Here is a 144,179-nt window from a genome sequence, read left to right on the forward strand (position 1 = left end):
ATGCCCTCATCTTTGCTGCCTCTGCTTTAGCACAAGCACGAGCAGCACTCTTTACAGATGAGCATGTGGTGCCGGTTGGATTTGTAGGAGATCGGTTGCTTGCTGCCATTTTGACCACGATGAAACATCGGATGGTGCCTTTTCACTGTAGTGTCTGATGAAACATGCAGCTAAACCACCAGCAAAGAAACCTTGGAGACAGCAGTAGTTGAATTTCTCTTTACTGGATGGAGAAAGCTGTAAAACATAGTACAGCACAATGTCAGCGAACGGCTGATGTAGACATGAAAATAAAGTGCACTCATCCTATAAACTACGAATATTATACAAAAATATAAAGCTAAACATAGAGATAAAACTCTGCCTTAATGTTTTTAGGGTGGATGGCAGCTGATGCGGATCTGACTGCTCCTCGTACAGCATGGCTTCTGTTTACACTCGGGACCGCGAACCCGGAAGTAGTTTTAGCGATAATATTTTTTAACTTAACTTATAGAAAAACATGAATTATTTATTTATACAGGATCGAAATGATTATTTACCTTATTGCAACATTTTAAAACTATTTTAAACTTATGAAATGACTTATGAAATATTTAAAGAATAAACTGCCCTAAAGGCAACACATTTATGACAAAATTACAACAATGATAAGGGAAGAAAACACTATTATATTTTGGGATGTGATAGGTTAAGAGATGTCACAAGGTTTTTAAAAGGATAAAGAAATCAACAGTTTCTCTAGAGGTGCCAAAAAGGCTTGAACTTCTTTTAAATATCATATCATAATAATATCAACTGCAGAGGAGGAAGAGGAGGAGGACAAGGCAGTGTCGGCGTCATGGGGGGGCATTCGCGGGCAGTCAATTAACTTAGCACTTCATAGACTACTTGCATGAATAATATTAAGTAATTCTACTGTGTCCTTTTTGAGTAATCCCTTGTCAAAATCCTGTACAGATCACAAATTTAAAGATATTTCACCCAACTTTGACGTAAAATAAAAAACTTTTTTTTATGCAATGTACTTCATCGACTGCAAAAAGATGCCATCACTGCCCGTCATCTCGTTCAACATTGGAGGGAAGATGTTCAACTTTACTGGAGAGGATTACATAATGAAGGTATTATTTAAGATGATAGTCATCATTTTGCTTTTGCTTTATATATCACACGTGTCAAATCCGGCCCTTTAGACCAGTGTTTGTCACATGGCCATACGTGTACCCTTTATTGTTGATATCAAAATGGGGTCACGATCCAAAAAAGGTTGGAAACCACTACAATAAATAGTGTTTCTTTCCATTTATTTACAATATGGGACTCTTTAAAATGTGTTATCACTCATTCATTCCATCATTATGATCTATAGTTGTTTTTAAATAGTTTTCTAAGCAAAATGTTGTAGTCGAAAAAAGGGTGTACATGGATTCAGAAATAAGAAAAAGGGGGTACATGACCATCCAACTCAGCCTGCAGGAGAAAGTAAAAAAAGACAGAAAAACATAAATTATCATGTAAATATTTAACTTGTAGATTACTCACCCATTCTAAAAACACTAAATCAATTAAAAATTTGGAGAATCACAATTTTCCCACGCTTTTATCATGACTGCAGTAATTTTAAATCACAAAGTTATTTCTCATAATTTCCCAAAATTAAATGAAAATTAGTCACAAAATCAATGAAATTTAAAAGCAAAAACATGCAGGGACTGATATCTGTCACTTATTGCCTGCATATTGTTACATACTATGTATACATTGTTGAGGATTATAACCTCTGATTGCTGATTTTAGCCCAACTGACCACTGCAGGGCTCTGGTCAGAGAGCACACGGGACATCAGATGAGTATTAATTGTTTACTGATGAACTGTATGTGCACAGCGATGCATCTGGGTACAGAATAGCAGTTTCTAGAAATATACAACAAGAAATAAAAGACTAAATTAGCATTGCGTACTACTGTAAATTAAAATGCTCTAAATAAACACAATAAGTAGAGTACATTTACCAACATCAACCTCCTATTATATACTGAAATCACATAGCATACATGTAATCTGGAAACAATCTGAGGCAAACAGCCATACCAACCAACTCTGTTAGTAAGTAAGTTAGTAAGTAGTTTATTTATAAAGCGCTTTTTGCAGATAAAATCACAAAGTGCTGTACAGAGTTGTGGTAAAAGTACAAGTGCAACACAATAGAATAATAAAACAAGAGTGCATAAATATCATAAGAACAGCAGCATTAATGGACGAATAAAAATTAAAATCCAGTTAACTAAAAGCTTTACTGTAAAGTGTAGTCTTCAGCAGTTTTTTTAAAAGTGTCCACACAGTTGAGCTCCCTGAGAGACTGGTGCAGGTTATTCCAGAGTCTGGGAGCTACAACCTGGAACGCCAGGTCTCCTCTGTTTTTAAATTTAGTTTTTGGGGTCTTTAGGAGACCCTGACCTGAAGACCGAAGGCATCGCCCTGATGAGTAGGGGAACAACAAGTCCGAGATATATTTAGGGGCCTGACCATGTAATGCTCGGAACGTGAGAACTAATATTTTATATTCTATGCAAAACTTAACTGGAAGCCAGTGCAGAGTAGCAAGAATGGGGGTGATGTGGGATGTTCTAGAAGCACCAGTTAAAAGTCTGGCAGCAGCGTTCTGAACGATCTGGAGTCTGTTTTGGGTCGACTTATTAAAACAAGTAAAAACAGAATTACAGTAGTCAATACGAGATGATATAAATGCGTGTATGACCAGTTCCAGATCTGATTTTGATAAAAGATGCCTCACTTTAGAGATATTTCTCAGGTGGTAAAAACAGTTTTTAGTCAGTTGACGACAATGTCCCTCCAAAGACATGGACTGATCAAAAACAACCCCAAGGTTTCTGAGGCTGGTTTTAACAGATGAGCCCAGATCACCAAGAGAGTTTTTAATTAGAGGGATGTTTTTATCAGGAGCAATGATCAGAGTTTCTGTTTTGTTTGAATTTATCTGGAGATAAATTGATGACAGCCAGTTTTTGATACAGGATATACAGTCTAAGAACTCTGATAAAAAGTGAAACTCTGAGTCATTAAAGGAGCAGTACAACTGGATATCGTCAGCATAAAAATGATAAGAAACATTTTTAAAACCACAGATCAACCGACCAAGAGGCATCAGATACAATAAAAACAAAACAGGCCCCAGAACAGAGCCCTGGGCTACTCCACATGACAGATTGGACATATTGGACATAACATCGTTAATAGCAACATTAAAGGTTCTTCCATTAATGTAAGAGGTAAAACCATTGGAGAACAGTACCAGAAAACCCCGTCTCAGATTTGAGTGGATCAACCAGTATACTATGATCTACTGTATCAAAGGCAGCTGTCAGATCAAGTAAAACTAAAACTGTGTAACGACCAGAGTCAGCGGCAATCATCACGTCACTAGAAACTTTCAGAAGAGCAGTTTCAGTGGAGTGGATTGATCTAAAACCAGATTGATATTTATCATAAATATCATGCTGTTCTATGAATGAGGTTAGCTGCTTAGCAACCATTTTCTCCATGATTTTAGACATGAAGGGAAGCTTAGATATGGGCCGGTAATTTATAGGCTCCCCGGATCAAGATTGGGTTTTTTAAGAATGAGATTTATTATCGCATGTTTAAAAAAGCTGGGGACCGAGCCAGATAAAAGTGAGAGGTTTATCAATTTTACCACCCAAGGACCAATAACATCAAAAACATTTAAAAGCAGAGAAGTAGGAACAATGTCTACAGAGCTCGATGAGGGTTTCATCTTTCCTACTAAAACTTGAACATCCTGTAGGCTGACAGGAGTGAAGGAGGACCATGTTAGCTTAAACAATGCTAAATCACGATCATGCTACAGAGTGAAAACTCACATTTTAAAGAGTACAAATACACACAAGGAGCTAAACAACACTATCAGAAGAGGTAAGTAACAGGTATATATTCATTTCACATCACTATAAACATAACTTACATCATCAGTGACTGCTGCACCGCTGTAAACATGTCCACAGACAAACGTGGGGAGAAAAGAGGAAAACACTGCATAAACACCTTTCAAATTAAGAGCGCCCATTTAAAAATAAGAGAATGAATACACAGTAAACTACAACTAGAAGAATTCTTAACAGCCGCCCCCACATTTGCTTGTAAATGTGTAAAACCAGGGATTCTTCAAGTGCCTTTCGTGTCATCCTGAAGGACTGGAAGCTCAATAAGTCGAGCAACTGGTCTTGCGTAGACTTTGTCCTTGACCTTGACCGCTGCCATTCTGATACATCCATCTGGGCTAGCAATAGCCTTGATGACTCTTCCGATGGACCATTGAGCTCTTGGAAGTAATGGGTCAACGATTAGTACGACAGAGTCCAAAGTGATGTTCTGTGATGACCTTTGCCACTTTTGCCTGGTCTGGAGATTTGGTAGATTGTCCCTTGAGAAGTGAAGCCAGATTTGATCCACCAGTGCTTGGCAGTGTCGCCATCTTCTTCGCCCCATGCCGATTGGAGCATAGACCACCTGAGGCAGAGCTGCATCCCTCCGCCCCATTAGGAGAATGTTTGGAGTAATGGGGTCCAAATCGGCCACATCAGCTGACACGTAACCCAGTGGCTTTGAGTTTAAGATCCCCTCCACTTCCACCAAAACTGTGTACAGGACATCCTCTGAGACAGACTGACTGCCCACTGCCACTTGAAGGCCAGATTTAACCGACCGCACCTCTCTCTCCCATGCCCCCCCCAAAGTGCGGCGCATTTGGTGGGTTGAACTTGAAGTCAATCTGATATGCTGTCAGCTGTTCTCTCAGTTGTGGTTCCATTGTGGCGAAAGCCTCCCGAAGTTCTCGCTCTGCACCACGAAAGTTAGTACCACAATCTGACAGCACTTCCTTTGGACGACCCCGCCGAGCAATGAATCGATGCAGAGCGAGGAGGAAGGCATTGGCATCCATTGAGTTCAAAAACTCAAGGTGTACTGCACGTGTTGTGAGATACTTGAAAATTACGCCCCAGCGCTTCTCTGTCCACCTACCCATCTTAACCAGGTAAGGCCCGAAGCAATCAACCCCAGTTGAATAGAATGGCGGACACAGCAATCTGAGGCGTTGTGGGGGAAGATCTGCTTTGGTTGCGCTCTCCAACGCTGACAAGTTGAACTGTAGAGTTGGTGATGTCGGATTGCCTGACATCCTCGTATGACCCAATACTGTCTCCTCAACTCTGCATAGACTCATTCTGTGCCGGGGTGTAAGAGATGTTCATCCATGTCCTTTATGAGGAGTTTCACTGCAGGATGCCTTGGATCCAGCACAACTGGATGAATCTCACCAATGCTTAGATTCTGCAGCCTTCGCAGCCTTCCCCCCACACGAATGAGGCAAGTTTCATAATCCCACTCCGGAGCAAGGTTGAGGAGACGACTGTGAGTCGGGACAGGTTTCTGTGCTTTAAGTGCTGCAACTTCTTCAGAGAAGCTATGAGCTTGACACTCTCTCAGCAGCAGCACCTCTGCGTCTCTGCGACTGAGGAGCTGATCATGTTCTTGGTCTGTGGCTGCCCCATGAGCTTGTTGGGTTGCCTCTACCAGCTTCTCCCATGAGCTGTACTGACTAGAATCAGGAATCTTATTGGGCTCCACGGCCGTAAAGCAACAAAAGGTGATACATTTAAGTTCAGATGAGCCTGCTGTCGTAGTTTGCTTAGGCTTCGCCGGCCAATGTTCTGTGCTTTGCTTGAGGTACAGGGGGCCTTGACTCCAGCGTCCAGGTTCTGCGAGATCCAACAGTGGCTTTCCCCTGGTTATGTCATTGGCTGGATTGTTTAGACTGTCCACGTAGCGCCAGGAACCTTCGGTCAGTCAGCTCCTGTATTTCTGACACCCGAGTTCCGACGAACACCTTATAACGACAGGAATCGGATTGTAGCCACTCCAATACTGTGGTAGAGTCAGACCACAGAACTGTTTGTCGGAGGGGGAGCGACATCTCAGTTTCTATGAGATTGGCCAATTGAGCTCCGGCTAATGCTGTACAGAGCTCCAAGGGTGGGATAGACTGTTGCCTTTTTGGAGCGACTCTGGATCTTGCCATCACGAAGGAGGTGTGGATAGAGTCTCCTGCACAGACTGTAAGGTAAGCGACTGCTCCATATGCTTGCTCCGAAGCGTCACAAAACACATGGAGGTCACACTTGACATCGGTACCTTCTACTGGGACAGGCGAGTAACAGCGGGGTTGGATACACTGCTGAGGTGCTTCAGCTCACTCTCCCAGATTTCCCAGGATTCTCTGAGGACAGGAGGTATATCAGGATCATCCCAGCCCCTTTTTTTGGACAAGAGCTGCTGTATTAGCACCCTGGCTCGAGTTGTAAATGGCACAATGAACTCTAATGGGTCATATTGACTAGCTAACACTTGATACGCTGTCCTCATTGTCAGCACAGAGTGTTCAATTATCCGGTACTGATAGATAAAGGTATCAGCTGCACAGTTCCACCTCAAGCCTAAGGTGGGTTCAAGTAGGTCAGTACGGCTCTGGCTCAGCCACTGCTCCGTAGCTGAGGATCTTGCGTTGGTCGGAAGGTGGGTGACCACCGTGGATTGATTACTGGCCCACTGCCTGAGGTCAAACCCTCCCTCTGCCAGTAGGGTGCGCAACTGGTCGACCCTCTGCTTGGCTGTAGATACAGTAGGAAAACTCTCAAGGCAATTGTCAACATAGAAGCTCTGCTGTACAGACTTTAGCACTTCAGGATGGGTGTCCTGGTGATTACGAGCATGTTGCTGGAGCGCAAAAATGGCACAGCATGGGCTGCTTGTTGTACCAAATGGCAACACCTGCCACTCGTACACATCTGGTTGGTCTTCGCAGCGCAGGATCCTCCAGATGAACTGGAGGAGTGGTCTGTCTTCAGGTAGCAGGCAGATTTGATGAAACATTGCACGAATGTCACTGCTTACTGCTACCTGGTGTTGCCTGAAGCGAAGGAGGACCCCACCCAGTGATGGACCCAGCGTAGGCCCAGGTAGGAGCTGTTCATTCAGGGCGACATCTTGGAGCCAAAATGAACAATCGAAAACCAGACGTGGTTTGTTGTTGTGGCACACCAGATGATGGGGTAAGTACCATGCTTCTGCCGACTGTTCTACGTCTTTCGGGTGGAGCTTCTTTACGTACCCAGCTTTGATGAGTTTGTTGATCTCAGCTGAGTAGGTTGCTGCTTTCTCCGGATCATTCTTGAGTCATCTCTCTGTGGCCCTCAGATGAACCATAACTGACTGTGCGGAGCTATTGAGTTTAAGTGCTCCCGGTTTTCTTAAGAGTGGGGTTGCGTACCGGTAGACTCCTTCCACTTTGTGTCACTGTGTTTTGGTTTCCAGGAGGCTAATGGTGTCCTGGTCCTCACAAGAGCGGACAGCCAATTTCTCATTTCGGAAGGGCAAAACATCCAGTTGCCACAACCGTTTGACTTTCCGGTAGAGGAGGTCGTCTGGGCTGATGACTGGAGTGAAGAGACACTGCTGCACCGGAGATTGCTCTGGCACGCACCTCTCTGCGCCTTGCAGGGCCCATCCCAAGACAGTGTGAATGGCTTTTGGTCCACCATTAGACCCTCTGCGGATTGAATCAGTTGCCGTGATGAGGTGTACATGATCAGAACTGAGCAACACTAGTGGCCGTACCTTTTGGAAAGGCTGCAGCGGTACACCTCGCAGGTGAGTGTCGTCTTTGAAGCATATGTACAGGGTAGGTTTGTTCTACTAGATCCAGACCTGTGGCGGTGAATGCTCCCTGAACTTTGTATCGCTTCTGTGGGTTGGCTCTGGGGGAGATCTGGAAACTAACCTTTGAACCCTGAAGTTGTGTGATGTCTGTACGTACTGTGCGTAGGGTGAGGGTCTCTGGCTCTCCATTCAGCTGAAGCAGCTCGACAGCTGCTGGTAAGATCATAGTGCGTTGTGCTCCATCATCTAATACAGCAAAGGTTTCCACCGAATTACGATTGTTGTGCAGCAAGACAGGAACCACCTTCAGGAGCACTTTGCTGGTCGTTATGCTGGGTGTCAAGTAGACTCGACTCTCTGAGGATCTTGGCTGTAGATCGGTGGAGCGACACTGAGCGACATTGTGAAGCACTTGAAGGTGGATGTCACCGCAGTCGCTGCAAGGTTTCTTGAGGTTGCAAGACTCAGGTGTGTGAGCACGTGCGCATCTCCAGCAACGTTTCCCTTCTGTTATCCATCTGTCCAGCTCAGTTGTTGATTGCACTTTAATGCTGGGACAGCGGCTATTACTATTGCAACAACACATCATCAGTAGGGTAAAACTAACCTCTGTTCTTTGCTTTCACAGAAGAGGCAGTGCACCTTAAAGGGTTTCTTGCCACCAGATGACCTATTTTTGTTGGAGGCGTTTGGCTGAGTGGGCTCTGCCCCATGGTACACAGCTACGCTCTGACTTTTGCCCTTATATTTCTCCTTATATTTTCTCCTTCCCGTTGCGAGCAGGTTTCTCCAGTTGGTAGTGCTGCACTAGTCTGTTTGATAGACGCTGCTGCTGAGCTTTTACCTTGAAGCCAACTATTCAAGTCTTGGAGGTTGTAGGGATTGAGGTTTGTGGTGTTGAGCTTTCCCTGTAGCTGGAGGTATTCAATGAACCCATCTCTGTGATATTTGGGCAGCTTACTAAGTAGGCGGTCAACATGTGAGCAACAGTTGAGCTCCATCCCTTGGGATCCCTCCAGGGAGAGTGGCATACTAACTAGGAGATGGACTCTGAGAGCGAAGCTCTGGAAGGTGCGTGCATCTCCGGACTTCACATCAGGTGTTGTGAGAATAGCTGCTATTTCACTCTGTGCTAGCTGATGTGGCTGGCCGTACTGGAGCTGTAGTGCTTGCATAGCTGCTGTGTAGGGAAAAGGATCATGTCGACATGACTGGCCAATCATCTGTGCCTCAGGGAGTTTGAGGTGTTCCGAGTAGCACATGGTATTTGTATATTTCAGTCAGTTCAGGATAAGGTTCGAGCAGGTTGTCCAAGGCTAACTTCAGGTCAGCAAATTCCCTTTCACTATCTGTAGTGAAATCTGGGATTTTGGGTTTGGGCACACCATATATGGAGCGTGGTTGCAGACCAAAGTTGTGTGGGGCTATGATCTGACTTGTTGGGAACTGCGACTGAACAGCTGCAGGGGTGTTACTAATTCCAGATGGAAGAGTCTGTGGTGCAACTACTGATGGCGGCACAGGTACATAATGAGGCAGGCCATAAGTTGAGGGGGCTTGAGATGGGGGAAGTCTCTGATGTAAAGCTGGAGGCGTGGGATTGTAAGGCAGGGCTGTGTTCGTTAAAAGCTGTGGTACCTGAGGCTGGTGTCTGTCGGAAACTCCATCCTCACAGTGATACAGCTCCGTCATATAGGGCTGTAGAGGGACTGGCTTTATGAGGTGTCCTGGAGCCGAGGTTGGCGTCATCATTCCAGCAGAGATGGTTGAATAGGGGGAGTGTGGCTGTTTCAGGGGGACTGAATGTATTGGCGTAAATGCAGATTTTGCTCTTTCACTTGTTATGATAGAGGGAGAGTCTCTCAGTTCAGCTTCTCCCTCTAATGTTGAAATCACATTTGGTGTGTGTCTTTCAATGTGAGACTCCATGTTTTGCACCTGCCTCTTTGCTGAAGGGGGATAGCTCAGAGAGTGAAGGTAGGAGTGCGAAGTGAGGATTGACTTTGTACTTGAGTGAGCATGGTACCCTTCACATTGCAAGCCTCCTCATTCTCCTCTTCTTCCCACAGGAATGATGTGACGTGCCCTAGTAGTTCTTGACGACGACGTTGTCGATGTTCATACTGACGGAGTTTGTGAGTGACTTCAGCTATCTCTGCCCTTTCCTCCTCCTCGCTCCTGGATAGAGATTCAATGAGTTGTTTCAGTGATATTGTGCTCAATGGGTCACCTGAGTTAGAGCTATGTGAGGCTCCGCTTGCACCATGATGAGAAGTTGCATCTGCTTGTCTGCTGTCTGCTGTGGCCGCTGCTCCTCTCTGCTCCTCACGTTCTCCGTTGTCAGGGTGGGAGGATGGGGCAGGCCTATGAGGATTGTAGGCAAGGATGTACTCCTCTAGATGCCTAGGTGTGCGGCGCTGTCTCACTTGTCGCTCTCGTACATCCATATGAGGTAGGGACGTTGTATAATCTTCTGATGACATTCTGCAGCAGTCGATTATCCGGCTCGAAGGACCTTTGTTGAGGATTATAACCTCTGATTGCTGATTTTAGCCTAACTGACCACTGCAGGGCTCTGGTCAGAGAGCACACGGGACATCAGATGAGTATTAACTGTTTACTGATGAACTGTATGTGCACAGCGATGCATCTGGGTACAGAATATCAGTTTCTAGAAATATACAACAAGAAATAAAAGACTAAATTAGCATTGCGTACTACTGTAAATTAAAATGCTGTAAATAAACACAATAAGTAGAGATTACATTTACCAACATCAACCTCCTAATATATACTGAAATCACATAGCATACATGTAATCTGGAAACAATCTGAGGCAAACAGCCATACCAACCAACTCTGTTAGCTTAAACAATGCTGAATCACGATCATGCTACAGAGTGAAAACTCACATTTTAAAGAGTGCAAATACACACAAGGAGCTAAACAACACTATCAGAAGAGGTAAGTAACAGGTATATATTCATTTCACATCACTATAAACATAACTTACATCATCAGTGACTGCTGCACCGCTGTAAAAAAGAGGAAAAGAGGAAAACACTGCATAAACACCTTTCAAAATAAGAGCGCCCATTTCAAAATAAGAGAATGAATACACAGTAACCTACAACTTCAAGAATTCTTAACATACATCAAAGTGCAAACTTGGAGAAATTATTAGTTCAATATATAGTTAAATTAGCTTTTTTTTCTAAACTACTCCATATTTGGCCCCTGAACTAAAATGAGTTTGACGCCCCTGCTTCATATAATTATTTAATAGGTTGATGGTTGTAATTTTAGTATGAAAATAGAGATATGGTGTGTTTTCCATTCAGTGGCAGGTTTGATGCAGGTATTAAGAGGCTTATTTTCTTCTTTCTCTGGTTGTTCTTCTCTTCAGGAACCTCAGATGGGGGATGTTAATGTGATGATAATCGAAAAAAAAAAAAAAAAATCTATAATAAATAATAATATTTTAATACAATAATTTTTTTTAAATTATTGGACCGATATCGGATTGGGACACCTTTTACTTTTGATTAGGTTAGAGTTAAGCCAAAATCACAAGATTCTACATTTAGCGTAATATTTAATTATTACAAAAACATTGAAAGCAGTGTTGTATTTCAGAACATGTCCTTTGAAAATACTGCGTTTTTATACTGAACTATATAACACTTAAACAGTGAACATCAGTGCTTTTAATGCTGTATTTTTTCTGTTGCTATATTAAATATTACATTATAATAAAGTGAACAAAATGAGACGTTTCACTTATTCTTTCTGTACACTGTACCTTCAACATTGTTAAATCTCACAAAATCCTTAATTTTTATGTGATGGATTAATCCATCACATAAAAATTATGTTAAGTTATGTTACTAAGTTAAACATGTCATTTTAACCCAAATATTATTTTAAGTTTTGATGCATGTTCAACATATATTTTTTCATCATTACACATATTTAACTGACTGAATGTTGTTATAGCATTAAATCCTATTTTAGTATAACAAATAGGCCGAATTACATTTTACACTATAGTGCTGCACGATTATGGCCAAAATGATGATCGCTATATTTTGATCAATATTATAATCACGATTATAATCACATTATTTAACATGTTAGGGGAAAAAAAATGTTTTTATTACACTACTTTTAAACAAACATTTGTACAGTTTACAGTGCAAAATGAAAATTTAAATAGGAATTATACACCAAAAATAAATTAAATTAACCCAAGACTGTAAAATGTACCAAAGCCTATGAATAAATACATTATTATAGAGTGTAGAGCCTGTATTTTTTACATGTAAATATTGCAGACGATCAGGTTAAGTTAATCATGACAACCAAAATTGTGATAAGGATTAAAATGTGATTAATTGTGCAGCCCTACTATAGTGTTTATTTAAAATGGACAGAGGCTGGTAGTTAGTTTTCATGTCAGACTTTCTGAGCAATGGTTAACATGAACACATGTTCTATCTCCCTATATCTATACTAAAGGGTTGTTTGGCATCAGACTTCTGCCATACATTTAAAAAACAAACCAAAGTTATTTAAACATTTAATTTAATGAAGTATACAAATAGATGCAATGGTAAATTTCAGCAGTAAAAAAAAGATTAAACAACTTAAAGAAAAGGCCAGGAAAACATACATAGCATGCAACTATGACTATGGCTATGGCTATGACTATGGCTATGACTATGACTATGACTATGACTATGGCTATGGCTATGACTATGACTATGACTGGGCTATGGCTATGACTATGGCTATGGCTATGACTATGACTATGACTGGGCTATGGCTATGCCTATGACTATGGCTATGGCTATGACTATGGCTATGACTATGACTATGGCTATGACTATGGCTATGGCTGTGGCTATGACTATGGCTATGGCTGTGGCTATGACTATGGCTATGGCTATGACTATGACTATGGCTATGACTATGACTATGGCTATGGCTGTGGCTATGACTATGGCTATGGCTGTGGCTATGGCTATGACTATGACTATGACTATGGCTATGGCTATGGCTATGACTATGGCTATGGCTATGACTATGACTATGACTATCACTATGGCTATGACTATGGCTATGGCTATGGCTATGACTATGGCTATGACTATGGCTATGGCTATGGCTATGACTATCACTATGACTATGACTATGACTATCACTATGGCTATGACTATGATTATGACTAGGTGCTCCTCCATCAGTGAGAGGCTGTGACACCCTTTGGGTTTTTCTCTTACCTTAGCTTTACGAATGTGGCACAGTGACTCCCTATCATGATAGCAAAGGTGAAATTTGTACTTTAAAAAAGACCAACAAAGTGTGCAGAGGAAGACTGAGAAAATAAAAGATCTACTGTATACTTATGGTACACGCAGAGCAAAGCACAAATCTGCATCAGTGCAAATAAATATTCATCTTTTTGATTACAAATGTACAATAAATACAAAAATATTCACCTGCCTTCTCCACCGTTATCTGTATAATTGATAACTGAGAGGACAAAATGAATGAATAAGAAACCTACTCTTTGTGTTATGTACACTTTACATACACTGAACCTCTGAACCACTGCATTTAGATAATTATCCTAAGGCTGAGAGTGACAACAGAAGACATGTTGACCATATATTTACACACAGTAGTTTGGCTCTGGCTGTGATAATGGACTGAATGAAAACGTTACTGCTCTAACCCAGTCTGATCCATCAGGCTAATCTAACATTAGACATCCTGAAATAAGATCAAAGCTGTTGTTACATAACACACACTGTGCTGATCTGATGACACACATAAACACACATTTACTTCGTTACTCCATTTTCAGTCCATTAAAAGCTTTATTTTGTTCCCTTTGCTCTCTGCTTTCAGCACTTTTAACCAGGATCAGGGTCAATTACATTTTTCAGTTGCAATTACATTTTCAATTACAATGAAGTTAAGATTACAGTGACCAGGATTTTTTACAAGTATAATTCTTTATCCTCGTAAAGTCAATTACTAAAGTTCAATTACAATTAATAGGGCTGGACAATTAATCGAATGTTAATCGTGATCACAATTTTGGTTGCCACGATTAAATTTACCCGATCGGCAATATTTACATTTAAAATACAGGCTCTGCACTCTAAAAGTGTATTCAGTTAGCCTTTAATACATTTTAAAATCTTGGGCTAATTGTTTTTCATTATAATTAATTTAAATTTAAAAGTAGTGCAATAAAAACACAGATTTTCCAGTAATATGATACGTACTGTAGTTGTGATTATAATCGTGATTACAATATTGATAAAAAATAATCGGGGTTATCATTTTGACCATAATCATGCAGGCCTAATGATTACTTAAGTTCAATTACAATTAATCACAATTACTGAGCTTGAGATAAATAACCGAATAAAAGTTAACATAATTAAAATACACTGCTCACTTGCTGTCATAATCGTAATTGAGATTAGATAATTGACTTTGTAATTGTAATTGCCATGAAAGTTCTAAATAAATTGTCAACGCAAAACTGGTGAATCATGTTACAGTTCTATGTACAGTTCTATACATACGTAGTAAACAATTGTTAAAATATGTTTCATATCAAGCTTCCCCACATTTTACCAAAAAATATAAATATTGAGCTATACTGACACAAAAAAGGATCAGATGCCCAAACCAAAAACATTAAAACCTATATTTCTATTGATTAGGAAGTCTAACAAGGTAACCAATAGATAGGAAAGATATTAGATTTTTTTTTTTAGTGTTAGGACCTTCTCTTTTAATGCTGATAAATAGTAGCCGTCAACACGTACGGTGCCAGAAAATTGCTAACTTGCAATTGTGCAACCACTCCTCCAAAAACCCAGTCTGAACACTTCAGAGTTGGCAAACTTCAGGCTGATCTCAAAATGAAAGTTTCTCTCAAAATGTTTTTTTTAAAAAATTGCCCATAATCAGTTGTTGGCCTTCCTTGTAAATAAGAAACTCTCCCATCTGGTTTTAAACCCCCGCACAGCACTGAAACTGCACTCCTCAAACTTTTAAATGATGTGTTTTTAGCAACTGACTCTTGTGATTGTCTTGCTCTTGTGCTTTTAGATTTAACTGCAGCTTTTGACATCCTGATGTCTTGCTTAGAGCATTGGGTAGGGGTTAAAGGATTAGCTCTTTAGTGGTTCCGGTCATATATGACAAACAGAACCTTTTGTGTTGGCCTTGGTAACTGTGTGTCGTGTACTGCTCTTCTAACATGTGGGGTCCCCCAGGGTTCAGTTTTGGGCCCCATCTATTTGCCCTCTATCTCCATATTTAGAAAACACAACGTACATTTTCATTGTTATGCGGCCGACATGCAAATACATCTCCCTGTTAGAATAAACAAAGCCTAACAGACTGTTTGGTGGACATAAGGGCTTGGATAGCCCTACATTTTAATCAAAGGAAAACAGAAGTCATTGCTTTTAACTGTATCGCTGAGTTCCATGGTCTGAATGTGAAAACAAGTGTCACAAACCTTGATTTTAAGCTCGATGAAACCCTCACTTTTGATATCCAGATCAGAGCTGTTGTCAAATCAAGCTTTTTTCATTTACAGCAACTGGCCAAAATCAAACCAATGCTTACTTAGCAACATTTTGAGACAGTGATCCATGTCATTCCCTCTATACTGGACTACTGTAACTCACTGTATGTTGGGATTAGTAAATTCTCTATTCGTCGTCTCCACATGGTACAGAACACTGCTGCACGGCTTTTAACTGGCACAAGGACATTTGTGCACATTTCCCGTTCTGAGCACTTTACACTGGCTGCCAGGTCATTTGTTTTTAAATCATTCCATGGCCTTGCACCCAAATACCTGGCTGACCTTCACCCCTATGTCCCTGCCCCAGCTCGGGGACTTAGATCAGCTGACCAGCGACTACTAAGGGTGCCAGACAGCAGAAAAAGCTCACAGATGACCGAGCTTTAGCAGTTCCGGGTCTGAAGCTGTGGAACGCTCTGCCACTTCATATTAGAGGCTTCCAGCCTATTTTAAAATCTCTTTTAAAAACATATTTTTACTTTGGTTTTAAAATTGCATTGATTTAATATTGACTTGTTTGTCTTATAGTGTACAGCACTTTGTTCCCCTCTTCCTGAGTTTTTAAAGTGCTTTATAAATAAAGTTGGATTGGATGTAGTGTGTTTTACAGCTGATTTAGGAAGATTAACGTTTGGGTTACTTATTTCAGGCTCAGTATGTATAATTGTAATTGAAACTTAGGTAATTGATTTTCTGAGGATACAAAATATTTGTAATTTCATTGTAGATGGAAAAAAAAGCTGATCACCCTAATCGTAATTGAAAATGTAATTTTAACTGAAAAATGTAATTGACCCCAAACCTGGCTAATACACACCTCTATAGGCTGAGCTTCCACTAATGTGTGCAAAACCACAACTGAACCAAGTTTCCAAAGGCAACAATCCAAGAAAATATAACCCTGACCTTAAATTAAAGCAAAAGCTGGTGAACATTTGGTTTGTAACAAATACTATTTGATGGAGGATGTAAACAATTAAAGGATAAACAACTCATCGTACAATAAACTAATAAATCAGGACAAAGCCCGACGAGTGCAGCTCATTGATTTGATCATGAACAAATCCTTTAATCTCCATATTTCATGACAGCAGACTTAAAACTCATGCTCAGCATCACACAGACCCTCCCCCTGACAGATTAGCATACAGGTTAGTGCTTGATCCCCGTTTAATAAAGTGGACATCCTAACACACACTGAGAAGTCACTGAATAGAAACAGAAAATAAAGCAGGAACAAAAGAAGACACTTGATTTATCTGCAACTCAACAATGTTGAGTCCTTCAGGCAGTTTATTACCCTTTACGTTGGCAGTTTACATTCTTGCCCTTAATAATAAAAAAAAAAAAGGCATGTGACATGTGGGTCCTGCTAAAAACAAACTGAAATACAACCACTAACGATGGATTCACAGAGAGAGATCAACTCTATCCAGCCTCATCAGAGCAGTGTGTGTGTTGAGTGTGAGATGATTGTTTCATGCAGATGGTTTTCTGTTCTAATCTTTAAAACAGTGCATGGTGTTGTAGTTCTTCTTCAGGATGAGGTCGTTGTGCAGTTCTAAGCAGCTCTTGTGGATCTGACAGAGCACAGTAGAGCGTGTATCCCAGCTGGTCCACTTCCTGCTCCGTCAGCTCACAGAACAGGTTGACTTTAGGACTGAGAGCGCAGGGCAGCCTCCCGGCCTCCAGGTGGCCCACCAGTGCACGCAGAAGCTGCAGGAAGCGGTCGGCCAGTGCCTCCTGGGTCCAGTCGCCTTCCTTCTCGCTCAGCAGCAGGATGATGTTGGTGAGCTGGCTGCTGTTGAGCTGGTGCAGGGCGGGGTTCAGCTTGCACATGGTCTTGGCCACCTTGAGGCAGGCGCTCCGACAGCCTCCGTCCTCCTGGTCCAGAGCTCGCAGGCGTGCTGTCTCGGCCACTCGAAAGCTTTGCCTCCACAGGTTTTCGTGGCGCTCTGCTGCTAGGCGATGCGGTTTAGCGATGAGCAACGTTCCATCCTCCATCACCAGCAGAGGTAGGAAGTCCACGTAGAGCTTCCGGTCAGTCTCATATTGAACCTCCAAGGTGAGTGTTTCTGAAGGAACCACCGGACGAATGACGTAGTCCAGGACACTCCCTATGGCAGGCCAGTTAATAGAACCTGCAACCAGCTTATCGAAGACCTCAAGGACTGACTTTGGGGAGAGGTACCCTCCCACCATGCAGCGGTCCCAGTAGCTGCTATTCCGAGGGAAATACTCCAGGTTCTCCCTGCGGACGAGCCAAAAACCTGGAACGTTCATGATGGTTTCCTCTCCTGGGATGGACGACCACAGATTCTTCTCTAAGATAAGAGGCACCATTAGCTGGACGTGATCCGCCCTCACCACCTGGAAGATGGGAAATAAATAGATTTATAATCCTCTGTTGGCACGTTTCCATTGGCGGTATTGGCTCTACACGGCTCCGCACTCCTCGCTTTCGGGACCCAATACTGTTTTTCTGGAGCGTTTCCACTGAGCACCAACCTGACAAGTGAAACTACCAGACTCCACTGATTGCACTTTTTTGATGCCATCCTCACAAGATCGGCAACAAAAATCAATGGTGGCCAAATGCTTCCTCTCTGTATGTGAGTCGATGACTGGTGGGCAACTCCAGTCCTTGAGGGCCGGACTACAGAGACTTTTAGATGTGTCCCTGCTCCAACACACCTGGTTTAAACCAATGTGTTGTCATCAAGCTCTGCAGAAGCATGATAACGAGTCATTCATTTGATTCAGGTGTGCTGGAGCAGGGACACATCAAAAAGTCTCAGGAATCCGAAACTCAAAGACTGGATTTGCCCACCCCTGTTCTACATTGTGATGATTCTCTGAACCAATCAGCGTCTGCTTTGAGTCTACGTCACATTTTCAGACCAGGGCTGCTGTTGTTGGAACCTCAACAAAGGAGGTACTAATAAAAGCAGCATCAGATACCACGGAGGAGGTACATTTTCCCCCAATGGAAACATGCAAAAAAAAAAAAAAGCGTTGAGTCGAGCTGAGTAGAGCCGATACCGCCAGTGAAAACGCACCATAAGACCGAAACAGAAGGTGAAAGCAGAGCTGGTGCAGTGACTCCTACCTGCAGGTCATCGTACAGACTACCGCTCAGGTACATCTCTCTGAGGGGCATGTCAGGCAGCTTAGCGTGGAGAAACACTCGCACCTCTGCACAGATGTCCAGTGCTGCCCGTCTGGCCACCGTCTGCTCCTCAGGAGGAATGTTGACGTTGTTTTGGTAAAACTCCCACAGGTGCTCCTGCAGAGAGAGACGCATCCGGGCCCGAAGCATGTCGGACTGCGTAGCACTGCTCGCTGAGACTGCAGAACGGCCGACAACTCTACGCAAACAGTCTGAGGAAAAGATCAACAATAAAGATCAACAACTCATGGACCAGTCATCTGACTGTCATTGTTCAATTCTAAATCTAACGTTGTCCTATCAATGAAGACTAAGGGCTGTACCATTTGTACAAAATGTTTCATTGCAGGGATCTTTTTTGGTTATTAAAGATTGCTTAGAAACAATAGGATCATTTCTTACATTTAAATATGTTTAATTACAGGGTTCTCACAAAGAATTTTTCACAATGTAGATGGATCACTAGTTATGCCGGCCCAAGTGTCGTGGGGGGTGAGGGGGCACCCGAACATTTTGAAATTTACAATTCTCTGATGGCCACAATTTTTTTTTTAAGTAAAGCTAAAGGTTTTTTGTTGTTTCTTAATCTTTGTTCCAGTCTTACTTTAAAGCTTAAAGTTAATTATTGAATAGCTGAAGGTGATGATGAATGAGTTAAAGAGTTACTCATGCTTGGTATAGATTATCCACTAATTATTACTAACACACTGTAGAGACAAGAAATAACAGTTGATTCAAAAAGACCGATTCGAAGATGCACTTTTCAAATATAAATGACGTATTATGTGGGACCCGCAGTAATATTGGAACTGTTATGGACACAGATTAAAAAGTGTTTAAACAACCCGTGCACGCCTGGAAGTGCTTTTTGTGTCCAAGTGTGCAACAATTATTATGACGGTACCGATTAAAAAGAAGAAAAAACAGACATCACACCACAGGGGGCCCCTACGCTCAACAGCACTGGCGAGAACCCTGATTTATTAAACACACCTTCTAAATGCCTATTCTGTTCTGTGCTTTACAACTTTGTTTTGCTTTTTTCCCTCTTCTTTTTGATATTGTCAATCTAAGTTACACATTTAGCAGCAAATTCTGATGAGTAAGTTCAAGTGTTTAATTAGAAGTCTTTACAACAGCTACAATTAATTAAGCAGGTGTTTGATTAGTGTCTACTACAGCAAAGGTCCCCGACCATCAGAAAGTGTGCGGTAAGTTAAATACTTGGACTGGTTTTCAGAAAAAGGTCCTCAAGGGCAGCAGTCCTGCTCCAACACACCCAAGCTGTCACAGGCTTGATCATAGCGCTCTAAATAACATGGGGCCTCATTTATTAAGCTTGCTTACGCAATAAACGGGGCTTAAAAGCGGTATCCACCACTTCCCAACCAAAGGTTGGTATTTTATAAAAATAAACGTAGTGTGAAAATGTACGCCCTGGTGTGCTTACTCTGAACCTGGTGCACGTACACTTGAATTGAAGCCAGATTACTCTCATACATTTAATGTGCTCACATATCAGATAAGTGTTATAAGAGTTATAGATCTACATAATCATAGCAAATAGTGAGACATCAGCTCTCGGATTTAAATATTCATTTTAAGGTTCCGAATGAAAATGAATGCATGAACCAGTACATGTCATGAACCATAAAATGTGAATACAATCGGACAAACTTGGTGCACGGTGGCATCAACACATAATCCATTAATCTTGACACACAGCAGTGTCTGTAACAGAGTGCAGTGGAAAGCCGTTTGACACGCTGCACCAAACTGCACAGCATAGAGGGGGTAAGCTGCGCTTGTGCGCACTTTCCTGCAACCCTAAAACTTCCCGAAATGATAAGTTTCAACTGTGAAGGTGCTACAGTGTGGGATCAGGTTTGTCCTGTAGCAGAAACACTGACGGTGCGTCTCAGGCTATCACATCAGAATCAGAATCATCTTTATTCGCCAAGTGTATGTTGTACACACGAGGAATTTGACTCGGTCAACTGTGCTCTCTCCAATAGTGAAAACAAAAATTTTTCAACAATAAACAATCAGCTAGAAAAGATGATAATAAGTATAAACATAAGTATAAATAAAAACAGTAGTTAGGCTAGAATGTGCAAATAACAAGATAATAATAATAATAATAATAATAATAATAATAATAATAATAGTATAAAAAATAATTAAATAGATACAAAATAAAAATTAAAAAATAAGATAAAAGAAGGAAAATAATAGAAAAGAAAGATAATAATAAAATATAATAATAATAAAAGGAAAATAGTGCAGTAGAGCATTGATAAGTAGTGCAGTAGAACATTTAAATTAAAGGTATGTACATGAACATTCTCAGTGTCAGATTGATCCAAGGTTGTTATGTTTGGTTCCAGGGTTTTTTCACAGAAACAGGACTGACACTCTTTGACTGTTTAGTGTTGATCAGAGTGACAGCCTGGGGGAAGAAACTGTTTTTATGGCGGGTAGTTTTGGCGTACAGTGATCTGTAGCGTCTGCCAGAGGGGAGGAGTTTAAACAGATTGTGTGCAGGGTGGGAGGGGTCTGCAGTGATGCTACCTGCCCGTTTCCTGACCCTGGACAGGTATAAGTCTTGGATGGAGGGCAGATCAACACCAATGATCTTTTCTGCAGTCCTGACTATCCTTTGTAGTCTGTGTCTGTCTAGTTTGGTTGAAGATCCAAACCAGACAGTGATGGAGGTGCACAGAACAGACTGAATGATGGAGGTGTAGAACATGATCAGCAGCTCCTGGGGCAGGTTGAACTTCCTCAGCTGTCGCAGGAAGTACATCCTCTGCTGTGCCTTTTTCCTGGTTGAGTCTATGTGGGAGGTCCACTTCAGGTCCTGTGAGATTGTGGATCCCAAGAACCTGAAGGAGTCCACGGTAGCCAATTCCCTATTTAAAATGGTAAGGGGGGGGAGTGGGGGGGGATTTCTTCTGAAGTCCACTGTCACCTTTTACAGCAGTGATGACTGCTGCAAATAACTTGTTCATTTATTTATGATATTACTGTGACCACCAAATAAATCCTCTGTTTTCTGGCCTTCATCACACACATGCATTCCTTCCTTGTTCTGAAATTCCTTTTCATTGTATTTCCTGCCATGATCAAGCGTAAATGCCAATTGGTCAGTAACTTATTTTGATACAAAATTCATTCATGAGCTCCTCTGCATCAACATTTATGGTAGAATGTGGGCGTGTTGACCGTGGAATGTGAGGTGAATTCACCTGCGCCAACTTCTAGTTGGGCTGTAATTTATAGAGGGAAAAGTGTGTTCAGGTGAGGTCCGCACGGTTTCATAAATCGGAAATATTTTGGCATAGCACATTTTCAGATTCTTGACGTACGTTCACTTTTAGTGTAGATTCTACTAAATGTTTGATAAATGAGGCCCTCGGCCAGTCCAATCAAAGAAGCATCTAAAACACGCAGAACTGTAGCCCTGTAGGACACGTGTCAAACTCAAGGCCCGGGGGCCAAATCTGGCCCTTTAAAGCATCCAATTATGCCCAAAACAAAAAACAAAAAAGGAATTATTGCGCAAATTAAAGATTAAAGATATCTCACAAATTCAATGAAACTACACAATATTTGCAGGGCTCACAATTTCCCCATGCTTATATCACATGATGGCAGTCATTTTCAATCTCAAATTGTTAAAAATGTTTTTTTAATTTTTCCAAAATCCTGCAATTTTATTAAAATTATTTCACAAAATGTCCTCAAATTAAATAAAATAGGTCACAAAATCAAAAAATAAATTGAAAGTGAAGATCCTGCAGGGACTGATATTAGTCACTTTTGCTTTAATGTTATCAGCGCTATACATATTTTATCATTTATTTATATGTGGAAGCACAAACTAGAGCACATTGATTAAATTTTTAATTTTCCCATCTATAATCTGCAGCCCACTTAAGATAAACTGCTCCGTACATGGCCCCTGAAGTAATATAAGCTTGACACCCCGTCCTAGGATTAGGGCTTGTTTTATCCAGAAAGGCTATATTTAGATATTACAATGTGTAATTATGTTAGCTTTGTGCTACTGCCAGCTGATATTTGGGCCAAACGTAACAAACATGGCTCTTTTACTTCAAATGACCAACATTAACTAAAAATGACATTCAAAGAACTTCATCTACAATCCACATATTAGGGGAACCTACAGGGTATGATGACGTTTAGCTAAACTATGTGAAACTAAATCAGTATAGCTCGTAGCACCCACTGTAAAGGAAGAGCCACAATCCTCTGAACGGGCCGTCTGTGAGCACAGAAAACCAAAAACACTTTCTGATCACAAACTCACTCAGAATATCAAAGACGTTTCAAATGGAAATATTTCATCTTCACCTGTGGTTTCCTTTGCTCACCTGGTTCAAAAGCACGTGACGACGTGGGCAGATTCTGCATAGACCTGCTAGCGGTGGTCTTCATGTCGTGGTTCAACACCCTGGGTGACGACCCCATCCAGACAGGCTCCTCCCAGCTCCGCTTCCCAGTCTGCTCCATCTTTGTAGGACTGGTGGGGGCGCTGATGGCCCGGTCATACATCTATATTCAAAGAAATTCAAAACACAAACATGACATGTTAAGAGAGTGTGTTTATGCCACTTAAGGAAGTATTCATACGTACTCGTTTGACAGCAAGTGTAGCGATACCCAGCATGGCGGCTCCTCCCACTCCCAGCACCAGCTTGGCATTAGAAAGCATAAAATCAATGGCCGTTCCAATCCCATTGTCGTCCTTCTTTCCTTTGTGGTCTCCGTTCACCCCTGCCATCACTCTGAACTCAACTGATAAGAGGAAAATACTCCACCAAGTGAACTCGATCCCCCTCCAGATGCAGCGGTGACCCGTTTCCTCCTACATAAGCCCGCCGAGTCTGCTGGTGAGGAAGAACTGGCCCCTCTGGAATGCGTCCTCTTTTTCCTGGGGCAGCGTCAGGGCCTGGCAGCGGCGAAACTCACGGGCAACAGCCCGCCGATAGTAGTTACGGTCGGTGTACTGAAGGTGACGTCCTGCACGGAGCAGCGCCCTGTACAGCTCCAGCACGCCCCTGCGCGACCAGCTGCCCATCAGGGATGGTACGAGAAGAGAGGAGAGCACCCTGAAAACTGGGATCAAAATATGGAAGTTTATCAGAAAAATACCATGATGGGAATGCTTATCATAAAGACCATCAGAATATATAGCTATAATGCTAGCAGCTACTGTCAGGAGTAGAGTTGTGTACCGAAACTCGGTATCAATATGGCACCAGTTCTGACATAAATGGTAGTAACCAGACCGAATAAAAACAATCACTCATTTCGGTGCCCCGCCACCCCCCCCGGTTGTTGATCGTGAGAGAGTCAGTGCCGCTACTCACCAGATTCGGCACACCCGTTGCTCATAACTGATAGCGAGAGGATAAAAGACCACACGGAGTTTACTTAAAAGCCAAACAATGCACCGTGTTTGATTACTTACGTAAGCCGGAGCCAAACACATCAGCAACAGCAGCAGCCAGTGTCGGCCCCCAAGGTCAAATTGTGAGTCCCGCTGCCAGTGTGATGCACATCATCACAGATGATGATAGCAGCCTTTCCTCTTTGGGTCAGTCTAGAAAATTAATGCCAACTAATGGCAAGCTAACAAACATTGTTGCCATTCAACGTGTGACAACATCATATGAGCTCTCTCTCTCATACTTCAATCAGGGCTCGAGACTGCGACCAAAATGGTCGCATATGAGAGTATATTTTCAGTGTGTGCGAGTGAAAATTTTATCTGGTCACATCCGTGCGAGTCCGTATGGATGACCTTATTTTGGACGGAGCGGCTGAGCGCTCCGTCACTTCCCACAAATTGCACTTCTTTCTCGCTCCGCGGCGCTGCGGTGAGAAGATGGTGCCGCTCATGAAAATTTGCCACGGGTAATGCAACAGTGAATGCGCAGAGTATAAACACCAATGTGGTCCCTACGGGCGTACGGCCCACTATGAATGGAGCTAGGCATAACGAGCCCTTCAGTGACAGCGCGCTCACATTGAGAGCAGCAGAAAAAAAAAAATACACAGTGATAGAGGGTACACGCTCATCAGAACCAGCATGGAGAGACCAGAACTGATGGACTATGATGCCAGGCCAGATTTACAGCAGTGGTTCTCCCAGAGCAGTGGTCTGCAACTTGCGGTTCTGGGGCCTAATGTGGCCCTTTGACTCTTTTGCAATGGCTCCCAATAGCTTTAAAAAAAAAAATCTATTGAAATAGTTCTTTTTTTTACAGAGGATCCTGTGAGGATCAATGTTCATTTGATTGACTAAATATTTCATTCACAAATATATTTTTGCAGACGAAAAAAAAAACATCACGAAGTCGTACGTCAATTACCTCAACTGACAGTGAAAGGTGTACATGATGAGCACCACTCAGTGCTTTATTGCCCATCAAAGTAACCAAGTACTGGACTTGGCTACTACAGTGATGACAACTATTCAGTATTTAAGAATTTCTATAATCAGCTATTTGAAAAAGGGAACCCCTTAGATTGATTTGACCTACAACAAAACTCAGAAATGTTTAGCTTTTAGTTTAAAACTAATAACAAATAATATAGGCTGTTGCTATTGGTCCGGACCCTGACCTCAGACAAACCTGACTATAGTTCCGGCACTTCCTGTGCGCATGCGTCTGCATGCTCAGTAAGCCAAACGCCAGTAGTTCCGTCACTGCCAGACCCGTCCCCGTCACCTTGTAACTATAGTTCCGTCAGTTTTATTTTAGCCCTAACATAACCATGTTACTTTTTGTAGCCTTTCAAATACATTAAATAAAAAAATCTTCTTTATATAACATTGTGTTCATGTAAACTGAGTGTAAGAATTTGAAGATGCAAGATATTTTATTTTTTATGTTTTATTTCTTGATATCAATTTATTTTATTTTATCTTAAACTGTTTTTAAGTTCCATTTACATGATCAATATAAATCAAATCAAACATTATTCTATATAACTTTATAGAATTTAATTCACTGTATTGTCTTCATTGAGACGGTATTTTTTCAGCTCCAGGAGGACTTTAATCCAGGTGAGATGAGGTTAAATGGTTCCTTGACCAGCGGAAGAAAGAAGAAAAAAAATTGTTACGTCTTCTTTTAAAATTATATAAAATAAATGACCTGTTATTTCAGCCACTGCTTGTTGCAGAAAACCTTAATATTGACACTAAAACCTGAAAACATTTTGCAAATATCTCATCATTGTCAATCTTCCTTCATACAGTATGCCAGTTAAGTCAACTATTCATCAGAAAGCATGGCTATGCTGTACACCATTAAAAAAAAGGGTGCAACCAAATTCTGAGCTGGAAAAGTTAGTTTAGAGCCCAGTCAACTCAGTGTCCGCTGACTTTCTGTTTAATATTAAGTTCATAACAAGTCGTGTTTGTAAACAAAAAGGTTGAACTTAAGCTTTAACACCAGATTTAAAAGGCACAGTTTTGCATTTACAAAGGAATGCAACAGATTGACTAGCTCAGAGGTTTACTGCAACCAGTGGCTGAAAGAGTTGGTTTTTTGTTTTGTTTTTTTACAAAGGCTATTAATGATTATTGACAAATTTATAACAATATTCTTCTCCAGTATTATATAGTGTAATACAATATTATTTAAATGTTTTTGTTTATTTATTATTTCCATATGTTGCTTGTATATATATTATTAAAGGTAATATTCTGTTCAATTTGGGCCTGAAAATAAAAGGGTATTGTATTTTTCCTTTTTTTTTAAAGTACCGAATTAAGCACCGGAACCGTTTAAAAAATAATGAGTAGGCACCGGTATGGGATAAAACCCAACCAATACCCAACCCTAGTCAGGACAGTTACTGTTCTTCATCAAAACCATTTATTTTTTTTAGATAAATACTGTTTTTCCTAAAGCCGTTTGCTCACATTGGCCCTCACTGAAAAATATTCCTTTATTTTTTTTCAGGAAAAAACTAGAAAATACTGTACTATTTTCCTTTTATTTTTCATTGTCAAAAGAATCCCTTGATAAACTATTCAAAACAATGCAATTTAACTAAAAATAAATCTTGAATGAAATAAAAGAATAATACAAATGAAGAAGACGCCTGTTAATTTAAATTCTGGTTCTATAGTAAACAATGCAAAACTGCATAATAGTTTTTTTTCTTTTTAAAGTGCAACTGAAAATGTATTTTGTGCCTTAACAATTGGACTTAAAAAAAAAACAGTCTGCACTGTATTTACATCAGATATTTGTTTGGACCAGCAGTGGGCGCTGGTAACCCAGTGGTCGTTGGCATGCAGCTATTCTAGCAGTGAAGAAGAGATGCTATGCTAGCAGACAGAGCTAATAGAAAAATGTGACTTTTACAGATATTCACGTAATATTAGATATTATTTCGGTGCTAAAGGGGTATGGAATAATTTATAAATATGTTTAAGAGTAGAAGGCGGCCAGAAAGAGGAGTAGGAGATTCCACCCACCACCTACAAGAGAAGGATAAATAGATAGCTGTTTAAAAAAAGTACTGCAATTCAATTTTCAGAGTATCGATATGAACCGTGATACCTATGAATCTATTTTTAACTGCCTCACGATTAATCGTTACATCCCTATATCATATGTTGTAATAATAATAACAATTCATGAATTTTATATAGTGCTTTTGTATATTATTATCCAGTGAAAACTGGTGGATTAAAAGAGAGCTGATATCCCTGCAGGAAATTAAAGAGACAAAGATAAGATAATAAAGAGTTAAAGCAAACAAATCCATTTGTATTATTTAATTCCCTCACCCAATGAGAATCGATAGGCATTATTGATAATGGAATCGGAATTGCTAAATTAATTCCCATCCCTAGTCAGAAGTGAGATTCGAACCCACAGCAGCAGAAGGAAAAACACTTGAGTCTAGCGCCTGAGACCACTCGGTATCCTAACATGGTGGTAACACAAGCACATTACGCTTATGTGGAAAAAGTTTATCTGAGGTTTGGGTCCAGAACTATAGACACTTCAAATAATATATCAAAAACATATCATTCATGGTGAAATCTATTATCTGCAACTATAATTTTCTACAGTTAACTGTATGTGTGTGTCTGTGATTATTCAGCACTACCCTTGGTTTTTCCACAGGTATGGATAATGGAACATACAACTGTGGATGTGTTCTTTCAGTAATCCATTTAGTTCTCATTACTTGACTCTTGATGTAGAGATAGGTTCAGGCCCATTAAGTTTAAATCATAAGTAAAAATTTGGATGTTGAATTTTATACATAATCTGCATTCTTTGTTGCCCAAACTTCAGCACAAATTCATAACATTTACTGATACTGAATTCTTTACATCACAGTTGATTGGAAAAATTATATCTAATCAATAAAAATCTAGAACAAACCTAAATAATATAATGTGGATTAAATAAATGTAACCTCAGGCCGTACATGCTAACAAATGGGGTTATTAAATTAACACAGGGATACATTAACACTTCACAGGACACAGTGCTACACATTTATGCCATTGCTATCAGGCTCAGAATTTAAGGATATACTGTACAATAATCAAATATATGTAGAGTATAGCAGATTTAACATCCAAGAACGAGCTGATAATTCACCCGATATTTTGAGGAGCTGCGTATAACTTATAGAGTTTAGATGTACATTAACCAAAAAGTTAATCACCCAAAGGTCGGTGGTAAAGGTTAACGCTGGAAATCAGTGGCTGTAACAAACAAGGTTGGTTAATATGTAGAAAATGGCTGAACAGAAAGTCACAGACTCGTTAGCTGCTACTAGGCTAACATCACGTTGACCTTACTTTAAATGCACTCCAAGGGTCAGAAACTATCATTTAACATCAGCAAAGGACACATATGAACCAAAACCACAATCACAGACAGAGTATGAACACAAACTCACCTTTGTTTCAAAGAAAAGGAGCAAAGATGTAAAAGGATGAGCCGGGGTCAGACACTGTAGCGACACCCGGAAGCAGTAAAGGCACGTGGATTAACTACATCCGGGTCACAATTGTACGTTTAACTTTTACTGTTGATCTCACAGCCATACAGTACACACATGATATATACCATATATATTTCTATAGTTTAATTAAACATAATTTGTTTTTGTGGTTGTTGCTCTGTTCATATTTTTTGGGGGTAAATTACAAATTTGGATATTAGAGGAAGGGGATGGGGCATTATGTGGGGCGCCGATTGCAAAGTTGCGCATGCAAAAATAAACAAACTGTTGGCAACATTTAGCAACAAACCAAGTTTAAAAAATGTGTGATTTCTTTTTTTTACAGCAATATTAGTAAAATTTGTGACATTTCTTTTCTTGTGAAATCTAAAAGTTAAATATTAAATCTAAATATAACTTTAAAATCTAAATGTTAAATCTAAATCACAGCTGAAACTAAATATTTAGCTTATATGCAAATTCACCAAAGGTACCAAAATATAAGCTCATTCTGGTGAATTTGCTTATTAGCTAAAAATGTAGACATTTACATTTAACATTTAGATTTAACATTTAAATTCAATATTGACATTATATTTTTCCAAGAAAAAAAATCACAAATTTCAGTATTGCTGTAAATCTGATGAATTGTAATATTTAAAAAAAACTTATTACACAAGTGTTTAAAATGGGGTTTGTTGCTAAATGTTACTGTTTATTTTTGCATGCGCAACTTTACAATTTCTTTGGGTGTTTTTATGAGGTTATAAGCATGTTAAGCCTGACAGCGACAGAATGGCAAACAGTGTGTCTTTATGATTAAAATACGTTGGTATACGAGAATGTCATTAAAAAAAAGTCAGAGTTGTGTCATTGGTTTTGAATTAATATATTACACAGGGTGCATGTCACTTGTACTTTACCAAGTAAATCACACTAATTTATTATCAGGTGGTGGCCATAATCCTAAAGAAGAAGGCTTGTGGATGTAAAGTAATTTGCCACTTTGAATTTTTGTGCTAACTGGAGAACACAACAGGGATAGTAAAACGTACCCAAATCTTAAAACAACCGAATAACAGAAAACAACACTTATTTTGGTTTTATCAAAAGCATTTATTGAGTCAACACAGACATCAGACTCATGCAGTGCTGTCGTATATCAAACCCTAAACTTCCGAGCAACAGGTTCATCAACATACAAACACCTATGATACATAATACTTATAATTAACCCGACAGGATTAAAAATGAAAAATGTTGTTAACCATTTCCACGGAACGATCAATACAAATTCAAAGAATCAATGGTGATACAAGGACAAAATAAATTATGAGTGGAAAAAAGAGCCTGTTTCTATTTTGTGGTGGACTTAAGTCTGTTTATTTTTGAGTGTTTACTGCTATACGCCTCATGTAGCTGAGAGGCTTAAGCACAGGCTTAAACACTAAACCAAACAAGAGCTGGCTTTCAGGATGGATGGATAAAAAACATGGGGAAAACATTTAGTTTAACACAGAAAAGTTCAAATACTTCACTTCCAAAAAAAATGAACTCATAATATTATGTTTCAAAATTGAGCGTTTCAATAGGTTGTTTTCAGTAACGCTTGTAGGATTGTGTTGATCATGTATCCCATCAGAAATATAGAGAATTCCCAGTCTTAGTAGGGGAGGCTGCTACTCTCTCTACCTGTAAGGCTAAACTCAAAACCTACTTATTCACTAAAGCATATACCATATAATAGTGTTAACCTAACCACTAGGAACAAAGCCCTAAACCTAAAAATAGGAACTAAAAACTAAGATTATATAGTAGAACACCAACATTATATTCAAACACAATCCACCATCTACACATAGCTCTAATGGTCTGCAATGGGATAATGTCCAGTCAGACATAGCTTTGCTCATGGCATGTGTTTCATTCCTTTCATCCTTGGTATGATCTGTATGTCTCTGACATCATTGTGCTGAAGCAGCCAGCACAAGTATCGCTCTGTCCCCATTCCCCATCCACTGGTAAGGAGGGATTTTGCATGGCGCATAGCAATATACCATTTGTAGGACTGCTCAGGAACACAATGGTGGCTGAGAGCCTCTTGTACCTTTTCAGGGGTAGAATGACGTTCACCAAGACCAAACGTCTCTCCCAATCCCAGGAGAAGATCAGCAGCTTTGGCTTTGCGCTGCTCCGTGCCCTCTACATAGGCTTGGTAGAAAGGAACTCCTAGATGATCCATGTCTGTTAGCCAAACCGCACCACCGTACCTTTCTATCAAAATTCTCTCGCCTTTTCGAGTTAGCTTTCTGCCAAAATGAGGCTGTCCAACTTGTACCCATTCCAGGCAGTCAGCTGAGGGCATCATGGGAATAGCCTGGTCCAGACTTACTCTTGGTAGATGGCTTTTTCCATCAAGCTTGCTCAGCAGAGATGTGACATGTGTGAGGGTTCTGGCAGTGTTTAGAATCATGCCTGAGTGCTCCTTTAACATTGACTTTGTGAGATGAGCCAAATATCCCTCTGCTACAGAAATTGCTCTGTCCATGTTGCCCAACAACTCACACTCTACATGGTAAAATTGATTCAAATGTGTGGCATCAGGATCTTCTCCTCTAAAGCTTGGAGATATGTAATAGGTCCCAGGGAGTCTCTCCTGAAAGCGCAGAAAGTACTCAAGCACAAATTGCATGGAGTCAGCAAGGTACGCATCTTGTCCCAACAGGCTAACAGAAACAGGCTCTGAATCAGAGCCCAGGCCCATTGGTGATGAGATGGTGTCTGTGGTGAGAGGTGTCAGAGCGTAAGAATACTGGCAGCTTTTGTGGAAATATTCCACAGTGCTGTGGAAAAGAGTGTTTTGAATCTGGAAAAGGTTGCGGTACCACTGGCTTGTGATGGCCTGTTTGGAGTGAGAATGAGGCTCCCTCCATGATTGTGGAGGGCTGCAGTGGGTGATGGTGGAGTGGATGCTCTTAAGGGCCTCAGGATCAGCAGCTGGGCCATCCAATGATGACACATAACCAGGGTAGGACTGAACACTCTCTAATGGCAGCTCAGTTGCTTTAGCACCATCTTTAGAAGGAATCAATGGGATGAGTTTAGCATGAGCATAGTCAATCTCAAATCCCTCAAAGATCAGAGCAACATCTGCAGCTTTCATTCCCTCTTTTAGGAGTCGAGCAACTTTGTACGTGGCTAAAATGAGTGCTTCATAGTCAAGTTCATTGAGTTTGAAGATGTCACTGGTGAGTGGTTTGCGAGGGACTACAACAGTAAGTCCAGGAGTGTTTGGGTATGGAGTCAGGAATGCCACATACTCACTGTCTTCCCACACTCTCCACTGTGGCTGCTCACCACGTACAATACAACTGAACAGATTCTTATCACTGCAGTCCCCAAAGAAGTCAAAACAAAATGGTGCATTTGGAGTTGGCAGTGCATTTCTAATCTTGGCTTGAACCCATGTTAGTGCCTCATCATCCCACTGCGGGCCATTCTTTGAGGTGCAGTAGCCTGGATTGTAAGAATGAAACTCTTCTTCGGCAGCAAGATGAGGTTGCCACTTTGGTTCAAGTCCGTGAAGTGGGAGCAGTCGGATTTGAGCTGGTTGGTCAGGGCTTGGGTTAAACACCAGAGCACACTGCTTCACACCAAGTCGCTCACAGAGCAACTTTGATACAGCCCTTGCTGCCTGAAGCATGACAACAAAATCAGGTGTAGGTAGGTGAAAAATGCTACTGGGCCCACCAAGTGTTTTTCTGGTCAAAATGGTAGATCCAGCAATCCATGGGTAGGGATTCAGGTATGCTACCAAATCTGTTGTTTCCCAGATCACATTAGAGATCTCTTGACGGGGCCTCAGGATCTCAACTCTTGAAATGCCACCAATATTTGAGGCTACAAACATCATTCCAGCATTTGATTCTATACTAGCTTCCCCTTTGGAGTCCACAGCAATGATACCAGCACAAGTCCCAGTAAGACTTTCATCCATCACTTCTCTACATGCTTTCCTCAGGCTGTAGCCTTTTTGATAGTACAGACTCGCTATTTTCTGTGCAACTGTGTTCCTCAGGAAAACATCTCCATCCCCAGAACAAGTAATTGCTAGCTTGTCATCAGCGTATATTCCTGCCCCTACAACAGCTGTATCCCCAACTCGCCCCTTCAGCTTTCCAACTAATCCACCAGTAGAGGACGCTGCTGCTAACATGTTACAGTGATCTAGGGCCACAGCGCCAACTGTTTGAGGATGATTACTGTCAGCTTTACTACCACTCTGCTTTGCCATGAGCTCTTTCTGACGTATATCAGTGAGGAAATACTCAGGCACGACAGGCTTCTCCATTTCTTCTAACCCTTGCAGGAACTCTTCAGCCCCATCTCCAACAATCAGTGAATGTGAGGTCTTCTCCATGATCAACCTGGCAGCTTTTATGGGGTTCTTTACACGCTGCACACAAGCAACAGACCCTGATCTCCTGGCACTACCATCTATTATGGTGGCCTCCATTTCATTTTTACCTTTTTCGTTTAACACAGAGCCTTTACCCGCATTGAAAATGAAACAGTCCTCCAAAGCTTCAACTGATCTCTGAACTGCATCTAAACTTGTGCCACCTTGCTGGAGGACTTTTGACCCTAAAGTCAGGGCTGTTTGTAGAGCAAATTCAATGACCCCGGTCACATGGGTGTTTAGCATTATGTTCTCCCCAGCACCACCGTGAATTATCAGACTGTAATCTGGGTTCATGCCAAAGACAGCGTGAATAGTGTGGTTTCCATTGTCTGGGATCTTTTGCAATTTAACTTTTTCTCCATTTGTTTTCTCGGGTTCACCTTGGTAAAGTAATGACTCTAGGGCTCCCATTTGGTTGGCGATGGCATATCTGACTGCTAGAAGCATCACCGACCTCAGATTACTTTCAAGGTTTTCTTGAAGTTTCTCTATTGTAAGAGCAAAACTGCCTTTAGCACTGAGAACAATGCGAACCTTATCCTTCTTCCCGAGGTAGGATACAGCCAGTTGATCTTGAGCATACACATTCCCTACCCCACATTCCACCCCCTCCATCATGTCTGTGCCAGTCAGATACACTGAGGGACATCCAAATGGGTTAAGAAACTTCTTCACTGGATTATCAATGGGCAGAGAACGACGCAGGGCCGCAAGGTGGGGACCCACTCCTTGGCCACTTTTGGTGTTTCGAATGAGTTTCTTGTGCTCTAAAAATGCAACATGGAATGCCGAAAGATGGTCAGCAGTGTACTGGATGGTATTATCAGGACGAATGCACGATCTCAAGGTGCTGAGTAACTTGCGAGAATGCATAGTGAGTGAATAAGTAGGATCACAACGACCGTGGTTGAAGTGACGCATGTGGGTAGGTGTGACTAGTATGTGAGTGGCGGCAGACTCACCAAGAGTCTGTCTCAGAGAGAGCTGCAAGGAGAAGTTAATCCAAGCATCATACAGACCCCTCTGCCCTCTGAGAGTGGAAAACACATCAGGATAGGAGGGCATGTCAAAGGTGAGGACTGGGTGTGTTTCTTTTAGGTGTGGTGCTTGGTGTGGGACATGTACCTCTTGAAAGGGGAATGACAAAGGGATTGGACAAACAGAATTGCCATTGTTTACACACCCTGGCTGCTTTTTGGCATCACTACAAACAGGGTTCAACTCAGCTGTCTCTGACAGATTGTACACACGTTTTGTGACAAGCCCAGCCACCATCCCATCCACAGCACTGTGCTCAAACAGCATCCCAGCAGTAGCGTCTTTAAACACCACCACGTTCATGACCTGTCAAGACACATAGACATACGTGAATAAATCAAATATTAGTGTAAAAAAACAGCCATACTCTAGATTGAATAGGTTTTTATTGTACTTTAGAAAGGACAATATAACAGTCTTTCCGAAATACTATCTACTGTTATCCATTCATCCATTTTCAGACCCACTTTGTTCTATTTCAAGGTCGTAGGTAGTGTTGTGGTGGTCAAGACCGGTCTTGGTCTCGAGACCAAATTTTAAAGGTTTTCGTCTTGTCTCGGACTCTGAAGCATTTTGACTCGGTCTTGTCTCGGACTCGGGCTGCCCGGACTCGGGATTTTCCGTCAAGACCGTTCGAGACCAGCACTAATTCCTGCTATTTTTAAACTTTTTTATAATGTGATAATAACAAGGAGAAGAACGGGATAAAACAATCCTTTATTCATTATTTAATCCACCCCGTATAATGACCAGAACCTTCCTTAATGTGACTGAGTGACGTGTGTGACACACTCATACGTGTGTGGCTATGGTGTCAGTTTGGATCGCGGAGCGCAAGGGAGAAATGAACTAATCACCGGTAAAAATCCCAGTAAAACTCCAGAAAACAGTCACCAGTAATAAATATTATCTCCCTGGTAAAGACAGTAGCTCTAACAACTGGTAAAATGATAAACTGATGATATTACAGCCTGTGAAGGCTGGATAGGGGACGCACTTACTCTGCTTCTGGGTCCTAGTGCCAGCCGAGCGGTGAAGCCTGTTTCGTTTACCGTGTGTACTGAGGTCCGTGTGTGTTTAATAAGACTGTGTGTGTTTAATTAGTCCGTGTGAAAGTCTGCATGTTTATGCCTCTGTCCATCCACTCTTTTCATTATATCCATGTCTTTTAAGGCTTTATTACATAATGTCGGCTGTAGTCTGGGCCGCCGCCATCTTGGTTTATGTCGTCACCAGCGCGTCATCGCCGCAGAGTTGCACGAGCACAGAATGAGTCAAATAACTGTAAAGAGGTCTTATATTAGTCTATTATCTTTTTAAAGTGGTGGATTTTTTGTGGCTTTAGACTCCAATTACATTTATGTATATAATATGTTCCCCACAATATAAACAGGTTCACAATATAATTATTTTTTATAGTTTCTGTTTCCACTGTATCCAGAATAATAATAATTCTCAACAAGAACAATTGATTGATTTGTCACATGACTTTTCCAGGGTTTGAGTTTGTTTTATTTAGTTTCACATCTACCTGTAGCTCTATGTTTTTTACACTGATGACAACTTGTTTGCAGTTTTATTTCAGAAAATTTCACTTTTACAGTTACAGTTACCTGTGTTAATTGAATATCCTAGGTACATTACAGTAACCAAATTAAACTATATCAAAGGCTTTTTCAAACTAAAAAAATATCTTGTGAAATCTGTGACCTGTTGACCTGCACAACTGAAAGAATCAGAATCAAGAATCATTATTTCTTGGCAGAAATAATTTTAAACACTTGCTGTACATTCAGCTGACATAAAAATCTTGTTTTCAAATATGTAGAATAATTGTGAATTTATCAGTAGCAGTAGTATTTTTAATATTTTAGTTAATTTTTTTCCAGGCACCTTTTTTGACCGTCAAATGTATTTAAAATAAACTAAAATTAAAGAGAGAATGTTATTTAAATGTTGAACCTTGTCATAATTTTTATTTATTTATAGATTTTTTTAAATTGAAAAAAATAATGTTTATGTTCTTGGTCTCGGTCTCGGTCTCGGCTTGTTTCGGTCTTGGTCTTGACTCGGTCTCGGCTCCCGAAAGTCTTGGTCTTGTCTTGGTCTCGGTGCATTCTGGTCTCGGGCAAGTCTTGGTCTCGGATAGTGCAGTCTTGAACACAACACTAGTCGTAGGGGTCTAACGGTGCCTATCTCCGGCTCACGCTGGGTGCTAGGTGGGGATGCACCCTGGACAGGGCACAAGTCCATGGCATTGCAACACACAGATAGACAAACAACCACTCACAATCCCATTCACTCCTATGGGTAATTTAAAGACTCAAACCAACCTAACAGTCATGTTTTTGGATTGTGGGATAAAGCCAGAGTACCCGGCTTAGGGAAACCCGCGCAGCACAGGGAGAACAAGCAAACTCCACACAGAAATGACTCAAGTGTCCACCCCAGGGCTTGAACTCAGGACCTTCTTGCTGTGAGCCAGGTTTTGGGTTTATTGTGAAGTAAGCTACTTATTAGGCTAGACAAAAATACACTTGAAACTATTCTGTTAGTATTATACTGAAGTCATAAATTCATTAACTGCAGAATTCAGTCTTTGTGTTTTAAAAAATATTTTTTCTAAAAACTAATTTCTTGACTAAAACTCTTTATCATTATTTTATTCTTTGTGATATTTTCAGGTCAATCTCTTTCATAATGCAATATTTATTATAGACATCTGTTAGGACTTCCCGCCAAAGTATTTATTTAAAGTCTGTTCAGTACCTTGTCATAGTATCTCAGGTGTGGACCTTGTCCTCCTCCTCCCAGTCTCACTGCATTGAGAATCTCAGCGAGCTCTGACGGGGCATTACAATCTTCCAGACAGACCGTGAGGACAGCGCTCTCCATTACTTTCATTGATGTTACAGCTGCTCCTCCTTGCTCCAAGATCTCCTCCCTGATGGTGGCCCAGGTTTTGCGCTCCAAAGCAGAGAGGCTGCAAATTGCAGACGGGTCAGTCTCCTTCCCTGCGCTTGGCTGATCCATCACCAGGGCCAGCTGGTCATAGATGTCGAGGAATGACCGTGGAGAGGCTGGTCCTCCAGTGTTGGGATGCCACAGTATATCAATAGGGAACACTCCTTGAGTGCAGGTGATAATGGCATGGAGGCTATCTGGGTAGACCTGGAAATAATAACATTAGGTTATTAATAATAATAACAAGAAGACATAGTCATCAACATCCCCCGCTAGATTGGTCATTATAACTCACAACCTTTTCCTAAATGTCCTAAATCTCAGAACTTAGATGTATACATAAGAAAATATTATCACATCAGAATTTAAAATTACAAACTGTCTTAAACGGTTTCTAAGAAAAGCTGTCCCTTTTGAAGATACCTCAAACACAGTCCAAAAAATGGAACAAAGGCAACTCCAGACACAATAATTGCACGCTCATTTTCAAACTCCATCATGGTATTGATACCCTGAAGCCACACACAGAATGTGGTTACCCTATCTTAAACGGTTTCTCAGAAAAGCTGTCTCCTTTGAAGATACCTTGAAGAGAGTAAAAAAAAAACGGAACAAGGGCAATAACTTCTGGAAAAATAATTGCGCGCTTCTCATTTTCAAACTCCATCAATTTATTGATACCCTGAAGCCACACACCGAATTTGGTTATCCTATCTTAAACAGTTTCTCAGAAAAGCTGTCCCCTTTAATTCGGACGGATGGACGGACGGAGCTCAAACCTATATCCCCCTTCCACACTTTGTGGCGGGGGGTAAAAATAATGGCTTAGATTTATATAACGCTTTTTTTTCCAAGGATACTCAAAGCACGTACAGAAACCATCATTCATTCACATCAGTCACACTGGTGGTAGTGAGCTACAATGTAGCCACAGCTGCCCTGGGGCGTACTGACAGAAGCGTTGCTGCCATTTCTCGCCTATGGCCCCTCTGACCACCATTAACATTCATGCACATTCATACCCATTCATACAAGGCAATGTGGGTAAAATGCCATGCCCAAGGACAGACACAACAATGGCTTTGATAGAGCGGGATTCAAACCCCCAACCTTTCGGTTACTGAACGGCATCCACTCCACCACTGAGTTACGGTCGCCCTTGATTAAATGTGTATTCATTCAAACTAAAGACAATTCCAATGATTTACCAGGTGTGATATTACATTTTCTGATACCCTCTCATCAATCATCACCTTAATTTCATCATGATTCTTTCCAGGAACTCGGCAGGCGCCAAAGACTTCAGACTGTTGTGTGTGCTCCATTGGAACGTCTCCTTCCAGTAGGAGAGGCTCACTGCAGAGCTTGGCTGCTGCCCACAGCAGGCTGGCCGCCCTCCCCAATTGGGTGCATGTCTTGGCTTTGGATGGGAGAAGCACGACTGGGAGAGCCGTGGATGTGGGGAGAGGATCCCCACATGCAAGCAGGCTTCTTTTGAACTGCTTAGTCACCCAGTTTTCCTGGCCTGCAGCAGTGCTTGCTAATGCTTGATGCACCTCTTCCAGAACCCCTCTCTGTTGTTCCAGTGTGGTTTTAAACTCTGGGTAAATGTCGGGGCTCAACGTGAGCTGAAGAACACGACTCACTTCATTCAAGGTAACATCTAGGTCTGGAATTGGGTAGCTTAGAAGACTCATCCTGTAACGACAAAAGTCGACGTTGAGAGAAAAACCAATGAAGTTACATATCCTCTTGAAAACTACCCTATTTAGTGTTGTACACTGTAGATCTTTGGTATTTTTTTCTGTAATTTTTCTACTCCTTTGAGCTACCATACTCGTCTATACATGGGCTATATAGACTGGACATCCGAACCTTTTATGATATATCATGTGCTAGGTTCAGGATGATAGAACCTCTTTTTTAAGCTGTGATAAAATGAAAAATCATCAAAATGTCAGGAAGAGAGTTAAACGTTGGGAGGATACAGTTTTGTTTTTACATGTCAGTTTTTAAGAAAGGTCACAGCCTTTTAAATTTCAATTGTTATGGATATTAAAACAATTTAAAAGGGCTATAGCTAATTTCTAACTAGCTTGCTAACTCTTTGCACTCAAAATCCTTCCCAAAAACATTATTTTGTTGAGTTAAAAAATACTTTGTGTTTTTGTAAATATATCAAACATATATTAGTCCACAACCTAGTTTAATTTAATACTTTCACCATTTAAGTTGTTTTCACCGTGGCAGGAGCAGGGGCGGAGCCAGAGGGGTGGCTGGGGTAGCACTGGCCATTTCTGAAACCTGATTGGACACCTCAGGTGATTGACAGTAGTGGTTTGCAGATCTATCTAGTTTCTCCTCTGCATGTGTGCTCCTCTCACTCACTTCACGTAGGAGACTAAAAATTAAAGTTCACAATGTTGTACCGCAGCTAAAAAAACTAATGAATAACAAAGGTTATCTAAATGTTGGTGTAGTTTATTGGCTATTGTGTAGGTCTTAATAATAGAGGTGTCAACTATGAAGTGTCACAGTTGAGTGGAGGTGTGGGCCCAAATGAAGGGAGAGATGGAGGCAGAATGCAGGAGTATCATTCCTTGAACCAATCCATGTTTATTAATGTAACCAAAAATCCAAAAAGACAGAACAAAGAAATCAGGGAACCAAAACACAGCAGGACACGAGGAGGGAATACAATGACATTAACAATAAACCAGTAGCACACTGTGTCCAAACACTCAGCTAAATAGTAGAGGAGGCCTGATTGGGAATGGACCACACCTGGGTGAAAACATGAGGGAGCTAATCAGTCACCAACCAAGCACACAGACATCACTGGGGGGTGGAGCCACAAGCAGGAATACCTGAAACACAGACAAGAGTTAAACTAGAACACAGAATAAACAAAGACTCAGAATAAAAGTGCTAAACACAAACAGAACCTGGCATGAAGTACAAATTAACTTTGTAAAAACAAGTTATAATGTTTATAGACTTATTACACAAGTACATTTGAACTCACTTTACCAGCAGGAAAAAAAGAGGCAAGTAAATACTGTTAAAGATTGGTCACAGAAATACACTATGGCACTTTTCCCATGGCATTTTGTTGCATTGTACTTTTCTTTTCTTTTTTTAAATTTACCAGTGAGTAATTTACGAGATCATTGTTGTCAAGGTTCTCACCAAAAAATTGCGTGGTGCGCGATCAAGCACCAGCGGCGCAAAACATTGTGAAATGTATAGCTCTCTGAAGGCAAAATTTAGTGAAGTAAAGCTATAGTTGTGTTTTTTGTTGATTTTTTTTTTTTTTAATCTTTGTTCCAGCCTTACTTTAAAGCTATAACTTATTTGTTTATTAGGTCAAGTTGCTGATGAATGTAGTTATAGAGTTATTCATGCATGGTATAGATCCTCCACTAATTAATACTCACACACACTGTATGGACAAGAATCCGAGCAGATCTCCTGTATTAAATAGACGGTGTGGCTGATGAATGTTTTTCTGGGTTAAAACAACCCGTGCACGCCTGGAAGTCCCTTTTGTGTCCAAGTGTGCAACAATTGTTACGACGGTACCGATTAAAAAAGGGAAAAACAATAGAAAATCCCCCTACTTTGCTGAAAACTGAGAGTAGGGGCGCTATTGCTCAAAATTACTATGTCGGGGGCCCCTACGCTCAACAGCACTGGTGAGAACCCTGGGTGTGTATTGAAGTTGTAACCTGCAGTCCATTTTCATTCTTGAAATTATGCTGTAATTTTTTTTTGTTTGTTTAACATTTTCCAGTGTATTTCATTCATTGATCTCTTTTAGACTCAAGTTTTTCTTGCTGAAAATTTTCCACTTTGTGACCCATATTGTTAAAGTAAAGATGAGGACCCAGTGAGTGAGTGATTATATGCCCCGCCCCATAAAGTCTTGACTCCTCCATGGCCATCCCTTGTTTAAAAGTCTAGCTACGCCACCGGGCAGGAGGCAAAAATAATTCAGTGAATCTTTCTGTAGTAACTTTTTTAATATAGCTTTAGTAGTTAATTTATCCCACAAAACGGGATAAATTAAAACATACTTTCCCCCTGAATTTAAAGAATGATTTGTGGCTCCAAAAGCACAACACGTGCTCTGTGTCATCCTCTTTCATTCACATGATACACAGGCTTTCCCACATTAGTGGGGCCCATAATTTAGTTATGTGATTTATAGCACAAGGACTCTTTGTGAATTAATGAAGTGAGCATGAAGGGAAAACATCCATATTTTACTTCAGTGTGAGACAACACCCCACAGACCAAGCCGCTATAGCTACTGATAGCCTAGAGCAGGGATGGGCAACTTTATCCCATCAGGAGCCACAAAAATGTGACTGTATCTGATGTGAGGACCACATGATCAACATTCATGTCAGCATTTAGAATAATTAGCAATCAGAGAATCAATACAGGGGGGAAAGGGTTTTGTCTTTGTCTGTGGTTTTGATAGTTTTTTGATAATTTTGTGTTTTTTTTAAAAAAATGTGTTCTTGTTGTTGTTTTTCTGTATTTTACTGCCATTTTGTTAACACTTTGTGTGTCTTTGAGCTATTCTGTAATGTGTTATTGTTTTGTAGTCCTTTTGTTTGTTTAAGTGGTTATAGTGTCTGTCTTTGTATTTTTGTAAATTTTTGTGTGTTTTTGTGTACTTTGTGCATTTTGCTGCTGATTTGTGTGTTTTGGGAGTTATTTTCTGTATTATGATGGGCTTCATATTCCTTCCAACTTTGTGAATTACATTTTTTGGAAATTTGCGTTGGGGGCCACAAAAAATTAGACTGAGGGCCACATGTGGCCCCCGGACCGCTAGTTGCCCATGTCTGACTTAGGGTATCCTTAATGCATTTAGCCTACATAATGTCCATACTTAAGGTTCTGTATATGAGGCTGGCTGTAATTAAAAGAAGCACTTCAATATCTGGACATTTATATATTTCTGAAAATGTTAAATTAGTCACACAATCTTTAATGTGGCATTCACAATAAAGATTGTCAATATAATTTTGCTTTTTTTAAAAAAGTATATATATAAGTATAAATAAAATAATAATAAAGTATAAATAAAATAATACAATTGTTCAATCTTTGGTGTTTTTGAGGTGTTTCCGGATCTAACAAGATTTTAAAATAAATAATTTCCAATAACCTAATATATCAACTTGTGCCCACATGTAAACACATTATCATGTACATAACTAAAACATTAGTTTTCTGTCAAAATAAACAAAAAGAAGAGAGTGAACTCACCTCACTGACAATGAAAATTCCTCCAAGATATAGCCACCTCTTTGGACAGATGAAGACACTGTGAATGAAAAAAGCAGCTTTAACTACAAACACAAGCACCAGTCTATAATGTAGAGGCAGTGACTCCAATTAAGCAATTCAGGTTCTAGTCTCTCCTCCTCCCACAGTCTGTTTTCTCTTAATTCTGCCTAAACTCTAACTAGGTCACCACTCTCCTTTTCAAATATGGATTTTTGTCTTTGACTCGCACACTAGTATTATCATATATATATTAGTTACACACCATTAAAGCACAAAACATCACTTAAGTACCTGACACGACAAAGGACATCTCCATTTTATTCACCGTTTGTCATTTTGAACTCCTTAGAGAACATTTGCATTAACTTATTATTTTCTATATTCTTAATTGTGACAAGAGTCTCTAAACATTCATTAGCTCTGATTGGTTGTTCAGTGCTGTACTTTTACTTAAACTAGTGCAGTGCCCATAGGAGGTATGTCTTGCTATAGAAAAGTGGGAGGTTAATGAATGGTTTACATGGAAGCTTTATTTCTTCTTTAATTCAGAGTAAAAATTAAATCATCTTTAAACTGACCTTGTAAACACTCAATTCCTAATGCAAAAATAATTCTGAATTACACATCCTGAGTTATCATGACTACCTGTCAACATTGAGCTGTTCTAACTTATCCTGAGTGACCATGACTACCTGTCAACATTGAGCTGTTCTGCAAAGCTGCATTTACAGTTTTTCTAGTCGCGTTGGTACATTTTTCAGACCAGAACTGAAATTCTCAAAACTATCTGTTCAATTTTCGTGTAATTGTGTCACTTGTGCACATCAAAAAAGCAGTTTCTCATTTCTTTGAACAAGTTGCAAATGCTTTAGTACATCCATGTAAATGATTATGTACAATTCTCTGCTCTTTCCTACATTATCAATTGCCTATGTCATGTTGATCAAAATGTATTGTAATGGGTCTCTGTTGAATAGCCTCACCACCCACAACATTTAGGCATTAGTTCATAGCATCAGTCAATGCAAATTGGTTGAACACGTTGTCATAATATGTCAAGAATATTTCCATACATTTCCATTAGACTTTTTTCTAAATCTGTCCTGACTTAGTAAATTGCTCCCAGGTGAATCTTGACTTTATCTATCTAATCAATCAATTGGCAAGTATATACTGTATATAGGCGGAGCACAACATTATGCTATACTTTCTGACAATGGGAGAAGAAGGAAATGGACGGGGTCAACAGCCAGAGAGAAGAGTGAGGCGGCGTGGTCTGTCAACAAATTACAGTACAAACAATAAAAGCATGAATGTGAATTTTGTCCAGTCTCTTGCAATCAAACTCCCACATACACTACGGTGTAACCTCCAATTTACAATAATTGTCATCAAAACTTTAGCCATAGTTTACATCAGAACATCCCTCCAGAGTACACAGTGATATTGACAACATGACTAAGCAATTTGACTGTATTATTCATACACAATAACACAAAGACTTGTCATTCTGATGGGACTGACATGTTCATTGACACAGATATTTACTTTTGAGAGATGAACTAAGAATTTTGAGCAAGAGAATGACGTTTGCAAGTAATCTATGGTGTTTTGCTATTTGTACGAATTGTTTTGAGAAAAGCACTTATTGTTTTGCAAACGTTGAGGATAATTCGAGCAATGTACCAAAGCGACTGAGAAAAACTGTAAGACAATTTTTTACAATAATTTATGAACGGTATCATTGCAGTCCAAACAAATCCAACGTTGCACACCATTGAATCAAGCAGCAGCCATGTTGAAAGTCTCAGGTCAATCTCAGCCTGATTCACAGATATATGTGAGTATTTGAGGCACAGACACACAGACAGAGGTTCCTTGCTCGATAGATAGATAGATAGATGCCGTATCAAGATACCAATATTCTATCGGTACGCAGCGCCCCTATTTGGCCAGTTTAGGTCACGTGATTAAGACTGAACCTAACCGTAACCCTAAAAATTGTTGCGATATAGGGTTTTAACTTAACTCTAAACCTAACCCAAACCCTAAACCTAACATTAACCCTAAGACGTGTACTTCGATAAACGTACCAATAGCACCGAGGGTTGTCCGTACGGCAACTGTACAAATGGACACTTTCTTACTTTTACGACCTTTGAAGATGACGTCATGACGTAAAAAGACACAAACCAACAACCGCGAAACTGGTGGAGATCAAAAAGGGCACGTCTCCATTTCAGAAAGATTTAGAACATGATTCTCTTGAAACTAAATTTTTAAAAAAAATTGTTAATTTAAGCTTTTTTCTGTTCGGCAGGTCCCTTAGATTTATAGTTAACATTTTCCAGTTTTTAAAAATGTTAAACGCAAAGCTGCTCTGGGTTTTATTAAGCATTTGCATTTTTTTTTTTTCTTGAAACATTTTTTTTCAAATGTTATCTATAATAAGTGCTAAATTCTCCAGGTGTTCATAAAGGGCAACATATTTCATTTATTTGCATGTACCAGTTTTCGACAAGTTCCTCACAAATGTTGAACTCGAAGCTGCTCTGGGTTTTATTGAGCATTTGCATTTTTTTTTTAGCTTGAAAAAAAGTGTTAAATTCTCCTGTTGTTCAAAGAGAGTTTCCATGTACCAGTTTTCTACAAGTTTTAAAAAATAAAAGTTGCTAAACATTTGTTTTACTTTTTAACATTTAGTAGCATTTACTTTTTTTTACTCTTAATCAATTAAGGGAGCAACTTCAACACTTTCACTTAGTCATTTTTTATTAAAGTATCTATACTTTTACTTGAATACTGAAGACTAGCTCTTTTGCCACCCATGCCTCACTTGCACTTTCCTCTAATACAACCAGAATTAAAGAAAATCAATGTCCTGAACTGTAGCTTCTCATTAAATCTAATGTAATTGGTCTCAGGTTGATTTTGTTTAGTTTTAGAGAATTTAAAATGTGATCACACAAATGCAGTTTGCTGAGAAAGTTGAATGTTTTTTTTCTGAATATATGAGTACACTAGTATAGAATAGCAGATTGAAATGTTACATTGCCTACAGTCATCTTTATTCGTGTCATGCCCAAGTAATAATCTTATTATTCAGGTTCAGACTGCAGGCCACGTGTGTAAAGGCACACAGCCAAGCCCTCCAACAATGGGAAACTTAGTTGTGCCTGTGCAGTAGCATATTAGAGCAAATGTTATTTAGTGTGTGATAGGCAGACTTAGGATAGTGGGACACAGTAAGGTTTGCAGAAGGATTCGGGCTACAAGTAGGAATTTAAGTCCTCAAGTAAAGTTACTAAAATATGGTAAATTCTAAATTCTCCACTCCATTCTCATATGTAATTTCAAATATAAACCTAAAAAGGTGTGCAAATTAGAGTGTATAAATACTTCTCAGTGGGGTGAACTAATATTTATGGTAAAGCTATCCTTTCCGATCATTTTATTGCATTATCCAGACTAGTAAAGCTTTCCCAGAAGGCTTCTTTGTGTTTTGATTCAAACTTATTCACAAGGCATAATTGTAATGCTATGTCACACACACACACACACACACACACACACACACACACACACACACACACACACACACACACACACACACGCACACACACACACACACACACACACACACACACACACACACACACACACACGTTACATTTTAAATTAAACTGTAGTAAACATGGGCGTGGTCGCTGCCCCTGGGGGCGCTGCTCTTGGTGCTGCTTCCATTCTGGGTCCTTCTGGCCTGGGGTCTGATTCCTGCTGGCTCTGGGCCCGCCGGCGAGTGCCCGCTGGGCGCGGCTCTGGCCGTCTGCTGGGCGTGGGCCTCGGCTCCACTGCTGGGGTCTCGGGCGGGGGGGCTCTCTGGGCCCTCCCCTCGGGGGTTGGGTGCTTGGGTGTGGGTGGGTGGGGGGGCGGGATGCTGGCGGGGGGCCTTGGGGTTGGGGGTTGGGGTCGGTGGCGGGATGCGCTGGGTGCTTGGCGCTTCCTCAGATGTGTGTGTGGGGGGCGGTGGCTGCCTCTCAGCCTGGGATCTTGGGGGCGTCTGGGGTGTTGCTCGGCCGTGGGGGGTGGCCTGGGGCTCCCTGGCCCCCACTCCTTCTGCTGGCCTGGCTGCATCTGCGGGCCCGGGGCAGTTCCTGGGTTTGCGGTAGCGGTTTTTTGCACATATACTGGTATACGATGCACTGGCACGCCTTGGGATGTGGGATAAAACTCATACTGGGCTTAAGTTTAGACACGTTAATCCAAAATACCTGCTTTAGGTACTACCACTCACTCATTCCCCCTGTCCACAGCCACCACCAATATAGCTAAGCTTCACACTTGTCACTATACTGGCTTGATTACACAACATAATAAGCACAATATATTCTACAACTTCACATCTCACCCTCACTGTAAAACAATCTATTCTCCCCACCCTTTCTATTTCCTACCTTGAGTCTCTCCTCCCTGCTCCCTTTCCCCTCCCCCTCCCTCTCCACTTAGGTGGAACACTGCTCTCCCTTTTTATATCCTCCCTCTAATAAAAGATTTCTTACCCTTCCTTAGGGAGGTGATGGTCAAAATTAAGCAATAAAATAAATCAATTTATTTTGATAAATTTATTTCAAATTGATTTGAAATAAATCAATTTATTTTATTGCAATAACAAAACATGCATTGCTGTCTCAAAATGATTGCACTTCTTGTAGTGTTGACCTTTGACAGCATGTGCAGACAAGAAAAAAAACAAAAAAAAACAAAACAACTGTAGTAAACATTAGTACACCACGAAAAAGTAGCAGACAATCAAATGTCAAAATATACCATAGTTGTTGTTCTTTTATACTAATTATAGGTTTTTCAAATAATACATGTTTCATGTAATACTTTTTAAAATATATTATTCTGGTATTTAAGATAACACCTATTGATTTATTTGCTAATCAGTGAAATGTTGCTGATTTTCTTTTTGTAAAACTGTACGGTTGTCCACCTCATGGGAAATAGAATTAGAATTTAGAAATTGTCAGGTTCTGTTTAGTTTTAGTTTTGTGTTGCCCTTGTGCTCCTCTTTCTGTTCTGTAAGTCTTTGTTGGTTCTGTTTAGTTTCCATTATAGTTCTAATGTCTTAACTCTTGTCTTTGTGCTCCCAGGTATTAATTTTAATGTTTTGTTAATGATATTAATTTAAAAATAATAATAATGAGTGAAGAAGAAAAGGGAAAAAAAAGTGTATGTTGGGAAATATAGCTGGCAGAGTACGCACAAGTCTCCTCTGATGCATGCTGGGTAAAACGGGCGGAGCAAGTTCTCATCCGGGGATTTAAAGCGGACTTGCTGAGAAGCGGATGCGCATGCGCATATATGCTCAAAATCAATCTCAGTATGAGGTAAACTCAGTCTGTGACACCGTACTGCTTTAGTTATCTTCTTAACGTTGACAAACTGATGATTATATCACCTAAAGTACTTAACGACAGTAAGACTTCCTAATGCTGTAAGCCTAAGGTAAAATAAAAGCGGATTAAAATGAATAATAGATGGCGCAGCGCTGAACATCAAGCTGTGATCATATTTTACTCATAAAAACAGGATTTATTTTACTCATAAAAACAGAAACTTTTTTATTCAAGTGAATGCAATAAGCTTATATATATATATACGAGAAAGGCGACCCAACATTGGGTCACAACCTCAAGGTTGAAAAACACTGACTTAGTGGCTCCTAAATAGATGTATTTCTAGTTTTTATTTACTAAATGTATTCCTGTGCTGCCAGTTGGTGGAGGTATTGGTCACATTAAGTGTTTAAACTCGGTCTATAGAGGCCCACAACTGTTCATGTGTCCCTGGTAAACACTGGCTTTCTGCAGACCTGCTTCATTACGCAACACTAGATTCAGAAACATCTAGAACCTCCAGGACAGCCAAGAACACAGTCAGAGTCAGCCATGGGGGGTCTCGCCCAGGCGTTGGTGTCCGCTCAGTGGCTCTCCAACATGGTCAAACGCAGTCTGGTCGGTCCACGGCTGCGGATCCTGGACTCGTCCTGGTACCTTCCGTCCATGAAGCGAGATGCCATGAAGGAGTTTGCATGTTCTCACATCCCCGGTGCGTGTCGCTTTGACATCGATGAGTGCTCGGACAGGACGTCCAGCTTCGACCACACGCTGCCCTCTGAGGAGCACTTTGCGGACTACGTGGGGGCTCTGGGGGTCGGTAATGACAGCCACGTGGTGGTCTACGACGCCAGCGACTTTGGGGCGTTTTCGTGCACCAGGGTGTGGTGGATGTTCCGGCTCTACGGGCACCCTAAGGTGTCGGTGCTGGACGGAGGCTTCAAGCGGTGGGTGAAGGAGGGACACCCGGTGTCAGCTGAGTTCACCAAGCCGAGGCCAGTCGAGTTCACAGCCCGTATGCAGAGGAGCTGGGTGAAGTCATTTGAGGACGTGACAGAGAACCTGAATGACCCCCGGTTCCAGGTGGTGGACGTTCGGCCTCACACAAGGTTCCAAGGCCTGGAGCCTGAGCCCCGGGAAGGTGTGTGGATTCATAGTTTAGAGGTTATGCTAACATAAAGTCACTAGTGTGTCTAAATAAAACACCAACATGCTCTTTATTTACACTAATAACACTGTCACATTGAATTATTGGTACAATAGGTTCAACCTATGGAAGCCCATTACCACCAGTACAAAGAGAAACTAGGAAAAGTTAAAAGTAATATTAATAAGAAATAATCCAAGTATAATAGATACCATCTCATAATTATGAGATACTAAGTCATAATTATGATATGCTGAGTCATAATAAGTGAGGATGCAGGAGGCAGATTAATAAAGTTCCTGAGATTTATCATTTTTGTGATTTGTAACTTTTAAACTTTTGGAATTTACATTTTTTCAACTTTTGCAACATTGCTAATGCTCAGTTAATGCTAGGTTAATGCTTAGCTATTGCTAGCTAAATCTAATGCTATGAGCGAATAATGAGCGATCTGAGCATTAATACAGCAAAGAACAAATAGTTTTTATAGTCATTTTGGGTGTTTTTCTCTCATTCTGTGTACTGTATATTTGTTGTCTTGTACGTTGTGAAGCATTTTGTACATTTCTGTACTCTTTTTGTGTATTTTTCCTGTAAAATATGTTTTTTTTTGGAGTCATATTATGTATTTGTGCTGTTATTGTGGGTTTCTTTTTTTTTTTTTGAATATTTTTTGTGTATTTCTGTTGTCGTTTTGCTTGTTTGTGAGTACTGTGGGTTTGCAGAGTCATTTTGCATGTTTTTCTTGTCTTTTTGTGTACTTCTGTTGTCATTTTCTGTAATTTTGTATATTTTTCCAAGTAATTCTGTGTATTACTGTTGTAGTTTTGTTCATTTTTGTAGTAGTTTTGTGTGTTTTTGGAGTATTTTCTGTGTTTTTATCTCTATTTTCCTGCAATATTGTAATTTTTTGTATTTGTTTTATGTATTCTTGCTTTTGTTTTGTGTTTTTCTGTCATTTTGTACATTTACTTTGGGGGCCACATAACATTAGAATGAGGGCCGTATGTAGCCCCCGGGCCACCAGTTGTCTATGTCTGCTCTACTGACTGAGTGATAATGTGATGTGTTCTTCTCATCCCACAGGTGTCCAGCCGGGCCACATACCCGGCTCCAAATGTATGCCTTTCTATGACTTCCTGGATGACAACGGTATGATGCTCTCCCCAGAGAAGCTCAAACAGTTCTTTGAGCAGTCCCAGGTGGACTTGAGTAAGCCGCTGTGTGGAACGTGTGGCTCAGGTGTGACCGCCTGTCACATGGTGCTGGCTGCTCACCTGTGCGGTGCCCCGCCTGCCTTTTTGTACGATGGATCCTGGTATGAGTGGTTCACCAAGGCTCCACGACAGCACATCATCTCAGAGGCCAAACCAGAGAGGAAAGGTTAAGGATTAAATCATAGCACCACTGATTGGTTATTGGTTATGCAGATTACTTTAAAAAACTATCACACATATATTTTTCCACTGCTTCACCTTGACATTTATACTTTATATTTTTATCGAAAAATGTGAATCAGTTGAAAAGCCACATACTGTACCTATACGTACCTACTGTATGACCACAGGAGTAAAGAGTACTGATGTATCCTACTCGAGTAGAAATTGTACTGAAAAGTACAAGTAAGTCATACATAAAATACTCAAATACAAGTAAAAAGTAGCTCAATGAAATAGAACTCAAAGTAAAAGTTTCTAGTTACTTTCACCCCAATGTTTATTTTTGGTAATAAATTGTTGCCATGGTTCTCTTGCATACAGTAAACATCTCATGTATAAATTTAAAATGGAAGAGACCAAATCAATCACAATTGGAACTTAATTTATTTTCCACAAAGTATCTGTTTAAAATAAAAGGTTTGTCAAAATGTACAATTATTTAAAAAAATAAATAAAACAACATCAATTAATTAATTCAAAATAAATACAAAATATCAGGTTCTAAGTATAGCTACATTCATGAACTCTAAGACTGAGAAAATGCTGTTTTGGTGCAGTGCATTACGTTTCATCTGGTTGGTCAGCTATGGTGTGATGCATTATTTGTTGTCATTTCATTTTTTTGTAGTTTTACAATGCCCGTTGATTATTTTAAAAAGAAAAAAAAAACTACAATTTATTCAGTAATGGTTGGGTGTAAAAATGTAATGAATTACTTAACTTATTTTATAAGTAAAAGTAAAATTACTGATTTACAAATATACTAAAAAAAGTACAAGTACCCATAAAAGCAACTCAACTACAGTAACGTGAGTACTTGTAATCCATTACTTTCACCTCTGCCTATTTTAAAACCAATTCAAAATAACAAATAAACAGTGCTGGCAACATGGGCAATCGCTAGGGGGCGGCACGAGAAAAAAATAAAATAAAAATTACTTGTGTATTCAGGCTGGGCTGACTGAGCGCCCGTCCTCAGAAATTATGGGAATGTTTTAAACACAAACACACCTGGACATATACCGCCTCGTCACCCAAAGGTGTCCATCCAAACACCTGGAGAAGTCAGCATGCACGGACAGGCTGGAACACACTTTGTTTGCAGTTTTCCATTTCTTAAACATGCCTTTTTTTTTAAATTAGACTTAGTACAGTATAATTAGCACCTGTGTTAATCCTTCCTGATTAATCATGGAGGAAGGTGTTTCTCCACACCTGTGAAAGTGTGCTGTGGTATCTGCTACAGCTATTCACTTAAAATCTTTAGCAAACAACAGTGTGTAAAATGTTGACGGTTAAATGGAGTCAATAACGAGAAGTGGAATGAGGGACATTCCTGAAACTAGAAAATGTCTCCTTATCTTTTAAAGGTGCAGTCTGCTACTATTATAAAAGTGACTTTTTGTCATATTTGCTAAAGCTGTCACTATGTAAGGATACTGCGGTGGCTGCGACATTGCTATTGGGTTAACGTTAACTTGTTAGCTCCTCTGAGGGAGGGACTTGGGAATTTTACTCCCTGTCAAAAAAAGAATCAACACATAAGTCACATTACTGATTAACTTGTGATGATTTAAACATTAATAATACATTTAATAATAATACATTTTATTTGTATAGTGCTTTTACAGTGCTCAGAGACGCTTTGCAGGGATAAACAATAAGTAAAAATACAGAGGCATAGACTTAAGTAAAAACAATGTAATAAAAAAAAAAAAGTAAAACATGCACATGAGATGTGATTAAAGGAACCAGAGGTGGTGTAATGAATCTACTGGTGCTCCTCATTTCTTGTGATCAATTTCCGTTTGTATTGACGGCTGCTGTTAGTGGCTCGCGGTATTATCGTGTACAAAATAAATATTTTTTACTGCCATCTTTTTTTTTGAAAAAGTGTCATTTATCTTCACACCAGCCCCACAGTTGATAGTCAGTCACCAGTTTATCTGGATACTATTTGGATCATTACACTGTTCAGTAAATTTGGCAGATATTCACAGATTCAGATTTCCAGCATCAATAACTCTTTAACGAAATGTCAACACAGAAATTACTCCTCTTTACCATCGGTGTGAGGTGAACGACATGATACAAGATCATTTTATCAAACGCAGCAGAGTAAAAGTCTGTGTCCCCCTGTGTGGTGAGACAAAAACATGAAGCTCTCGTCCATAGTTTACCTGTAAATATCCAAATATTACACAAACAGAAGATTTTATTTTAAAACAGAAAAACACTGATTTTCCGGTGTTTGGTTTTTCTGTATTTCTGTTTTGGTTTTAAGTCAGTAAAACGAAATAATCACACTTTATTTGTTATTTTGATTTGGTTTTAAAGCAGAATGAAGGGTACACGGATTGCGGGAGATGTGAGTGTGCCCGTTTATTTCCTTTTGGCTTGTGACCTAGTTGTGAAAAGATATGAACTTTCCAAGTGTGTAAAGGGTGATGTTCCATCATAGTCTTTGCCATCAGGTTCAGTATTTTTGTTACTGCAAAATGTTGTAGTGAAGATATCATCAAAACCTGCCAACCAGTGTACACAAATACTAGGACTTTAGCTGACCCGCTTGTTCCTGATCAGAGTCGGGGGCTTTTATTTATATTTCATTTTTTAATTACTAAAATTCAATGTTTTAAATTAAACTTTGAAAAATAAATGAACTCCTGCCACTTTTAGTCCATACTGTATTTTCGATACAATCAAATTGTGCCTTAATTAAAAGCTTAAATGCTTTGTGTGTGTGTACTGTACACAAAATGTTACACTTTTTGTAAATAATACATGAGATGCTTGAAAAAGCACTTGGACAGTGAAAATAATCTATCATTCGGTGATGATTTGTGTTTACAATAAATCTGAATAAATGATTAGCATCTCTTGTAGCATGTTTTTTCACCTTAATTTGTTGAACTTTTTTTAACACTTGCACTACAATGTGAAGCAGACAACTGTGTGTGTGGTTGTGTAAGCAGCCTCACACACGCCCTCATGTTGGAGTTTGGAGAAGTTATTGATACACACACTGCATTCCATTCCATAATGATGCTTCTCTTTTAGCAGCGTGACAGGCCACAGCTGTGGATGAAGGAGAAAACACTGGGCCTGTTGTCTACAGGAAGTTGGAGGATATTGATTTCCCATAAAAATTAAAACTTTTAAATACTGTAATACTTTATTGCATTAATTAACAAACAAAATGTCATATTTACAGACAACTGTCATCAAAAGTGCACTGTATTTTTTATTTTTTAATAGACCAAAACAGACTAGAACAAAGCAGAAAAAAAAAATTAAAAAGGGGACATACATACATAAATTGAAATTGTAGATAAATAAAAAGTGTAAGTGCCTTTTTGTCACACATCTTTTGATTACATTATGTAATTGTGTAGTCTACTTAGTCTGAATTGTATTCATTTTTTTGCAAATTATCTCTAATCATTAATGTTATTTTTTCATCATCTAAAGTTTGCTCTACCGTTCTGAACTTTATAGAGTCTATACCACTGTTTTGTCTGATCAATCCTCTTGATTCACCCAAGATCTTCAGATTTAAAGTGGTCATGTTCTGACTTATTCTAGGCTGGTGAAAATGAGCAATTTTAACATGCGTGTCCTTCTACAAATACATTATATATATATATAAGTATTTCGGGGGGGGGGGGGGGGGGGGGGCATGCCTTTAATGTCAGGATGATGAAATTCAATTGGTGTTTGCAGAGTGGAACTTTTTGCACTTTAAATAGAAAACGGTTTTTGAAAAATGTAATTTGACAGTTTGATAAACATACCACTTGTTTTTGATATTTGATACTTGAGTTACAGTTAGTTACCATTTACTTGTTCTCACAAATTTAAAAAAAGCAAAAAATTGTATTTCATACAATGTTGTACTAGTACAGGTGAAATTAGTCACTATTGATATCACAATATATATATGTCTATGGTTTTCCTCTAATGCTCCCAGTCTATGCCTATCTATACTATTGATGTCTATGGTTTCCCTCTAGTTCTCACAGTCTGTAGATACGTGCTCGTGCGTCATCATGGCGGCTCAGGCTCGTGCGCTGGTCTCGGGTCAGTGGTTGGCTGATGCCCTCAAAAACAACCTGATTGGACCCAAACTTCGGGTCCTGGACACTTCATGGTACCTGCCCAAAGCCAACCGGAACCCGCGGGCTGAGTTCCTGCAGAGACACATCCCTGGAGCCTCGTTCTTTGACTTGGACTCTTGCTCAGACCAGAACTCTGCCTTCGACCACATGCTGCCCACTTCCACCCACTTCTCCCAGTATGTGGGTGAGCTGGGCATTGGGAACGACACGCACGTGGTGGTGTATGACACCAGTGATTTTGGCTCGTACTCCGCACCCCGGGTGTGGTGGATGTTCCGGCTGTTCGGGCACGGCCTGGTGTCGGTGCTGGACGGAGGCTGGAAAAACTGGGTCAGTGACGGACACCCGGTGACGGCTGACAGCTGCAAACCAGAGCCGACACACTTCCAGGCCTCTCTGAATCAGGAATGGGTGAAGACCTACGAGGACGTGATGGAGAACATCGGAACCAAGGAGGTCCAGGTGGTGGATGCCAGGTCTGCTGGACGGTTCAGAGGAACCGAACCTGAGCCTAGAGATGGTGAGTTGATCTACACAGGTTACATTCAGACATGTCCTCTGGAGTTCACACACAGTCAGATCACTAAAACATGGCAGAGCAATTCTTATTAGGAAGACTGCCAGTCTATCGGTATGCAGCGCCCCTCATTGGCCAGTTTAGGTGACGTGGTAGGTGCAACACGTGACTTAAAGTTCTGTCAGATTTATTTTAGATCATATTTATTTTCAGCTGCCTCGCTAACCCTTTTATTTTAGTTGTAACCCAAACCCAGGAAAGACCTTAGAATGTTTCTTTTTTCCCTTTCATGTATTTTTAAAGGTGGAATTTGCCGTGTTAAATATGTTAAAATGAAAAAATATATATGACAAAAGTGGGATTTGAACCCACTTTAGCGGAAGGAAGAATCTTTGAGTGAGGCGCCTTAGATCAGTGGTTCCCAAACTTTTTGTGCCCAAGGTACGCAAGTAAAATTGTGAAGGCACACCTATTGTGCAAAATAGCCTTTATAACACGTGTTATAACTCATATCATGTACAATATCTGTAAATGTGCATAATTATTTACTAATGCCAAATAAAATGTGACAAAGACAACTATGTTACTCATGAAATATTTATTAACATTTTTTTATTTTTTCTAAATTGAGGTATAGAGTTTAAAATAATCATTTTTGTGTAGTTGTATATTGCAATAAATGTATGGTTGTCACAAAATCCCACAGCACACCCGGTCTCGCCTCATGGCACATCGTTTGGGAACCACTGCCTTAGACCACTCAGCCATCCTGGCACGGTGGAAGAACCCAGGTACATTACGCTTATGTAGAAAAGGTCTGGAAAACATACTTTTCCGTATCAATAGTCCTGGGGGCTATTGATACGTTTCTTTATTAATAGCCCCCGGGATTATGAGTACGTTTCCGGACCTTTCCACCATGCCAGGATGGCCGAGTGGTCTAAGGCGCCTGACTGATGAATTCTTCCTTCCGCTAACTTGGGTTTGAATCCAACTTTTGACATATATATATATATTTATTTTTTTTCATTTTAACATATTTAACACAACATATTCCACCTTTAAAAATACATTTTAGGGTATTTCCTCAGTTAGGGCTAAAATAAAATGGTTAGCGGGGTAGCTAAAAAGAAAGATGAGCTCAAATAAAACTGACGGAACTTGAAGTCACGTGGTGCACCTATCACATCACCTAATCTGACCAATGAGGGGTGCTGCGTATGCATAGACTGGCAGTCTATTGATATGATTTCGTAACAATAACCACGGCTTTATTATTATAAGTCAATGCAATGAGTTGTTTGTTAGGAAGAATCTAGAACAGTGTTTCCCAAAATATTGCCCCGTGTACCCCTTTTAGTCTTTATTTTGGCAGTGGCTATCCGTACGTAGCACCATTCATTGGCTAGTTTAGGTCACATGATGGGTCACTCGTGATTCACCCCTCTGTGTTTTATTTGGTATGGTCACGGCCGACAGTGACCGGATTATAACGGTGTGCGCTTGTGTTTATGAATCGGTCCAGTTTCTTTACAACGACCATACGGATGTTACAATATGAACTTGGTGATTAAGCTTTTTCAGGACTAACTTCAGCACCTACAGTCCAATCCCCCCCAATACTAGTTACGTATAGCAGTGTTTTAGCAGTAAGTGGAAGTACCGACAGGTTAACAAGCTAACAAAGCTTGTATTTCTGTGTGTTTCAACAAATTTACCTTTAGATGTTTCTTCAGATTGGACGTGGAATCCCTCTATGACGGCAACATTTTCATTGTTCTGAGATAGCCTTCTCTTTTTCCTATTTAAATGCAAAATGACGCATGAGTTTCCATACAGTAAAAGCTCCACGTTCATGATGATAAACAGTAGAGATTTCCCGATCCGATATTGATATCGGATATCGGTCCGATATCAGCCAGAAAACGAATTTCGAATTTTATCGGACTGCATCTAAAATCACCGATATAAGCTCTCTGATAATATATTCCGCTCTAGCACTCCAACAAGCTCTCTGATAATATATTCCGCTCTAGCACTCCAACAAAGTAACCTACTATTGTTTTCTGTTAATATCACTTGATCAAACCTTTTCTATCATTCCACACTACAAAATAAGTAATAAAAGTATGTATGATTTGTGCTGATATCGGATCAAATCAGAATCAGAAATGTTTTTAATGGCCATGTACAGTTTTAAGGACAGTACAAGGAATTTGTCTTGGTAGTTGGTGCACAAAACAAACAAAAAATAAAAAATAAAAAAAATAAAGAAAAAAAAACAAAGAACAACCCAGCAACAATAATAATAATAATTAGCGATGTAACGATTCACTCAACTCCCGATACGATTCGATTCACGATACTGGGTTCACGATACGATTCTCTCACGATTTATTTTACAAAATGGGAATGTAGACAAATTTTTTTTTGGGAAAAAACTAGAAAATACTGTATTATATTTCATTGTCAAAAGAATCCCTTGATAAACTATTCAAAACAATACAATTTAACTAAAAATAAATATTGAATGAAATAAATAAAGGAATAATAGAAATGAAAATGAAGCCTATTAATTTAATTTCTGGTTCTATAATAAACAATGCAAAACTGCATAATAGTTCTTTTTCTTTTTAAAAGTGCAACTGAAAATGTATTTTGTGCCTTAACAACTGGACTTTAAAAAAAAAACCGTGATTACACTGATTTACGTCATATTTGTTTGGACCAGCAGAGGGCGCTGGTAACACAGTGGTCGGTTGGCATGCAGATATCTTGCAGTGAAGAAGAGAAGCTATGCTAGCAGACAGAGCTAATATAAAAGCGTGACTTTTACAGATATTCAAGTAATATTACAGATATTCTTTCGGTGCTAAAGGGTTAAGGAATCATTTATTAACATATTTAAGAGTAGAAGGCGGCCAGAAAGAAAGTATTAGCAGACTCCGCCCGCCGCCTACACTTGTACACTTGCCCTCTGCTGGTTAAAAAAAAGTACTGCGATTCAATTTTCAGAAAATCGATATCAACCGTGATACCTATGAATCGATTTTTAACTGCCTTACGATTAATCGTTACATCCCTAATAATAATAATGATAAATATAAAGGATGAGGGATAAATAAAGGATAGATAGAGAATAAAGGATAAATAGGATAAATATATATATATATATATATATATATATATACAGTGCAGCAGATAATGTCATCATGGAGGTGGTGATCGGGTGGGGGGGGGGCTCAGTGGGTGACTTGGGGTGTGTTCATGTGGATGGTGGCAGTGGGAAAAAAGCTGTTTTTGTGTCTGGAGGTTCTGGTCCTGATGGACCGAAACCTTCTTCCAGAAGGGAGAGATTGAAACAGTTTATGACCGGGGTGGGAGGGGTCGGCCACAATCTTTCCTGCACGCCTCAGAATCCTGGAGGCGTACAGGTCTTAGAGAGAGGGCAGATTGCAGCCGATGACCTTCTCTGCTGAGTGGATGATACGCTGCAGTCTGGCCTTGTCCTTGGCCGTAGCTGCAGCGTACCAGATGGTGATGGAGGAGCAGAGGATGGACTGGATGATGGAGCTGTAGAAGTTCACCATCATCTTTGTTGGAAGAATGAACTTCTTCAGCTGTCGCAGGAAGTACATCCTCTGCTGAGCTTTTTTGATAAGGGAGCTGATGTTCAGCTCCCACTTGAGGTCCTGAGTGATGATGGTCCCCAGGAAGCAGAAGTACTCCACAGAGCTCACTGTACAGTCTCCCAGGGTGAGGGGGGCTGGGTTCTTCCTGAAGTCTGCTATCATCTCCACTGTCTTTAAAGCGTTGAGCTCCAGGTTGTTCTGGCTGCACCAGGACACCAGCTGGTCTGTCTCCACCTGTAGTCAGACTCGTCTCCATCAGAGATGAGACCGATGATGGTCGTGTCATCTGCAAACTTCAGGAGTTTGACCGACTGGTGAGAGGAGGTGCAGCTGTTGGTGTACAGGGAGAAGAGCAGAGGAGAAATAACACAGCCCTGAGGAGATCCAGTGCTGATGGTCCGGGGAGCAAAGATGGTTTTTCCCAGCTTCACGTGCTGCCTCCTGTCAGACAGGAATTCTGTGATCCACTTGCAGGTGGAGTCTGGCACGTTCATCTGGGAAAGCTTGTCCTGAAGGAGAGCTGGGATTATAGTGTTGAAAGCAGAGCTGAAGTCCACAAACAGGATCCTGGCGTAGGAGCCTGGGGAGTCCAGGTGCTGGAGGATGAAGTGGAGAGCCAGGTTTACAGCATCGTCTACAGACCTGTTGGATCTATAAGCAAACTGCAGGGGGTTCAGGTGGGGGTCGGTGATGTCCTTGATGTGGGAGAGCATGAGGCGTTCAAAGGACTTCATGACCACAGATGTCAGAGCGATGGGTCTGTAGTCATTAAGTCCTGTGATCCTCAGCTTTTTAGGGACAGGAACGATGGTGGAGGCCTTAAAACAGGCTGGTACGGTGCATGTCTCCAGTGAGGTGTTAAAAATGTCTGTGAACACTGGAGACAGCTGATCAGCACAGTGCTTTAAGGTGGAAGGAGAGACAGAGTCTGGTCCACAAGCCTTACGGGGGTTTTGTAAATACACAAAAGAAGGGAAAAAAATGCAAAAGGGGACAATGAAAATACAAAAAAACAAATGGAGAAATACACAAAAGGACACAAAAAGACACCTCCACATCCACAAAAACATTCACAAAAAACAACAAAAATACATAGGACAACAAAATACACAAAAGGAGGAAACAAATGCTCAATGGGACTGGCACATTTATGAAGAAATGGCTGCACAATATGTGCCACTTTAGTCTTTTTCTCCTATAAGGGACAGTACGTGTGAGTAAGATCTGTAATGTGGCTTGTTTAGTGGTAGATCTGGGTTAGGACTGAGATTTTCAAGCTATTCTGAGAAGTAGTGAAAACAGTGTTTCCTAAAACAAGTATTTAAAATATGTAATAAGCTATGAAATAAAACAAATCAGTATTGCCGATTTTTCTATATCACCAAAATAGCAAACTCGACATATCTTAAATCTCAATATGTTGTCCTAGATTAGGTATTGCAATTCAATAGTAACTATTGCGATTTCAATTTTCTTAATGCAAAAATGGAAGTTGACTCACACCTTTAAAACCAATAAACAAGGAACATCATCACTCAGTGGGTCTGACATTTAAGCTTCATTCAGGAATTTGATGCTCCCTTTTCCTGGATGTGGCGGCCTTACCCCAGAGCAGCACATCTTCACAGGACTCTCCCAGGCCCGGCTGGTGGTGGAGGATGCATTTGAGATTTGGTCTGCGCAGTGGAGAATGTTTCACAGTCACCTGGAAATCTTCCCAGAGGTTGCAGAGAAGGGTGTGAAGACAACTTGTGTCCTTCACAACTTCATGAGGATAGCTGGAGATAGGCAGGTACCTGCAGCTCATGGAGAAGAACCACTTCCAGGTGTGCGGCAGATGGGCGTCAACAATGCGACCAGGCAGTGGACACGAGAGAAGTGTTCATGGTCCACTTCTGTGAGGAGGGAGCACTGCCATGGCAACAATAGTCATGTCCTCCACACGACTGACCCACAACGACTCTTTAAAGAGCCACCCATAAAAAACTAAGAGCCTAACTTCATTTATAACTGGTGATGCACCAAAATGAAAGTTTGTGGCTGAAGCTGAATAAAGTATAAACGCTTGGTCGAATATCGAATGTGGTTAAGTTTTGCACTATTTTTTTGAAATAGTGCATAAATAGCCTAGAAAACATTTTTAGACATGTTTTTTTTAAATAAATGTTTTCAATATTCCAGTAGCCTTTGCTTTTCATAAAAAGCACAACAAAGTTTTTCATTTATATTATTCCTTCAAATAAAACAAACATGCATTTAAAAAAATCTAAAGTGCATTAAAGGGGAGGTATGATGAAAAAAATTCACTTTCTAATGATTTTGCTAGTGCTATAAATCCCTTTAGCCTCATTCAGAGGGTCAAAGTTGAAAAAGTTCTGTCGAAGAAAAGGAGTCGGAGGTAGAGTATTCAGCACAGGCTCTTCTTCGCCTCTCTAACACACAGAAGAGAGCAGCATGTGCAACACACAAAATACTTCCCCCTGGAAACACCCTTCACAACACAATAAGTTCCCCCATCACTCCCCATTTACTGGGTGAATTATGAACGTGAAAAACAGTCACCACAATATATTATTCTTTATTGTCATATATTTAAATACAAACTGCACTACTTTTTCTGCTGCCGATCGTGTTGGGAATCACTGCTTGGAGCCACTGACCCATTGTTTACACACATCAGCTGTTAGCACTCCGTGCTAATGCTACACCAGCCTATGCGGCGAGACCAGACATCGCTTGTGAACTGAGGAGGAAACGATGGGGACGTTTATGGATTTGTGGCTCAACAACGGACTCGGTTGTGGAATTGGATGGCTTCCAACTTTTACGTGGTGACAGACAACGGAGAGCGTTGCTCCTGCAGCAACGCATACACTTTTCCAACTCTAAATCACTGCACGTTGTGTGATTGCGTCATTACGTCACACGCCTTTAAAGAACACAGGGCAATGAGAATGTTGACAAGTCTGAAATGTTACACAAAAAAATTAGCAACTAAAGTAAATTCTATATTAAAGGCAGAATGAGTTGAATTTGATAATATATAAACTACTTTTAAATGGTGTTTTTGTAACAATGAACACAAACATTCATTATCAGTCAAATTAGTATTTCTTTTGAGCTAACTTTTTTCATATCTGTGAAATAAGATTTAGTAAAATTCCTACATTTCCAAACCCTAATATCTTTTAAGGTAAATCTCTAATTGTAAAAAAAAATGCATTTGGTTTATTTTGCAATCACCTTAAAAATTGTCTGATTAAAAAAAAATCTAATCTGTCAGCATTAAAAACTATCGCTGCCATCTTGTGGCAACCTTGCATGTATGTGTTCTGTACATTTATTGCATATGGTATTATGTTTTTATTGACTAAAAAGGAAAGATGTATTATATCAGGTCAAAAAACAAATGCTACTTTCCACCTGTAGTGCTTTGACATTTTCCGCTGCCTTCTTATCTCTCTACTTTAGATAACATATTGTATGTTTTGTCTTTGTTGCTTTTATTCTTTCTTGTTGATACCGTCATTGGCATTTGTTCGACTGCTTCACTGTTGGACCATCCTGCTGATACTAGGGATGGGCGATAATGACAAAAAAAATTATCCCGATAATTTCTGGTATTTATCACAATAACGATAAAAAGTACGATAAATAAAAAATAATAAAAAAAACAACTTCGTGTAAACAGGTTCCTTACAAACACAAATAAATCTGAATACATCAACATTAGACATGTTTAAAAAAGGCTACAATAGCTGCTGACTCAGAGCTCATGAGCTGATATTTTATGGAATATATTTGTGCATGTGGATTACTATTAGTGTTATTGTATGTAATTCATTTATTTCCTCATTTAAAATAAAATTATTTTCTAAAAAAAAAAAGCACATGAAAAGCAAAAATAACTTAGTGTTTTTACTGCTGCTGAATCTAGTTTCATTTATCTGATAATGAGTTACATAAAGTTATAATTGATAAATATCTCTGATTTCCTATAATTAAACCACATGAAATATAATTACAAAATATTGAATTTCACAAATTGGGACAAATGAATAGTGACATTATTATTTATGCTAACGTTTATTTCACACAACTTGTGACATGTTTAGCTTTTATCCTTCTATACAAGTATTAAATCGAACCATAAACAAATTGTTGGTTCTCTGTGGTTTTATGACAGTAAGACATGTTCTTTTTACTTGGTCTGTTCCTTATATGGAGTGGTTAGCGTTAGCTCTTAGCTCAGTCTGTGTCGGTGGGTTAGCTTAGCATAGTTAGCTTTAGTTGAGTTCATAATTGTTGCTACAGGTTCATCTCTGTCCCCGTGTTTGTGGAATTTTGGGTGGATCTGACGGAGGAACTGGGATTGGTTCACTTTGTTGGATGGTTCGCTGGTTTTAACCAAGTAGTAGTTCATGATGTATCGCAGCACTGTAGTTTCAGGTAGCTGTGACAATCACATTACACACAGACAGACGGCGGTGTGTGAAGGGGGCGGTGGCGGTGCATGGCAGAGCTTCTGTAAACAACGTTCCGCTCCAGAGAATAATAAGTTGACAACAATTGGGGGCAGTTTTGGCCCGTGGAACAAGGTTTTTTTGGGCATTCTTGGCTAAATTGAGGGACAAATGGCCCGCCGCCCTCGCTAATTTCCGACAATTTATCATTTATATCGTGGGATGACAAAATCTTACCGGTGTTTCTGACAATAAATCATGAACGATAAAATATCGCATATTCCTAGCTGATACTATATAAAATAATGCTTTATTTTTTAATCCTGCACTTTTTTGTAGTCTTTCGTAGTTTCTCTGTACATTTGGCTAATGACTACAATGACATATTAGCATTTTGGCTAATCATGGCATATTATGCAGTAGGAGTGTGTATTGCCTGGCATCTGGCGATACCATTCGTATCCCGATACATAGGTCAAGGTACGATACAATACGATATATCCCGATATTAAAGTATAAGGCTATTATTGCGATTTCTTTTAAATATATATGACTTAAGAAACAACTATGAGAACATTATGTATGACATTTTATTGGCATATTTTACACTCAAACATTGGCTTTAACATGCCATATGCAAACAACTTAAAATAAAAAAAATAACATACAATCTGCCTGTGGCTTTTTTATTTTCATATTTTGTTAAGATTTTCTTTTATATTTGTATGACAATAAGTTCAAAAAACAATCAAGGCGTCACAAAAGTCACACAAAAACAATAAAGTGCAGAACACAGAGCTCACACCCTTCTTATACTCGTTATACACAATTACAGGCAAAGCAGACGATGTAGGTACTCAACAGAATACCTGTGCATTCTGCAGAGTATACCATCGTCCTCCGAGCCTGCACAACATATATGCCGTATAGCAACGATGACAACAATTGACATTGCCATCATCGTTACCACAGTCACAAACACAATAAATATTATAATAAATTGATGCTGCAAAAAGCAAGACAAAAGTAAATAACCACAAAAACACAAAAAGGACCTAACCCAAAAAAAACAACAATTAGATCACATTTGTAAATAGGATTGTATAGGTGTTCATATTTGCCAAAACATATCTTGTTTCTCATTAATCTCAAAAGTTAATTTTTCTAAAGGGAAAATCGAAGATATCGGAGTTAACCACATTTCTATTGTAGGTATCTCAGAAGATGACCATTTTATTTTTTATTTTTTTATTTATTCAGTTCATTTCCGACATGGTTGCATTCACAGAAATTCATTTGACATTCAGAGCAAAATCACATTGTTTTTCTTTTTTTTTTATTTTTTATTTTTTATATTTTTTTGTCCTTTTTTCATGCCGGAAAGGGCGACGGAAAAAAGCATTATGCTTATCTAGATCCGTCCCCTAATTTGAACACAGATAATTTTACATCCAACCTCGTTTCTTCCCTTTTTTTTTTTTTTTTTTTTTTTTTTTGTGATGTGTTCTCGTCTGCAGTCATTGTTCCTGCTGTTACTCCTCTTCACAGTCTTTTTCCCCCGTATTTCCACGAGCTTTCTTTTCCAGTCATTGTTTACGTTCCTCCAACTCTCCAAACGTGAAGTTCTTCTTCTCTCGGAGAACCTTCATATCCTCTGAGAGTCGCCTCAGCTTACGATCCATCCGGAAGGCACATGCACAGACACATACCTCCATCATTAGCAGGCCAAAGATCATGACTCCTAGCAGATAGCTGTCCTCCACATCTTCCACTTTCAGCTGGGAGAGACAGAGCATCTGGCTTCTCCCTCGTGCGTCCACGACATATCCACTTGGGTATGTGTCCTTTGGACACGGTATTTCGTGCTGAAGCAATTGCCTCGTTGAGAAGATTTTGTCAATGGTGCTCAATGACCAGTTGATGAGTTCCATGTCGTCGCTGTAGAGTTCAATGGAGAGTTGTCTTGAGATCTGTATGCATGTAGAAATGTCCTCCTCGTTTTAGAAGAACACATTTCCTTGCCAGTGACAAATTAACTATTAACAAAGACTCAGTAGCCCTATCAAAAAGATTATCGGGACACAGATTTAACAAATAAAAATGATGGTGACATAACAAATAAAATTCTTGTGATCTCTTGGATTACATGGTGTACGTCTTTCCGAAAACTGTTATCTTCACATTTCCAAAGCAGATGGATCAATGTAGCTTTTTGTTTTTTACATTTTCTGGAGATGCACCGATGTATAATAAAATTTATGAATAAGTTTAAAATTTTTAGTGATCGAGCTGAGATCTAGCTTTTCTTCCTTTAACAGGGAATTTATGTAATTTAGGAATTGGAGATACTTATAAAAGTCTCTAGTTGGATTATTGAATTCATTCCTCGATTGATCAAAAGATTTTATTTTATTGAAAACAAGCCTGCAAAGTTGGTGACACCACTTGATGCCCAGTATAAAAAACCAATACTTCTTATTTGCTCAGGGATATCCGGATTTGAACATAGTGGGGATGGTAGAGATGGAGCTGACAGGATATTTAAATGTTTCTTCACATCCTTCCACACCAGCCATGCATACCTGTCAAGTTTTGAATTTGAAAATAAGGGGAATTTTCTGGCGCCCACTACAAGCCGTCTCACCCGCTCAACCAAGCTCCAGTATACCTTATATTTTAAGACAAGTGTGCAAGAAATCTAAAATACCCACTTATCAACCACTTACTAAATATAATTAAAATGCTGCCAGACTTTTAACTGGTGCTTCTAGAACATCCCACATCACCCCCATTCTTGCTACTCTGCACTGGCTTCCAGTTAAGTTTCGCATAGAATATAAAATTTTAGTTCTCACGTTCCGAGCAGTACATGGTCAGGCCCCTAAATATGTCTCGGACTTGTTGTTCCCCTACTCATCAGGGCGATGCCTTCGGTCTTCAGGTCAGGGTCTCCTAAAGACCCCAAAAACTAAATTTAAAACCAGAGGAGACCTGGCGTTCCAGACTGTAGCTTGATCTGACAGCTGCCTTTGATGTTGTAGATCACAGTATACTGGTTGATCCACTCAAATCTGAGATGGGGTTTTCTGGTACTGTTCTCCAATGGTTTACCTCTTACATTAATGGAAGAACCTTTAATGTTGCTATTAACGATGTTATGTCCAATATGTCCAACCTGTCATGTGGAGTAGCCCAGGGCTCTGTTCTGGGGCCTGTTTTGTTTTTACTGTATCTGATGCCTCTTGGTCGGTTGATCCGTGGTTTTAAAAATGTGTCTTATCATTTTTATGCTGACGATATCCAGTTGTACTGCTCCTTTAATGACTCAGAGTTTCACTTTTTATCAGAGTTCTTAGACTGTATATCCTGTATCAAAAACTGGTTGTCATCAAATTATCTCCAGATAAATTCAAACTAAACAGAAACTCTGATCATTGCTCCTGATAAAAACATCCTCTAATTAAAAACTCTCTTGGTGATCTGGGCTCATCTGTTAAAACCAGCCTCAGAAACCTTGGGGTTGTTTTTGATCAGTCCATGTCTTTGGAGGGACATTGTCGTCAACTGACTAAAAACTGTTTTTACCACCTGAGAAATATCTCTAAAGTGAGGCATCTTTTATCAAAATCAGATCTGGAACTGGTCATACATGCATTTATATCATCTCGTATTGACTACTGTAATTCTGTTTTTACTTGTTTTAATAAGTCGACCCAAAACAGACTCCAGATCGTTCAGAACGCTGGTGCCAGACTTTTAACTGGTGCTTCTAGAACATCCCACATCACCCCCATTCTTGCTACTCTGCACTGGCTTCCAGTTAAGTTTTGCATAGAATATAAAATATTAGTTCTCACGTTCCGACCATTACATGGTCAGGCCCCTAAATATATCTCGGACTTGTTGTGCCCCTACTCATCAGGGCGATGCCTTCGGTCTTCAGGTCAGGGTCTCCTAAAGACCCCAAAAACTAAATTTAAAACCAGAGGAGACCTGGCGTTCCAGACTGTAGCTCCCAGTCTCTCAGGGAGCTCAACTGTGTGGACACTTTTAAAATACTGTTGAAGACTACACTTTACAGTAAAGCTTTTAGTTACTGGATTTAAATTTTTATTTAATCTTTAATGTTGCTGTTCTTATGATGTTTATGCACTCTTGTTTTATTATTCTGTTGTGTTGCACTTGTACTTTTACCACAACTCTGTACAGCACTTCTTACTTACAATTATGTGATTGGAATCTGGTAGGTCGACTTTATTAACATTGAAATGCTGTGAACATTCCTACTAGGGCTGGTGATATAAACCAAAACTCATATCTCAATATATTTTCTCAAAATGCTGATATATGATATAAATCTAGATAATTTTATCAAATAAAGTCTGACCAGAAAGAGAATTCTGGGTTAAATTTGCTGATGCAAAATGCTACATAGGGACATTTATTAACAAACAGCTGATCAATATGTGTCACTCATTAATTAATCTAACTGAGCTTTACATGTTGTTCTGAGAAGTAAAAGCAGCAACTCCTAAAACTAGTGTTTTGATTCATAATAAGCTATAATATACAGTATATATATATATATATCCTTCTCGTCTAAAAGTGTAGGCGGCGGGTGGAATCTGCTACTACTTTCTTTCTGGCTGCCTTCTACTCTTTAACATGTTCATAAATTAGGGCGACCGTGGCTCAGGTGGTAGAGGGTAGTCTTCTGATTGAGAGGTTGGGGGTTCGATCCCAGTACCTGACTATGTGCTGAAGTGTCCTTGGGCAAGACACTGAACCCTAAGTTGCTCCCAGTGGTCGACTAGCGCCTTGCATGGCAGTCCTGTCCCATTGGTGTGTGAATGTGAGAGTGATTGGGTGAATGAGCTGATATGTAAAGCGCTTTGAGACTGTTTCAGTGTGGTTATAAAGCACTATATAAATCAAGTCCATTTACCATTTACCATTTAAATGATTCTTTACCCCTTTAGCACCGAAAGAATATCTGTAATATTACGTGAATATCTGTAAAAGTCACATTTTTCTATTAGCTCTATCTGCTAGCACAGCATGTCTTCTTCACTGCAAGGATATCTGCATGCCAACTGACTACTGGGTTACCAGCGCCCTCTGCTGGTCCAAACAAATATGACGTAAATACAGTGCAGTGATTTGTTTTTTAAAGTCCAATTGTTAAAGCACAAAGTACATTTTCAGTTGCACTTTTAAAAAGAAAAGGAACTATTATGTAGTTTTGCATTGTTTACTATAGAATTATATTATTATTATTATAGAATTATTAAATTAATAGGCTTCTTCATTTGTATTATTCCTTTATTTATTTCATTCAAGATTTGTTTTTAGTTAAATTGCATTGTTTTGAATAGTTTATCAAGAGAGAGTACAGTATTTTCTAGTTTTTTTTCCCCCAAAAAATAAAGGAATTTTTGTCTACAGTCCCATTTTGTAAAATAAATCGTGAGAGAATCGTATCGTGAACCCAGTATCGTGAATCGAATCGTATCGGGAGTTGAGTGAATTGTTACATCCCTACCTCTCTATATGCATGGGAGGTTTTTTTTTTTTTATGTGAAGAGTAAGAAATAATATAGCCACAGATAGTAGCCTTCGCAGCATCCCAAATAAGACAATTCTTATTATTCTCCCAAAAGTCTGTTATTCTATTTTGCAAAAAGGAGGTAAATGCCTCACTATGTAGCAACGAAATATTAAATCCCCATCGTGGAGTTTTTGGAATATTTAAAAGTAAATCAATTTTTAAATGCAATAAGGAATGATCAGATAAAACATTTGGATCTATCTGGCATGCTTGGACGGCTCGTAGTGATTGTTGAGAGTTAAAAACATAATCTAGTCTTGAGTAAGAGTGATGTGGATGTGAGTAAAAAGTGTAGTCCTTTACAGTTGGCTTTGAAAACCGCCAGACGTCTGTTAAACCAGTTTATTTAGTCAACTTAAACAGAACTTTTGATGCCTGGAGATTGGTGTTTGCTGCAGAGGAAGATTTGTCCATATTATCATCCATTATGCAGTTAAAATCCCCAGCAAGATACCAAAATCTTTACAATGTTGGTTCAATAATAAAATTATCTGGGATATAAATGTAGGTGTATCTATTTTAGGAGCATAGACATTTAGTAAAGCTACATGTTTATTTGAAATGAACCCAGTAATAAGTGAATCTGCCTTCGGGATCTTTTTCTTCATATTCTAAAATAAAGGGAATATTTTTATGAATCAAGATGGCTGTGCCCCTTTTGGCTTGACAATATGATGAAAAAAAAATATTACCCACCCAGTCACTTCGTAGTTTTATATGTTCTACATCTGATAGTTTTGTTTCTTGAAGAAAAGCAACGTCACATTTTGACTTCTATAGCTGGGTCAAAATCTTTTTGCGTTTAATTCACATTACCAACTCTATTTTAAATTCCCTGATCATAATTCATATAGTAATAGAGTAAGATGGAAACGAACAACATAAAAAAAACAAAAACCATAAGAAACAAGCAGCATCGTAATTTGCCTGTGGCTTCCAAAATAACTTTGACTTAAGTGCAACTTAACTGAGGTATATGCCTAGAACAACAAATAAATGCAGAAAGTTAGTGCTTTCTTTTTAGATTTTATTGAAAAAACACAAGCTGGTCAACATGCTCAGGTTTCAGTGCACTTTTTTGTGTAGTTGCAATGTCTCCTGCAGTGGAAAAGACTTTCCTGGTTAAATAAAGGTAAAAAAATAAATAAATAAAAAAAATCTATAGATGCATTTTGAGTCGATCCGAGAATCATAATATCGCAATATATCGCCAAATCAATTATTTCAACAACCCTGTTATGCTGTAACACTGTTGGTTAATATGCACTGCTCCTGTAATAATAATGTAGAACCTGTCGCACCTGTAGGTGCAGAAGCAGGCAAAGTATCAGCCCGCACTGCAGCAGCAGAAGGCAGCGGTCTCTCTGAGCCTGGTGTGATGGCTGTGACAGATGGTTCTGTCAAGAGAAAATTTTAATTATTTCACAGCATGTGTATTTCACACTTAATTACATTTGATTAGTTCATTTAAATGGGGAAAGTGCAATTTCATACACATGATCAAACCTGGTTTAAAAAACAGAATTAAAAGCCTATTTTAATCTTGCCATGATGTAAAAAAGCATTAAAATACATGAGCCACATTATTATTATGAAAATAACTACTACCTCTACTACTGCAACAAATAAAGTAATTCATAAAAATAAATATATAAGTAAAAGTGGGGGGACAAAAACAGGACATAAATTCAGTATTTTTTCCAACTGTTGGAGGTTTTAGGTTTATTGCTGCATGACCACAGACCTCCAGCATCTGACAGCTCTGCTGCTGCTGCTGCTGCTTCTTCGGGGTGGTTGTACGAGGAGTTAGGAGTATGTTTGCACAGCCGGAAACCATCGGTCTAGGACCCGCGGTTTTGGACCCTACAGTTGTTTTTTTTTTTTTGCCACAGCACCAACTAAAGGCTGGATGTTTGGGAACACAGGTTTATGAGCTGGACTTAGAGTGTGAACTTTAGTCTCAAGATGGATGGCGATAAGCACATTGTTTTAGTTCTGAATCGTATCTACTGTAAATGATGCCTGGCAGTGCACACAATGTGCTGTGAAAAGGAGAGAGGAGAGGCAGGCATGGGCAAAGCCGTGATGCCTTCAGGGACACAGGCAGACTCTGTTCAGTTCTGATGCAGACTACTCAACATTTAACCATGTGAAACAAAATGGTGGTTAATTAAAAATATCAAAGTTATGCTAACTGTAGGAGAGGTTAATGCAGTGGTCGGAATTTTTTTCGTCATTAAAGCTTCAAAATAATTAGCGCCCCATGCAATAACATTGTACCTGGTGTAGTGCTTTAATAATATATTATTTATATAAAATATATATGCTCCATTAATGTGTTGTGTAAAAGTGTGTTTTTTTAGTGTGTTACCTTTATGCTTTAATCAGCTTATGAAATATTGATATTGTTTGGTGAACTGATTAACTACATTGTTAGTGGGGGGGGGGAAACATTAAAAAAATTATATATATACAGTATATAAAAAAGAAAAAAATGACATTTGTGGTATTTTCATTTATTTATTTAACTGTGTGAAATAAACCAGTGAGCAGCTTGCATAGATTATATTTGGACACAACTCATATTTGGCAGGTTTTAGTTATGTATAAGGTTAATAACTGCATGTTAATTGCATGATCATATGTGCTAATGCGTATCAATTTTCAAGAATAATTAAAAACGTGTTTAAAAACTGTAATTTTGGCAAAAATATCACGGACGTAAACCACTGGGTCCCAGACCCCCAGCCTCCGGCTCAGACATCCGGCCTCTAGATGGTGCTGTGGTTTAAAAAAAAAAAAAAAAACGCTAGGGTCCGAACTCAATGGGTCCTTGACCGATTGTTTCTGGCTGTGCAAACATGTACTATTGTGCGTTGTACCCTGTGACCTGCTCCTCCAAGACCCCTCGTCTTGGCATGTTGCCAGAGCTTTAGAGCGATGAAGCTACTTCCATCTCTGCACGTGCACTGGCACTGCTTGTTTGAACATTACACATTTTGCGCGGAGAAATATTTACCATTGTAAGAAGTTTAAATAACTTACCCGAGACACCGACCTCCTCACTAATCCTCCAGTCATAGTCATTTATATTCCTGTTTCTATGGTAACATTCCGCTGGGTTACACAGCTCAGCGCAAGCACAGACCGCGAGCTTGTAGTTGTGTTGTGTTTCCGGTCCTACAGTCCTGTAGCGAAATGCGTCACTGTTGGAGAAAGCTCCTTATTGGTGGACGCGCCGTGAATTCTGCCATAAATTCAACAATCCCAACTCTTGCGTCGGCCGCGTTGGAGGTTCGGGACGCAAGCAAACAGCGTTCTTCAACTGCATGTGAATGTAGAGTACATGTAGTGTTTAACCAACGACAACATATGTCAGAGGTGGAAACTTCTATCACAACGGGGCCACAAAAATGTGTTTGTTTGATCGCAGGGCCACATTATCAACGTTCATGTCAGCATTTAGAATGATGACAAAACTGAGCATTAACACAGAAAAGAACAGTTTTTAGATTAATTAATGGGTTTTTCTGTCATTGTGTGTTTGTTGTTGTCTTGCTTGTTATGAGGCATTTTGTACATTTATGTTGTCCTCTTGTGTATTTATAACGTAAAATGTATGTGTTTTGGAGTCATATTGTGTATTAATGTTGTCATTTTGCATTTTTTGGAGCAATTTTTGTATATTTCTGTTGTCGTTTTACTTGTTTGTTTGTACTGTAGGTTTGCAGAGTCATGTCTTTGTTTTTCTTGTCTTATGTACTTTTTTCATTTACTGTAATTTTGTATATTTTTTGAGTCATTCTGTGTATTCTTATTGTTGTTTTTGTGTTTTTTGGAGTAATTTAATGTATTACTGTTGTCATTTTGTTCATTTTTGGGGTATAGTTTTGTGTGTTTTTAGAGTATTTTCTAAGTCTTTTACTGTATTTTCCTGCATTGTTGTAGTTGTTTGTATTTTAATGCTTTTGTTTTGTGTAATTTTCCACTTTTACTTTGGGAGCCACATACAATTAGACCGAGGGCCGCATGTGGCCCGCGGGACACCAGTTGCTTATGTCTGACATATGCAGAAATGGTGAAAAAAAAAAAAAGTTAAAACAAAATAAACAGATAAACTTTTTTTTTTCTTTTTTTAAATATCACTAAAATATATATATTTTTTAAATGCAATATACAGTACAGTTCCCCACCGCTATTATCCACTGTTTTCCTCTTCACAGACATCCTGCCTGGACATTTCCCCGGAGCGGTCAGCATGCCTTTTACAACATTCATGGATGCCTTTGGGAAGGAGAAGGACACAGATAGTCTGTCCAAGCTTTTCAAAGATGTGGGAGTGGACCCGCAGCAGCCGCTGTGGGCCACGTGTGGCTCCGGAGTCACTGCGTGTCACGTGGCTCTGGCTGCTCACCTACTCGGCCACTCAGGGGTTTGTATTTATGATGGCTCGTGGGGGGAATATTTTAAAAAGGCACCTCCAGAGTTTATCATCACAGAGGGAGAGGTAAAGAAGGTGTGAGAGACAAAAGAAATGTAAAAAAAAAATACGGGAATGTTTTTTAGAAATTAAAGCTAATCATTTAACTTTGCACTAATAGTGATAACAATGTATTCACAATTAAAAAGTGCACTGTTTGTTATGCTGAGCCATGACTAATATAACCTAGCCTTTATAATTTCAGCAGCTGTCAGATATTCAGCAAAAGTCTATTGTACATGATGCAAAACTTTAATGTTCTATTTTGTCAAACGATGGTTTAACAACTTTCTGTCAGTGTCTTTAATCACAAACATGTGCATTGTGCAGCTCTGCACATAAAGGTGAAAAGTTATCATTCACCAGAAGAGTAAATATCTTTGTATAAAATGCATTAAAGGGGCATGTGTTATTAAAAAATCACTTTATAATGGTTTTGCTACAGTGATATATATTCCTTTAGCCTCATTCAGAGGGACAAAGATGAAAAAGTTCTGTTTCCTCCCTCCCTTGTTATTCCACATTTTGTAAAAAGTAAGCTTTAAACAGGTGAGTTGACTTTTTCTCACGTTGTGACGTCACATCGCAGAAACTCCTCCTCCTGACAATCCTGGCTCCTCCTACCCTATAAGAATGTGAGTTCCTCCCTCTCAAACTACCTCACAGGTAAAACAAACATTGCGGTTTAATATAGAATATATGATACTTTATTGTCATATATGTAAAGCTATATACATTAAATGTGTTCTCTGTATTTAACCCCTCCCTGAGGAGCAGTGGGCAGCCACGGTGTAGCACTCAGGGAGCAGTTAGTGTTAATATAAGGGACTGATCAACATCCCACAGTGATGGACCAGGGAGATTAGAACCAGTGAGCCCACCATTACAAGCCTGCTCCCTTAACCACTAGTCCCTATATACACAGATAATATATTTACATTCAGTGTATAGATAATCCAGTATATAGATAGTCAAAGCGCAGTGTGAGCGCTCACAATCAGTTCCATTTTTAGTACCCGTTATATCGCCTCGTATCTCCTTTCACATGATCTGACGTGTTTGTGATCCTATGCGGTTGGACAAAATAGTCATCTTAAATGGACTATTCATGTGGTTAGAATATGTGAGGATAACAAGAAAGTTATGTAGCACCTCTGGTGAGTGTTTGAAACAGCTGACAGACTACTGATGATGTGATAAACACTTACCGTGGAGCAGCGTTTGTCAGACTCACAATCACAATAGCCTCTTAAATGTGCAATTTTGTGTGGATAGCAAAAGAAAATCACTATAGTAATAAAGTTGTGATGTGAAGTCAGCATCTACAGACACGCGCACTCATTCATATGCATGAAGGCCCCAAAACAGCCTGTTTTTAGAAGCATCATGAAAGTGACTTTTCAGAGGCTAAAACTCCAGAAAACAGTCGAGTTTGGGAAAATAAACCTCAAATACTATGTTGTTGGGGTTCTTGGAACAATAAACACATAAAGGAGAAAAGTTCATTTTATCATTCATTTAAAGTATTTAACCTTATTCTTCTCACAACCAAGATGATGATAGGAATTGTTTTCTTCTTACACTCAACTTCTACCTTAGATATTGCAGAAAATATATAGGAAAATATAAATTTTGGGAAATAAAAGCTTGAAAGTTTAGCTATTGTTTCCACTCTTTAATTAAATAGCTTTCTCTGAATCAACAATATTAAACCTTACTTTTACATTTGTGTGCACTGATATGTCTAGGTGTTGCCGGCGGTCATTGTTCACAGATAGCGTACTTGATGAGCAGTAGCACAGAAACCACTGTGTCAGGGCCCGTGTTGTAAAATAATAACATGATAACAGCCCAGGTGAACATCTAAATAGGTCAAGCAAGAGTTGAGACCTAAAGTGTCGCAGAAGGTTATCATTCTGTCTGCTTATCATTCTGTCTTCTTATCTGTCGCTGCCAACAGAAGGCTCAACCTAATCGAGTGGCTCTAAAACTTTTTTAGGTATTTTCCACTTTCAAGCCCTACCTGCGGCACCCACTGCCCCCTAAATAATAATGACAAATAACACATTTTCAAATGTATTGAACTAACAGGGAACAAGTAACATCATATTTAATAATAAATCAAAAACTAAATCAAAGTAATTACCTGCATAAAAAACAAATGTAAAAGTGCAATAGCTGAAAATACAGGAAATAACCAAAGATTATTTAAAATCTGTGCCAAAAAGCTTAAGAAAACAAAAAAGTACATTTATTTTTTAATTCAGCTCCTGAAAGTTAGTTTATTGTTTCGCTCCATGTGAAGTACAGGCCCACGTAAATCATTATTTTTGCACTTTATTAGTTCCGCATTACATTTTTTTCTAATGCAGTGTAATACTTCAATGCTCTTTTCATTTCTGCTATATTTTTAGGCTTTTCTCTTATTGTCAATGAAGAAAGTACTTTAAGAAGATTGGTGTTACATTGAAAATGTCCTCCTGTTTGTCAAGCCCCACCTGTAATGTCTCCATTCCCCAGCAGGGGACCACACCACACACTTTGAGAAGCACTGTTCTAATCATTTGTCACACGCTGCTGTGAGGTTCAATCAGTTGAATATCATTTCAAGTAATTTTATTAAGATAATGAAATAATTATGCAATTACATTCAACATGTGCCTGTAATGTTTATTTATTTTTTAAATCTCACACTGCTATAATAAGGCAGCTGTCAGTTCTACATGCCGCATAAAGTCCCCTTATTTTTCACTGAGCAACTACCCCCCAAAATGTCTGTGCACGCCACTGCTGTCACGTGATTCATGTAAGACTGAATTCGGGGTATGAATGCGAGTCTGCATGAGCCACCATTGCTGTGAAAAAACTGAACCATTGGAGTGAACGAAGTTGACGCAACTCTCTTCCTTAATGACTCTGGCTACACCTAAAATGGATGCCGTCAAGAGTTTTTAAAGATTACTCAAACATACATGAATGAGCCAAGGCAACACTCCAGGCATGTTTTTAATAAGGGAATGACTTAATAACATGAAATAAATCTTGAAAAAGTTGATTTTGCATAATACCCCCCCCCTTTAAAGCTGCAGTATGAAAGTTTTTTTTCACATCATTTGGTCAAAAATCCATAATCATCTTTGAGCATATTGTAATTCAAAGTGTGAGAGGACACTGAATCTCTTCTTCTACTGGCTGCAAATGAGCTTTAGAAATCCAGGAGCATGACGCTGGACTTCAGCCAATCGGAGATCTTTCGAACAACAGAGTGATCCATGAGCTGTTTTAAGTGTTACTATTGGCTGCTCTAGCTGCTCATCAAAAGTCTATGCACGTTCACAATTTGAGAGTAGGAAAAGTGCAACTGACAGATATTCCAGCAGAAATCTCCATCGCGGCTTTTACCACAGCGGTTTCACGGCAAGCGGAATAAGGAAGACTGAGGTGGAGAAGCAACAGAATAAAGGCACAAACATACTTGGGAAGAACAGACTCCGCGGAGGTTCCTCTGACTCGGTATGTGCGGTGGACTTTGCGTGATCTGCCTTCAGTCCGTGCACAGTCTGCCCCACATACTGAGTCAGAGAGAGAGAGAATTGAAAAATGTTTTCCCCATATTCGCTTCATATGCATGTCTGAAGCGAATATGAAATTGTCTCACACCAGACTCCCTTGTTTTTCACCATCAACTATGGAGGATCCCAGTAAAGTCACTGCTCTTTATCATCTGTGAAAGATGAACAACTGTCCATCTGTCTCCGGTAAGTTTCATAAGCAACTGATGCCATGATTCATCAGACACATCTCTCAAATACACAATAAAGATAGATAGATACTCTTTTAATCCCAAGGGAAATTAAAAGCAGAATTATTAAAATTATTGTTCTCTGGATATACCTATTCTGGGAGACGAGGCCTGCTTTATCATTGTCTTTATCTATAAACATATTATTTATAATTGAAATATGAATCATTATAAAACATTATTTACTATTGTTAATTTTTCTCCTCTAGAAACACCTATTCTGTGAGATATGGCCTGCTTTATTATTGTCTTTATCTATAAAGGAGGAGGAGGTCGCTGAGGGTCTGCAGGATAAGCTGCGCCACCTCATTTGGAGGGCCTTGACCGAGCCTCTTCTTTGCTCTTTTTCCTTAAAAAACACATATTATATATATTAATAGCTTATCAAGTCATTGTTACTTAAATAAGATCATATATATATATATATAATTACACATTAAATTAGATAATGATCAACACTGGCATCACTGACGTACCAAGCATTTATAGATACATTTTATTTATAACAGAATGCAACTTCTCTCATGTTCATATCAGATAGTTTGGCTGCACTTGTTCCTGCCGGAGATGCTGCTGCAGCACCATCATCATCACCATCACCACCAGCATCCTCTTCACCTTCTCCTTCCTGAGCACTATCTGCTCCTTCTCCCTCACTCATTTCTCATCTTGTTTACCTCTGAGTAAGAGCAAACAAGATATGAAACACATTACTATACATTTTAAATCATGATACTGGACGAGATGCAGAGAGAGGCTTCCGTTAGATTCACGAGACCAGACAAAACAAAAGCAACAGCAGGGAAGGGTAGCGGTGGGAAGAGAGGGAGAACGAAGAATGCGACCACCTTCGTCGAGAAGCAGAAGAGAAGAGCGGCTAACACTATTATCAGCTAATGCTATCCTCGCTCAGTGCCAACTTTCAAAGATGAAAACTACAGCGAGAACAATTACCTGCTACTCCCACCTCCGGTCTCGGTAAAAAAAATAACATGACCGTATCGTACAGCACCGGGTGGTCACAAACTGCTACAATCAGCTTCTCCTCCATGGTTGAATGGGTGACAGCCTGACGTCATTGTCAACAAGGACTCTGATTGGTTTTCGCGCCTGCGCATCATGCAAAACATTCGCTGGAGTTCAAAATTTTCATCTCAAGTGAATGACGAGTGTGCGGAAAACAGGGAGCACGCATGCTGCGGCCAACGCTCTTGTCACACGGATCAAACCGCGCCACCCAACAGGAGAATAATTCACCTATTAACGCGTCTATCCCATTGACTTTTCATGTAATCTGGTCGTGCAAACATTTTGTGATGCGTCTGATGTGAACGCAGCATGAGAGAAACATTATCTAAGGTGGAGAGAACAGACACAGTTCATTTAGATTCTGGGTGTGGAGTGTCTGACTGCTCAGCTGCTGGGATCATAAGGAAAGCTCTCCAATAACACAAGAAAAAGTCCTTACATTTGATAGTCTTGAGGTGTATTGACTGCGCCATGCGATATTCATTTAATGCAATATTGTAGCGTGCTAGGACGGGAGTCGGAGGCGGAGTGTCAAACGACGGTGCCAACGGCAGTTGTTTTAATGACATTTATAACGAGCAGCATACAACAACTGGCAGTCTCCTTTCTCCTCGGGATCCTAACACACACTGAAAAAGTAAACAGGAAATTCCCACATGTCTCAATGTCCCACCGGAACTCTGTAACCTTAACTTAGGTTCCGGGTGAATTATGTCAACCCACTACACAAGCCCCCCCAGAATTCACCCATAGTCAAAATCTCTGCGCCGGAAAGGGACGACGGCCCGACCACAGCGGGTGTACGTGGCAGGGGCTGGAAGGGTGTCAGGGGTCGGTGGGGCCGCCGGACAGACCGCCGGGCTGGACGGTCGTGTTGTCGGTCGGGCAGGCGGGAGCCCAACCAGGTCGGAGGGACGAGGCGCCGGGGGGCGTCCGCGGCGTGGAGCCTGCGCCAATTCCAATGCCCGGGAAACATCCACGTGGGCAGGCTTAATCCTATCAACCGAGATAGTCTCAGGCCTACCGCCAATGTCCACGACCATGCTCTTATCCCCGTGCCGCAGGACCTTAAACGGCCCGTCGTAAGGCGGACGCAACGGTCCGCGGTGGGCGTCGTGGCGGACGAACACAAAACCTGCCGAGCGCAGATTGGTGGGCACTCGGGAAACAGGGGTGCAGTGCTGCGACGTGGGGACAGGAGCGAAAGCCCTGGCAACTTCCAGCAGGGAGGACCGCTGCCTGGCCGCCGACCAAGGCGTTGTGGTGTCCGGAATGAAGTCCCCAGGAACTCGCAGTACCTGGCCGTAGACGAGCTCAGCAGACGAGGACTGCAGGTCCTCCTTAGGGGCCGTCCTGAGGCCCAGCATGACCCAGGGAAGTCTGTCCACCCAGTTGCCATCCACCAGACTGGCGCGCAGAGCCGCCTTCATGGAGCGGTGGAACCGCTCGCACAGCCCGTTAGCCTGGGGGTGATATGCGGTGGTGCGGTGCAGCTTGACCCCTAAGTCCCTAGCAACCACATTCCAGATCTCGGAAGTAAACTGTGCACCCCGGTCCGAGGAGAGGTCTGAAGGTGTTCCAAAGCGTGCGACCCATGTGCCGATAAACGCCCGGGCCACGTCAGCAGCTGAGGTTGAGGAGAGGGGAACGGCTTCAGGCCAACGGGTCGTCCTGTCCACCATGGTGAGGAGGTAGGTGAAACCATGGGAAGGGGGGAGCGGGCCCACAAGGTCGATGTTGACGTGGTCGAACCTCCTCTCGGGGACAGTAAACGGCTCCAATGGGGCCTTGGTGTGGCGGTGCACCTTCGCACGCTGACAAGCCACACATGAGTCGACCCAGGCCCGCACGTCTCTCTTCAGCCCTTTCCAGACAAACTTCTGAGCCACCAGCCTCACGGACGCCTTCCTGCCAGGATGGGACAGGCCGTGTATCGCCTCAAAGACAGCCCGCTGCCAGCCGACAGGGACCAGCGGTCTAGGCTGGCCGATGGAGAGGTCGCACCACAGCCTGACTCCTGAGTCGCCAACCGCGACCTCCTCCAGACGCAGCCCAGTGTCCGAGTCTTTGAGCGACCGGATCCCAGGGTCCAAGGCTTGTTCAGCACTCATACTCGAGTAGTCGAGACCCAGCTGCACCGTGTGGATGACTGCTCTGGAGAGGCAATCGGCGACCACGTTGGACTTGCCGGCGATGTGTTGGATATCTGTGGTGTACTCGGAGATGAAAGACAGCTGACGCTGCTGGCGGGCGGACCACGGCTCAGCCACCTTGGACATGGAGAACGTGAGGGGTTTGTGGTCGACGAAAACCGTAAACTCACGGCCTTCCAGGATGGAGCGGAAATGGCGGATCGCCAGCCAGAAGCCGAGTAGCTCCCTGTCGAAAGTGCTGTATTTGCGCTCCCTAGGGACCAGCTGGCGGCTGAAAAAGGCGAGCGGTTGCCAGGCGCCACCAACCCACTGCTCAAACACAGCACCAACTGCGTAGTCAGATGCGTCGGTTGTGAGGGCGACCGGGGCTCCGGGCGACGGGTGGACCAACATGGTGGCCTGGCACAGCGCAGCCTTTGTATCCTCGAAAGCTTTGGCCCTCTCGGTGGTCCAGTCAATGTCCTGGTTGGGGGCCCTACCCTTAAGGGCCTCGTAAAGTGGGCGCATGATGTGGGCCGCCTGACGGATGAATCGGTGGTAGAATGTAACCATCCCAAGGAACTCCCGTAGCCCCCGGGCCGAATGTGGGCGGGGAAAAGCGGAGACAGCTTCCACCTTCGACGGGAGGGGGGTGGCCCCATTACTGCTGATGAGGTGCCCGAGAAACTGGATGGACGGTACTCCGAAGACACACTTCGCCGGGTTAATGATCAGGCCATGCTGGTCGAGCCTCGTGAAAAGGGCCCGGAGGTGCGCCGCATGCTCCTCCTCCGAGGAGCTGGCGACGAGGACATCGTCTAAGTAGACGAAGATGAAAGGCATGTCCCTAAGCGCAGAGTCCATCAGCCGCTGGAAGGACTGGGCCGCATTTTTCAGGCCGAAGGGCATCCTGAGAAACTCGAAAAGCCCGAACGGAGTCACCACCGCTGTCTTCGGGATGTCTGCAGGGTGCACCGGGACTTGGTGATAACCCCGCACCAGGTCCACTTTGGAGAACAAGTGCTTCCCTGCTAAATGTACAGAAAAGTCCTGAACATGGGGGACGGGGTAGCGGTCGGGCGTGGTGGCATCATTGAGGCGGCGGTAGTCGCCACACGGGCGCCAACCACCGTCCGGCTTAGGCACCATGTGGAGTGGCGAGGCCCACGGGCTGTCAGAACGGCGAATGATGCCAAGGCGTTCCATGTTGGCGAACTCGGCCCGAGCAATTGTCAGTCTCTCCGGGTTGAGCCGTCGGGCCCTAGCATGGATGGGGGGGCCTTTGGTCTCGATGTGGTGCTCGACCCCATGTTTAGCTGTGGTGGCCGCGAAGGTGGGCTGTGTAAGGCTGGGGAACTCTCCGAGGAGTTTCTGGTACACGTCGCCTTCGGAGAGCGAACTGGAAAGACCGTCATATGTCCCCTCATCGCGGACACATGCGAAGGAGGAAAAGGTTAACGCGTCCACCAGGCGGCCATTCTTGACATCCACGAGCAGTCCGTGGGCGCACAAAAAATCTGCGCCGAGCAGGGGGAAGGAGATGTCAGCAGTGACAAAGTCCCATGTGAAACGCTGACCCCCGAAACATAAGTCCACAGTCTTTGTGCCGTACGTCCTGATGGGGGTGTCGTTGGCGGATGTTAAGGGCGGGCCGTGCATCCCTCCAGCCGCGTCGTCCACTGTAGCCGGCAGGACGCTCCTCTGGGCGCCGGTGTCACAAAGGAATCTGCGACCAGAGAGGGAGTCCTCAATGAACAGCAGCCGGTTCTTTTTGCCTGTGCTCGCGGCCACTACCGAGCGCAGGCTTTGGCGTTTCCCGTCGTGTTGAAGTTGCAAGGGGAGCGGCACCTTTTAGCCTTGGCGCCAAAACGTGCATGGAAGTAGCACAAGCCTGTGCTGGTGCGGCTGTCGGTTGTAGCGTGTCCTCCGCCAGGGGAAACGCCAGCGCTTGGGGACGTGTAGCTGCGTGTGGGGGCCAGCACATCAGGGGCGAAACGCTGGGTGGCCAGGTAGAACCGGTCTGCTTCCTCCGCCAGAGCACGCGGCTCCGTAATAGTCGTATTTGCGAGCGCCGTTTGGACGTGTGGTGGCATATGTCGCAGAAACAGTTCAATGAAAAGAAAATTCGGCTCTTCCCCACCCAGCAGGTTTAACATCATTTCCATGTGTTCAGAGGGTTTGCTGTCCCCTATGCCTTGAATAGCAAGCAGGCGCCGGGCTCGTTCGGATCGTGACAGTTCAAAAATCCTGAGAAGATAAGCCTTGAGGCCTGCATATTTATCCTGGGCAGGAGGGGATGTGATGAAACTTACGGCTCTGGCTGCGGTGGAGCTTCCGAGTGCTGAGACGACGTGGTAGTAGCGTGTGGCGTCATCTGTAATTCCCCGGAGGGCGAACTGAGCCTCCGCCTGTGCGAACCACGTTGCCGCAGACGTCTCCCAAAACTCAGGCAGTCTGAGGACGGCGGAATGCGCCATGTCGTTTCGCTCGGTATTCCGTTCAGACCCGGAATCTTCAGCGGGACTGACGTCGGGGTCACCAGTGTAGCGTGCAAGGACGGGAGTCGGAGGCGGAGTGTCAAACGACGGTGCCAACGGCAGTTGTTTTAATGACATTTATAACGAGCAGCATACAACAACTGGCAGTCTCTTTTCTCCTCGGGATCCTAACACACACTGAAAAAGTAAACAGGAAATTCCCACATGTCTCAACTGTCCCACCGGAACTCTGTAACCTTAACTTAGGTTCCGGGTGAATTATGTCAACCCACTACAATATACATTTTACCTAGTTTGAGTATTGGCTTTTGTAACACGTTTTAACAATCAAACCCAGCAAGTAGTGATGTAACGATTAATTGTAAGGCAGTTAAAAATCGATTCATAGGTATCACGGTTGATATCGATTTTCTGAAAATTGAATCGCAGTACTTTTTTTATCCACAAGTGTAGGCAGTGGGCGGAGTCTGCTAATACTTTCTTTCTGGCTGCCTTCTAAATAAATAAATAAATGATTCATTACCCCTTTAGCACCAAAAGAATATCTGTAATATTACTTGAATATCTGTAAAAGTCACGCTTTTATATTAGCTCTGTCTGCTAGCATAGCTTCTCTTCTTCACTGCAAGATATCTGCATGCCAACCGACCACTGGGTTACCAGCGCCCTCTGCTGGTCCAAACAAATATGACGTAAATCAGTGCAATCGTTTTTTTTTTTTTAAAGTCCAATTGTTAAGGCACACAATATATTTTCAGTTGCACTTTTAAAAGAAAAAGAACTATTATGCAGTTTTGCATTGTTTATTATAGAACCAGAATTTAAATTAATAGGCTTCATTTTCATTTGTGTTATTCCTTTATTTATTTCATTCAAGATTTATTTTTAGTTAAATTGCATTGTTTTGAATAGTTTATCAAGGAATTATTTTGACAATTAAAAATAAAAGGAAAATAGTACAGCATTTTCTAGTTTTTTTCCCAAAAAAAAAAATTTGTCTACAGTCTCATTTTGTAAAATAAATCGTGAGAGAATCGTATCGTGAACCCAGTATCGTGAATCGAATCGGGAGTTGAGTGAATCGTTACATCCCTACCAGCAATCACTGCTGTTGGAATGTTTATTGCCTGTAAATTGTGGAAGTTGCCTATTCCCGGCCTTCGGTTGTTGTTGCAGGGGGGGTTTACCACTGTAATAAACATTTGTGGCTTCCTTTCTTTGTGTATAGGGGACATATCATGGTTTTAAATCCTTCCTTTTTACATATAAATCATACAGTTGTGGTCTATATAAAGTGGAACTGCAATGCTTGGGTCTGAATTCCTCATTATTATAGCTCCACCCCTTTTCTGATGTACTTCTGAGAGCAACTCGTTTTGGTGTGGTCTCTTTAAATGCAAATGAGACACTCCATACCCCGCCCCCTCTTCAGGTGACACTCGGTTCAACTCCACCCTGCTCGGCCATTTTTGTAGTTTGATAGAAGAGATACGGCTATGTAGCGGCGCATAAACTTTTTATTCAGAGGTTATTTACAAAATGTCAACAACGGAAGACTTGTCCATCCAGCTTTACATGTTTGAGCCAGAGTCTGACCCGGCAGAACGAGATGAAAATGAAGATGATGAACCTGCAGAACCCTAACAAGTGAGCTAGCACAAGCACCGAGCTAACGCTAGCGCCAAGCTAACGTCACGAAATGCATTTTATTACAGTCTTTTCAAAGACAAAAACGGCAAAATGAAATGACTAATGAAAACTTTAGACTTAAATTAAATCACGGAGGCCATATCATCAAGGATCTAAAACGAGCACACAGCGCTAACATATGAAGTCTGAAGATAGTGCAACTGCTAATGCTAACAAAACAATGACAGGGACGTCTTATCATCACACTTTTTAGCGTTATTTACAGCTTACCGAAGTGCTCTGTTCGTCGTCTCCAAAGATAGAAGGAATTGAACCCTCAATCAGACAAAGTCTTTGGCAAATCCTTCTTTATACTGGTGGAGGTTGCAGAAGCAGTCACCCTTGAAGTGCTTTGCACACACAAAAATGACCTTACCCACAGATGTGGGTACATTTCCGTGAAAAATAAAACTCAACCAGGCACTTTGAAAAGGTTCTGATGCTGGGAGATGGTGTAATGAAGCGTGTGGGTTACTACATCCAACAACCGAACATTTTGACTTATCCTCTCGTAACTTCTGCATCCTTGAGCTTGGACTACAAAATAAAAGCGAGAAATAAAAATGGCGGATTGGAAGTGTTGGACCTGGAGTTGATGTACTAATTTGGCAGTTCCGCTGCAAATACTGTCATGTAATAGTTCAAAAAACGTAATAGAGAATAGAAAAATTGAAACAGATTGAAAAATATGAGCAAAACAGAATATAAAGATATCTACGGAGCACCTGAAGAGACTAATTTGATTTTTTCTGTACTTCTAAGCACTCTAAATATACAACAAAATGCATTTAAGGGCTAAAAAAGTGGATTTAGCATGATATGTCCCCTTTAAAGCTAAAGCTTTAAACTCCACCTGTTAAGTTTCAGGTTTCTGATCAGATCCATATATGCGTTTGTTTGGCTGTTTGTCGCTGTGTAGCTTTTGGCTCTGCTGCACTCAGGACCTTGCAATGGAGGGTCTAACTTGGACACTCATCTTCACTTTGTATTAATAAAATGTTATGTTTATATCAAGAAGGTGTCCGTGGAGAATTCTTCACATCATTACATCAGCATTAGGATAAAGGGTAAACCACCACAGTCTCTATGGAGAAAACAGTCGCAAAAGGTTCCACAGTTGTGCGAGTTCAGGAGGGGAGGGGGTAGGGTGGAGCATCTCAATATTCTACATACTGAAGCTTTAAGCATTTCATCCAGCGCTCATTTTCTTGGTTCATTCTTCTTTTTGGTATTTGACAAATGGGAGCTAAAACTGTTACTTATTTAATGAAAAAAACTACATCAAATAAATGTTCATCAAACTCGAAAATTAGCCATTAGCTTGATCAGTAAAAACATCAACCGCTTTTTAAGAATTAAAGCTGGGAAGGTATTTTAAAAAATCTTTAAATAAAGATTGAAAGTTTTATTTATTCAGAGACACTATACATATACAAAATCATTGATCAATGACCATATGTGTAAATAATATATATATATATATATATATATATATATTTTTTTTTTTTTCACTTTGCAAGCATCAGGGTTGGGGTCAATTATAATTGTAATTGCGTAATTGATAATTTTTTTTTTCTATAAAATAGTGAATAATTGTCTTTCATATATATTCAAACTTTCATATATATTTATTTAATTTCCTGAACGGCTTTCCATATATATATATATATCAAAACACACACACAAGCCCTTTGTTCTTTCCTGCATTAATGCTCAGATTGGTCATTATTGTAAATGCTAACATTAATATTAATAATGTGGCCCTAGGATCAGACAATCACATTTTGTGGCCCCTGTCGTGCCCTTGTTTTTCTTTAACTGCCACAACAAAGATGGCCGCCCACCACTGCTGCGTGTGACTTGGGTATCCCTGACACTGCCTGAAGGTCCTGATAAATAAACACATTGGGGTCCTGTCTTGCGATGGGCGAGTCGTGTTTTTCTATCGCATTGTTTCATATTAGCGTGCTTGGTTTTTCTTTGCCCACACATTTAGAAAAGACTGTCTGAGTGATGCTCATAAAGTAGGTGCTCGGAGTATCGGGCTGTTGTAAACTAAACGCAGTGTTTTGTTTGAAATTCGTCGAAGGGTGTGTTGTTGTTTTACGGCGTCCGTCAAAACGCAGGTAGCGTTACCGAGGAAATCAAGCTCAGCCGCTTCAGCTGTGACACATTTAAATCGGTAAATCCATTTATAATCACTAAAATTGATATCGTCTCCGTATTTAACATGGATTGTTCTTGTATCGTAGCTGTAATGTGTGTATGGGCTCATGTGTATTGCAAACACGGAATAGCAGTAACAACATATGTTTAAATATAATGTGATCTGTGGGGAGCGTTAATGTGGACTGGATGATGTTTATTGTGTGTATTTATTTGTGTTTGGGCTCTTTTCCCCCACAGGGAGGCGTTAATGAGCAGCAATGTCCGGCATTGCTCTCAGCAGACTGTCTCAGGAGCGCAAAGCCTGGAGGAAAGACCATCCCTTCGTAAGTTCTACTTCTATGTGTTTACAAATCAAAGAGCACATATAGTCACACAACATCAGGCTCACTGGAGCAAAAGCAGCCCGCCAGAAATGTCAAAGTTGGATTGAAAATCTCTTTGTGAAGTGTAAAATTGCCAGAAAACAATAGTTAAACACAATATGTTACGGATTTATTTTACTTTCTGTCATCTTTGAAGCTCAAACATCAAAGTGGGAAATGGACACATTTTTCCTCAAACAGGACAGACATTGTTTTCCCCATAATCTAATCTAGTCACTAGTGTTTAAAGTAGCACAGGCCCCTACACCAGGGTTGGGGTCAATTATAATTGTAATTGTGTAATTAATTACCATTATGATACAAGAAAAAAAAAAGTGTTTTTTTTTTTCTTCTATTATGAATTTTATATTTTGATAGCGCTATGAGATGAACTTTGTTGTAATTTGTGCAATATAAATAAAGATTGATTGATGTTATGAATTAAATTGAATTCAACTTTATTTGTATAGCGCAATTTACAACAAAGTCATCTCAATGCGCTTATCAAAATATCAGATTCATATTAAGAAAAAAAAACCCAACAAGATCCACATGAACAAGCATTTAGCGACAGTGGGAAGAAACAACTCCCTTTTAACAGGAAGAAATCTCCGTTTGAACTAGGTTCAGAGGTGGCAGCCATCTGCGTCGACTGGTTGGGGTTAGTGGACAGAAGGACCAACAGAACAGGATAGAGAGATAGAACATCAGAGTGTCCCAGACTAGTTGAGCCATGAACCACAGATCAGGAACTGCCATCATCAGCTTCACGACACCTGAAATAGAGCAGAGAGAGAAGGATGAGGAGAAGGCACTGACTGCAGAAAAACATGATACATTATTATCAAGTCAGCATGCCTTGGCCTTGGGCCTCACTCCCAGTGGCCTAGTCAGTACTTTATTACATTACTTACATTATTACATATTACATTATTATAAAGGTGACAAATCTCTTCCCGTTTATTGGTAAGATAACAGTGATTCCAAGGTCTGTAAATGCGACCATTCACATACGAGCCCATGTCCGCTCTAATGGTTAGGGTATGTTATGATTCAGTCCTGTTTATGGGGATTGTAAATCATAACCAGCTACATCAGAATTTGAATGTAGTGTGTTGGTGGTGGTCGTCGGAGAGGCCGATGGGTCACTATGTCAGTCTGCCCCAGCAGTGGCCTCAATAGTAGCTTACCACCACTAAGTGTGGAGTGAAAGAATAATGCCATGTAAACCCTTTGAGTGACCAAACTAAGGTGCTATATAAATCCAATGCACTATTATTATTATTATTATTATTATTGTAATTTAGTTCAGATAATTGACTTTGTAACTGTAAGTGGTATATAAAATCCTGTCATTTACAATTTCATTGAACGCAAAACTGGGGAGTGACGTTATAGATCTATGGCTTACACATGTGTAGATAAAAATGATTAAATTATGTTTAATGTCAAGTTTAGCTGTCAGTTCTCTTAAAGGGACAATTTTAACATTTAAAAAAAAAAAAAAAATTAAATCAAGGGGTATACTGACCACAAAAAAGTCTCAGACGCCCATATTAAACATATTAATACCAATATTTTCATGGATAAGGAAGCCTAACAAGAAAACCAAGGGATGAGAAACTAATTGAATGATAGATGATATATTTAGTGTATTATACAGCTGATTTAAGACGTGAGTCAAAATTGACCTGTTATAAGAGACTAGTACAGTGCCCATCAGAAGTATGCATTCATGTGGGAGCATATGGGGTATAATTGCGTATTTTGTATCTTTCTGTTGTGTTTTTGTGCATTTTTTGCGAAATAGTTTTTTGTTGCCATTGCAGTGTGATTCTGGCATCTTTTTGTGTATTTTTGTATCTTTTTTAGTGTAGTTTTGTGCATTACTGTTGTTATTTTGTGTATTTTTGTATAAATATTTTGTTTTGTGTATTTTGAGTCATTTTCATATGTTTGTTGTTGGTTGGTGTATTTTTCTGTAATGTATGTATTTTGGAGTCATTTTGTGTGTTTTTGGAGCCTTTTTGTATATTTTTATGCATTTCTGTTCTCATTTTGTGTACTTTTTGTATAAATATTGTTTGGTTTTATTTTACTCATTTAGTATATTTTTATTATAAATACTGTGTGCGCCAGCCAGCCAGCCAGCCAGCTCCTCCGTGCGTTATCTACCACACATGCGCACGTGCTTCTTGCACATAAACCATCGCAGGTTGTTAAGAGAGACACGGTAACTACGGTAGCCAGTTAAGTCAACTATTCATCAGCATGTATGTCTATGCTGTACAACCCCTCGACGAACAGAGAAAGTTTGTCACACCAGTGCCACCACTGGATAAGTTTGTGTAGAGGCCTGATAATAATAAATATGTTGATAGGGATGTAATATTTATAGTGAAAGTAGTAATAGTAATAAAAGTAATGTTGTAATTATATTAATGGTAATAATTGCAATAACAATATAATAATGTACTAAAAACAATATTAATAATAAACAATATTAAATAATTATATGGTAATATAATGATAATATAGCAATGCTAATTATACAACAAGAACACCAGTACCTATAATAAATATATATTAATAATGAAATCGAATATGATGGTAATTATAAGAATAGCAATAACTTCAATACAATAGTAAAATTATACAATAACAATAACAAAATAATATAATGAAAATCCAGTAACTATAATACAATGAAAACAATAACAACATAAAATAATAAGGTAATAGCAATAATAATACAATGAGAATACCAGTAACTATAAGATAAAAGAATAATACAAAAAAAGAATAATATAAGAATAACAATAATATAATTGTGTGTGCGTGTGTGTGTGTGTTTTTTGTGACACCAAAAGTCGCAAATCTCTCTCAACGGCTCTGTGTGAGTTCACCATGTACATCCCGATGTAGTGCAGTGTAGTGTGTGTGTTTGTTTACATTGCAGCTCCTAGCATCTTTCTTAGCACATAGTAGAATATGAGAAGAAACACTCACCGATGCCTAGAACAAACAATAATCATAGTGGACCCATCTGCTCACAAAAACGTTACATTCCTCTGTCTGAAGAAGCAGAATGTTTGCGATAAGGTAATGACCATCAGCACAGGCACTGCCCACACTCATGGAGACGAAGGAGGAAGTGAAGTCTATGGTCCGAGATTTAAAGTAAGTTTGGAATCATGGGAATAATATTAAATAACTATGAAATATTAACTTAAATGACTTTTAGCGGTACAAAAACCTTTTTAATATCGACCTTTTTTTTTTTTTTAACCCAATCAACAGCGACACGGTGACGTCATGAACCCGGAACCGGAAGTGGCACGCTCTTGCCGAGGGAGCCGTAATTATAAAATTAATGTTTTGACCGTTTTGCGTCACCAAATTACTCCAAAATAACAGATGCACACACTCGAGGTATTTGGAACATGGATGAATAGCAGTTGATTCACAGTTCATCTGTTTTGCCTTTAAAATGGATGCCGGAAATACACAAAAAGATGCCAGAATCGCACTGCAATGGCAACAAAAAACTATTATACAAAAAATGTACAAAAACACAACAGAAAGATACAAAAATACGCAATTATACCCCTTATGCTCCCACATGAATGCATACTTCTGACGGGCACTGTACTAGTCTCTTTTGATAACAGGTCAGTTTTGACTCACGTCTTAAATCAGCTGTATAATACACTAAATATATCATCTATCATTCAATTAGTTTCATCTCTTGGTTTTCTTGTTTGGCTTCCTTATCCATGAAAATATTGGTATTAATATGTTTAGTATGGGCATCTGAGACTTTTTTGTGGTCAGTATACCCCTTGATTCAATTTTTTTTTTTTTTTTTTTTTTTTAAATGGTAAAATTGTCCCTTTAAGAGAACTGACAGCTAAACTTGACATGAAAATACGCAATTTTACTCCTTATGCTCCCACATGAATGCATACTTCCGACGGACACTGTACTAGTAGTATAGATGCTAACATAAGAGGTTAGCTTTTATGGGCTTATTTATTAAAGGCTTGGTAATTGTGATCAATTGTGATTAGGGATGCATCGAAATCAAAATTTGTGGCCGCAGCCGAATAAAATATAAACGCTGGGCCGAATATCGAATGCGGTTTTTCACTTTTTTTTTTTTAATAGTGCATAAATAGCCTAGAATACATTTTTAGACATGTTTTTTTTTTTTAAAGAAAGAAATGTTAATTGAATATTCTGACATTTTTTAAATATTCCAGTAGCCTTTGCTTTTCAAAAAAAGCACAACAAAGTTTTTCATTTATATTATCCCTTCAAATAAAACTAAACATGCATTCCAAAAAAAACTAAAGTGCATTAAAGGTGATAAACCCACAACAAATGAATTATTGTCCTTTTGGCACAAGTCTGCTTAGCCACAGTAGATAGGTTAATAATTTAAACCAAGGGCCCAAGTACATTTCAATAAATGTGTGCTTGTAACATCCTACACTTATACAGGTACACAACATACAGTATCTTAGGCCAGTACAGATTAGTCAATAACAGCACTTCAGCTTCAAAATAAAAAGAACAAAACTATGACATCTGAGACATCTTAAAATAGTTTTATACAGGCAAAAACATTAACAACTGTGCCTGTATGTCAAGCCCCAAATAAGAAATCTCTGCGTCGGACACTGCATCACCGCACAATGTTTGATTGCGCTATTGCGTCACACGCTACTATTCGGCCTTGCTTTTCACTCACTAAACCAATGGCCGAATGTGGCTTTTTTTTTTTGCAAAATTAATTAAGTAAGTAAACAAAACGTGAGGGGACAAAAAAAAATTCAAGTTGATACAAACGTGCAGATTAAAAGACACTTGTTTCATTATGCTAAGTTCATGCATGTGACTTCTTTCTCTGCAGGGTTTTGTTGCTGTACCCACTAAGAATCCTGATGGAACCATGAATTTGATGAACTGGGAGTGTGCCATTCCTGGGAAGAAAGGAGTGAGTTCCCACAAGCAGATATTCAGCTTTTTAGACAATCAATTAGTTAAATATTTTATACCAAACAGCATGTCTGAAGTTACCGTCCCACAGGAACTGTTCATGTCTCACCTAGCTTTAAAATACAATAGAAAAGGCTGAAAAAAATGGATAATTGGTTAACTAATTAGTTAAGGATGTACACTGAAGCACGGCTGCACGATTTTGACAAAAAACCTAATTGCGATTTTTCTGACAGATATTGCGATTCAATTTACGATTTTTAAAAATAGTTTATACATTTAAATGCATTATGCGTTTTATTTTTTTTCAAATTCAGTTTTATTTCTAACCAAATTTTGTGTTTTCCACATTATTTTTTTAAAATTCCGCTTTGTTAGAACTATTAATCTTTTTTTTTTTTTTTTGAAAATTCATTTTTAACTTGTGAGGAAACAAAATAAATACTATTAAATAAAAAACCCATAATTTAAACAAAAATGTATGTCAAAAATAAAGTGAGATACTATTAAAAGGTAGATATAAATTGTACTGTGAGGAAACTAAATATATACTAATAAAAAGAAAAACTATAGTTAAACAAAAATTTATGTCAAAAATTTAAATGTAATTTAACGAGTAAGACACAAATAAAAGGTAGATTTAAGTTGTACTGACATGGATTATTCTGACTTCTCATTTTTAGTTATTCATGTCATATAAAGATGTATGAGAACAGCATTAATGTCACCCAATTCCCCCTCAGGGATCAATGGTTTACTGAATCTGATCTGGTTTATTGATTAAGTTTTGATCAACTTAATTTAAATTAACCTAATTTAAATGATCCTGATGACATCATTCCAGACTGTAACAATTAAACAAAAATAAATGGACAAAGTATCAGAAGTTATCATTAATCTATGATGTTTCAGACTCTACAATCCCTGGTATAGATGGCCTCGTTCACAACATCAGAACAACTTTATCCACAGATCTTCTGTAGCTCTGATGAGATGTTTAAATGCTCTGAGCAGGTGAAGCTGATTAAAGCTGACTCATGTTTTCACGGAGCGCTACATGAGAAACAGACGGAGTTCCACAGACACGTTAAAGTTAAGCGGGCACTGGTTGGCTCTGATTGAGGAGTCCGTTTAGATGGTGTTTAGACTGTGATTGAAGTGGCCAGGATGAGAGGGGGAGGGCGGTGCACCACTAATAACGGTCCCTGAAACATTTCCTCATTAAAAAAAGTCCTTTTCCTCACGGTGATGGCGTTTCTACCTGATTCTATCCATTTCCGCGTTCAACGGTAGATTCTGTTTTTATTGGTTGATTTTGTTAACGTGGATTTTGTAGGGCCCTAGTGTAGGCGCACTCACTGAGGTGTAACTGAGACTTGCTGCAGCGCATACAAGCTTGTGTCCTGTAACCATCTCTGATTGGCCAGCAACCCAGGAAGGCCGTTCTCTGCATTTCTGATTGGTATTTATCACTCAAATGATGGCTACGGAAGAAAAAACTTCAGCATCTGAGGTTACGTAATCGCAGTAGTGAAAACTTTAATAACGATGTGATTAAGGTTAATTGTTCAGCCTTATTCTGGAGGGAGCTCTATGCTCAGGGAGAACATGCAAAGTCTGGGTAGAATGTTCATTCACATGTTTGATCTTTACTGTTACAGTTTTCCTAGCAGTAACTCATCAATAAAGCCACTTTAGTTTTCCAAACACTTTGAATCCTCCTTGTGTTCACAGCTTGTTTTGAATCCTGAGTGAATGAACTCTTTGTTGTTTCTTCCTCAGACATTATGGGAGGGAGGACTCTACAAACTCAGAATGCTCTTCAAGGATGACTACCCGTCATCGCCTCCCAAGTGTGCGTACTCTTCTTCTCCACGCTGCCCATGTCTGTAGAGATGCAGAAATGTGGGCAAAGCTCTCTGACCCAGAGAGAAAGAGATTTAAACTAGGGGTGGGCGATATGGAAAAATATCATATCACGATCATGATTTGATCACAATTTTTTTTCATTTAGACTATTTTAAAGTTATTTAACAATTGTACAAACCAATTCACCTATTTAAAATCATCGCCCCCTAAATGGAAAAAAGAGATAAAAGATCACTTAAGTCAAGGTGATTTTCAAACATTTAAAAAAAAATGTATATAAAGCACTTTATCAAACTAGTTCCAAGTACAATTTACATCAAACTAAAAGGCTGACATGCAAAACTTCATGTTCTTTTAGTCACACACAGTCTTTTTATTTTGTTTAACTAAAGTGGTGTAGCATTAGCAACACATGCTACATAACAAGGCAGCAGATTATTCTTGTGATTTCCATTTGTTTTTGAGGTAACACTCATATTAATAAAAGAGTTTGAGGCCTTGGGGCCGGCGGTTGGGTATTTTTCGCATCAGCAGCTCCAACAGTGGGCTACTCATGCTTCAGACCCGTGGGTGGTTGCCACCCTAACCCACGTGTACAAACTTGAATTCCGCCGCCGGCCCCCCACATCCGGCCGGGTCAGAATGACATCCATCAGCAACCCGGCAAAGGCTCTCGCATTAGACCTTGAGTTGTCTGTTCTCCTGGCCAAAGGCGCCATCGAGCCTGTAGACCATTGGTGGGCAAACTACGGGCCGCGGGCCACATCCGGCCCGTTGGTCTTTTTAATCCGGCCCGCCGAAGCCAAAATAAACACAAAATGAACCGTCTTACTCCGTCATTTATCTCCTCAACAACATGTTCTCTCATTCTTCGCTTTCGCCCGCCCTTTTCCACCCTCCCAGCCAATCAACACGCAGAACACATGTAAACAAAGACAAACATTGGCAGAGAAAGCTGCACGTAACAATGATGCCTTCATGGCCATGGGAAACCACAACACTCGTTGAATGAACTACATGTGGAACATTGGGACTCAGTCCGTTACTATGTCATATTTATGACTGCATTCCTTTGACTTAGTCCTGTGATGCCTGGCATCCTACTCGGTATGGACAGAAAATGTAAGATGAGGAAGAAAGCAGATTTAGATTGGTCGCCGCCTTAACACACCCACAAAGAAGAAAATGAAGCGGCAGAAGAACTTACTCATGGTAGAAGCGGAAACTTGGGTAGCTGGCCAGACAAACAGTTCTTCCACGTTGTATAATCAAAGTATGCTGTTTGTTGTTTTATTGCGGGATCTTGTGGTGTCGCATGAACACACCTGGTGGAGATTGACGGAGCAAAACTGTGGCGACTGTCGACAGTGAGTGCTGAGTATGTAGCCACACCCCATCCATTGGCTGTGGTCCTTCGACCAGAGTCCTCTGATCCTACACAGACATATGGCAAGGGATAAAATGTGCACTACAGATGGTTCTACTATCTCCGTGATTTGGCAGATCGTCCTCATGTTTTTATCCTTAATGATCTAATATCGTCAGATGGCACACCCTTAATTTAAACCAAATGTGTTTGTCAGGATGTGACATTATTCATGATTTGTTCTAAAAGTCCAAAACACAGGGGTTTAACATTTTTCAGGGTCTGCTTTTGAAGTCACTTGGTTATCAGGGGTTATCAGTGGTTGTCAATTTAATGAAGCGCTTCACATGGCTGCACTGACGTAAGATTTAATGTTCACAGAGTTGGTGACGTCAGCCATGATTGGGATGTGTTTCCTTTGTATTAGTTTACCTTTAAACTAAAACATCTTCAAGTGCAAAGCATCATCTCATACGTTATTATATGAAATGCCATTAAAGAATCATGTACAAAAAGTCTATTTGACGTATTTAGATTAAAGCTTAAATCTTCCCACTAAACGTGACAGGAGTTTGAGGAGCATGGAGGTCTCAGCTGTAGGTGCTCTGTGCTCTTTGGTGGTGAACGAGGTCAGAGGTGTTTAGCAGCAAACCCAGCAGCACGTTGGGCTGATGTTAACTTCGTGCTTCCTGCACCATTGCTCTCCTATGTTAAAGAGCCCTGAGCTTTATTTCCTGTTTGTTTTTCCTTAGGCAAATTTGAGCCACCAATATTCCACCCAAATGTCTACCCATCAGGCACCGTGTGTCTGTCCATCCTCGAGGAGGACAAAGACTGGAGACCGGCCATCACCATCAAACAGGTAGGACCCTCACACTGTGGACCACAGGTGCGTTACATTTGTTACACTTGGTGACACGTTTTCCTCTGGGTTTCTAGATCCTGTTGGGGATTCAGGAGCTGCTCAATGAGCCCAACATTCAAGATCCAGCACAGGCAGAAGCCTACACAATTTACTGGTGAGAGTGACCACATTGATGGTTTTACTGGTTATTATCCTCCGCCACAAAGTGTGGAAGGAGGATATAGGTTTGAGCTTTGTCCGTCTTGAGTTAAAGAGGACAGATTTTCTCAGAAACTGTTTAAGATAGGATAACCAAATTTGGAGTGTGGCTTCAGGGTATCAATACCTTGATGGAGTTGGATGATTTTTGTTATTGCCCTTGTTCCTTTTTTTTTTTTTTTTACTCTATTCAAGGTATCTTCAAAGGGGACAGCTTTTTTTTTAGAAACTATTTAAGATGGTTAGTAATTTTATATTTTGATGTGAAAATATTTTTTTAAGTATATACATCTAAGTTAGAACTAGGATATTTAGGAAAAGGTTGTGAGTTATAATGACAACCAATCTGGCGGGGGATGTTAATGTCTGTCTACTTGTTTATTCTCAGTGTCTGTAAAAAAGTTTGGTATTGTTGGAAGAATGTTTACATTGTGGGATGTGGAATCTGTGGACGGATGCATAGATGTTCATTCTTACTCTGATCAAAACAAACTTTCAACTGGTAATTTCAACCTTTTTTTCAGCAAATGGTTTATTGATCTATGAGGCCTACACTATGACATTCAGACCAAATTCACACAAGCTTCAGTATTTATCAATTGTGACGTGATCGTTAGGGTTGGGCACCGAGAACCGGTTCCAAAAAGGAACCGGTTCCTAACGTCTGGTTCCAGAACCGTTACGAAGATGTTTGTCCTAGTACCTGCCAATTGATGAAGCCTGTTCCGTTTACCGAGGTCCGTGTGTGTTTAATAAGTCTGTGTGTGTCCGTGTGAAAGTCTGCATGTTTATGTTTCCGTCCATCCACTCGTTTCATTATATCCATGTCTTTTAAGGCTCTTATTAACTAGTGTCGGCTGTAGTCCGGGCCGCCGCCATTTTGGAATATGTCGTCACCAGCGTGTCATCGCCGCAAGACGCACAAGCGCAGAAAGACCCAAATAACTCTAAAGAGGTCTTATATTAGTCTATTTTCTTTTTAAAGTGGTGTTTTTTGTGGCTTTAGACTTGTACGGAACATATAATATGTTCCCTACAATATAAACAGGTTCACAATATAATTATTTTTATTGTTTCTGTTTCCACTGTATCAGAATAATAATAATCTTTCTCAACAAGAACTGTTGATTGATTTGTTACATGACTGCTCCTCCATGAACCGCCACCTTAACGTGGTGGAGGGGTTTGAGTACCCGAATGATCCTGGGAGCTATGTTGTCGGGGGCTTAATGTCCCTGGTAGGGTCTCCCAAGGCAAACAGGTCCCAGGTGACGGGTCCAACTAAGAGCGGTTCAATAGCCATATATGAAAGATAAAAATCAAAGGCAGTTCACGTCGCCCGGATTGGCGCTACCGGGGCCCCACCTTGGAGCCAGGCCCGGGGTTGGGGCTTGAGTGCGAGCGCCTGGTGGCCGGGGCTTTGCCCACGGGCCCCGGTCGGGCAAAGCCCGAAAGGACGACGTGGGCCTGCCCTCCCGTATGCCCACCACCCGATCATATGAGGCCGGTGCAGTGTGGATCGGGCAGTCGTCCAGGGCGGGGGCCTTGGCGATCTGATCCCCGGCTACAGAAGCTAGCGTTAGGGACGTGGAATGTCACCTCTCTGGCGGGGAAGGAGCCTGAGCTTGTGTGCAAGGTGGAGAAGTTCGGACTAGATATAGTCGGTCTCACCTCGACACATAACAAGGGCTCTGGAACCAGCCTTCTCGACAGGGGTTGGACTCTCTTCTACTCTGGAGTCGCCAATGGTGAGAGGCGCCGGGTGGCTATACTTCTTGCCCCCCGACTTAGTGCCTGTACGTTGGAGTTTACCCCGGTAGACGAGAGGGTAGCCTCCCTCCGCCTTCGGGTGGGGGGACGGATCATGACTGTTGTTTGTGCCTATGGGCCAAATAGCAGCTCGGAGTATCCACCCTTCTTGGATTACTTAGAGGGAGTACTGGAGAGAGCTCCTTCTGGGGATTCCCTCGTTCTGCTGGGGGACTTCAACGCTCACGTTGGCAGCGACAGTGAGACCTGGAGGGGCGTGATTGGGAGGAACGGTCCCCCTGATCACAACCCGAGCGGTGTTTTGTTGTTGGACTTCTGTGCTCGCCACAGATTGTCCATAGCAAACACCATGTTCAAGCATAAGGGTGTCCATATGTGCACTTGGCACCAGGACACCCTAGGCCGCAGTTCGATGATCGACTTCGTAGTCGTGTCATCGGACTTGCGGCCGCATGTCTTGGACACTCGGGTAAAGAGAGGGGCGAAGCTGTCAACTGATCACCACCTGGTGGTGAGTTGGCTCCGATGGCGGGGGAGGATGCCGGTTAGACCTGGCAGACCCAAACGTATAGTGAGGGTCTGCTGGGAATGCCTGGCAGAGTCTCCCGTCAGAAGGAGCTTCAACTCCCACCTCCGGGAAAACTTCAACCATGTCTCGGAGGAGGCGGGGGACATTGAGTCCGAGTGGGCCATGTTCCGTGCCTCTGTTGCTGAGGCGGCTGATAGGTGCTGTGGCCGTAAGGTAGTCGGTGCCTGTCGTGGCGGCAATACCCGAACCCGTTGGTGGACACCGGGGGTGAGGGATGCCGTCAAGCTGAAGAAGGAGTCCTACCGGGCCTTTTTGGCCTGTGGGACTCCGGAGGCAGCAGACAGGTACCGACGGGCCAAGCGGAGTGCAGCCACGGCGGTCGCCGAGGCAAAAGCCCGGACATGGGAGGAGTTTGGTGAGGCCATGGAGAACGACTTCCGGACGGCTTCGAAGAGATTCTGGACCACTATCCGGCGTCTCAGGAGGGGGAAGCAGTGCACCGCCAACACTATGTATGGTGCGGATGGTGCGCTGCTGACCTCGACTCGAGACGTTGTGGATCGGTGGGGGGAATACTTCGAAGACCTCCTCAATCCCACCGACACGCCTTCCAATCAGGAAGCAGGGCCCAGGGACCCGAGAGTGGGCTCTCCTATCTCTGGGGCTGAGGTTGCCGAGGTGGTTCAAAAGCTCCTCGGTGGCAGGGCTCCGGGGGTGGATGAGATCCGCCCGGAGTTCCTCAAGGCCGTGGATGTTGTGGGGCTGTCATGGCTGACACGACTCTGCAACATTGCGTGGACATCGGGGGCAGTGCCTCTGGATTGGCAGACCGGGGTGGTGGTCCCCCTTTTTAAGAAGGGGGGACCGGAGGGTGTGTTCCAATTATAGAGGGATCACATTCCTCAGCCTCCCCGGTAAGGTCTATTCAGGGGTACTGGAGAGGAGGGTCCGCCGGATAGTTGAACCTCGGATTCAGGAGGAGCAATGTGGTTTTCGTCCTGGCCGTGGAACTGTGGACCAGCTCTACACCCTCAGCAGGGTCCTTGAGGGGTCATGGGAATTTGCCCAACCAGTCTACATGTGTTTTGTGGACCTGGAAAAGGCATTTGACCGTGTCCCTCGGGGATTCCTGTGGGGGGTCCTCCACGAGTATGGGGTATCGAACCTCCTGATAGGAGCTGTTCGTTCCCTGTATGACCGGAGTCAGAATCTGGTCCGCATTGCCGGCAGTAAGTCGAAATCGTTTCCGGTGAGGGTTGGACTCCGCCAGGGCTGCCCTTTGTCACCGATTCTGTTCATAACTTTTATGGACAGAATTTCTAGGCGCAGTCAGGGCGTTGAGGGGGTCCAGTTTGGGGGCCTCAGTATTGCATCACTGCTTTTTGCAGATGATGTGGTCCTGTTGGCTCCAACATACCGTGACCTTCAACTCTCACTGGATCGGTTCGCAGCCGAGTGTGAAGCGGCCGGAATCAGAATCAGCACCTCCAAATCCGAGTCCATGGTTCTCGACCGGAAAAAGGTGGAGTGCCTTCTCCGGGTTGGAGATGAGGTTCTGCCCCAGGTGGAGGAGTTCAAGTACCTCGGGGTCTTGTTTACGAGTGAGGGAAGGATGGAGCGAGAGATCGACAGGCGGATTGGTGCGGCGTCTGCAGTGATGCAGAGTCTGCACCAGTCCGTCATTGTGAAAAGGGAGCTGAGCCAAAAAGCAAAGCTCTCGATTTACAGGTCGGTCTACGTTCCAACCCTCACCTATGGTCATGAACTTTGGGTCATGACCGAAAGAACAAGATCACGGGTATAAGCGGCCGAAATGAGTTTCCTCCGTAGGGTGGCTGGGCTCTCCCTTAGAGATAGGGTGAGAAGCTCAGTCATTCGGGAGGGGCTCAAAGTAGAGTCGCTGCTCCTCCGCATCGAGAAGAGCCAGATGAGGTGGCTCGGTCACCTAATTAGGATGCCCCCTGAACGCCTTCCTAGTGAGGCATTCAGGGCACGTCCCTCCGGAAGGAGGCCCCGGGGAAGACCCAGGACACGTTGGAGAGACTATGTCTCTCCAACGTGGGAGAGCTGGAGGAAGTGGCCGGGGAGAGGGAAGAGGGAAGTCTGGGCCTCCCTACTGAGGATGCTGCCCCCGCGACCCGGAAACGGCTAAGCGGGAGAAGATGGATGGATGGATGACTGTTCCAGGGTTTGAGTTTGTTTTATTTAGTTTCAGATCTACCTGTAGCTCTAGGTTTTTTAGACTGCTCCCAACTTGTTTGTAGTTTTATATCAGCAAGTTTCACTTTTACAGTTACAGTTGGGGACTTTTGTAATTGAATATTTTATTTACAGTACAGCAACCAAATTAAACTATATCAACTAAGTGAATTAATAAAAATGGCCTGTTTAAAGGCTTAAAAAATTATCCTGTGAAATCTGTGACCTGTTGACCCGCACAACTCAAAGAATTGGAATCGATCGGAATCGGTAAAATCCAAACAATGCCCAACCCTAGTGATCATACTCTACGATCACATGTCACGTCAGGTCTGACCTCGTGTACGATAAAGTATTAAACTAACTTCAGCTGTCATTGATGCATAAGCAGGCACACATTCAGAACACATCAAAATAGATTATTAAAACTAAATAAACAAAATTAAATTACTTTAAAAAAAGCCCATGTTATTATTACTGAAACCAATTTTTAGATTTTCCTCACAGAATACCGTATAACCCCGCTGGTAAACTCTGCTACTGAGCAGTAGTGCATAGGTTCACCCAGTGCTACGGTGTTCAGGTCTCAGAGTCAGGTTTCAGGAAAACCTCTGACATTTGTCAAACTAAACGGACTCATGACTCAGCAAAACCTCCATCAAATCTAACGACCTCACTTGTCAAACCAAGTGCCGTCAAATGACAAGGGCCTCAGGCTTTAAACTAAAAGTCCTCGGACTCTACAGCCTCAGGCCTTAAAACAAGACATGGCGTTTTATTTTGAAGGAACCGAAAGTACACATGACGAAGTAAGTTTAAAAGCTGTTTTTATATCCACGTATTGTTTGATTAATAAATACATAGTTAAATGAAAAGTTGATTTATCTTGACCTTTAAAGGTCCTATATCATACAAATCAACTTTTTTCAGCTTTTAACCTTGTTACAATGTTAATTCCTGATCAAAAACTCCTCCATACTGAGATTCTCTTACAATCTCAGTACGTGACTGCTACGTACTGAGATGTACCCATGCTGGATTATCAATGTACAGAAATTGTTGTACTGATTTTAAAAAAAATGCTTAAAACATCACATCAGTTGACCATCGATAACAAATCGACCAATTATAAAAAAAAAATGTCATTTTCATGATCACATTGAATACTACAGCTTATTATTGTAAAGTTATATTAGGGTAAATGTTATTTATTGCAATGTATATTATAGTCATTTTTTTTTTTTTTTTTTAAATAAATTGCCCTTCATCATGAAGAAGATGAACCTGTCTATCCTTTCTTTGTTGCGTTGGAACCTCTCCTGCCTCGTATATTGAGCAGTTGTACATTTTCCCCCAAGAAAAGAACCCATTCAGCACTCATCAAATAACATTAGCTTTGAAATTGAATTTTCAATCTCAGCATGGCGAAAGTAGCAAAACTCACAGTGGAACTTGCAAAAATTAATTTTCCGGTAGTGGGCATGCTCATAATCGTTCTCAGTACGAGGTAAACGCAGACCATGACACCGTCAAGTGTCTTTCTGTATTTTGGAAGCTGTTATTTTATTTATTTATTTTTAAAGGTTAAGATATATCAATGTTTCATTAAACTATGTATTTATTAATCAAACAATAAGTTAATGTATCTTAACTTTAACAAAAATAAAAGGAATGAACGGCTTTTCAACTGACTGATTTGTACTTACGGTTCCTTGAGACCGTTGAGACTTTTATTTTGAAGCCTGAGGCCGTGTAATTTGACGCCGCTAAGTGAGGTCGGTAGATTTGACGGAGGTTTTGCTGAGTGATGAGTCCGTTTGGTCTGACAAATGTCGGAGGTTTTCCTGAAACCTGATACCTCACTTTGAGACCTGAGGAAGTCCTAAAATGTTCACCGTACAGTACACACACACACACACACACACACACACACACACACACACACACACACACACACACACACACACACACACACACACACACACACACACACACACACACACACACACACACACACACACACACACACACACACACACACACACACACACACAACGCAGCACTGCTTGCTCTGTCCTGGAGAATTGGACCTTATTCATGCTTTTAAATGTAAATAGTTCCATAAACTTTTACATACATGCTGCAATAATCAGTAATGTGATGAGTAGGTGAAATGAGCTGAAGGCATAGGCACAGGATCTCTTTTGTGAAGTTGTTCTCAGCGCACACGGGGCGGACGTCACCTGCTCAGTAGCTGATCCTCTTCCACAGAGCGTTTGTACGCTCAGATTAAACAGATATGAATGTTTCATAAATCACACATTAGTCCTGTCGTACGAACAAACGGGAACTCAGATTTACACCTGTTTTCACCCAAAGTTGATAAATGAGGGCCTATGTCTTTAAATATTTGTCTCCAGCAAAAAAAACTAAAAAATACAAAACCAGAGATAATTTAGTCAAATGTTCTGATGACTTTGTGTTTGTGTGTTCCAGTCAGAACAGAATGGACTATGAGAAGCGAGTAAGGGCTCAGGCCAAGAAGTTTGCCCCCACATAGAGAGCAGACCTGAGCAAAGGCAGGCAGCACCTAAAGGACCACCCCATCAACAGACCCTATCTAAGTATTATTTACACTCCTGCACCGGGAGAAACCAACTCACCTGGTATTTTTTTGTGTTCCTTTTATAATTTTACGAGTTTCAACAATATCTAGGTGTGTAGCTCATCATCCCAGAGCTTTGACATTAGTTTTGTATAATTCTTATTTCCAGTTCCTCATGCCTCCATTAAAATAGAAAGCGATGCAGAGATGCACATCGACCTTGTACCAGCTGTATCGACCCCTACAAACATGGAGGGTAAATGTAAATAGTGTGAGATGAATGTGGATCAGAAGCTGTCAATCATTTTCTTCTCACATGTTAATCACATTAATGGAAGCTTAAGAAGAATCAACCCCTCAAATAAAAGACAATCTGGGTACTTCGGACTCATCGCCAAGCTTAATGTAAGCAGCGATTGTAGTTTTTCTGGAGCGGTTCATTTGTCTTTTGATGCAGTGAAACAAAAATAAACAAAATGTTCATCAATGTTTGTAGTTTGATGCGCATTCATTATCAACTTCCTCCAAAGAAAGAACTCCAGAGGTTAGTGAACCAGTTTGGCTTCATGTGCTTTTCCTACAGATCAAAAATAAACATCAGTCATTGGTCCAACTCTAACTTATGATCCTGATTGGAATAAATTCCAAACCAGCAAGGACCATGAATGAAAGTGCACTTGAGAAACTGCCTGCGATTGTTTTTCTCTCTTCTTGCCTCTGAAGACACGAGTGCATGTACATAATATAAATACTGGAAAATTGTGGAAGTTATGTTTTATATTGGGTTAGCAAGTTGACATTTGTGTGTGGTGTTAAATCATAGAACACATTAAATGGCCGATATTGTGAAATAAAGTTGAATAAATACAAGCGAGTGTGGGTTTCTTTATTGGCAGTGGTTGTAAGTACGGTTACCGTATCAATATACCGAAATTCTATCCGTACGGTTGACGTATCAATATACCGACGTTCTATCCATACGCAGCGCCCCTCATTGGCCAGTTTAGGTCACGTGACTAAACCTGACTCTAACCCTAAAAATTGTTGCGATATTGGCTTATAACTTAACACTAATCCTAACCCTAAGACACTACGTACGTATACTTTGGTAAACGTACCAATGGCACCGGGGGTTGTATGTACGGCAACCGTACAAATAGACACTTTGTTTTTTATTTGACTGTAAATAGCAAACTTTGTACCAAATATACAAATAGAAACAAACAGGTTTGTTCATCAGTGTCATAGCTGAAAGTCTCCTACAATTCCAATTCCTCATTGGTTTACCTCACGGATTCTCAAGCTGTGGTACGAGTACCTCTAGTGGTACTTGATTCATTATTTATGTACAGTGTTTTATTTTCCTATATTTAAACATAGTGTTACTGTCCAAACTGTGTAATGTTGCAGTGGGCAACAATATTAAATATACTTGTTGAATGAAACCTCTGCATTGTTTTTAAAGAATACTTAGGCATATTACGCTGTTGGTCATTAGTACTTGGAGAGCCAAGTATTTTCTGAAGTGGTACTTTGTGGAAAAAAATTTGACAACTACTGGTTTACCTTATTCCTGGATCAAGGAATGCACAATAACCTGGTTTCCAAGGTAGCAATTCACACAATTCTATAATAATTTGATGTATTGTCCCATGGATAAAATAATAAAAATTAAACTAAGATGGTGTCAAGAAAACATTGCCCTCACTGTTAATAATACTGTTGGTTTTTCTCAATTGATAAGTTCCATTCACTGCACATATTTCTGAAAAACGGTACTGATGTCAACACCTTGAACACAACTCATGGTTTGCAAACAGTTTCCAAAACTCTTTCATTTCATTATCCATTAAGGATTTAGGAGAACCACATTGAGATTAATGATCTCATCTTTTACAGGTGTGTCCTGGCAGCAGAACATAAACAAGTTTAAAGTGTTAAAATAATACAAAATTGAAACAAATAAATAGCACAGGAGACAAGTACATGAAAAAATGTTTTTGCTCATTTGAACACGTTTTTCAAACGGTGAACATTAAGAGGTGCAATTTGGACACTGTCCCAACACAGCTGTCATATGGAGGTATATGTGTCTATTATTCATTTAAAAAATAAATAAATCATTAAAAAAAAATCACTTCAATCAAAATTAAATATTTTTTTTTCAAAGAAAAAAAGTGTTCAAATGCAAAAAACAATTGAGACCCAAATAATTGCATTTGAACACTTTTTTTTTTAAAGGTGTTTTTTATTGAAGTCAAGTTTTTTGTATTTGGGCCATGACATGGGTGATTTGTGTCTTTTTTAATAAAAAAATAAAACATTTCATTCAAAGAAAAAAAAAATCAATCAAAGTGTATGAATGCAAAAAAAAATTTGTCAAAATTATTCAATTAAAAAAAGAGCTTAAAAACTTCAAAGTCGTCAAGTCAAATGTACCACCCATAATATGGCACAAAAAAAACTAATTGAATCAAAAAAACCTTTTCAATCAAAGTAAAAGTGTTCCAACTCAAAGGGAGTAAAAACAAGCTTGATGAGGACGCCATCTGCAAGATTTGCCTCGGGAACAGGTAGTGTTGTGTTCAAGACCGCACTATCCGAGACCAAGACTTGCCCGAGACCAGAATGCACCGAGACCAAGACAAGACCAAGACTTTCGGGAGCCGAGACCGAGTCAAGACCAAGACCGAGACAAGCCGAGACCAAGACCATAAACATTTTTTTTTCAATTTAAAAAAATATATAAATAAATAAAATTATGACAAGGTTCAACAGTTAAATAACATCTCTCTTTAATTTTAGTTTATTTTAAATACATTTGACGGACAAAAAAGGTGCCTGCAAAAAATTAACTAAAATATTAAAACTACTACTGCTACTGATAAATTCACAATTATTCTACATATTTGAAAACAAGATTTTTATGTCAGCTGAATGTACAGCAAGTGTTTAAAAGCATTTCTGCCAAGAAATAATGATTCTTGATTCTGATTCTTTCAGTTGTTCAGGTTTAACAGGTCACAGATTTCACAAGATAATTTTTTAGTTTGAAAAATCCTTTACACAGGTTATTTTTATTAATTCACTTAGTTGATATAGTTTAATTTGGTTGCTGTAATGTAACTAGGATATTCAATTCACAAAGGTTTCCAACTGTAACTGTAAAAGTGAAACTTTCTGAAATAAAACTACAAACAAGTTGTCATCAGTGTAAAAAACATAGAGCTACAGGTAGATGTGAAACTAAATAAAACAAACAAACCCTGGAACAGTCATGTGACAAATTAATCAATTGTTCTTGTTGAGAATTATTATTATTATTCTGGAAACAGAAACTATAAAAATTAATTATATTGTGAACCTGTTTATATTGTGGGGAACATATTGTATACATACATGTAATTGGAGTCTAAAGACACAAAAAAAAAACACCACTTTAAAAGATAATAGACTAATATAAGACCTCTTTACAGTTATTTGACTCATTCTGTGATGCGCGGCGATGACGCGCTGGTGACGACATAATCCAAGATGGCGGCGGCCCGGACTACAGCCGATATTATGTAATAAAGCCTTAAAAGACATGGATATAATGAAAAGAGTGGATGGACAGAGGCATAAACATGCAGACTTTCACACGGACACACAAGGACTTATTAAACACACACGGACCTCAGTAAACACGGTAAAAGGAACAGGCTTCACCGCTCGGCAGGCACTAGGACCCAGAAGCAGAGTAAGTGCGTCACCTATCCATCCTTCACAGGCTGTAATATCATCAGTTTATCATTTTACCAGTTGTTAGAGCTACTGTCTTTACCAGGGAGATAATATTTATTACTGGTGATTGTTTTCTGGAGTTTTACTGGGATTTTTACCGGTGATTAGTTCATTTCTCTCTTCTGCTCCGCGGTCCAAACTGACACCGCAGCCACACACACACACACACACACACACACACACACACACACACACACACACACACACACACACACACACACACACACACACACACACACACACACACACACACAGTCACATTAAGGAAGGTTGCGGTCATTATACGGGGTGGATTAAATAATGACTAAAGGATTGTTTTATCCCGTTCTTCTCCGTGTTAATATCACATTATAAAAAAGTTTAAAATAGCAGGAATTAGTGCTGGTCTCGAACGGTCTTGACGGAAAATCCCGAGTCCGGGCAGCCCGAGTCCAAGACAAGACCGAGTCAAAATGCTTCAGAGACCGAGACGAGACCAAGACCTTTAAAATTTGGTCTCGAGACCAAGACCGGTCTTGACCACCCCAACACTAGGAACAGGACTAACTTTCGAGCTCACCTAGCAAGATATCTGTTTAATTTTGATATTAACTGGGTAGAATATTGCAATATATAATGATTTCACGATATCGTATTGCAACATCCTTGCCAGTACTCACCCCTAGACAACAACATGCTCCGATTCCAGGAAATGTGCTCAAGCTCTGAGTTGCACTGCAGGAGGAATGGGACAATTACCATTCCACAGGTCATTATTGTTACGGCCCCCTCTAGGATGTCTTGTCAAAAGGCTTGAGGGGTCGCAACATAAAGACACCATAACAGAAATAAAGGTTTTCAAATATTTATTTATATACATATAAAGGTCTTAAAAGTATCAATATAATCAAAATTAACTCAACAAAACTAAAGTGTAGGGAACCAAACCACATCAAGCCTAAAGACCCTCTTCCTAACAGGAATTAACCAAGGCACCTGTTTCTTTATCATGAACTGTTTACAAAATAAGTGCCCCAGCAACTTTGAGGTGCATAGCTAAACCCACTATGCTTCCTTTGAACCTGATGACGGAGCCGAAAAGACTGGCCCAACACTTTGAAGTGTTCAGTACAAACTCTTTTTACGACTCCACACGGGAGAAGAACATCCGTCTTCTCCCTCCTTTACAAACAGATACCTTTGGGATGCTGTAAGATCACAGAACTGACCCCTGAGGTGAGCTGTCACACAAGGACACTTCCCAGGCCTTCTCTGAGATGTGTCCCAGTGAAGAAGTGAGAACAAAGAAACAATATTATGTTTGAAAAGTTACAAATGAAAACATTATTGGAATGGTTTCTGCAGAAAATGAAATCTATTTATTTATTCAGTTTATTTCCGACATGGTTGCATTCACAGAAGTTTTATTTCTTTTTTTTTGTTTTGTACATGTCGAAAAAGGAGACGAAAGAAGCAGTTTGCTTATCTAGGTTCCGTCCCCTGTTTAAAACACAGGAAATTTACATCAAAGCTTGTCTCTCTGGTCAAACAGTCTTTGGTTCTTCTGAGCACAATTACATTTTTTTTTTTTTTTGTCCTTTTTTATGTAGGATTTATTCTCATCTGTAGTCAGTGTTGTCTTTTTTTTATTCCTCCTCCTCTCCAACATTGTTTGTGTCATCCTTCTTCCCTGCAGATTTCATTCCCAGTCGTTGTTTGCGTTCCTCCAGTTCAAAAGAAAAGTTCATCTTCTCTCGGAGTTCCTTGTTATTTTCAGAAAGTTGTCTTAGGGTGTACTCACACTGGCAACCAGGACCGTTCCTAACCAGCTCTGTGCATGTGTGAAACCATGGCCATTGTCTGGCCTGCGTAGGTGTGAACTGCACCGCAGGAGGGGTAACGGCCCGATGGTCCTGCTAGAAGAGGTGGTCCAAACACCGCGCATGCACACGCACAACTCTACTCGACCCGCGCGCAAAATGTGATGACGTTGGTACCGCGCGACGCTTTACGGCACATAAACATCCGCATTCAGCAATGATAGCGGTGTCAGAAGTGCTCGTTAGCCGATGAAAAGTTCAGAGTTGGCGTTACCAACATATGATATATATGAACAACACCACAGAGAACTCATGGAGGAAGAGGACAACATGACCATCAGGACTTCTCTTTGTTCAGCCGACAGCGGGACAGTAACGGAGTGTAGCAGCTCATCATCAGGTCCGGGTATTTCCGAGGGTATAAATATACATATAAACACATATTACTGGTATATTAACCCATATAAACCAGAAAATATGGAAATGGGACATTTTACTGTTGCAAATGTGTAACATACTGGTATTTTGTGGACAGGACACATGTGGTTGTCTATTATATAACCCAGAAAAAAATGGAAATTGGACATTGTACTGCTATATATATATATATATATATATATATATATATATATATATATATATATATATATATATATATATATATATGGTGTTTCAGTGTTCTGGGACACATACTCACAAACTCTGTAGAATGAAAACAAACACAGTGTCTTGGAGAGCAAAGTGTAGTGTATTAATTTATTCATCTAAATGAAACCAAAAACAGAACATCGCAAATACAAGCCCAAATAAATGAAATGTCTGAAAGAAAGGGTAATAATTTTCCAAACAAAAATCAATAAGCCTGAAATAAAGTGCAACCTTTTGCAAAATGTAACATGAACCTTAAAAACAAAACATTTAAACATTGGAAGTACAAGGATGGGAATATTATGACAGCAGAACCTGGAACAAGACTGCAAATTGTTGCAACTATTTATTTATTTTTAATCTTATTTTAGTTCTCTTCTTTGGTCGTGTCGTGTTAGTGCACATGTGGCAATAACAATTTTCAGTATGTGGAGTTCCTGTTAGTCCTGCACAACTATAATGAATTGCTCAGAAATCTACATGTGTCCTGTTCTCAAAATACCAGTAATATGTTACACATTTGCAGCCGTAAAATGTCCCATTTCTATATTTTTTGGTTTATATGGGTTAATATACCAGTAATGTGTTTATATGCATGTTTATACCCTCAAAATTACCATATAATTTTGGGTTTTACTCAGACCCCTCATCATCACGTCTCTGCAGATGAAGACCCTCCGCTGCACCTCAGCACTTTAACAACTCACTAATTTCATCATTGAAATAAACTATTTCTACCTTTGTTTTTCTGTTTGCATGTCGTTTGTTTTGTATTTAATAAAATGGTTTCTGTAACAGTTGGTTAAATCTACACATTTATACTGTATATAATGCACATACAGGATGATGTGTAACAATAATCAGTAAAAATAGCTCTAAACACATTTTGTAGAACTAAATATAAGGTTATGCTGTGAACAGAAAGGAAGACAAGCCAGATAATTCTAAACTTTAGAATATAATACAATCATAACTTTTAATCATAAATATGACTCTTCTCAAAACAACAAACTTTGATATCTTTGTCACACAATATCTAAGCTTCCAGTGAATAATTTACAAAAAAAAAAAAAAAAAAGTTCACTGATGGTGACATTGAGATCTCAATGTCACCATCAATGAACTTTTTTTTTATTTGTAAATTATTCACTGGAAGCCTCTCTGGTGGCGTGTGCAGTGGTTGTTGTTATTATTATTATTATTATTGTATGAAGTCAACATTACTGCAGCTCTGCACATCATTGTTGTCCTGTTAAAGTATTTTTATACAAAGACTTAAAAACAATCTAAAATTAGTGCTGACTCAAGTAAATCACCTTTATTATGCATTATAACAATCTGTTCCTTAAGTCTCTAAATTATTGAAACAATTAAAAACATCTAAAAAATAAAATTACAGAAAATTAAATAATCATTTAATATACATTTCAATAAATAAGTGCATCCCATATTGACTCTGAGCTTTATTCTGTCTGTTGTCTGTAGAAGTGATGGGTCTAGACCAGATGATGGAAACTAGGATCAGCTCATGGTTTTAATGTCCAGGGAGGGGCGTGGCCACTCTGCATGGACTTAAAGAAGAAGAAATAAAAGAGATACATATTGTCATGTTCATCAAAAGGAAAACTGAAAGTGATGGAGATAAAAATGCTCAGATGGACACAGACACACAAAGTTTAAACAAACACACAAATACTCTGTCCTAAATTGTCTCAAACATTAAAAGCATCTATTTACACTTATATTAATCTACACAAAGACTAGCTCCACAAAATCAGAACATTTATTGATCCAGAAATTAAACTGATCTTCCCTTTATAGGCTCAGTTTCCTCCTTTGTTTTCAAATCCATTTGAACCTGCATTCATGGTGGTTTTTATCGTCAGAGAGTCTTTCATTTTTAATAAATCCACCGTTATTTGGTCTGTTTTAATCTTTCTTTCTCACTCACTTGGTTCTCTATGTTCCTTGTGTCGATTTCGTCAAAACAAAGCAGCATCTTTAATGTTTCCGTTACGTGTGAGTAAAATTACCGCAATGTACCGACACTGGCTGTAAAGAGCAACTTATTATCTTTCATAAACTGCTGGAATTTCTCCGATAGAGCAAATATGAGCAGAGTTACGGTCATTTAAATTAACGTGATGCGTTCAGGGGCCCTGGGAAACCCAGTCCGTGAAAAGAGCACGTGTCTGGGTAAATCTTGGTTTATAGTTACCCTACGCAACAGAAAATATGAAATTAACAGAATGTGCTGTCAACAACAAACCCAGAGTCGCTTAATGGTGACGTAACGCCATACGTGTGTCATAAATTAACGTGATGATGTGTTTCTCTGTGGGAACCGAGTTGAGCTGGTGATCACGTCCGTTCTACCGTTCCAGAAAAGGGACAGGGAGGGGGGGATTCCTGCTGTGAGCTTAGAACGGCCCCAGTTGCCAGTGTGAGTACAGCCATAGCATGCGAAGGATTAGAAAGGCACACAATCCCATCATTAGCAGGCCAGTGATCATGACCCCTAACAGGTAGAGGTCCTCCACATCTTCCACTGAGAGGATTGAGAGGCACAGCATTTGGGTTTTTCCTTTTCCATCCATGACGTAACCACTTGGGAATGTGTCTTTTGGACGCGCTGGCTCGTGTTGTTGTGATCTTCTGTTCGTGAAGATTGAGTCAATTGTGTTCATTGACCAGTTGATAAATTCCATCTTGTCGATGTATTGATCACGTATTCTTGTAAGAATGTGTTCTGAGTTTTTTCTTTATATCTAGTCAAGTTTGCAGCTTGTTTTGTCTCTGCGTCAAGGTTATTCCAGCTGGTAATAGCTCTATTGACAGTGCTGTATTTTCCAATGTTAGATTTAACCCTTTCTTGTATAAACACATTACTATGTCTTAGTTCATAAGCAGTTTGTTTGTATGTGAAACGTTTTTGTATTTGATACGGGAGTGTTTTAAGTGAGGCCCTAAATGCTAGAATTTGTGTGTTGTAGTGTATTATTTCTTGCAGTTTTAGGTATTTGGCCTTTTCAAATAGTTCATTTGTCTGTGCGTTGTGTGGTGCTTTATATAAAATTCTAATTGCTTTTTTTTAAGTTTAAATAAAGGTTCAAGATACATTTTGTAGGTGTTTCCCCACATTTCTGAGCAGTAATTTAAATGTGACCCAACAAGGGAAGAATAGATTGTCTTCAGTGATTTGGTATGTAGTATTTGTTGTAATTTCCATAGGATGTAGCTGCTTTTGGCAACTTTGTTTTTAACTACTTGTATGTGCTTTTTCCAGGTCAGTTTCTCATCTATCCACACTTCTAGTGCTCTATATTCTTTTACTTGTTCAATTATGTCCGTGTCTAGTTTCAGTATGTTTTCTTTTCTTTTTTTATTTCCAAAACTGATGAAATTTGTTTTGCTGACATTTAGGGCTACTTCATTTACATTGAGCCTTGTTTGGATTTTTGATAGATCCTCATTCGTCGTTTCTATTAGAGTTTTAATGTCTTTACCTGAACATAGGATGGTTGTGTCGTCTGCAAACAGCGTTAGTTTGAGGCAATTTGAGACTTTGAAAATGTCGTTTATATATAGAATGAACCGTTTTGGCCCTAAAATCGAACCCTGTGGCACACCACATTGTATGATTTGGCATATTGATATGTTTTGTTCAAAGTCAACATATTGTCTCCTATTTCTCATATAACTTTTAATCCAGTTTAGGGCATTGTGCCTAATGCCGTAGTTTTGAAGTTTTTCTTCCAGAATGCCATGGTTTATTGTGTCAAATGCTTTTTTAAGGTCCAAAAAAATGCCGAATACAAATAAATTATTTTCGAGTGCATCTCTTATAGTTTCCGTGATGTCAGTTATAGCCATTGCTGTTGAACGTCCTTTTCTGAACCCATATTGGCCTTCATGTAATATATTATTCTCTTCTATGATTTTGTCCAGCCTTTTCATGAACAGTTTTTCTAGAATTTGATAATTGCGGTAATATTGAAATCTCGTTTGTCTCCACTCTTGTGGATCGGTCTGAATTTTGCGATTTTCATTTGGTCTGGGAAAATACCATTTTTGAATGAGAGATTGCTGATATATGTTAGCGGTGGGGTTATAGTTTTTAGTAGACTCAGTTAGATTATTAATGTCTCTGGATTTTTTTGAATTACAGTTTGTAATGATTGCTTTCACCTCTGCTTCCGTTACTTCTTCGAGTGTTAAATACTTATCATTCTCTATATTTTCTTTGTCAAAATGGTTCCATTTAAGTGTTGGATGTTGATAGATTCCTCTCCCAGTCTTCATTCTAATATTTCTGAAGAAATTATTAAGTTCTTCTGCAATTTGTTTTCTTATTGTATCTTTAAATTGTTTATTATAAAGTGGTCTGTGGCTTCCTCTTTGCTTTTACGCATAGTTATGGAGTTTATAATTTCCCAAAGTTTTTGATTTTTGTTTTTATTTTCTTTTAATTGTTTTTCATAATATTCTCTTTTTTTTCTCTTAGGAGAGTGTTGACTTTGTTTCTGTATTTTTTGTATCGTAGTTCTGTTTTCAATGTTTTATCTTTAAGATATTTTTTATATAATGTATTTTTTTTTTGCATGCGTTTATAGAAGACAATAATATACTACATGAAGGACAATATGGATTTAGAAAAGGACGTTCAACAGCAATGGCTATAATTGACATCACGGAGAATATAAGAGAAGCATTAGAAAAAAAACTATTTGTATTCGGAATTTTTCTGGACCTAAAAAAAGCCTTTGACACAATTAATCATGATATTCTAGAAGAAAAACTTCAAAATTACGGAATAAATTACAACGCCTTAAAATGGATTAAAAGCTATATGACAAATAGGAGACAATATGTTGACTATGAAGAACACACATACAATGTGGTGTGCCACAGGGTTCAATTTTAGGGCCAAAACTGTTCATTTTATACATAAACGACATTTTCAAAGTCACAAATTGCCTCAAACTAACGTTGTTTGCAGATGACACAACCATCCTATGCTCAGGCAAAGACATTAAAACTCTAATAGAGTCAACAAATGAAGAAATGGTTAGATGTAAATAAACTAGCCCTAAACGTCAGTGAAACAAAATTCATCAAATTCGGAAAGAGAAAAATAACAGGAGATATAAGACTGAAACTAAACATGGAAATAATAGAACAAGTAAAATAATATAGGGTACTAGGAGTGTGGATGGACGACAAGCTGACCTGGAAAAAACATATACAAATAGTTAAAAACAAAGTTGCCAAAAGCAGTTACATCCTATGGAAGCTTCAACAAATCCTACATACCAAATCACTTAAAACAATCTATTCTTCACTCATAGCATCGCACTTAAATTACTGCTCCGAAATATGGGGTAATAACTACAAAACGTATCTTGAACCACTATTTAAACTACAAAAAAAAGCTATAAGAATTTTACATAAAGCACCACACAACGCACACACAAACGAATTATTTGAGAAGGCAAAATACCTAAAACTGCAAGAAATAATACACTACAACACACAAATACACGCATTCAGGGCCTCATCTAAAAAACTACCACATAAAATACAAAAACGTTTCACATACAATCAAAATTCCTACGACTTCAGACACAATAATGTGTTCAGACCAGACAGGGTCAAATCGAACGTTGGCAAACATAGTACTGTGTATAGAGCCATGAACCTCTGGAATGGCCTTGACGCAGAGACACAACAATCCGTAAATCTGAAAGGATTTAAGGAGAAAACACGGAGGATATTTCTACACGCATACAGATCTCAAGTCAACTCTTCATCGAACTCTACAGCGACGACATGGAACTCATCAACTGGTCATTGAGCGCCATTGACAAAATCTTCACGACGAGGCAATTGCTACAGCACGAACCAGCGTGTCCCAAGGACACATACCCAAGTGGATATGTCATGGATGCACGAGGGAGAAGCCAGATGCTCTGTCTCTCCCTGTTGACAGTGGAAGATGTGGAGGACATCTATCTGCTAGGGGTCATGATCTTTGGCCTAGGTTTGGTTAAGGATTAAGAATTATGAGCCCTATAAATTATGGGGACTTTTGTTAGACTTTGGTGCTTTTTGAGATCGATTAGTATCTAGAATATATTTTCAACATAATGTTAAACATATCTTAACTATAGTATATGTATTTAGCTCTGTTTAAGGTTGGTTTTGATGTCGACCTTGTTTGGGGCCGCTTGCCCTATGTTGATCTGCAGGCCGCTGTGGCTGCCCTTGTGTTCCTCCTGCACGCTGCAGGGGGGTATGTATGTGTGTGCGAATGCGTGTGTGTGTGTTCTCTCCCTTTCATGCGTTGAATGAATGGTAGTGAAATAGCTGTTATAATTGGTTATAATATAACTTGTGACTTATTGGTGAAGTTACTATTCAGTGTTTGACGGAGCTGTGTGTTTGTGTTTGGATTCTGACTGTTGCCACGATTGACGCTCTGGTTTAAAGTTCTTTATAAATAAATAGCGTTGTGCTGCATGCCGGCGCCTGGGTTTTAATTTAGATTTTACACTTTTAGCAGTGTCTGATACATGAAGCCAGCATCAGCCGTGGTTGCATGCATTCTTTAATTCAGTGTTGCTGTTGGTATTACAGCGTTATATTACTGGATTAATTCATAATGATGAATTAAATTACATACAATATCAGCATTCATTTGGTTGTGGTAGAATACGTTCCGGACAAAGGCCTGATTTAAATATAATAATGATAACAATAATAACAATGATAATGATAATGTTTGATGCTGCTTTTGATTATTAAATAGCAATCTGGTTGGATTAACGTGTGGTTTTTCTCAATTATGTGATCGCTTATTTGCTTTGCCGTTTGATGGCATTGTTTGCTGGATTATGTTATTTTTCAGCGGTGTTTTATGTGTTTATGGATCCGTTTTATCCGCTGTCATTTCCTTATTCCACTGACGTGTATTTACGGTTTCGGACTTGTTCTCGGCGTTCCACTGCAGGGTCCGGTGTGAACCGTCTCTATATAGAAATTACTCGTTCATTTAAATACAGTTTATTCTTAATATTTATACATTATTATTAATCATAATTATAATTGTTCCATAAGCTTGAAATATGATTAAGATACAGAAATTTTTTAAAGGTTTCATTTTTTAGTTTTGGATTTACAGCTTTAAAAATGGTGATGACTTGTTATGAAACTGAGTTTTTGTTTTTATTTTTCACATAAGGAGTTGAGAAGAGGAGTGCCTGAATCACAACTCCTAAGATACTGAAACACACACCTGGTGGTTTTGACTTTGTGGATGATACGATACTCGAATTCCAGTCGAGAGAAACTGGTGCGTTTATTCATGAAATTACTCAAATAGAACATATTTTTTTGTTTATTTTTTACACATTTATAGCGACACATTACCTTACACAAACAATAATAACAATTTATTCACTTATATATGGCTTCACAGTGGTATATATGATACATGAAAGGACTTGGCAGTGGACTGAATATTGAATTTGTTTACTTTATTGAGCACCATTGATTAACAATCACTCATTGATTGATTGGCTTTGACAATTTAGTATTATTAATTTGATTATTTATCTGCAAGTTAGCTAATCTGTTTAAACTATCAAGTGAATATGGTGAATAATAATTTCAGTATCTGTGCTTAACTTTACTTTGATTGGGGATATTGATATCATTCCAGTTTTGGAGACGATTTAAGGTTTGATCAATTATATCATTACGATTCGGGTGGATTTATTCTCACATCACTTCTTCTGCAGTTGGCAAAGTTTGGTGACCATAGATTTCGTATAGCACACAATTTTTCGTTCGACATTAGATTTATAGTAAAGGAAAAATTAAGAGAAGTTCTTTATAATGACGAGTCCTTACATTACACAGCCATGGTCAGTTGAGGGTACTTTTAATCCAGATGTAGTTAACACCTTACAAGTCCTAGTGTCTACTTATAGAGCAAGTCAGAGGAAAGGAAAAAAGGGAAAGAAACGAAGTGAAGAAAAAAGACAAATTGAATTAGGCATACTGCAACTCCTAGGGCAAAGTTTATCTAAACTGGCAAATGACAAAAAGATGCAAAGCACACGAGACATTAAGAAAAAAGAGAAGACCACGAGCAAGTTGACAAAGAAAACCAACATATCTTTCTCTCAGGCAACATCAGCAAAGAAGCCACCACCATATGAAAGAGAAGTACGTTTACGAATGTTGGCAAAAGCAGAAAGAAGAGGAGATCGATCAACAAAGCAATTAATGTCAGAGAAAGACGACACGAAGGACAATGAAAGTGAAAATGAAAGTGAAAATGATAGTGAAAATGAAAGTGAAAATGAAAGTGAAGACGAAAGTGACAAAGATGAATGTGAAGATGAAAGTGAAGACGAAAGTGAAAAAGATTAAAGTGAAGAGGAAGTGGAAGGAGAAAATTTTCTCCAGTGGAGTTTACGCAACAAAGAGAAGAAAAGTCTCAAAAGTCAGACACCTGGAAAGATGCACTATGTCCAAAAACAGAAAAGAAAGACAACAAAATGTGCCCAGTGATACTAATCACAAAATCTGGACAAAATCTGGAGTACAAGCCTTGGCAGAATACTGACATGTCTGACATACTCGGAAAATTACAAACGCTTCGAGATGGTGCACACCCCTGGATCTCAAAGCTGGAAGAGGTTCTGGTGGGAACACAGCCAGCGATGGGAGATATTAAGAGACTTTTGGCCAGCCTTATTGGAGTTCCAGCGATGAAAGAGATTCTGCAAACAGCAGGCCTAAAGAGATATGTGGAGACGTCTGTCAATGATCAAGAACGGTTTGCTGCAAGTCGAGGACGGATGTGGAGAACCTTGAGAGGACTTTTTCCAACAAATGTGCATCCTGACAACATCTTCATTGAGCCACTTGGCCACCAAGAGAACCCGAGAGCATATGTATCAAGAGCTCATCGAATGTGGAGAAACGTCACAGGAAATGATCCCGAATTGAACCAGATGGAGAAATCAATTTTAAGAGCCAAAATCCAGAAAGGACTACCCCTGACAGTGAGGAGCAAATTGGCTGAAGTGTTTGGTCTTGGAAGCCTGACCAAAGGCGTATATACAGATCACATCGCACATCAGGTGGAAGTGTATCGGAAAAAGGAACAAGATCAAGATACTCTCCGAAAACTCACCCAAATACAGTTGATCGATGATAAGAAGAAAGAAGAGAACCAAGCAGTTGTCATGCAGAGTCAGCCACAACCGACTCAAGTGCAACCACAACTACAACAACTGTTTCAGCAACAGCCACCTGAGGTTCCCATTGCCTCTTTCCAACAGCCATCGTGTGATCAACCACAAATAGGAAGAGGAAGAGGCCAAGCAAACTTTGGAAGAGGAAGAGGAGGAAACTTCCCACAGATACAAGGACCATGTCATAATTGTGGACAAATGGGCCACTTTGCTCGTAATTGCTACAGCTCCAGAGGAAGCTTCAGAGGAAACTTCAGAGGAGGTTTCAGGAATAGCTTCAGAGGAGGCTACAGAGGTCAACAGCAGCAAATGAGGGGACCGGTAAACCCATATAGGGGCCCGGTACCTGGTTTCTAAAAGGTGCCAGCTGGTAGTGTCAGGGCCGAAGCAAGAATCAACAATAGAGGTGAAAAATAAACAATCAACCATTGGAAGTTATGACTGATTGTGAAGCTGCTTTCACCTGTATTCGGCCAAAGGACGCTATACAGCTTCCTATGTTTGGACAACTAGTAGGACAATAGGGGTATGAGGACGTGAAACAGCTGATTCCTCTCACAAAACCCAATCAAGCTCTGCTACAAAAATCAGAGACCTCGTCAGTATACTGGATTGGAGATCCAGATCCAGAACCGCTAAAATCAGCTACTATGTGGGAAGAGTCCATCGTGGCAAACATGCCTAACACAAAGCTACCAGAGTATCCACATCATTGCACACTCAAATATTTCAAGAACACAGACCAAGCAAATCCAGAACAATGATTGAGTAATCAACCCAAACATGTTGAGCTGACTTTGTCACCACAAGGAGCAGCTATGAAGATAAACATTAACGATTAGTAGTTTGTCTAGATCAGATGATAACTCATGTACATGGAAACATCTCTGAAAGTTATTTAGAAGCTATTCATACAGCACTGAAACCTAGAACAGTTAGGGAAATGATGTCATTTATTGATATCACAGACTTTTAGAGCAGGAAGATATTACCTTAGAGAGATGCTCTACGGTAAATTCGGCTGAAAATTTGCCAACTACAGAAGATGGGGAACCACATGATTGTGTGGAAAATTGCGGGTTTAAGAAAACAGATGGTTCTCAGATCCAACATCATACACAGGTATTGAAATTATTGCATGCAATGATAAAACCAAAAGAAATAGCTATAGCTAAGTGTGCAGCTCACAAACAGGACATGTTAAGAAATCAGGAAGGACTGATGGTAGTGCCTTCAGACCTACTGGGCCTAATGATTCAGGAAGCCCATGGGTTAGCCCATGTGGCAAAGGGAGAAGTTAGGAGAAGTGTGTGGAGTTTTGGTTATAGATTATGTTGACATGATAAAACCAGTTGTGAATAGATTTTCACAATGGTCTGATGCATGTCCAAGCAAACGTAAAGATGCTCAGTCTGCTGCTAAGTTTTTGTGTCGCGAAATTAAAGTAGATGGGGTTTACCCGATCGCATATCTTCAGACAACGGGAAAGAATTTGTGGATAAAACAGTAAGATTAATTTTAGGAAAAATTAGGAATTAAACAACGCTTAGGAGCTGTCTATCACCCACAAAGCCAAGGTGTGAATAAATGAATGTTGTGCTAAAAAACTGCATTGTTGAAATCTGTTAGCACACAGGTTTTAATTGGGTTGCGGTACTTCCACTAGCATTAGTGATATGTCGTTTAAGTGAATTCCAAAGAAAAAAGGTCAATAGCAATTAGTTAGATCAATAATGACGGTAGAACAGAAAAAATGTCCACTATTCTAGCTGGGACTATAGCTAGTGGTATTATTGCATCAAATATAGTTTCTACAAATACATCAGTGATAGATAAGAATGTTTCAATAACAGTGATGACAACAGCTAATTCTATAATTTCTGATAATCATACAAGTGCAGCTGTGGAAATGAGTTCCACAACAAATAATTCAATGGCAACTTCTTCAGTGCCTACAGAGCCTGAAGGTACAAAAACCACCACCAGACATTACATCCCAATTCCTTACAACGTCTATAAATACAACTCAACAGGCTATTGAACAGTTGAACATTAGGTTGAATAATATTGAGGACAGTTTTAAAGAGACATTAGATGAGGAGACTGATAATGACTGCGGTGAGACAGATAATGTGAATACATCACCAGATGAGTATTCGGACGGAGATTTGACAGAAAAAATGTCTCAGAATTTTCGCGCCATAAGAAAGCGGAAAAAGTTGAAAACCTGGGATCTGATGCCTCAGTGTTGCAAATTTTAGATACATGGATAAGCAGAAATATGTGGTATTGGCAAATAACTCACTCCGTTAGAGAAATTACTGGGATAAAGGGTCCGTTTTAGGGAAAATTCCAACTCCAAGCACGTGGAATTCAATTTACGATTAATACCTGAACCTTTGCTGGCATATTGCCAATCACGATTGGTGACATGGCTGTGGATTCTTACAAAGCAAACACAATTCTGATAATTTGGTGGAAATAGCTGATCGCCTGTTCACATGCAAAAATTCACATCACTACAGTTATTCTTCGCTAGTGGAATGACAGTTTTTGAATATTCTTGAATATTATGAAGATATTGTAGGTTCTGGGAGCTGCTATTTTATCACTTTGTGTGATTTTCTGTTGTTGTACATTGGTACTGACCTTTCCTAAAGCTATGATACAGATGAGGAGGTGACAGTAGTGGTTGATGAGATAGTGGAGACTTATCCATTTTGATTGATTACACCATTCCCTGAACGATATTTTAACCAAGTGGTTTCTTGGTTAAAGGGGGGAACGGAAAGGAAAAATGGAATCACGTATTAATAATGCATTAATTAGGCGTTGAGTGTTAAATATTAATCGAAAAAAGATAGAGTTAAAAAAAAAAAAAAAAAAAAACAACAAAGAAAAATTAGAATTTAGCTATCATGTGGTGTTTAATGTTGGTGCAAGATACTGGTCAGATGTTTTTTACCTTCCAGAACAAGTATGGGAGTGATGGGGCTAGATGATTCTACCTGCCTATATGAACATGGACACCTCAAACATGGACACTCCAGTTATGGACACTGAAGGACAAAAACATGGATGGCAATCCACAAAGAAGCCGTCATGAACTGTGATACTGAACGATAAGTTAATGCTGCCAATGGAATATCAACAACAACAATTGTCCAATGTTTTCATATGTGTCCTACATGTTTGTGATGTTTATTGTATTGGAATATGTTTATTACAATGTATTCTACCTCATTAATGATTTTTACTTTAGACTAGGTATTTTAACGAATACACATTTTAGAGTTTGCTAGATAGTTTAAAGTGCTTATGTTGGGACCTCAGGTATTGTGATTTTTTTCCGGTTTTTATTTGTAGGGCCAGGCAAGGAAAGGCTTACTATGAGGTGCGATGGGTCGACCAGACCTCACAGTGGGCAACCTTTTAGTTTGTTTCTGAGGTTCTCAATGTGTGTACTTTATATAGATGCACGTAGACATTTAGACATTTATGTTTTTCTTTTCAAGTAAAAACAAATCAACTAAATTACAGTTAAGTAAGTCTATAGACTTTGAGTTAAAGAATGATAAATATAAGATAAAATACGGCATTAATTAAATAATACTAGTTTTCTCGTTTTGATTGGTTAGATATTTATTAAAATTGGCAGAGGATGATATTTGAAAGGATCCTTTCCACATTTGGAAATTTTACAGTATGATTAAGGTTAAACATAATAAGGGGTTGTCATAACCTTTAAGACTATTTATAACATGCTTTGTTATCTTTGTTTTTCGAGACTTGGTGCCTCGAAAAGGGGGGAATGAGGTGTATTGACTGCTTCACATGTGTAGGAAATTAAATCATCTAAATTGAACTTTGACTGAGAAACTGTACTAGCCTCAGCATTGGGGTCAGAGGGTCTGTCTCCCTTTGTGAAGTGCAAATGTGGACCAAGGGGGGATCCTTTCCCCTTCCTGGCCAAGCAAAGGAACAGTAGGATCAAAGAACAGGTTCGTTCCTGTTCTCACCTCTTTGTTACATTAAACAATCAATCAATGTTTACTTGCTAAGTTTTCAAACTCTGGGCTCCGACCCCATGCGGAGCCCAGGGGATTTTATCACCCCCAAAGGTCACTCAGGATGTTGGAAGAATACCAGCTGTTTGTTTCCCCCTCAAAATGAGATCAAAGAAAATGTATTTGTTTGAAAAGTCACAAATGAAGGATTATTGGAATGGTTCTTGCAGAAATCTAGATTGCAAATATAGTTTGTCCAATGCCACTGTTCAGATAATTCAAGAACCAACAGAATGTTCTCATCCGTATAACCCATTGTCAACTACCCTTATCCTCCTACAAGTGTTATTTGTTCTATGCAATATACCTCTTCACTTCAAGCTGAGTATAAGATGTCAACAGATGGCTTTATTTGTGACCCCCCCCCAGTTATCTCTGTAACTCGACTGTTGGATGTTGATTAACTTGTGAACCCTGAAAGTTTCTTGTTCCTAGGATGGTACTTCCTCCATTTGTTGAGGTGTGAAAGTTTGTGGCCTCCTTTCTTTGTTCTAAGGCTAAAGCCTTAGACTCCTCCCGTTGGTCTCAAGTCATATAGGCCTTTTTTGGCTAAGATTCTTCAGAGTAAATCTGACCTCGGCTGCTCTCACAGGGTTTTTGTCTCCCCCCTGTTCTTCTGATTCTGCTTGTGTTAATAAACTTTGTGTTATTATGCAAGCTAGTTTCATTACGATCCTTATTCATCCTCCACATCATCACCCGGGGAAACACGACATCACTCATTTATTCCATCATTACGCTCTGTGCTGAAAAGTGTGTCAGGGTTGGGGCCAATTACATTTTTCAGTTACAATTAAATTTTCAATTACATCTCAATTATGATTGCAGTGACCAGCATTATTTCCAATTACAATTAAATTACAAGTATTCCTTATCCTCAGAAAGGCAAATAAAATTAAGGCCATATTTGTAATTAATTGTCAATTACTAAAGTTCAATTATAACTAGAACTGCAAGCAGTTATGAAAGGGGGCCAAGCCTTCCCGCGCGACTCGGCCCCCAGGCTTCGCGGAGCCCGTGGAAGTACGTCACAAAGGGTGACGGGCTCGTGGCGAGCGTCAGGACACAGGCCAACGTGCCATTTGCTGTGAACAGGTGGATATGAAGTTTTGTAAGATGTGATTTAAAGTGTGAAAGTTTCAGGCCAAAATGCATTTGCACCCATTTTAGCGCCACCTAGTGGTGCACTTTTTGGTATGGGTGATCTCGGTGCTCTTCTATGGTTACCCTGTAAATTTCACATCCGTCAACATAATACTTCAGCTGAAATAAATGTTTCTTTATTTATATGTTATGTAGTAATACGACATGCCCACTTTAACCAATCGGGATTCACTTTGAGATACGGTCCCAGGAGCATCCCAAGGTCATACCCACCAAATTTGGTAAAAAATCGGTCTGGCCATTTATGAGATATACATTTCTCATATTTGCAGCACCCCCCAGTGGCGTAAATTAGAAAAAGTTCAGGCGGAAATGGGCGTAGCCTAGCCTAGTTGATTCAATGCTATTCAAGTAATCTGTGGATACAAAGTTTTTAAATTTGCATCAAACGGTGTGGGAGTTTTTGGCCAAAACGCATTGACCTTTGTTATAGCGCCACCTGCTGGCGGACATATGTGAATTTTTGCGTCCCAGGTACACGGGGTTGTCTGGACCCAACCCCCAAGGGGCACCGCCCTACCTTGCACGGTTTAGCCTGCAGCACCACTTTTACCGTGGGAAACATAATAATAATATATATAATAATAATAATAAAAATCTTTGCGATTACAATAGGGTTCCTAGCACCGCTGGTCCTAGGAACCACGGGCTTGGCCCCCTAATAACTAGAACCAGAAGATCGTACCCTCCAAATTTGGTAAATATTGGTCTTGCCATTTAAGAGATATAATTATTTGTTATTTGTAGTGCCCCCTAGTGGCCTATATTATTCAAATTTGGCGCATTTCCTTAGAGTCAAATGCCAACAAAGGATCTCAGATTTGGTGTTGTTAGCATTTAATTTGACCGAGATATGCGCCAATCCGCGTATGCTTACATACGCGGTTCCCTGGCCCCGCGGGCTTGGCCCCCTAATAATGATCGGAACGATTACAATAGGGTTCCTAGCACCGCTGGTCCTCGAACCGCGTTCCCTGGCCCCGCGGGCTTGGCCTCCTAAAAATCGCTTCAGAGGGCCCAAACTGATGTTTTCTCAGCGTGTTGAAGGTGTTTTAGGCCATATTGAAAAATTAGGTTTCTCTCTTAGTGTTTCAAATTACAATGTTAAAAATTACTTCAGAGGGCCAAAACTGATGTTTTCTCAGCGTGTTGAAGCTGCATCACGCTGATTGCAGACTGGTGGACAGGTGTGTGTATCCCAAGGGAGAGCTGAAGTTTTTGGTGGACGCTCTGTCTGTGCTTTTTGCTGCTTATTTTGTGTCTTTCTGGTGGTTTTTCTTCCCTTTTGAAGGTTTTTTCCTCCCCCCGACAGGTTTTTGCTGTGGAGGAGCGGTTTTTTTTCTCTAGGACTCTCTATAGTACCTTTTTTTGGATGGATGACATGGCTAACAGGAATCAGGAAATGGCTCAGGGTGAAGGATCTAGGATGAATGGAAAAACGAATGACGGGCTGAGGAAGCAGAATGTAGGGGGTGGAATTTGCTATGATAAGCAAAAGACTTTGGTGGTTGAGACTGATGGGGATATTTCAGTGGCTCCTCTGGAGCTTATGAAAAATATAAGGGAGACGTGTGGTGCGATTTTAGCCTGCAGGTTCCTTGGGGATAAGCGTTATGAGGTGACACTGGCGACGGAGGAATCAATCAATCAATCAATCTTTATTTGTATAGCGCCAAATCATAACCAATGGTATCTCAAGGCACTTTACAGTAGAGCAGTCTTAAGGACGGACTCTTCATTTTATGGATACACACATATGCATATATACGTATATACACATACATATGTATCCCACACCCAACATGAATTCATCATGGCGGCAAGGAAAACCTTCTGTTAAGCAGGAAGCGAAGAAGAGGCTTCTAGAAGGCTTCAGGATCGGCGCAACTGGTGTGCATGCGCGGGAACTGTGTAATAACGAGATGGTGGTGTCATTCTTAGGGATGCCTGCTCATGTCGAGGACGAAGTGATTTTGTCGAAGCTGCATGGCTGGGGAGTGACGGCAGTCTCGGCGGTGAAGCGGAGGATGTGGCCGGGCACTCGCATCGCCGATGGGACCAGGTATGTCAGAGTTAAATTTACTGATACTGTGCAGTCTCTTCCCTATTCCGAAGTTTGACACGGCCAGTGGGCCGGAATATGTGAGAGTCCTGCATAATAAGCAGGTGAAAGTGTGTAGGGGGTGTCTCCAGCCTGGCCACATACTGAGGGAATGTTCTTAGTTTCTCTGTCACAAGTGTGGAGTCCAGGGGCATTTTGCAAGGGAATGCCGACAGAATAAGGGTTTCACTAAATGTGAACTATGTTTTAATATTATGAGGGACTGTGTGTGCACTGTTACCAGTGAGGAGTCTGAGAGTGAGGTGGAAGGGGGCGTGCTGGAGAGCATGAGCGGAGCTGAGGAGGACGGAGAGAGAGGGTCAGCGGCTGCAGGAGGGAGTGCAGAGGAGTCAGGTGTTCTGTGTTCCACAGACGCCGACACGGTGCCTGTGCCTCTGCAGAGGGTGCTGAAGGAGCCTACTCCAGGGGTGTCGAGGCATGTGAAACCTGCAGTAGGGGAGGCGGGCTCATCTCTCCCTGTAAAGCTGACGCCGCCTGGTGTTGGACAGAAGGCTGCAGGGCGGCGCCGTGCTGCCAAGCCTGAGTTTGTGGAGGGTGATGTCTCCCGGCCCCTGTTTATTCCTAAGCTGTTGACCCAGTCTGACGATCAGGACAGTGCTCCTGATGGCCCTGTCTCTGCACAACCCCTGAACCTTGACTTTTTGACAAACTCGGACAGTGACACGGATATGATGGAAATCAATACAATTAGGAAGAGGACAAGTGCAGACTGGCAAATCAGATTATCAAATAAGAGTAGGGCCAGAAAAAAGTTGAAATGATAATTTTACTCCTTATCATGATTAGTGTTTTCTCTCAGAATGCCCGTGGGCTCCGCACGGAGATTAAGATGACGAGTATTTTTGAAGTTAAGAATGATATTCTTCTCTTACAAGAAACGAAATGGTGCAATGAAACTGTTAAAAGAGTTAAGACCCTTTAAAGGGGCTTTTTACAGCAATGGTCAGGGTTTGACTGCAGGGGTCGCCATACTGGTGAGAGAAAACATTTTTGATGTGATGAAGTGTCTTTATGCTGATAGGGAGGGATGACTGCTGGTGGTGGAGGGGGTAAAAGGGGACAGGATTTACAGACTTATTAACATATACAGTATGCTCCTAATGTGGTGGGGGAAAGGGGTGCGATGTTTGAGGGGGTGATTAAGTGGTGCAATGAAAATACTATTATGATGGGTGATTTTAATGTTGTTTTAACAAAGGCTGATTTGTCTGTCATGAATAAATTCCATCCGGATGCGAGCAGGAATATATTGTTCCACATGATGGACAGGACTGATTTGGTGGATGTATGGAGAGTTCTCAATCCTTCTGCTAGGGTGTTTTCTAGGGCACAGGTCGTCCAGGGCAGGCTGAAGGAGTCCAGGATTGATTTGTGCCTAGTGGCTTCAACATTTATAAAGGAAGTATTACGTGTTGATTACAAGGACTGCTGTTGGAGTGATCACTCGAGCCTGTCATTGGACTTGGGTGGGATAGGGGGGCAAAGGAGGAATGGGGGCACGTGGTGTTTAAATAACAGCCTCCTCCAACAGCAGACGTATATAAATAGGGTGAATAGGTTGTTGAGTGACGCCAAATATGAAATGTTCTTGGCGGATGACATTATTGGGTGGTGGGAGGACCTGAAGAGCAGGATTAAAGCATTGAGCATTTCTTATTGCAAGGAGATGCTAGGGAAAGAAAAGTGGGACATTAACATATTACATAATCAGATGAGGGTGGAGCTAGCAAGGATAGAATTGGATAATTCCTATGATATTGGTAAATATATTGCACTGAAAAAAAAACTAGATGATTTTGAGATTAGGAAGTGTAGGGGTGCTATCATTAGGAGTAGAGCAAGGTTTATTGTAGAGGGTGAGAAATGTACTGGATTTTTTTGGGGGTTGGAAAGAAGAAGACAGGAGAAAACATACATAAGGGAACTCAATGTCAATGGAACAACAGTAACAGATTCTTTTCATATTTTGGAGGAGGCAAAGGTTTTTTTTGAAGATTTGTACAGGGCAGGGAGCACGCGGGAGGACTGTGTGGAGGAGGTTGCAAAATCCATTAATGTCTGTTTGAACCAGGATGATGTGAATTTCTGTGAGGGGGGCGTGAACGTCCAGGAAATATCGCATGCGATAAGGCTCTTGAATGGTAATAAGAGCCCGGGTTCGGATGGACTCACATCCGAATTTTATGTGTTTTGAGTCGGGATTGTCTCCCATGGGCTCTTTGTAGCTATGCATAAGGAAATGCGCACTCCAAGGACTCTGATGACTGGGTTGGTTACACTGGTGCACAAAAAAGGGGAGAGGAATGATTTGGGGAACTATAGACCAATAACTTTACTCAACACTGATTACAAAATCTTGGCGAAGGTATTAGCAAACAGATTGAAGGAGGTGATCGCATCTATTGTAGGGATCACGCAGGCATATGGGATACCGGGGAGGGACATTGCAGATACGATCCTATCGATTAAATATACAGTACAGCGCATGCAGGAGGAGGGAGGTATTTTCTTGGGTTTGGATTTGAGTAAGGCTTTTGATAGGGTGGAGCACAGATTTCTTTGGCGGGACATAACTGGGTTTTGCAAGGAGGGCCATTTTTTGGACAAGGAACTACTCATTATATCAACAAAAACAAATCAATACATGGAAATACTTCAGAAATGCACTGAAGAGTCACTTTCAGACGATCTTCAGTTGGGAGCCGGACTATGTGGGGAGGCACTGGGGTGGTGAAAATGGTTTGTGTGAAGTGATTGATGACGGACTATGCTTTAAGTTTTGATTTGTTTTTTCTGTGGTTGTGTTATTGACAGTAGGTGTGTTTGAATTGATGATCTAAGTTTTTTTTAGTGTATTTTTGATAATTAAAAAAAAAAAAAAAAAATGAAGTTGTTCTCTTAAAGTTTCAAGATGCAAGGTTAAAAATTACTTCAGAGGGTCCAAACTGATGTTTTTTCAGCGTGTTGAAGCTGTTTAATGCCATATTGAAAAATTAGGTTACTCTCTTAGTGTTTCAAGTTACAATGTCAAAAATTACCTCAGAGGGCCAAAACTGATGTTTTCTCAGCGTGTTGAAGCTGTTTTAGGCCTTAACAAAATTAATTTGTTCTCTTAAAGTTTCAAGTTGCAATGTTAAAAATTACTTCAGAGGGCCCAAACTGATGTTTTCTCAACGTGTTGAAGCTGTTTTAGGCCATATTAAAAAAAGAAGTTCTCTTAAAGTTTCAAGTTACAATGTTAAAAAATTACTTCAGAGGGCCAAAACTGCCAGGTGAAGCTGTTTTGGCAATTTGCCACAAGTTGAGTGAGACACAATGGGAGAGGTGGATTGTTTGGAGCGCGCTGTTTTTTTTTTTTTTTTTTCATAGTCCACACTTTTATTCTCCTTTTTTTATTTTTTTGTGGGTTTTTTCCCCTCCCCCCAGCAGGCTTGTGCTGTGGGGGAGCGTCTTATGTTTAGGACTTTATTTATATATAGTCTTTTTTTCTCTGAGGATGACTGATATAGTAAAGGACAAAGAGGAAGTGATGGACGGACAGAAGGGTGGTGAGCGAAGAGGGCTGAATGAAAAGAAGGAGATCGTATATGAGGAAGACAAGACGGTGATCATAGAAATAGACGGAGAAAAGTCGGTGGCGGCTTTAGAACTGATGAAGACCATCAGAGAGCTGTGTGGGGCGATCGTCGCGTGCAGACTCCTGGAGGATAAGAGATTTGAGGTGACGATGGCGAATGAGGAAGCCAAGCGGAAGCTGCTGGAGGGGTTTTGGATCGGAGCTGCGAGAGTCCACGCGCGGGAGCTGTGTTCAAAGGAGATGGTGGTGTCGTTTCTGGGGATGCCGGCCTATATCACGGATGAGGTGATTCTGGCAAAGCTGATCGGATGGGGTGTTGCGGCGGTATCGGAGGTCAAGAGGAGGATGTGGCCAGGCACACGGCTCGCTGATGGGACCAGGTTTGTGAGGGTAAGGTTTACTTATGCTGTGCAATCTCTTCCATATTCCACGAAGTTTGACACGGCCAATGGGCCGAAATATGTTTGGGTTATTCACAACAAGCAAGTCAAAGTGTGTAGAGGCTGCCTTCAACCGGGGCACATATTTAGGGAATGCCCGGATTTCATGTGTCATAAGTGTGGAGCCCAGGGGCATTTTGCGAGAGAATGCAGGGGGGTTAATGAGGGGGTTAAATGTGTATTATGTTTTAATGCAATGGATAAATGCATGTGCACTGTAAGTAGCCAGGAGTCTGATGGCGATGTGGAGGGGGGCGGAGTCGAGGGCACGGGCAGAGTTGGAGGGGAGGGAGTGGGGGATTTGGCAGCTGCGGAAGGGAGTGAGGGGAGAATGAGTGCTGATCGGGCTGGTAGCGGAGGGTAGTTCCCCGCCCCAGGTCCTCCCTGAGCTGCTGTCCCTGTCGGATGAGTTGGAGAGCACTTCTGATGATCCTGACTCTGCTCGGCCCTTGAGCCCGGATCTTTCACCACCTTCAGAAGGCGAGGTTGACATGATGGAGGTAAATATGATGCGTAAAAGACCAAGCGTAGATTGGCAAATTAAGACGCCTAGAAAGACCAGGGTCCGCAAGAAATCAAAATGACATTTTTTTTCTGTATGTGATGATCAGCATTTTCTCGCAGAATGCCCGTGGGCTCCGTACGGAGATCAAGATGAGGGGTGTTCTTGGGAATAAAGCTGATGTATTGTTTCTACAAGAAACAAAGTGGGACTGCGGAAGTGTGAATAAGGTTATAACCCATTGGAGAGGACCAGTTTTTTATAATAATGGTCGGGGTTATATTGGTGTGGGAATGTGTTTGTGATAACCTGCCTTTATAAGGATGATGAAGGGCGGCTTCTGGTGGTGGAAGGGGTAAAGGGTGGCAAGAGCTACAGGCAAATTAATATATATGCGCCAAATAAGGTAACAGAAAGGAAGGTGGTGTTTGGGGATGCTGGGAGGTGGTGTAATGATGGGGCTATTATGATGGGTGATTTTAATGTTGTTTTAACTAGTGATGATGTGTCAGATGCCAACAATTTTTTTCCAGACTCCAGTAGGAATTTAATTTTCAAACTTTTAAAGGAGAGAAATATGGTGGATATTTGGAGGGTGTTGAACCCTAAAGTAAAAGTGTTCTCTAGGGCACAGGTAGTTCAAGGAAAATTAAAAAGGTCAAGGATTGATTTTTGTCTTTCGGCCAAAAAGTTTGTGGGAGAGAAGATATATATTGAATATAAGGATTGCTGTTGGAGTGACCATTCCGGAATGGTCTTAAGACTAGGGGGTCCATGTGTCCGAAAACGAAATGGGGGCACGTGGTGTTTTAGTAATAGCCTGCTCCATCAGCAGGCTTATGTAAATATGGTGCATGGTCTCCTAGTAAATGTGAAATATGAACTCTTTTTAACAGATGATATAATTGAGTGGTGGGAGGGTTTTAAGATTAGAATTAAAAAACTTAGCATCACATATTGTAAGGAGAAGGCGGCAAAGGAAAGGTTGGTGGAGGTTACTCTACAGGATGAAATAAGGCGTGAGTTAGTTAATATTGAAAAAATTGTTAATTATGACGTTACGAAAGGGGTTTATTTGGGGTTGGATTTAAGCCAAGCGTTCGACAGGGTGGAACACGATTTTCTTTAGAGGGTTTTGAACAAGTTTGGTTTTGGGCACAATTTTATTTCATGGATTAAGTTATTATACACCAATGCACGGGCACAAATTAAATGTAATGGGCCACTTAGTAGCACTTTTAGTTTGGGTAGGTCAATTCGGCAGGGGTGCCCTATGTCCGCGCTCCTCTACAGCCTGGTGGCTGAGCCCCTTGCCAACCTCATCAACAATAGTCAGGACATTTGTGGCATCAAGACACCGGGGAACAGAGAAGTTAAGGTTATTCAATTTGCGGATGATACAACCATTCTGGTGAAGACTGAAGCAGATGTGGATAAAGTGTTAGAAGTTTTACAGGTCTATTGCACTGCATCAGGGGCAGAAATTAATATCAATAAATCAGTCATATTGTATTGTGGCAAGGTGGCACAGTCGCCGGGCAGGTGGAGGTTTCAGCGGGCAGAGGGCAGTGTCAGGGTCCTTGGAGTGCTTGTAGGCAGGGACCAGAGGGCTGCAAGAGACGCTGTCTAGAAGATGCAGCTTCAGGGGTTGATGGCCACCCTCGGATTATGGAGGTTGAGGAGCCTGACCATCCGTGGCAGGGTTGTGGTGACAAATGCCCTGGTGATGTCCAGGCTCAATCATGCAATGGCAGTTTATGATCTGCCGAGGGATGTGGTTGCCAGTCTGGACAGCATCAGGGCAGCCTTCCTATGGAATGGTAACAGAAGCCTGGTAGCTCATAGGACAATGATTGGCGACAAAGGACGAGGTGGCCTAAATTTACTGGACCTAAATTCTAAGAATCTAGCACTGAAATTGAAAATAATTAGGAAATATTTGGATGACAAAAATGACTTGATTTGGAAGGACTATTTTGGCAGAGTGCTAGATACATTGGGCCTGCATGGTAAGTACATGCTGTGTCAGGCCCTAAACTAAAATCAAATTCGAAATTTAGATGATTTCCATGGGGGGGTTCTGCGTGCATGGAACAAGGTCAGGGCCTGTTTGAGGACCAGGGTTACAACAAAAGATGCAGTGGAGAAGCTGCCCATCTTCCAGAATCCGGAAGTCACCTGCCATGAGTGCGCCTCAGGTGCGGCGTCTTCTTGAAGGCGGGCCTGTGTAGAGTGGGGACGTCCTCGACCGCAGCGGCTCGGTGAGAGTTAAAGTGATGGAAGGGAAATTAGTTGAAAAGAATGTGCGTTATCGGAAAGTATATGTGGAAAATATGTGTTTTAAAATTGAATCAGGACTGCCTGATCGGTAGAGGAGGGCGTGGAGGGGCGGTGGTCTGGTGTGGGATGGGTCTTTGGAATTCCTCCTGTGCCTGGGCAAGACTGAGCAATCATTGCAAGAAGTCTCAACTAAAATGTGGTATCACCATTTAGTGAGTACAATACACAAGACACCGGCAGCAGAGATACATTGGAAAAAATACTTCCCTCATCAGCATCCAAAGAAAATATGGAGGAATCTGTACCTTTTCGTTGAGTGCCCAGCCCAGGCAGACTTCAGGAGGAGGGTAAGGGACCTCCTAATAGTGAAGGCAAAGGTGGAGTCTCGCCACCTGAAGAGATGGGACTACATCTGGCTCTTTGGGGTCAGTAATGGGAGCTGTGTTAATAAGAACTTGATAAACATAACTTTGGGGTTTGCGAGGAGGGCCATTTTTATAACAAGAAACCATTCTCTATATGGACAGAAGAAAATAAATACATGGACATACTTTCAGAATACATTAAAGGGCCATATACGTACTGTTTATAGTCAGGAGCAGGAATTTGTAAAGAAACACTGGTGTGGGGGGAATGGTTTGTGTGATGTAGTGGTTAATGAACTTTACTTCAAATTTTGATTTTGGGGTTTTTTTTCCTGTTATGATGGGATTGTGGTGGGTGTGAAATATTGATCTGATTTTTGTATTTTTGATAATTAAAAAAAAAAAAAAAAAAAAGTTATTCTTTTAAAGTTTCCAGCTCCAATGTTTAAAATCATTTCAGAGGGCCCAAACTGATGTTTTCTCAGCGTGTTGAAGCTGTTTTAGGCCATATTAAAAAAAATTAAGTTGTTTTCGTAAAGTTTCAAGATGCAATGTTAAAAATGACTTCAGAGGGCCCAAACTGATGTTTTCTCAGTGTGTTGAAGTTGTTTTCTTAAAGCTTCAAGTTGCAATGTTAAAAATCACTTCAGGGGGCCCAAACTGATGTTTTCTCAACGTGTTGAAGCTGTTTTAGGCCATATTAACCCACGAGGGCCGACGGATGCGCCGGCGAGTCCTGATCACATGATCGTATTGAAGAGCCAATAGCGGAAAAGTGCAGCGTCCTCGGATCTCCGTTTTAACCCGTGTCGAAAGTGCGGATGTCAAACTACAAACCAGTTTTTAAATCATGTTGAGAGGCCAAATAGAAGTGGAGTTATGAGGGAAAATGTGCGTGTGTTTTTTTGTGACATTTTCTTGAGCTGTCCATGCAGGAAGACCGCTGCAGAGCGCATCTAAAACGAAAGCTAAAGTGTTGAGTAGCAACAAAGAACCATGCGAAAACCTCTCATTATAGCTGTTTCCTATTGGTTGAGAAGAAGAAGGCCATTGTCCAATCATAAAGTCTACATATAGCTGGAATTTTGTTTTCAAGCGACAGGTAAACAGAAATGGAGAAACAGAAGGTGAGTTGAGAGATTTGAGATAATAGTGATTATTACTTTTTTTTGACTGTTTAGTTAGTTTCATATCAACACAATGAGGCAAAAATAATTTGCCTTTCCTTGTATTTGTGATTCAAACTTTTTTGTAAATAGTTGTACAAAATCACCTGAGACATTGCTTCCATTTTACTGTAAATAGCTGTATATAACTGTGTTTTTTTAATTCATCTGTATATAAGTTTTTGAAATATATAGTTTAGATTTGCTATACAAGCAATAAAAATGATTCGTTAAAAATGTTTGACTTTTATAGTAAAAAAAACTAACTTTTTCCCACTCAAATTTTAGTTTTCATAGTGGTTTTAGATCCACTGTGTTATTCAGTATGTCGTATTAAAGAAAATACTTCACAATCATATTTGGGAGGTTCTCCTGAAAAGAATGATACCAAACATGCAAGGTTTATGGATTTTAAAAATTATGTTGTTTTATTAGTTTAAAGATGCAATGTTAAAAATCACTTCAGAGGGCCCGAACTGATGTTTTCTCAAAGTGTTGAAGCTGTTTTAGGCCATATAAAAAAAATATGTTGTTTTTTTAAAGTTTAAAGATGCAATGTTAAAAATCACTTCAGGGGGCCCAAACTGATGTTTTCTCAACGTATTGAAACTGATTAAGGCCATATTAAAAAATGAAGTTGTTTTCTTAAAGTTTCAAAATTCAATGTCAAAAATCACTTCAGAGGGCCCAAACTGATGTTTTCTCAAAGTGTTGAAGCTGTTTTAGTCCATATTAAAAAATTAAGTTTTTCTCTTAAAACAGGGGTGTTGAACTCCAGTCCTCGAGGGTCGGATTCCTCAGACTTTTTTATTTGTCCCTGCTCCAACACACCTGAATCAAATTAATTGCTCATTATGCTTCTGCAGAGCTTGATCACAACAAATTGGTCTCCACCAGGAGTGTTTGAGTAGAGACACATCTAAAAGTCTCAGGAATCTGGCCCTCGAATACTGGAGTTTGACACATGTGTCTGAAAGTGTTGTATGGTGTGTATTAATCAATATTCATTATTCTGCAAAAGAAATGCTTATTTAACCATTATAGCTAATCGCCTGTTCTGACATGTCACACCTGTTTACTGCTTTTTGTAAGGAGACAGCTGCAAAGTAAATGTTAAGTGATAACCAAAACACCACCTGTTTTCCACAGAAGGTGCTAAAACTAACACCTCAAGGTGTGAGCAGTCACACTTTAGGTGTAAGAAGTCACACTTTACTTTAACAGGAAGCCAACGCCTTGTTATGTATCAAGTGTTTACCACGAACAACAACAACTAGTGTGGAAACTACCCTTTGTGAACATCTGTTATGCCATCTTGGCCTTGACATCTGTATGAACTTTTGTCCTATTTTTCTATTCGCTTAGGTGGTCAGATCATGTAATATGACATATTATCACGCAATGCTTCAGGCTAGATATACCACTGATTATTATGTTAGGGCGCTTTTCTCTTACACGGACATTCTAGTTGTTCATGAAACCCCCTTCTTTCTCTATCGGCTGATAGTTTAAGACTTTGATACTTTGAAACTTTTTTGATTGACTTTTGATTTTTGTAAACCTATAATAAAAATTCATTAACTATTAAGAAGCCTACTTGATTAAATTAACCGCCTGCAAACACCCACATCTGGGACGGCACCTGGCTGGAGGACACACTTCTAGGCCTCTGGTAAGTGAGCCTGCCCTTGGTATCCTCTTCAAAGGGGTGCCCAGGGTGGGCTAACTCATGCTGTTGTAAAAAAGAGTTGTTTCCAGCTTCAACCCATATTGGATGGGTCCTAATATCAATCCCATAAAAATATAGCGAGACTACTCAACTTCCAACAGGAGGAAGTACATTTAGTCCTTTTCTTTATTAGATAACAATAATAGAGAATAGGCAGCCAGCTTCGGAGATAAGGTAGAGGGGGAATTCTTGTTTGAGTAAGACAGTTTTAGAACCCCTGCCGTTATAAAGTCCCGCGGGCTAAAGACATGGCGCCCAAAGTGGGGCATGACTAAGGAAACTTTTTAGTCCGGGAAAAAGAAAACGAGTACCGAGTCTAATTAAAGAACCTACGGAGTGCCCCTAAAAAAGAGATACAGGAAGAGAGTCTCATTGCCCTACCACACTGGTCGGTGGGAAGAGAGTGAATAGATTGGCTATCACTCTATGAGGAATAAAAGATAACTCAGTACGAAAGTAGTGGAGAAGCCTCAAACTCTTTAGTATTTGTCACTCTGTCAGGCCTGATCACCCTGAATAGAGTGTGCAAAGAAAAAGAGAGAGAGGTTAGAGGTGTGCGGTCTGACACTTTCCTCACGAAATTGGAAAGGTGTCTTTTATTAAAAGAATCAGGTTAAGGTAAGCCTATTCAATGCGCGTGAAAATAAGAGGGGAAGACAGCTATTGGAGCTCCCCTCTCAAGGAGATACCTCAGTCTCCGCTTACGGGAATACAGTGACACGAACGTAAGACGAAGCAATGGCGGAGGAAATGCAGTTACCTCCCCACTTTACTCCTGCTCGAAGAATGTCGACAGGAGGAATGTCAGCAGGCTCCACCGGTACTAGGGTACGTAGCAGAGAGATTGAAGCCGTGGAATTCGATGAAGTGATTACAACAGTGAGAGCAAACCTGGGAGACACATTGGTGGCAGAAATATCAGGGCCTAAATGTACTATGTTAAATCCAAGAAACGCCCGTGGGGAAGATGGTGGTGGAGTAGCACGATGGGTGGCAACGCAATGGCCCAATTCAGTCAATAAGAATAAAAACATGAGGGATATCAGAACGGGAAAATATCCTAAGGAGGTCGGCAAACGAAGTGAGGATAGAAAAAGAAGAAATAAAGAATGATGGGATGGTATCAATAGTTAATGGGTATTATTCCCGTTTCTACGACAAAGAACCAAAATTGAGTTGGGATGAATTAGAGGAAACTCTGGCAGCTGTCTTTAACGCGGTAGAAACAAGGACAGTGGTGACGACCACGTGGGGAGACGGATTGTTCGGATATCCTGACAATATGGCTAGATTAATGATATATCAAGCAATGAGGAAATGGTTAAGAAAAGGTACGGGACGTCGGGTTATATGGGTCCTACAAACCAGAGAAAAATTTCAAGATACAAACACTATCTTGGCCTCACACCATACAAAAATAGCAAGAATACCCGAGGATGACCTCGGCTATAAAATAGAAGGGTTAAAGGTACTGACAAAGGCCCGACCAACATCAAGATCGGCAGAAAGGAGTGCAAGGTCTAAAGCAGTAAAAAGAGATGGTGACAAAGACCAGATTAAATTATCTAAGCCGCCACCATATGAGGGACCACAAGCGGGAGCGTCGCTATATCAAGGACTAATGGCCCAAATACTACCTCTTTCCCCTTCAGCTCCTCATTCCACGGATGAGGGCATAATAGATGCACTGGTGGAGGATGGAGATGAAGGTCTAAGTAATAGATACTTAGTGACCACTGAAGACGAGGAAGGTAGTTCTGAAAGTGAAGAAGAAGACGACGAAGGTCCCGGAGTTTTCGAAGAAGATACCGAGAATTGGAAAGAGGCAGAAGAAGCACATAGGGTTTGGTTAAAAGGGAAAACTGCAACAGCCTATCATCAGTATAAAGATGAGGCAGGCCCAAGCAATGATGAGAGCAGAGAAAGAGAAACTCTCCTTGAATCTGAATTGGAAGATATAAAATTAAGATGTGAAAAGGCTGAGGAAGCGTATAGGAATGCCGAAAAGGAAAGGCAGGAAAAAGACAAAAGAAATCAGGAACAGCCCCACCGAGAGTTACAAATATTAGAAACTGAAAAGGAAATTCAAATAAAGAAAGGGGAAATAGTGAACAGATCAGCTGAGGAGAAGAGAAAGCTCGATTTGGAGTTACAAAAATGATCTTTCCAGGAACAAGTTGATCAGTACAAACAGGAATTAATCTATGTGGAAAAAAGATTGAGACGTTATGATCAGATTGTAAAAAGGCAGGAAGAAGAGGCGAAAAAGCGAGAGAAGCGAGAGAAGCTTATAGATGCTTATAGAAGCTCAGGAAGCCTCCTCCTTCCCAGAAAAATAAATAGCAGTCCGATAGAAGTAACTACGGAGGAGGAGGAAGAGGAGGACATTGAAATTGCTCAAACGCCACACTCTCCCCCACCACAGAAAGAATTAATGGTGACAGTGGAGAAAAGAAGTAATTTGCCAGAAAAAGAGGAACTAAGGCAAACAACGGATAATGGCCAGATAAAAATAATAACTACTAACACTGCTGCAAAATTTGGAATGCCACGGAGATACTCATATGTCACCTGGGTGAGAGACTATGAAACAGGGTCAGCAACAAAAATAAAACAGGAAAATAAGGAAGACTACAGGAAAACTACGGCTCATCATGAGTGTCGAGAGGCTGAAATTAGGGCTGGAAAAATAGCAGCCGGAGAATGGGAAAAAATAGGAATAAGGGGATATATCCCACCAAACGGGAATATGTTTGCAGGCTACGTCTGTCTTCAACCAAGAAGACAGGATGGATTGTTGGATCAATTAAAAATGATAGGAAGGCAAGAGACTTGCATGGTGATAGAGCTCAACTGTCAACACTCATTCCCAAAAGAAATGGGGGGAAATAAAAAGGCTTTCGAAATAATAGCCATATGGTTAGGGGTAACCATAACTGGGGTGGAAAATACCCTCTCTAATATAATAGTGGTATTAGAGGATAAAACAGGAAAAATAATTGAGGAAATAATAGAAAGAATAAGAGCGACAATGGATTTGGCTAATAGAGACAGGAGGGAGACTGGCAGGCAATTACAGGACACGTCTCCTGTCTTGGAGAAACCGCGGGTGAAAACTTATCTAACGCCCGAGATCCGACCAAAAAAGGCTACTCCCTCCGTATCCAGAGTAACCTTTGCACTGGAAGAATCAGACGAGGAAGAAGATGTTTTTGAAACAGAACCAATAGGCCGATCTACCCCAATTTTACCACGAGAGGCACATAAGATTAACCCAAAAAGGATCTATGAGCCCTATATATCAGATTATGAGACAGGAAATTTAGAGTGACCTGTGAGAAGCAAACATGCACTGGGGAAGAGTATTGATTGGGGAAAGTACGACAATACGAAATGGCCATATAGGGATGGATCTGCCCCGAGACCCGCTGGAAAAAAGGGACATTGCCTCATTCCCTCTAATCACTGTAGGAGGATGAGTTATTATTATTGGGTTATATAACTAAGAATATTAATTATGATTATTAATATTACTTCAAATTTTGCGGGGTGCCACTCCTTTTAATAGGAGAAATATGTCTAAGTTTTTAAACTAAACTCATCAATGTGAAACCAGGGAAAAGTGAATTCTAACAGCAAATCTACACCATAATCACAGCTTTAATGAATCAGAGGAATCAAAGATTATGTTTAACCTTTTATTCTGTTACGGCTGAATTTACGGTTGACCTCATTTGAAGACATGATTCATTGCTCTGGTTGAATGATGGAGTCCAGGAGAAGCATTGATGATTTTATATAAAAAATAGTTTATTCTAAACTAAGAAAAAAGGTACAAGATGGAACAAAATTAGCGTCCGTCCAGGCGGACGTCCGAAGGAAGTGCCGCGCCCTCTAACAGTTTCAGCTTAAGCTTTTTATACAGATAAGAAAAGGTCCCAACAGTGAGAGACAAAAGGGAGGGAGTCAGATGCCCATAGTGGAATTGTTGGAGGATGATGAAGATGTTATGAGAAGGTTCTGCTCCAGTCTTTATCTGTCTTGATAAGTGTGTGCGTCAGTGTATGTCTGCATGTGAGCAGAGATTCTGGCTTGGCAGAGACTGTGCTGCACTGAGAATAATACGATCTGTACTGTTTAATCATGATTCAGCTGTTCAAAAGTGTAAAGAGTAATGGAGTCGTCATGTATTAAAACATGACAAATTGTACACATGAACATACATTTGAGGATATGATGATGAATATAAAAATGACCATAACATTCCCCACTTTTGGTCGCCTCAACGACCAAATCAAGAAACAAAATTATTATATTCCACCTTTGCTGTCTGTCAGGGTTAACCATTAGCATCGTTATTGTCATACATTGGATATATTCTTCTTTTGTGAGGCACAGATATATCAAGAAAAATGTGGAAATAAACCTTAAAAAAAACTTCATCATTATTATCAATGGCATGAATCATCAAAAATCATCCTTTATTACATCTAGATAAGCAAAAATCATCATTTGCATCAAGGACATCACTCGTCTTCATCGGCTGAGTTCAGTGGTAACTGGGGTAACCAATAGCCATGGTTAGAATCACCGCACTTGATTGGCGGCATCATGAGTGAAGAACCTTGAGTATTTTCCTCAATCGTAGCAGAAGGGTTTATGACTGTATTCCTGCAGCTAGGTGTGAGGTTGTCCTCCCTCAACCTAGCTATGAGCATTTGGTGTGGCTTATAAACAAAGCTAGGCCCTTGTTCTAGAGCGTTTTCTTGTGTGTGTCTCAGTGGCCTTGTCGGTTCCCCCTTCATTGTTCGGTGAGCCTCCGTCTCAGCATCAGCTGGTGTCGGCAATCATCTTGGATCCATGTTGCCTGCTCCGCGACCTTCACTGCCGTGTGGGTCGTTCGTTTCCGGTCGGCGTTGTAGATGATTGGTTGTTGTCTGAGGAAGGGTAGTCTCCACACACCTGGCAACCTCTCTTGGGATCGGAAGGTACCTGAACAGAAGAGGGGGAAAAACACCGAAACAGAACTCTTGGGATTGGCTGGTACCTGAACACAGGCGCGATCCCACTACTGAGGCTTTAGCTGGTACCTGGTACCTGGTAGGCTTTAGCTGGTACCTGGACAGAAAAAAAGGGGGGGGGGGGGGGGGGGGGAAACAAAACAGAACAAAACGAAACGAAACGAAACGAAACGAAACGGAACGGAACGGAACGGAACGGAACGGAACGGAACGGAACGGAACGGAACAGAACAGAACAGAACAGAACAGAACAGAACAGAATAGAATAGAATAGAATAGAATAAAATAAAAGTTTAGGGGTGTTAGGTTTAGTTAACTAACTAAATGAATAGTTAGTATGGCCAGGAAGGCAGAGACAGGTCAGAGGTCAGGATCTGAGAGCTTTTCAGATCCTAAAAGGTGCTGCACAATCACACAATGGTTAGGTGTGGGTTAGTGAGCTTTTAGCCATGCTAGCTCTGTAGCCCATTCGCACGCGAGTGGGAAAATATGAGGCTGAAAGAAAAGCAGGAAGTATTAATTCGATTTTCTTTTCCTGGAGTAAGGAGAAGCATAGCTGGAGTTGCAGTGATTATCTGTGGTACATCTACTTACCTGGTGAGAAGCAACAATTTGAGAACCACTGTTTACAAGGGCATGCAAGTCGGACGGAGAAGGACATGCAAGTCGGACGGAGAAGTGTGGAGTGTGATTACATGTCTTCTCAAGATGAATACATACAATTGGGAGACATGGAGATGTGAGAAAGCTAAATGAGTTTAACCAAATAAATAAATAATGTTATTTATTTATTTAAATTGTTTGTTTCATTTTTCGTTGCTATCTCTTATTTGTGAAGGAGAAATCTTATTCTATCCTTTATTTATTCTGAATAATGTTAACACTCCACACCTATTTACATAGCCTAATTCTTTTATAGAGCTGAATTTGTCAGTTCATTTATTTCATTCATTTCCCTCATAATTATTATTTGAGATGTAATTTACTTAATTTTGAAGGTCAATTGGTGGCAAAAGTGTCTCCTATTCTGTGTCTGAACCAGAGTTTAGCAAGATTATTGGCCCTTTAAGGTTAGACAGAATTAAAGTTAAGTTGAGTCGAACAATCATATTGTCTTTTGCTCTCTGTATTTATCCCATTCGTAGGGGTGACGAGCCCCAGCACGGTTTGGAGAGCTTCCTTAAATACTTGGAAGTTACTTAACTTTAAACTATCTCTTATTTCAATCAATTATCAAGAGTTTCAGGAGGACCCTTTTTAAATCTCAGGCGACCCAGATTGGGCCACCAACCCAATGTTGAGAACGTTAATTTTTCCCTTAAACGTGTCTAAACCCAGTGAAGGTGTTTTATGGTCTTGCACGCTAAGTGCTGTTGGAACAAGAAGAAAATGGTTGGAGGGTTTGAGGTATATTTTCCTATGATAAAATATAAATCAAAAATCAGAGGGACGTTGGTCCCTCCCTTCCCTTTTTTTACATAAGAATACATTTGGATTCTTAAAACCATATGATAAATATCATTGGAAAATCACTTATCTGATCATTTTGGATGTGTCTCCGTTTTCCTCTCTCTTGTGTCTACCTGCCTTTGTGCCCTCCAGCCTCCTCGACCTCCTCCTCCTCAGCCTTAAAAGGTCAAAGCCTGGGTCAACTGTACGCTCCTTTTGGAAATTTGAAGATCTGTCCCCACTTTCGCAGTTGGATTGGAAGTCTCTGTAGTCTCTGGAATAGATATTATGTTATAACATCCACAATATGTCATATTGTCACGTGTCTATTTCAATCTATTTCCCCTTTGTTTCCCAGTTACAGTTATGGACAATACTTCCCTTTAATTCTCATCCTTCATCATAAGAGCAGTGACCAGGCATGGCGGCTGGGGGAGGCAGGATCGGAGTCGAGAAGGCGGTGGCATTGTCTGTTAGGAAACACTCAGAAACAGAAAGAGAGGAAAACATTAAGACTTAAATGAATAATTTAAAATATCTCTTTTCTTTAGTTGGATCTGATTCGTCTCCTTTGAGTATACAGCCAGCGACCTGTATTTTGGAAAAAGCTACATAATAACAACAACTAAGATGAAGACGTAAACAAGTGCACACCACAACGAGTATACACATAAAACAACAAAAAAAACATGGACACTGAACATGAACAGTAAGGTCAGTCAAGGTCAAAGCCAGTCAATCCACTGAAAGTGGTATCATATATAAAAAACGTCGTTTGGTGTTTTTAAACACCCAGAAAAAAACCTTTAAAACCTGGTAAACTTTTTAGAAGGCCCAAGGCCTAAAACCATAGTTCTTTTAACAAGCAGCAGTGTTTTCTGAACACCCCACTACATAATTGGCAAAAACAGGGAGAAGATCTAGTGCATCAAAACCCAGGAGGAAAGGAAGGTGAAACAGAGGAACATGTGTAGTCAAACAGCCATTCATCGGTCAATCACTCAATGACACGTCCACGGCACATTCGCACTCAGGCATACGTAAGGTGTCATCATTCAGTCACTCATGCACCGCACACGTTCATGCCTTAATTTTCACGTCCATGCATTCACAAGGTTTTGTTGCATAGTGTCTAAGTAGAATATAGGTCTCATCTAACTCACCAATGGCGATAGCCAGTCCACCTCGTCTCTCGGGGTCAATGAGCTCTTATTGCCCCCCCATGCTTGGCAACCTTTTAGTGTTAATTAATTGCTTTTTACTGGTATCATCTGATTACTAAGAGGTACGCTCCTTTTTACTTCCGCCTTGGCGGAGTCTTAGATTATCGCACGTGGTACTGACAGTCTGCTCATCTGCTGATCAGGCAGGAATAGCACAGCCGTGTCTAACTCAACAAACTCAACCGCGGTACCAAACCGCGGGAAATTCACCCGCCGTCCGTCTCCAGAAATGTAAAAAAGAATCTCTGAATCAGCAGGGCTCAACCACCGCTCTTGAAAATAAGAGTTTGGGAGAATAATTCAACAGTACCAAACTGAAGGAAAACATCCCCGGTACCAAACCGAAGGAAAACAC

General features: G+C 40.4%; 7 protein-coding genes and 1 long non-coding RNA gene across 10 annotated transcripts; 4 read left to right on the forward strand and 4 right to left on the reverse strand.

Moving 5' to 3' along the window:
* Positions 1 to 15,190: 15,190 nt before the first annotated feature.
* Positions 15,191 to 28,619, reverse strand: mief1 (mitochondrial elongation factor 1). Its single transcript, XM_028455603.1, has 5 exons — positions 28,522 to 28,619; positions 23,210 to 23,691; positions 22,947 to 23,127; positions 18,490 to 18,761; positions 15,191 to 17,750 (listed from the first exon to the last, which is right to left on the reverse strand). Exons 2-5 carry the CDS (start codon positions 23,354 to 23,356, stop codon positions 16,887 to 16,889), a joined length of 1,464 nt encoding a protein of 487 aa, XP_028311404.1. The 5' UTR covers positions 23,357 to 23,691; positions 28,522 to 28,619; the 3' UTR covers positions 15,191 to 16,886.
* A 1,856-nt stretch (positions 28,620 to 30,475) lies between these two features.
* On the reverse strand, positions 30,476 to 32,381 carry LOC114468750 (asparagine--tRNA ligase-like). Its single transcript, XM_028455807.1, has one exon. The coding sequence runs from the start codon at positions 32,267 to 32,269 to the stop codon at positions 30,476 to 30,478; it is 1,794 nt and encodes a 597-aa protein (XP_028311608.1). The 5' UTR covers positions 32,270 to 32,381.
* Positions 32,304 to 38,355, reverse strand: LOC114468150 (uncharacterized). Its single transcript, XM_028454862.1, has 6 exons — positions 38,266 to 38,355; positions 36,836 to 37,237; positions 34,212 to 34,372; positions 33,991 to 34,058; positions 32,381 to 33,795; positions 32,304 to 32,327 (listed from the first exon to the last, which is right to left on the reverse strand). Exons 1-6 carry the CDS (start codon positions 38,353 to 38,355, stop codon positions 32,304 to 32,306), a joined length of 2,160 nt encoding a protein of 719 aa, XP_028310663.1.
* A 9,787-nt stretch (positions 38,356 to 48,142) lies between these two features.
* LOC114468500 (3-mercaptopyruvate sulfurtransferase-like) lies at positions 48,143 to 50,566 on the forward strand. The gene is made up of 2 exons (XM_028455450.1): positions 48,143 to 48,877; positions 49,970 to 50,566. The coding sequence occupies exons 1-2, from the start codon at positions 48,289 to 48,291 to the stop codon at positions 50,269 to 50,271; spliced, it is 891 nt and encodes a 296-aa protein (XP_028311251.1). The 5' UTR covers positions 48,143 to 48,288; the 3' UTR covers positions 50,272 to 50,566.
* A 3,763-nt stretch (positions 50,567 to 54,329) lies between these two features.
* Positions 54,330 to 73,573, forward strand: LOC114468791 (3-mercaptopyruvate sulfurtransferase-like). Its single transcript, XM_028455873.1, has 2 exons — positions 54,330 to 54,960; positions 72,884 to 73,573. Exons 1-2 carry the CDS (start codon positions 54,372 to 54,374, stop codon positions 73,180 to 73,182), a joined length of 888 nt encoding a protein of 295 aa, XP_028311674.1. The 5' UTR covers positions 54,330 to 54,371; the 3' UTR covers positions 73,183 to 73,573.
* On the reverse strand, positions 64,966 to 71,844 carry LOC114468792 (uncharacterized). Its single transcript, XR_003674677.1, has 3 exons — positions 71,706 to 71,844; positions 69,962 to 70,057; positions 64,966 to 65,022 (listed from the first exon to the last, which is right to left on the reverse strand). It is a non-coding gene; the product is annotated as an uncharacterized LOC114468792 (long non-coding RNA).
* Positions 73,574 to 86,163: 12,590 nt separating the features above from the next.
* On the forward strand, positions 86,164 to 103,710 carry LOC114468720 (SUMO-conjugating enzyme UBC9-like). 3 transcript variants are annotated; one of them, XR_003674670.1, is made up of 8 exons: positions 86,164 to 86,472; positions 86,697 to 86,782; positions 91,737 to 91,820; positions 93,605 to 93,677; positions 95,810 to 95,919; positions 95,997 to 96,076; positions 103,115 to 103,242; positions 103,393 to 103,710. XR_003674670.1 is itself a non-coding variant. In XM_028455762.1 (7 exons), the coding sequence occupies exons 2-7, from the start codon at positions 86,717 to 86,719 to the stop codon at positions 103,176 to 103,178; spliced, it is 477 nt and encodes a 158-aa protein (XP_028311563.1). In that variant the 5' UTR covers positions 86,165 to 86,472; positions 86,697 to 86,716; the 3' UTR covers positions 103,179 to 103,710. The 3 variants fall into 3 exon arrangements, 1 of the variants encoding a protein (XP_028311563.1); XR_003674669.1 differs by having other exon boundaries at positions 86,165 to 86,472; positions 103,115 to 103,284; XM_028455762.1 differs by having other exon boundaries at positions 86,165 to 86,472; positions 103,115 to 103,710.
* A 13,066-nt stretch (positions 103,711 to 116,776) lies between these two features.
* Positions 116,777 to 123,443, forward strand: LOC114468489 (uncharacterized). Its single transcript, XM_028455421.1, has 2 exons — positions 116,777 to 116,804; positions 117,644 to 123,443. Exon 2 carries the CDS (start codon positions 118,018 to 118,020, stop codon positions 119,074 to 119,076), a length of 1,059 nt encoding a protein of 352 aa, XP_028311222.1. The 5' UTR covers positions 116,777 to 116,804; positions 117,644 to 118,017; the 3' UTR covers positions 119,077 to 123,443.
* Positions 123,444 to 144,179: the final 20,736 nt, after the last annotated feature.

The sequence above is a fragment of the Gouania willdenowi genome, chromosome 8 (assembly GCF_900634775.1).
Source record: "Gouania willdenowi chromosome 8, fGouWil2.1, whole genome shotgun sequence".
Lineage (NCBI taxonomy): Eukaryota > Metazoa > Chordata > Actinopteri > Blenniiformes > Gobiesocidae > Gouania > Gouania willdenowi.

Bases quoted from the DNA above. Each gene is read 5' to 3' on its own strand.
- LOC114468750 (XM_028455807.1), bottom strand. From the start codon at position 32,269: ATGCTTCAGGCAGCAAGGGCTGTATCAAAGTTGCTCTGTGAGCGACTT.
- LOC114468500 (XM_028455450.1), top strand. From the start codon at position 48,289: ATGGGGGGTCTCGCCCAGGCGTTGGTGTCCGCTCAGTGGCTCTCCAAC. The intron at 48,878-49,969 runs GTGTGTGGATTC...CTCATCCCACAG, and splicing joins GGAGCCTGAGCCCCGGGAAG to GTGTCCAGCCGGGCCACATA.
- mief1 (XM_028455603.1), bottom strand. From the start codon at position 23,356: ATGGCAGGGGTGAACGGAGACCACAAAGGAAAGAAGGACGACAATGGG. The intron at 23,128-23,209 runs GTACGTATGAAT...CTTTGAATATAG, and splicing joins CTACACTTGCTGTCAAACGA to ATGTATGACCGGGCCATCAG. The intron at 17,751-18,489 runs GTAGGAGTCACT...CCCATCTTCCAG, and splicing joins GTCTGTACGATGACCTGCAG to GTGGTGAGGGCGGATCACGT.
- LOC114468489 (XM_028455421.1), top strand. From the start codon at position 118,018: ATGTGCCCAGTGATACTAATCACAAAATCTGGACAAAATCTGGAGTAC.
- LOC114468720 (XM_028455762.1), top strand. From the start codon at position 86,717: ATGTCCGGCATTGCTCTCAGCAGACTGTCTCAGGAGCGCAAAGCCTGG. The intron at 86,783-91,736 runs GTAAGTTCTACT...CTTTCTCTGCAG, and splicing joins GGAGGAAAGACCATCCCTTC to GGTTTTGTTGCTGTACCCAC. The intron at 95,920-95,996 runs GTAGGACCCTCA...CTGGGTTTCTAG, and splicing joins CGGCCATCACCATCAAACAG to ATCCTGTTGGGGATTCAGGA.
- LOC114468150 (XM_028454862.1), bottom strand. From the start codon at position 38,355: ATGGAGCACACACAACAGTCTGAAGTCTTTGGCGCCTGCCGAGTTCCT. The intron at 37,238-38,265 runs GTATCAGAAAAT...TATTATTTCCAG, and splicing joins AGGTGATGATTGATGAGAGG to GTCTACCCAGATAGCCTCCA. The intron at 34,059-34,211 runs GTGTGTAAACAA...TTCCACTCTCAG, and splicing joins GATGCCAAAAAGCAGCCAGG to AGGGCAGAGGGGTCTGTATG.
- LOC114468791 (XM_028455873.1), top strand. From the start codon at position 54,372: ATGGCGGCTCAGGCTCGTGCGCTGGTCTCGGGTCAGTGGTTGGCTGAT. The intron at 54,961-72,883 runs GTGAGTTGATCT...TCCTCTTCACAG, and splicing joins CGAACCTGAGCCTAGAGATG to ACATCCTGCCTGGACATTTC.